The sequence below is a fragment of the Falco punctatus genome (genome assembly GCF_963210335.1).
Source record: "Falco punctatus genome assembly, chromosome: 1".
Lineage (NCBI taxonomy): Eukaryota > Metazoa > Chordata > Aves > Falconiformes > Falconidae > Falco > Falco punctatus.
This window is the reverse complement of record NC_137580.1, coordinates 8,981,201-9,124,464: the sequence shown is the minus strand read 5'-3', so window position 1 is coordinate 9,124,464 and position 143,264 is coordinate 8,981,201. Positions and strand designations below refer to the sequence as shown.

At 38.7% G+C, this 143,264-nt stretch overlaps 1 long non-coding RNA gene across 1 annotated transcript; it reads left to right on the top strand.

Moving 5' to 3' along the window:
- Positions 1–61,050: 61,050 nt before the first annotated feature.
- Positions 61,051–142,743, top strand: LOC308068377. The gene is made up of 3 exons (XR_013929945.1): positions 61,051–85,669; positions 101,982–119,754; positions 120,185–142,743. It is a non-coding gene; the product is annotated as an uncharacterized lncRNA (long non-coding RNA).
- The last annotated feature ends 521 nt before the right edge of the window (positions 142,744–143,264 follow it).

Sequence of the window (143,264 nt, the reverse complement as noted above, 5' to 3'; positions counted from 1 at the left end):
TTATATATTTACCTTTCGCTAAAGCGAAGGGCCATCATCAGACCCCTGACACCATGGCGTTTAGTTTTCCCCATCTGTCATCATTTAATTTGGCGGTTACTTTGCCAAATGAAGACTAATCTTTCGTATCGCTGCCTCTCGCTCCGTGCTGCCATTTAGAAATGTAAATAGATGACATCGGGTCTGTAAATCCGCTGTGCTGACGGGGATGGCACCTGGGTAAGTCAAACCTTTCCTCCCTGCCAAAAACCCGCATGCGCCTCTTCGGCACCCCGAGCACAGAGGGGCATTTTCTGGCAAAGGAGAACACACGGTAAATAATACTCCTGCTCAGCCAGAACTTTCCTAGCATCTCCGTTTACCGAATCTCACGGATTATCTTAAAGATAAAAAAACCCCTTTGCGTTTAACTCACACGTGCCGTGTGTGTGTGCAAATCCACACACAAAAAGCTGAGCAGGCCTGCACAAGGGGAGGGAGAGCTGTCAGATGGGTTGGGGGCTTTGCCCCAGATCCAGCCTGGAATGTGCCCCAAGGCCAGGACTTCCCCTCTCCCCCAGCCAGGGCCTTTTGCCCTTCATCACAGAGTAGCGATGAAGTCATGGTGACATAATGAACATCCCCAGTTATTTTCAGTGGTTCCTGGTCTGAAACACCACTTGACATTAAGAAGGACAAACAAGTCCTGGCCCTCCATAAGAAAGTATAAGAGACTGGGGAGACAGAGGTAAAGGATTGACACATTCATTTTGGAGGTGGGGAGTGTCAAATCGATAACTTTTTGGGGAAGGTGAGGGAATGCTTCATTTCTCATTACCCAAGTGCAGTGTTTCCATTGTTCAGACACAAAAGGAGTCACACAAGTAAGGAAATGCCCAAATGCCGTGTTTTGAATTAAACAGTCGCTTCCCTAACCTGGACGATCGTAGCTTTGGGCGTAGGCAGCTGATCTCCATTGTTTAGTTGAGTCACCAGAATGATCTGTTCCTATTTTAGGTATTGGTCTGAGTTTTAAGGCTGAGGAACATTGTGCCCTCTTTACTGTCTGGATGTTAAGAACACATTGAGAATTGGACTTCCTTTCCCACCCCCTCCCCTGAATCTCCTAGGTTGTCATTACTTGGTTTAATTTTCATTGTCTAGGTTTAAAAAAATACCCCAAACACAAACCAACAAAACCCACCCAGGTTCTCCTCCGAGCGAATTAATAACAGCTCTTAGTGCAGGAAAGATTACTGGAATCAATGATGTGATTAGGATTGTAAATAAGAAGTAAAAGATGTCACCATTAGAAAAAGCCTGCTTTGCTAACAGGAAGATGTGTATGTTTTACTGATAGGGCCATAGGATGAAAATCCTGCTTCAAACAGAGGTCGATACAGAACAATTTCAGAAATTAACTAAGGGGCCTGATTAAGGTTATTTTTGTCAGAGGGAAAGGTTCACTGCCACCACTCCCTCAATGGATTTCTCTCTTAATTGCCAATGAGGAGACAAAACAGGAAGGCTAGACAATTTGGCTAATCAATAATAATAAAAAAAAGCCTGCCTGGAAAAAAAAAAAAAAAAAAAAAAAAGCATGTTTGCCTGAGGAGCACTCCTAGGGTCAGATCGATGTAGCAGCCACCAAAGTTCTTGCAGAGGTCACCAGTGATTAAGACATTTTCTGATGGCTTTTAAACAACGCTGGAGCCAAGCATCTGCTGCGAGGTTGCTAATGTAAGCAGAACTGGAGATACGATGTTAATCATCATTCTCATGCTTATGGGAGTACTCCTGGTGATAAAAACAACTTGTTGTATTTATGACCTTAGACAGCTGTTTTAATAAATGAAGATAAAGTATTACTTCATTACATGCTCTGTACTGCACTAGTGATCGGGTATGATGGAGCCTCTCCAGAAGGTGCTGGGAGTCTTTCTGAATAAGAATTGCAGTGGATGCGCTACAATCCAGAACAGAATTACATCTGCATCCTACAGGGGTTTATTGAAGCCAGCTTCTGCCTCCTTTTCCTTGCCTCCAGACATTCATACAAGTTTCAGGGAGACCACTCAACACAGCAAGAGGCTGTTCAGTGTGGAACAGCAGATTGGTGCAGACGCTGCTATTGCCCCACCTTGTCCGGCTTTCAGAGTCTATCACAATGTTTAGTGCAAAAAAACCCACAAACAACCACCCCCCAAAACAACCCAGCCTGTTTTGATGACCTGTGTTTTTAGGTGATTCAAGTCCGCACTGAAATAAATATAACTCTTATTTTTCACAGTTAAGCTCTCAACCCTTTCTACAGCATCCAGATCAGACCAGCCAAGGTCCTGGTCACTTCAAAACTCTTATCTGCATGGATGGCTTTACTAACCAACGTGCATTGAACCTGATTCCTATAAGCTCGCCTCATGTCCCATTATTTTTAATCTATTAATTAGTGGTAAATATAACAATCTTGAACTTTGGGCTTACTGTAGTGCTGCAGATACATTATAAACCATCAAAAATACTTTATATGAGGTGACCAGTCAAAAATACACATTCCTTTTAATTTGCTTACTTGCAGATGAGAGATGACATCTGTATCCAACTTAACTTCACAGAAGATGTTGCTTGACAATATACTTTTCAAGAAGGCAAATTACTTATCACCTAACTAGATCTTTCAGACATTTACTTCATTGATAGAAAGCTGATATTGCATCAGCTGAGAAGCAAAATGTTATCACATTTATGAAGACAGGCATCAAGCCACTATTTTCTGTGTAAATTTCTTTTTTCATGATATAGCTCAATCAGCTGCACCTATTTCTTTGAGCTTCATTGAAATACAGTTGACCTGTATCTGAATTTAACAAATACTGCTAAGCTTGAATGATTACTAGAGCAAATGAGGACAAAACTGCAGTGGAAAACTCCAGTTGCTTGAGTCTCTGTAAGCTTCTTATTATACACTCAAAGCAATAGGTAGATGTACTTACTCATGATAAAGAAAATTGCTCTGTTGATTTTCTTTTCAACAGCAAGTTCAAGCCTTAAAGTAAAGCATAGCTTGTTTTGAGGTTCAGCTTGAAAGCAGTAGTTGAAATATAAAACTTTTATTCTTATCCATATAATAGCATATGTGTAGTGCTTGGCAAAACAAATAGTAAACACCCTCCCCCCCCCCCCCGATTGTTTGCCCAGAATAATTTGCATTCTTGGGCCTCATTGTTCCATGTATATATGATCTCCAGCATAATTTTATCATCTCAGTCATCATACCATCTACTCAGCAGATAACAATAGTACCTACTAGGAAGTGAAAGGAGAAAGATGGGAAGAATGGTGTTACAGTTACATAGTCACTTAGCAAAAGAGTGCACATCTGTATTTTTATACGTATTCCAGGTGGAGTTACTTTCGCTATCAATAGTTAAGAATGCATTTTTCTCTTTGAGTCTTCACACAAGACCCTGTTCTCAGGTGCTCACTCTTTCTCCTCAAATTGCATCTGGCTTGTGTCAGCTTCTCCATAGTGTTACCCACCTCAACTGGAGTATTAAGGAAGTTCCAGCTGGAAAGCAGCTTAGTCATTTATGTGGCAATAATAAAGGATATTTTATTTATTTATTTATTTTTTTGCCTACACTAAAAATATTGCTACGTTCAATTCACAAATTTTACCACCTCCACATTTTGGAAGAGTGACTTTAGCAGATGGAGGTCTCAGGAGTGCTTTTTGCCATTCTCAGGAATAACACACCAAAGTGGTAAGTCCTTGGAAAGCCTCAGCTTACACACTCTCAGAAGTCTGCAAGTTGGTCTTTGAAAAATCTGTATCGGACATCTCCTCTCACAGCTCCTGCTTAGTGGCTGGACTGCATGACAGAAACTATGCAAGTTCATACATTCCATGCCATTGCTGTCTCAGAATAATTATTACCAAGGCTTTTGCAGGCTCCTCCATAGAGCTGGTTATAGATTTGAAACCTGTGCACACTTATCCATACACTTACTACTCCCACTGGTGGTAGGGAAGCAGGAAAAAGTAGAAAAAGAAAAGCATACACATAGAACGCCACATAGAATAGCAGAAAAAGGAGGTCCCGAGTACTGAAGTATAGAGAAATCACTATAAAAGTGTAAGTGTATCAAAACAAATGGTAAGAGAGAAAAATTAAAAAAGCATTTAGACTTAAAAGCAAAAGCAAGCAGACCATAACCACAAAGCTAAATACCCTACCAGGCTTTTCAGCATCTTCTTAAGTTCCTGCAGCCTAACAAGAACAAAAGAGCTGTTTAAGTTCCCCTTCCCCTTTTATCAGGAGGCTTTACATATGTATGTGGAAAAGCTCACAACTGCTAGCTATTACTTAATTAGCTGAAGTAGGAGTAGTCTCTGCTATGGATCTCAGTGGTCCACACTGTATTCATTATGCAAGTCGGGGCCTGGTGTTGCTACAATTACATTTTTTCAATTAAGAAATCAAACCAAAAGATTGTCTCTCTCACCAGAAGTCCGTGCTAAACCGGGGATCTCTGGGGGCGGCGCTGGCTGCGCAGCCACTGCCTCACGCAGCTGCAAGGTTGCTCTGATCAGCAGGATCTTGCAGCTACGGGGGACAGGGATGATACTTCTCACTCAGCAAAATGTTGGAAAAATTCTTAATGAAGTATGCAAGCTGCAAAACCAGACTTAAGAAATGTTTGATTTCAAAGTTATGACATTGCTTCTAATGAGCCTGTGTGCTGTGGTGATCTGTTACTGGAAGATCCCTCTCTGCCGCCCATCCGCCCTGCAATTTGTTCATTGGGACGAGGGACTGAAACAGTACCAGATTTTTGTTCTGGGACATGATCTTTTCCAAGAAAGCTTTTGTTGAGTGAGCAGTGCACACAATGAGCAGTGCTGCTGATGTTGAATCAGAGCTGGTTAGTACCTGCAGGACTTTGGCTTCTGTTACAGTATCCCATGATGAGGAAGGGAAAGATCTTGTAGTCAAATAAGTTGAATGTTGTATGCTGTTCTGTGTTTGCGTGTGTAACATGTAACATCTTCATTTTAAGAGGGGCTGCAACAGTATTGCTGAATGTCTTTTGACGTGAATGGATGAATATTTGCGAAGCACTTGAGCATGGTAAGAAGAGCTCTGGAGGTGATTACAGTTTTATAGGAAGTGGAGGGCTGGCACGATGTGCCCTAAAGAAGTCTGCAGCCACATGTGACTGTCTCCTAACATGCCCACAGCAAGCTGCTGAATCACACCTGCTTCCTTTAATACTGGCATTTTCTCATTTTGCAGGCTTTACTATGCAAATCTTTTTGAAGTAACACATGCATATACAATCACATACATATGCTTATATGTAATTACACGAACCTTGATGTTAAGCTTGGAAAGAAATGACAGTGCTGCAAGATGTGCGTGTAGGGAGAGAGGGGAATGCAGCTGCAATCGACTTCAGTGGGAGCAATGGCCAATACAAAACCGATCCTGTCTATAACGAGAGGCGACGTCTTTTAATTCAACGCGCTTCCAAGCTCTCAGGAGAGGCCGATCAATTGCGCCACTCAAGACAGCAAAACCTTGCCCCCATGACTGACAGGGTCACCCCACCGTGGTGGAGCTCAGCACAGCAGCTGGACACAGCCGAGGTGGCTGCTCCTCCCAGCTGCCAAGTACCAGTGCAGGGCATCCTTCCCCCGGCAGCAGCCTTTCTGCACCCCTGCTGTGCTGCGAGCTGCAGCAGCTGCTGCTTTGAAGGGATGGTCCGGCAAATCCTGCAGCTGTGGGAGGCAGCAGCTGGATTAAAAAAAACAGCGTAATGCCCGTGCTAAAAGAGGAGCTGTGCTTATTACAAATAAAAGTAGTGATGCAGCTTACTGTTGTGTAGTCATTTGCATTGCTGTGTGGTCACGAGAGGAGTGTCTGTCTTCAGAAAGCAAAGAGCTGACTTGAAGAAGTAATCAGTTTAGTGGAGAAAAATATAACACGGCTGCTGTGATAACTCTCTGTGAGCTAAGCATGGAAGTAAAGAGATTTGCAGGAAAAGGAGGGAAAAGGAAGACAAGACAGGAAGGACTCAAGTTGTGGGAAGTGTAAAATGGAAAAGCGAGCCATGTAATGTGATTTAGGGTAGAGTGGGAAGATGATAGAAATCTTGCAGGAAGGCTTGGATTTTCTTAGCTTTGAAAAGCATTAGAGAGTTTGCTAGCTTTCAGTGATTCTCATTGATTTCTCTGTAATTGGAGAAACCTTGGTGAAAGGGGTTTGTTTCTTCCTTGTAAAAGGCAGTGTCAAGAGCAGAGTGGGAATATTTCGGAACAACTTATCGCTGTTCCTGGTTGTGGTCTTCTGTTGGCTTTAGTTGGGAAAGCCTTTTCTGCAAGAATGTGTTAGAAAGTTGTCTGCAGCTCTCCCATCCTGCATGTACTGTTGAGAGTAGGTATCCATGGAACGCTTGCGCCCCCAGTTTCCACCACTCTGTAGTTTCTAAGAATCCAGAGGTGACCAGGAAGCTAGTTTATAATGTTCAGTTTGCTGGAAAGGAAGGATTTATACTTTTGACCCTTTGCCATATTTTGCTCAGCATGGAAAGAAAAAAAAGCACAATTTTGAAGAAACAGCCTTTAAGGCATTACCAAAGTGCCAATGAATAGCTTCAGAAGTGCCGTGTTCTTATTGCAAGCAAAGATAGAAAAGCCAAAGGATATTTGTATACATTGATTTTGCAATGTAACTATAGGCTTACAGGGCAGCATTGAAGAATATTAACTGAAAATCCTTGACCAGAATTCAGAAAATTACAGCATCATCATAAATCCTTTATCTACGGAACACTATATATAAACCTGTAAATTGTAGTGCTCCTTTTTAGAATTTTCACTAGGTAATAAATAACCACCTTGTGTTGTGGTCTCTGTGGGAAGAGGGAGGGTAATACCTGATTGGTATTGTAATCTGAGAAATCACAAAAAATGGGACTAGAAAAATTGCATGTATCTAGCTGTATTTTTTTCCTGCCACAATGAGCTTTCTGGGTAATAATTTGGTTCTGAAAATTTCTAGAAGTGATTGCTGTAATAAAACAGTTTCCAGAGCTTATGTGCTTTTAGGGAATGGCAAAAATTGCCATTTGATGTAGTACCAAAGTTAGAAGACAGGATCGTGCTCTTGCTTTGCTAGTGGTGGTGATTTGGAAGAACTGCTTTACTTTTCCGTGCCTCAGTCTTCACATATGTATAATGGGCATAATATTATTTCTCCCTTATGAAAAAAACGAATTAGGTCCATGATTAAGAAGGTCCTGTACAGGAATTGGATTTCATTACTGTGTGTGAGTCTGATCTGAGAAGGATTTTCTGTAAGCCTGCCTACTGAAGTGAGGCAGGAGTAGAAATGTCTGCTTTGGACATCTTAACAGCAGAATTCCAGGAACTTTTTGCGGGAACTTGGTGTGGTATGGCAATATGAAAAATGCAGTGTTAGAGCTTTCAGTGCTGCATCAAAAAATGCTATGGCCATGGCCAAAATACAGTCTGATGTAAACACATTTGGCTTATTCAAACGTCTTCAGAATATACAGTTAATTTTGTAGTGGCAAGGTTTACTGCTTTTTCCCTGTATGCTGGATCATAGGTAACATCTGTCTTGACTTGGAAGAAGTTGGTAGATGTTCCATGTTGCTTGATTTGTCTAATCTGCTAGGACTGTGATTGTCTGATGAACTTGAACCTGCTCCAGCTTGTTATTGCCGGCTGAACAGATAGCATGTTCTATCTGCTAGAAGAGAGAGATCTACCTGCTCATGTATAGAAGATGCTAATCGTATATTACTGACCTTAAAAGCCTAGCATAAATTTATGAAAATACCTGTAAAATTAGAATAGAGGTTTCCTCAGTACCATCTGGTTGCCAAATGAGGCATTAGGCAATAATAGCGTTCAGTCTGTGAGAGTGGTAGAAAAAAATTTACAAAGTGGTTTAACCTTTCTGGATATAAGAGCATCATAACTTTGGCATCTGTTCTAGTCCCACTTAAATCACTGAAATTTTTGATACAGTTTTGTTTACCTGGGATAAGATGACATCCCGGTTATAGACACGGCTTCATTTGTCCTACAAATCTGTGTATGTTTGCCAGCCACTGGACAGCCATTCTTCGATCATGTGGGGTTTTTGTTCATTTGTTTTTGATTGTTTGGGTTTTTTTGTTGTTTTCTTTTTTTCTCTTACAGGAACGATAGAAACGTATTTTCCCTGGCACTCACTGTGAACAGTAGAAGTCTTGCCTGAAATGAGGAATGGTCAGTATCCAACCAGTGTAAGTTTTAGTTAAAATGTTTTGGAGTCACATTCCTTATTTTTATCATTTGATGCTATATTCATTTTTTGGCATTGCTCTACAATATATATATACATGTACACACACATCTACATACAAGTGGAAGTAAAACTGTAGGTTACAGAAGTCTGACCTTGCATTTAATAAACATGTGAAATTGTGAAGAAAAGCCCGTAGGTAGCTGGGATGTGAAAGAAATGGAGAACCAGGACCCTGGAACCGGCAATGCAGAGAGCATTTTCTAGAAAGAAAAAGTATGTCCCACTGTCCCTCCAGTTTCTGGCAAACAATTTTTCATTCAGCATCAAACTGAGAGATAAAATAGTAATTATTCTTGCTGTAAGTAATGATACATGTCAGAATAGGGAACCAAACTTCTGTGCCTTGTTGCTTTTCCTTTCACTTCCTCAGACCAAATGAATTGTATTATACTGGGGAGCAAAATGCTGCAAGTTTCCATTTTAAAAATTATGGAAAGTAAAGTAAATAGAAAGCAAGCACATGTTCCTTTTTGTTGTATTTTTATGGAGGTTATAACTAGGGTTGTTTTCTTACAGCTTTAAGCTGAGTTGTTATGAGCAGTTATTCTTATGGAGTCGGTATGGATCAGATCCAAAGTTGTTCAAGCAAATAGGGAGATTTCCAGCAAATTCAGTGTCCTTTTGATCGGGCCCTTAATCTTCTAGAAAATGGTGAGCTTAATGGGACTATTGTGTACGTGGTGCTGATGGTGTATGGAGCTCACTTTTGTGCCTAAATGAGAAGAAGATGGAGATTTACTAACTGGTTGTCTGTAAGTATTGTTTTACTTCATTGTCATTCTATTCCCTTTCCAGCTGTTTTTGTATATAAAAAAGTTCAAGTAAATCCTCTTTAAAAGGTCTGCTTTTGTGTTAAGGTACTTAAAGTTTAATGTCTGTGTGTCAGAGAGCTTTTATGAAAGAAGATTTGTCCAGGCATATCCTGTAATAAACATCTGGAAACTGCAGGGGTTGGCTAATGGTGCCTATATAGCAAGAATACAGTTTAACTAGCTGGCTTTACATGAGGATTAATTTCCTCCCTTGTTTTTGTATTTGGTTTTGGTGGGTTTCTTCTTTTTTTTTTTTAATCTTCTCAATTCACTTGTTTATTTTGTAATCTGAATATTTATGTCCTATCATGGTTAAATGGTCTTAAATAGTCTTCTGGTTTGCAGGTAGCGCAAAACTCCTCATCCTGGATTGGCACAGGGAGGGCTGTATCAGAGCAAATTACATCTCTGCGTGGTATTCACTGATTAAGTGTTTGAAGAGCAAAGGTGCTCATCTTTAAAGACAACTTCCTTTAGTACAAAATATATAGGAAAATGAGCATTTCTAGATTAGTCAAAAGCAAGAGCTGCCACAGAGGTAATAGGCATCATTTGTATGTGGGCCAAAAATTTAATTAGGATTAAGCAAGACAGAAAACTAGAGCTTCAGCCTATCTGATATAAACCAGAAGTGAAGGCTCTTAAACAATTTGGGGTGTGGAGGGAATTTAAGATTTTTACATAATGGAAACAAAAAGACAATGAATAGTTCCAGTAGTAGTAATGGAGAAGAGCAGGAATTGCAGAAAACATCATAAAAGAATAAGGAAATAAAATATATGTTTGCAAAGGCCCCAGAGGGAAAATTAGGTAAGGAAAGTTCTAGCAAGTAGGAGGTAGAATATGAAGTGGTAATCCGTCCGCTACATTTATAGTCCTGTGAACGAACAAGCAAACCCAAAATCCTTACATTGGATGTGATGGTGCTGAAGGGTAACGGGCTGTAATGACAAGAGGCGCTGTCAAAGTGCTCGAATGACAATAGGTTTTAGAAAACAATTTTAAGTGTATGACTTAATCGGTAATTCTTGGAGAATTATTATCACTGACAGTCCAGGAACAGATTAATTGAGTGGATGTGCAGAAATAAAGTTATCATCTCCCAGATTTAGCTGCACTTACCTAAAGTACAGCTTGACTCTTACAGATGAAATGGAGCTGGGTCAGTCAGGGTGGAAATCAGTCGAGTGAGTCAGCCCTTGGGCAGAAGCGCCAGCCTAGATTCAGTCTGTTGAGCAATGGGAACGGCATTTTCGTGTGCCACCGGTGCTTGCTGGGGCAACACCAAGAAGGGCTTCCCAAGAGCGCTGCACTGCCAGCAGTACAGCGGGGATGATGCTGACTGAGGACCTGGAGGAAGCTGGCTCACCTCAGGACCTCATTTGTCCCTCAGAGCAACTCCTCTGTGATGATTCCCCACGGGGTTTCCAGCAAAAGGAAGATTTTAATTACTTTGAGGAAGAATGAGAAAAATAAAGATGTAAATGAGAAATGGACGTGGTTACAGATGCTTGCAGGTATTCACTGTCAGTCCCTTTGTTCAAAACGTCCCCAGCCCCGGTTGTTTCTGAAGGAGGAAAAAAAATTGCTTCTGAGATATTTAAAAGTAATTTTGTTCTCATTTATGTGGGAAGATAAATTGTGATACTTATGAAATTATTTCATTTTAATTGTGGATTTTAAAAGATGTTTAGTATTCAAGGATGGTCTAGCTTTAGTCCTAGAAAGTTTATCATGTTGCTCTGTGTATTTCACCTGTGGATCCAATCTTGAAAAAAGCAGATTACGAAGCTGCAAAGTCTCATCGCATTTCTCCGCTGTGTTACCTCATTTTCTTCTGAAGAGGCCTGCCTTAAGAGGCCACACTTTCTAAGCCTGTAGACTGTCTTGTATCTCAAACTGCTAATAAATGCCAACTCGTATTAATTATGGTGTTGGTGTGTGGTTCACATTAAGAACAGCAGGATTACTTTTAAAAGTGGAGGGGCTGCGGTCTGTTGCAACAGTATGACCATGTAGCGGGTCTTCCCAAGTAGAGGTCAGCCATCAATAAACCTTCTCAGACCAGAACTGTGCAGACTTGTGCATTTTTAGGTTAACCAGTGCTTGCATGGTCCCTCTCCTTCCATCATCATTTTGACAGAGAAGGATGCGCTTGCCATGTGCAGGGATCATCTAAGTCTGGGTTGTGTCCACGTGGGCTCATGCTTTTCTGTGCATCCTGAGTCCGTAGTGGGAGAAGACTGCAGGAGACGCGGGCTCTGCCCTTCTCCCTTTCACCCAGTGTAATTCGGATGGGATTATCGGAATGCTTAGGTGAGTTCATTACCCTGAGCACGTGGGGAGCTGTGATCCCTTGTGTGTCCTCTCCCCCTTCTGTTTTATTGACCTGCTCCTAAACAGAGAGGCATTTTCTCTTTTTCCTTCCTTCCTTCCCCCAAAATGTGGTTCTGCCATCATTTTATCATGTGTGGGGGTGACTTCACACTTATGCGGTTCGGGCTTGTCTTTCTTTGCTGGCTTGACAGTTTGTATGGAGCCTACTTGTCCACACAAACACTTAAATTAAGTGCCCGAGGTTAGCCAGCGGGGAATATGCCTTGAACCCTCTGCCGCAGACTTCCATGTGCTAGACCAGACATAATACATGCCTCAGATTTGATAACTGTAAGCATTTTAATTACATGGATGCATGTTGGTAGTACAGGAATGTAGTAAAATCTAATTTCACCATTACAGTATGTAGTATGGATTCAGTATATAAATTGAAATTGTCGTACATAGGGTCAAATTCTTCAGAGAACTCCATATTTAAAATAAATTGATTCAGACAGGGTGTTTTTTTCATTACTGAAAAAAAATAATCTAAAATACTTGTTTGAAACTGGCTGAAACAAAGTTTACTTCTGGTTTTCACAGTTTCTGCAATTACATGAAATAGTAGAGTTCAATTTAATTGGCCATGCACAATGTGTTTGCACATTACTAATTTTAAAATCCAAGGCTTAATGTTGAAGTTAGAATTTGAATGAGGTAAGTAGACAAATACAAATTTTTTATATACACTAAGCTTTCCAGTCGCTATGATGCTGATGCTTAGATACCCTATTTAATGATAGTTAATACAGTGATACTGATTTTGTCCCTGCTGTGTTCATTATTAACCCCAGAAGGTAATGGAAATCTTATTAGACTCAGTGCTGGATATTAATACTGTGCCTGACTACGGTATGAAAAAAATGAAGAAAGAGCCTGCAAACATTTGTGAGTTAATTGCCTGACTTGGAAACCACTAATGTACATGAGTAACATTTACTCACGCAGATTGTCTCAGTGAATTCAAAGTCCCTCTGATGGCTGGTTGTAGAATAAGGCCATAAATCACCCCTTTATGGAAAGTCTGAGAAACGTTAATGGGAAAGCACCCACAAGATGCTATGGAAACTTTGTAAGTTTTTCATGAACAGTATTTTAAAGGCATATATAATTAAATAAAGGTACTGGTCAATGTTTAAAAGTAAAGAAGAGCCAGCAGCTGAGCTTAGCTTGCCCATATATATATATATATAAAATAAAAATCTGGAGCAGCCAGATTTCTGTTGACACAATTTCTATTCTGTGTCAGCCACAGCCACCACGTCCATGTTCCTTCAGACCTGATACACCAAACTCAGTGACTGAGTTACACATGCCCCTACCTAAGTTTTTCATTTATTTTTGTGGCCAGCCAGCATTGTCGTAGCACCAGTGGCTGGGCAGGCACCTGAGACACAGAGGACCCTGGCACCCTGCTTTCACAGGGGAACTGATGCTGGGACACACACTGACAGGACCCGTCTTCTGGCTAAGTGAAAGTGCTGTGATGGCCCACCAGGGCCTTGTGTACATGAACAGTGTGGTGATACCTAATGAAGATGATGACAAGCTCATGGCCAAACACAATACCTGTCTGAGGGAAGGTGGCTTTTTTTACCACCTGACTGCAGGTAAGTGGTTATCACTCCCCTTCGAGGCTAGTTTCTTTGGGTACCTGTAGCCTGATGCAAAGATGATCTGCAGGTGGGATATACACAGCTTGAAAGTGTTAATCAATTACCTATTGATGAACACACATGAAGCGTAGCTAGGATTTAATGAGCTGCTAGGGGTCACCCCTGATAAAGCAGCTGGGGAGGTTTTACTGCCTTTGTAGGCATCAGTTTGGAGGGTTTGGTCTTTGTGACTCCCTGAAGCACGTCCTTCAGTACTGGTCAACTCATCTGATGAGTCTTGCTGGCCTGGTTTGATTTCCTGGTATGTTTGACTTTTGTGTCTGACGGCTTTTGTTGTTGTGTGGGTTTGTTGTTTTTTTTTTGGTTTTTTTTTTGTTTTTTTTTTTTTTTTTTTTTTTTAATTGCATTTCTGTCTATGTTGGTGTCTTTGTTTCTGGGTGTGTGGTTGGGAGGCAAGGGCACCCTGGGGAGGCAGGGGCTAACAGCACTCCAGACAGAGCTGTAGCGAGACCCAGTGTAGTACCAGTACCTGTCCTCACCCTGCTGCTCTTGCAAGTGTCCTACTCTGCCCATGGGTGGCCCAGGCTCTATGCTTGTTAGAGGGCTACCAGCCCCCGTTAGATGCACAGGCTTTTTGAGCCTGAGGCCAGTTACTTTCTTGGAAATTACTTGCTCTCGCCCAAAATGGTCCTTACCGCTGGCCATGCGACTTGAGCAGAAGGTGGAGAAGGGGCAGAAAGAGGAGGTGGGACTTTCCACAGGTAAGCCCCAGGGCTGATTTCAGATGCTGACTAAACCTGCAGAGCTATTGTGCAAAAAAAGTGAGTTTTGTTGCATTGAGTCTTCTAACATGTTTCCTTCTCCCTGCCCTGGCAATATCTCATGGGAGCTGGGTTGAGATGAGGTGATGTCCCTCCTTGGTGCAGGTCCCCTGTGCTGCTGCTCTAGCTGGGTGCTGCACTGCAGGGGTCTGGTGGTCACGGGCAAGACCTCGGTGGGTGCACAGCCGCTGCAATGGGCCCTGCTCTCCATGAGCCTGAGGCCACGGTGTGCAGGAAGGCAGGCCCTCCACCCCGGTGCCCGGGGAGCTCCTGTTTTCAACAGGGTTTGGAGAGCTTGGAAATAAGTGACTGGATCTATATATTGCATCTAGTTGATGGTTTGGCTTGATCCATGTATGGCCTGATTTTGGCAGATGACCAAGCATCTGAGCTGTGGCAGAACCGGCATACAGCCGCCTATGGTGGGTGATGAGGACTTAGGGCCCCATGACCAGGGGTGTCAGGGTGAGTGTGCTGCCTAGAGAGGTCAGTCTTGGGATTAGGAGCCAGGCTGACAGATTTGGAGGTAGATCTTCCCTCTATGGACTCTGTTACAGGACTTCTCCAGGCACTGAGCAGCCAGAAAACCTTTTTAGTGACCTCTCCAGGTGCTCAGGACTCCCAGACTGGAGTAATTTCATGACTCTTCATCTGGGTGGAAGTATACCCATGCTGGCTGGTCTACAGCCAGCAGTCTCTGGTGGCATTAGCGGGGTGCTTGGCAGGGCCAGGGACAGTGGTGAAGCAGGGATCTGGAAAGAGGCTTAGGGGTTATAAGTTACGCTGCATTCTTATGGCAAACTTAGATGATTAATTAGTTGTGTGTGTTGGCTTTTTTTTAATTACATGGGGGACTATTTCTGTCTAGAGGCTTGAGTGAAGCAGGTATTGAGTTTTGCTTGGAGCGAAGCCCTCCTTTTGCAAGGACACTACTAAGTATATATATCAGCTTATTTTGAAAGCTGACATCCAAGCAATTGTTTTAGTTGTCTGTCTCTTCAGCTGGGTTTTTGCTGGAGCCTCAACAACTAGAATACTGAGCCCAGCTAGAGATCCTCTGTTAAAAATTTGTTGTCTTGTTTCTGTATCTTCATCAGACTTTTTCCAGACAAACTCAACAAGGTTCAGGACTGATGCTTGAAAACTTTGTTGGCAGGCTGCAGTGAAACTGGTATAAGGGAAATAAAAATGGATGTAGCATTAAATTAAATGCATGCTTTCTATACCATCCAGATAATGAGTATATTGTTTGATTTCCTTGCAAGGAATACACTTTCCTTATTCTAGTTAAAACATCCAAAATTATCTAAACTCCATGTCTCTAGTGTGTGTGTGGGTGATGGAATAAACAAACAGCCTTCAAAATGTGGGCCAAAGACTCATTCTCTTTATTCAATAGGAGCTGTGTGTTTAAAATACTTATGGATGTAGGAAATGAGAAAGAAATAAAATAATTGCTGCTGAAGTAGAAATCTTTTTGATGTTTTTTTTGTAGTGTTGGGGTCATTTACCACAGTAGGTAAGCCATAACAAAATATACTAGACAAATCATTACTACTGTATTTCATGGATTTGAAGAATGAATCTGTGGGTGGAATAAGGGGGGTAGCACTTCAAAATAGCAGACTGCGTCAGTGCTGGGCAGGAAGAACTCTTGACTATTAATAGTGTATATACAGTAGCAATCCTTGCTTCTATCTAGATTGCATTATCAGAAATAACACTTTGCTTTTAAAGTTATCTTCAGGGTTTTTTTTGAACTTTCTTCTCAGGAAAAAATAAATACTGCTCTTTGCTGCCTTTGTACTCTGGTCCTAGTAGCACTTTCACCTATATTGTATTAAAATTTCTCTGCCACTAAGCTGTGTATGGCAAAGGTTGTAGGAAGAAATTGTTTGCTACTACAGGTAGAAAAGCACCTGTTTAGCCTGGGAGTTGCCTAGATAAGGCACAGGTAAAGCAAAGGCTCGTGACACCTACAAATTTTAAGTGCACTGATCAGGGTGTATTTAATGTTAGTTTGCCTTGGACCCAAGTAAGAGCATGCCAAGATGGCTAACAAACCAGTATGTGAGTGTTTTGTAGCATTGATGGCATAGCTAGATATCGCATATAACCAGTGCGTTCACCAAAGAGGTGACAAAAATGATTTGAACATAGGAAACGCCCAAATAAAAAGAAGCTGCAAGATAAATATGCAGTGTCCTACCAAATATGCAGAGGTGAGTGGCAAAACCAAGATAAGTGTTACCGGAAGCAGATGAACCCCCACTTTGGAGGGGCTGGGGAGAACAAGGTGCACAGAGACCTCGAGGAGGAAGAAAGGCAGGGAAGACAAACCTGTTGGCCCCAGCTTTCCTAGCTGGGGAGCTTTCAGTCAGGCCTGATCACGATCATCTTGGCAGTGAAGAACTGCCATCAGCTCTGTGATGCTGTGTGCCACTCACAGCTGATTTAGGATGGAGTTGTGAAAGGCTGACAGTTCTGCATGTAGTGACAATGATTAACAAGGTGTAAGGGCTAACCATTTGCATGTTGTTGCCAATGAATGAGCTTCGTATGGTTTTTTTTTTTAAAGTTTAAAGCTGTCCTGATTTGTCAGTCTCCTAAGCCTTTCCAGCATAGTGCACATGTTATCTCAATATATTGTGTAGGGAATTAATGTACAGTGTAGAGCAGCTTTTCTTGTCAAAGAAAAGTTGCAGCCAGAAGGAGCAGAAGAAAGCTAGTGTGTTTAGAGGGAGATGGTTGCACTCATCTACTCTGAGGAAGAAATCTGTATGACCCTAAGACTGATAGTTGGCTTTGGCTTGAAGACAGCTGTAGGTGGGGGAAAAGAGACAAAAGCCTGGAGATGGGCTGTCCCTTTAAGGACGAATGCTTCAGCACTATGATTTAAAATACACACCTTCTGCTCTCACAAAACTGAGGCAGTGCTTTAAAACAGACTGTATGCGTTTAACCAAAAGCTGAGGAAGGACTAATTGGTAACAGAGGCAGTGGACTGCTTTGGGAAGGGCCCCATTTACGGGGCGTTGTTCCTGTTGGTGGCAGTTAGTGGTGTAAGCTGCTGGTGTAACTGGGTTTGCATTGCTTAGCCTTTTGCTTCTGATGATCAGTTCCTTGCTGGGGTGCAGAGTCTCAGACCTTGACCTATAAAGTGTTGGATTAGCCTTCAGAAAGGTGGTTGCTCACAGATTGTTCTGCTTTCGAACAGTTACTACATAGCAGAGATGCTTACATTGGTGGCTGTTATCTTTTCATGTCGAGTGACTGTACTATTGGCTGGAAGCATTACGTGCTCACACAAAAGGAAGCTTTGTGCAATGGAAACGCAGGCATCCTTTAAAGATGTGATTACATATATAAAAAAAAAAGTTGCTACATGTAGAGTATGGACCAGTAACCCTTGCTCCTAAATGTAGGCAGTGATCTAATTTGAGCTGTAGAAACTGACTTCTTGAGCATTTGCTGAAACTTCTAATCCTTCTGGAGAAATAATGGTGTGTTAATTAAGAGCTGGAATTCCACGAGGCTTATTAGCTGTCTAGCTGGATCTGAGAAGCAGAAGGTTGAATAGAGTTTAACTAAAATTTGGAACTGTTAATTAGTCTCATTTCTATTTTCATGTTTTTGGTTTGTGTAGCACACTTTGAATGACCCGTGAGAAACTCCTGTGCTTCTGACATGATAGCTCCCAATTGTAAATGCTGTACTTCACTAGCTGTGAAAGAAGAAGGCTTTAAAAGAGCTTGGCTTCCTTTAGCTACAAGCTAGCTTGTTACGGAAGAAGAAATGACAAAGTGGAAAAAGCAGGCTGGCTAATCTGGTTAAATTGGCTGAATAATGTTGCATTCAAGATTTGTGGGCTCCATCTTGGAAGGCACAGATGCTTTAATAAACTTTTGATGACCTGTCTTAGTTTAGCACTTTCTACAGAGTTCAGAAAATGTTGATAGGCATATGGAAACCTAAGCATGAAAGAGTCTTCCTTCTAGACCTCCATTTTGGTAGTTATGAATATGGGAATTGTGAACATGTGAAGGTTTTACTTCACCGATGCATGCCCAGGCAGGATCAGGGAGGGGAAAGTAGACCCTGCAACCTGGTTTAAAAAGTTTCTTAAACAGTGCAGATAGGTATATGAAGTGTTTCCTGGGTCTTTCGCTTTGATATTATGATTAAGTTTTCCTTTTGGCAGGGAGGGGCGAGGGGGATGCTAGCACGCAGTACAAAACTCACTGGGATTCTGGTATCGGTCGAGCTGAGCAAAACATCTGCTATCTGAGCTCAATAGCCCCTGTACCCCCCAGTGAAATCATTTGGAGCCCGCTGAGGAGGAGCGGTTTAAAGGTCTATTGTAAAAGACACAAGAATTCTATTCATTAATTAGACTTGTCAGAGTCTGCTTTGTATTTCCAACAACGAATACCACTTTGTTCCAGGGGTGTAGTTAAGCCCTTAAGCTAATTTGACTTCTGGCTCCAGTCCTCTTCCATCTAATGCCTCACCTTTTAGATGTTTTGTTGTTCTAATCACCGAAATGTTTATATTTTCCTTTCAGTTTATAGTATGTCTCAGCTAAGACATTTACATTAATATAAATGCATTTGCCTAATGCAGCTGTACTGCAAAACAGAATATGCATCAGAATGACTAATTCTGGTAACTTGCCTGGTTTCACACCAGTGTGGCGTGTCTGCATATTAGTTTGCAACTTGGGGAGAGGGCCAAGTGGAAAAGGGAAGTGCATTAAGTGTAGATAGCTCTTGAATTATAAAAATTATAAACTAAAAATTATTAAGAAACCCTAACTGGGTCTTAAAAAAAAAAACAAAACCAAAACACAAACAACAGAAAAAAGTCAAAGTCTGAATTCTGCCGATTAAAGTGCTTCTGTAGTGCAACTATCATACTTCTATGGTCCTATTGTTCCAAGTTTTTGGGGGTAATGGATTTCCCCCCGCCCCTGCTCTTAGTAAAATGTAAACATGTATTTTAAAAGGGTAGCCTAAGTATAACTTTAAAGCTAAACTTGAGGAGCACCTGAAACAACAGGGTGCCTGCTCACAGTTGTGAGGGTCTAGGTATGCATGAATAAGAATCCCAAAAGCTCTGTTACAGGCTGCACTTGCTGTGTGATTCTTTTGGCGGTGTTTGAATTGTTTCAGTACTGAAGCGCGGCTTGGCTTACTGTTACTACACTAGCTTTTCTGTCAAGTATACTGCACAGCGTTCTGATCTGACAGCCACTTGGCAAGAGTTGCTTGCTTGGAAGTATACTAAACCCCTCTAGTTTCCTACTAAAGTTAAAGGATTGTCTTATAGAGGCTTGTTTTCTGTCATATGCAGATAAAGCTCTAAACTGTGTCGTTTTGGACAACTAAATCCTTTTGACTTTGATAGAGGAAGGAAAGCACCTTACAAAATATCGGTGGATTTATAATTCAGTTGTCTTTAAGTGACGGACTTGCAGAACACAGTATTTGGATGGGAAGACCTCAGACCTTAAGGCAGCTGACCTAACCCTGTCTATTTAAGGAGCATCCTTGCACGTACACCCTGTTGCTTACTTTGTAGGGTATTTTTTTTTTTACCAACTTGCCGTTTTGCTTCACCCTCTGAGACCCTGAACGTTCTGACACTTATTACCTTTTGATGTGTAGAGTCTCTCAGCATTGTTGGAATGTCCTGGATATAATATATTCCCATTTCTCAGTTACAGACGCCTTCATACAAAACAGAACTGCAAGCAAAGGTATTGCATTGTCCTCACTGCATCGGTTCAAGGCAACATGTGTGTAGGGGCTATGTAGACTGACAAAGGTAGTTTCAAGACTGTGTCAACAGAGTGCACTGATTTAACTACAGTTAAATAATAATAATTAAATAAAACTACAGTTTTAAAGAAATACCTTTATAGTGGTACCTGCTGAGGTGTAGATTCTGTCAGAAAACAGCTGGTTACATTAAAAAATAACAAAAGATTATTTTAACATCAAGGGGGGGGCAATCCTCCTTTTTTTTTTTTTTTGAGAAATACAGTAATAACATGATTATGTGGTATCATAGAACACCATTTATAATACTTGTAGTTGCTTTCCAGAACATAACGGGAAATATATGCCTGCCTGCTAGGAAATACACAAATAGAGACCTAAACGACATGAAGTGATATTGTAAAAATCTCTGTGATAAACTGGAGGAAAACAAAGTAGATAAGTGTTCCTTTGTTCTTCTGTTATTTTATAGTCCCCTATGTTGCAGGATGAGCTTGGCAATGTTCCTTGGTGATAGCTGTAGAAAACCACTGACATCTACATAGAGATTACTCCTCTTGCAGTTGACTGTATCCCAGGTTCAGCTTCCTTCAGTGGTCTGGAAGGAACTATATGAAAAGGACACTATAAAACCAAACACTGTTCACTTCTCTAACTTTGTGGGTAGAGGAACATGAGGTTGCTCTCCATACCTAGTGTATCCACTTTTTCTACCACAGTTAATTAAAAGTGTGCCTTCAAAGAAAGTGTTAACACAAGAATCCAGACCAGCTGTGAGTGTCTTATTCAAAACCATGCCAAAGACACTGTGACCTTATTTTCCTAGTCTTGGTGTGTTATTAATTTGCTTGGGGTTGTACCCTGTAATTCTCTGTGCTGAAACAAGTTGAATTTCTGAATCTTTCCCAGCCAGTTGAAAGTGCCCTTGTAGGATGTAAGGTAAGGACTGAATCTGTCTGCTTTTCAGGCAGGAAAGAATCCTTGAAGCTTCATGAGGTAGCTTTTAAGTTTGGATTGCCATAGTACCCAAATAAGAAACACAAATACATGTGAAGTGATGGCATCAGCTTTCTCAGTGTGGGACAAAACTACATTGAGTCTCTCCCTGTCATCCAGGGATTATTTTAGAGGTGAAATATCAGAGCGAAACAGGGAGATTAGCAGATGGAAGGACACCTTTGTGTATAGCTCCATGGGGTATAATCCAACCTGTAAATCCTCCTTCTGAAAAGAAAGCAGACAAATTGTTATAGGTTTGGTATTCAGAGTAAATGAATCTGTATGACCTAACCCTTTTTTAACTCTTGCAAGCTGAAGTCAAATGAATTGTAAAACTGGAAATCCTGCTAAGCTGTTTGCTTTCTAATCGTTAAATGGCTTAAAGCCTTTTTAGAAAAATCAGGAATTTGCAAAGTACAAGTCACTAGTGGTTTGCACTGTAGTTGAAAAATGCTGTATCTCCATCCCGGTGCAGATCAGATCTGACATACATTTAGCCTTTGTGCTTTAATGCTACTGCATATGTATGTTTATATAGTATTCAAAATATGTATTCAATGGAAATTGAATTTCAGTTAATATCTGCATTAAAATCAGGGATTTGTGAGTGATAAATTGTTCACCTTTCTTTCCTGACCTAGGAGATGAATGGAAGAAAGCCAGTGATGATATGTTGTCAAGGTAAAATGACATTGTTTAGAAAAGGGGAATATTTGGAGTTCCTGTTTCAATGAATAACATAACTGGAATGTTCACCCCATCAGGCAGCTCTGGAAAACAAGCTTTCAGAAGGTCACTAGCTTGAGCCTGTAACCTTGCTGCCATTTGTCGGGTAGGATCTCTCTCCATCGTAAACCTGAATGCGTTTATTAGGATTGCAATGAAGAGAGAGTCTGAAGAGAATATTAAAATAGTTGCTATTGTGCCAGGAAGAAAATGTTTGTTTCTGCAAGTAGTGGAACCCACAGAGCTGTTGAAATAAAAGGTCATTTTCAGACTGTGGAACTAAATAAGATATTCTTGTGAAATGAAAGTGGAGATGTGAAGGGGGGGGAAATGAACATTGTTTCTGTCACTCCCACAGAGAATCAAAACAAAATGTTTAGATGTTCACTTTTTAAAATGTTTGTTTTATTTTATAAACCTATAATGACCAAAAGCTATGTTCAAATGATCCTTTAGACAGGTACCAGGTTTTTTTTCTTTAGATGCAGTGAGGTTGGAGAAAGAGGCAGGATATATTTAAATACTCTTGTTTTATCTATCAAGTTGATATGGAGTTCAATAAGGCTATTTTTGACTTGAGGTACTTTTTGAATTGGGGAAGATAAGACACCCCAGTTGCATTCTTTTTTAGGAAGGGAACTTAAAATTGCAGTGGAGAAAATGGGTATAACTGTTGTGCCCAATTTACTTTAATAGGACTTTGAAGTTGCTGAAGTCTAGTCTTATGCTGTCAGTGGCAGGAAAAGTCTCAAAGACTTTCTTTTGAAAGTACCAAGTTGCCAAGGAGGAAGTAAAGGTTGTGTTCCCTTATTTCCTTATCTGTTTGTATCTATTTATGTATTGTTTCTAAGAGAGCAGGAAAAGAAGTTTTCCAGCTAAGAATTGTGGATTATAAATTGATACCCTTAGCGTAAAAGGAGGGAAAACAAACGAGTGCCCACCTTTATCCCCATATAGAGATGTGATGGTGTATTATCTGACAGAAGCAACCATGGTTCTAAAGAACACCTCGCATGTTTATTCTCCTAGAAAACCTTTGAGACCTAATTTCATATGATCTGCTCTTAAGCAATGAGGAAGGAAGAAAACTTCCAGGAAACTAAACCAAGGCAATTCCAACACCACCATCCCCACCCCCCCGCCCAAGATGTACGCTAAACTGGATCCTAATTGGAAGCTCAATAAGCAGAGAATAACCAAATGGTGTTCTTGTATGTATTGCTTCTCTTTCTTCAGACAACAACTTGGGCCTATTAGACAAGCTTTCTGTTCTTAAGCAGGGTCTGTCCCTCTGTGTTCCCCCCCCCAGTGTGAGATGGAGAAACAGTGCCATTAGACACTCAGCTCTTCCTCTGAGAAATTCGGTGCTACACAGTGTTAGGGGGTATGTTGACATGTGTGTATATATTTGTAGATATATTCAAAACAACAGTCTAAGGGTTGATCTCTGTCTGTTGGTTTCATTGTATTAGTACTACCTGCGGGGGGGGAGGGGCAATCAGTCAAGATGCATGCTTGCTGAATGACTTCTTCATGTGCAGGTGAACAACCTGCCATTGTTTATATGTTTCCTAGAGTTATTTTCAGTAGATGTAGTGATACTCTTTGAAAGTGGTATACAAAGAGTCTTGTCATCTTGAAACAGTTTACCTCTATGCTTGAGCTGGGCTTCATATTGGTAAGTGTGAATGCTTTGGGTGAGAGAGATGAGGCCTGAGTTGCATCAACGATGCTGGTAAGGATGAGCTCTGGACGTGCTTCCTCTGCTTCCATGGATACTGGTCATGCAGAATTAGGCAGTCTCACCCACACTCTGTGGAAGATCATCAGCAAGCTTCAATTTTTTTCTTTGAAATGTAAATGATCAGTGTCTCAACCACTTGAATACTAAACCCAGCAGATCAGAGCAAGTGTAATGCTGGATTCTTTTTAACCTGTCTTCTGAAGAGTGCTGTGTTGTTTTATTTTTCCACCACATACAGCAGAAAAAGAAGTGGTATCTTGATTTAGCCTCTCTAAACTTGTGTTGGTGAAACCTGACAGTCCTGGAAAAGCTTTATTTGTTAGTAGGTTTCTGTGGGAACATTATGCATAAAGGCCACTCAAACACGATTTGCTGTTCTGCGTTTGAGCTTGCTGCTGTGTTGGTTCCAGATTTTTATATAAATGGTGTTAGGATAGTATATTTATTACTAGTGGAAAGACAACGCAATTAATTTAAAGCAAATGGTGCTGCACTAGATGACTTGCTGTTTTTAACCAGGAAAGAGTGTGAAGTGCTGGGAGTTGTCGAATGCTTTCAATCCTCACTCTACAGCAGAATTTCAAATTGGGAGTATTTCCTAATATTAGGTCCCTGATTTTAAGAAACTTAAGTGCATCTGTCTGGTCTCAAGTCTTTTACATGGTAAAACAGTTAAATACCAACCCTTTATGGAAATATTGGCTGAATATTTCTCAGATTGGCAATGTACTTAAGAAAAGAACTGCAAGGTAAGATCACAGGAGCTCCCCTCTGTCCCCCCAGCTGTGTGTTTATAACCCCTGCTGAGACAAATGGGATCTGTAGGTCTCTAATAGCCTTTAAACTCTAATCTTTTGGTATGCAAGAGAACCAGCTGGCTAATATAGAAATATTCTAGAACAAAAAATGCTCTTTTCCTGTGTATTAGCAGCAACCTTTACAGGGGTTGCATATGTACTTTCTCTTAAAGTTTATTGTGCTAATTTAATTTTTAGATTATTTTCCTCATACTATAAACATACATAATAATCCTGTTTTCTTTATTCTAAAAGTACTGAAATACTAACCACAGTATAAAAAGTGGGAAAAGACATTACTTCAGTCAGCCTCATACTGCATGCTAAGTCAAATGGTAATGACCATGGGTTTTGCTACCCGTGCCAGCTTTTCTTGGGTGTATGCTACTAATAGGAAAAGGCAGTGGAAGCAGGCCTGGTATTGCCTTGGAAGTAAAAACTGTAGGTGCTTGAGAGAAAGAGAGATTGCTTAGGCTGATCTTTTTTATTTTCTTTTTCCTTAAATTAAGTCCATTTTCCTTTTTTTTTTTTTTTTTTTTTTTTTTTTTTTTTCCCAGGCCTTCCCTATTTAAAATGGGCTGTGTTATCAGTAATGGGAATCTTAATTGAGTATTCTTTTTTTTTCTGCCTGGATAATTTTTAGCATGCCATAATATTGGCTATACGTCAGGTCAGAACATCCTCCAGAACAGTATTTAGTAAAATAATTTCTTGCATAAGGCAAAAAATCCTTCATATGTACCGTAGTTGTCCTTGGATTTCTATATATCTTACAAATCTTGCTAGTGTAATGTTTTTCTCTCCATCTGTCGCTTTCATGGGGCCTGTGAAGTGACAGTATACAAACTGTGGTGGTTGCTTTTCTTAATTTTTAAGTCTATGAAAGCAAGCTTATGAAATGACAGCACAGGTCTGGGCACACAGGCCTTTCTGGTTTGGCCCCTACAGCTTCCATCCTGGGTCACTTGCCTGCTGCTTACTCCAGTAGAGCTTTTCTGGAGTTGGCCTTTAACTTATCTCCCTATATTGTGGGGTGATTGGAAACTCCCTTATACAAGGGTATGGGTCTACACCTGCACAGTCCCCGCAGAACAGCTAGTGAAGGCAGAAATTCCCTCGTGCTACCTGCTGTGTTCCCTTCAGCCCGAGGGCCTTCCAAGTGTTAAAGATACTGAGCCTTCAGAATTAATTTTTTTTTTGAAGATTAGTAATGTTTGCATTACAACTGTGTTGGAAATTCTGAATTTTCCCAACCATAATAAAAAGAAACACTTTTGGGTCTAATGAAAGTATTGCTCACTCTTCTAGTGATATTGGTGGAGTACAGACATGCTCACTCCTTCCTCTTCTGCGTTACTCCTCAGTAATGCCTTTTCAGGCGCTCGCCCAGTGTCTCTTACTCATCCTCTGTTCACATATTAGTCTGAAACTTGCTTAACAATTCTAAAAGAAAAGGAAGGCAAAGCATAACATCATGGCGTTTGATGGTGAACACAAATCCTCAAGAATATTCATATGCAGAAGACTTGGTTCCATTTCCATCTGATGGTAGCGCTTTAATTTTTATTCCCCCGCCCAAATTTGACAGTATGTTTCTTTGGAGAACAGAACTAGTACGAAGACTGAGTATGTGTTTGGCAAAGTAAGGTTGGAATGAGAAGCTTATTGAAAATAACAGCAAGTATTAGGATAGCAAAATTGGGATGTGGAACTGATGGTGCCAGTTAAACAAAAGATTGTTTTCCTTTTTTTTTTTTTTAAACCAACAGCACAATAGTGTCTCCTATTGATTTGTAGTCTGGTGCCAGACATTATTACCATTAAAATACAGTCCATGTAAAAATCAATACATGCATACTATAGTACATTAATTACTGTATTTCTTTTGTTTCCCCACTGGGTACTTACCAATTCCATATTAGGTCCTCAAATGATAAAAATCTAATGAGCCTTCCCTCTATAATCTGTTATACAATGTTACTGTAGATGTAGAACTGATTTGCTGGCAAACTTCAAACTTCATGGCAAGTCAGGCTATAATAGTTGCTTCAGTTTTGGAAATTATTCAGCCGCTTCAAAGACTAAAATGTATCCTAGAAAATAATCTCTACAGGTTTAGATGAGTAAGTGGGATGTGCATGTACCTGAAATGAGGAGCTACTAAGAGTTTTCATTAAAAAAATACATTTCTTTGTATATTAAACCGTACATGTGCTTTCTGTCTATCCATACTCTATTATTAACACCGTCAAAAAGGAGTAGACGGATATACAATTTACCATTTTTGGTTTTAAGTGAATGACCTTCTATTACAGCATTCTCTTTGGAGAAATTATCTTGCATTAAGGCTTGTTTTTGTACATAAATGCAATATTTTTGAAGCACTTAATACTATTTCAAATGGGCATAAAAAGCAGCACAGGAATATACACAAACTGAAAACACGTATTATAGAAACAAAATCCCTTGCTATGCTGTAAATAGCCGCCTTCTCTAAAGAATGGAGGAAAGGTACTGCTTAGGATTATAGCTGGTGTTAAAACAACTAATCAAAATGCTTTTCCCTCTTTCTGAAATAGATGTAGATGATTTTGACTTGGAAATAATTGCAATTTAAACACTGCACAGTCCCTAAACCTGAGCATGCTTTTTTTTTTTTCCCCTGACCTGAGTGCTTTGAAGCGTAAGTTCCACAGCTTAAACTTGCTTGGCCTAACTATTTGAGCCTCTAGATCCCTCACACACTTTACTGTGATCTGAAGATGGTTTGAATGATGCGGTAAGCTGTTCACAATGCTCTTTGCCTGCACTGATGTAGCTAATATTTATGAACTAGATATAGGAAACATTTTGTGGGTACTTACTACCTTACTTTCTATGTAAGACATCAAAGAAATATAAAATGTGGATTTTTAGCTTAAGGAGTTTCAGAGCTTTGTGTTTCTTCCACTATCCAAATATACCGCTTGTCTGCTGTGCTCAGTTTAATGTGGTGAAGCCACTCGGTATCAGCACTTCACACTGAGTACGTCTGTTGCTGAGCTACTGTTATACCCATTACTACTTACATTTTTGATCCAGATAACCATATTTGGGGTGTATTTGTACTAAACTTTGCTGATATCTTCCACTAATTAATGGCTTAATGTTAACAGAAATATATTGGTTTGGGTTTTGTGTTTTTCTTTGAGCGCTGTCGTAGTTTAAAGGTGTGCACTGGAAAGCTGAACAAGGGACTCAAACCCCTCAAAGAATACCATTACATGTGATACTTAGAAGAAAACTTCTAATTGGTTTAAAAAAAATTAAAGTGTATTTCCAATCATCTGTTCTCAAGGGATAATTCTGTAGTCTGAATCTTTAGAGGATGGAGACATTTCTTCACCCCTCTGGTCAAGCATCTAGGTGTCCTTCCTAGGAGAGGCAACATCTCAGACATAACCAGCTGGAAATGCAAGAGGGTTATCTCTGGATAGGTACCTAATTGGTGGGGCTTGTTAAATTTATTCTTGTTTTATAATTCCTCTTCAGGTACCTACACTATTTATATCTAATATATCTATATACAGATTCTAGGTTGATAATAAGGCAAAAACATCTAGACTTCTTGCCTTCAGGGTATCAATAAAAGACAAACAGAAGTAGCATAGTTGGTGGCAGATATACTTCAAAATAGTTTGGTTTTTTACTAAATGTTCTGTTTGTTTGTCACTGTCTATAACTAAAATTCCTTGCACTGAGAGATTGGCAAGGTACTAATCGGGTCTTTAGCAGGTTGTATGGTTGGGTTTTTTATGCTAAACATAGAAGGGAGAGATAGAGTTTCTAATTAGGAAGTCTGACCTAGAATGGCACTGGCTCTGGCCTAGGCACTTTGTGTTTCATCAACACGTTATAGTGGAAGCCTAAAAAGACTGTGATAATGGACTCTGTCCATAATGTAGAAGCACTATTAACTGGAAAGCATGCCCAAATTTGCTAAGATAGGTACACGTCTTGCCATGAGTGTTCATTATAGCTTTCTGTCCCTACTTGCTCACCAAGGAAACGTTGCACTAACAGTTTTCTTAACACAAGGCCTGGAGTTTGGTCCTGGAAAAAAGAAAAGGACCTTTATTTGCTCTTCATAAAAATAGTCTGTCATTAAGTCACATAAGGAAGGAACTTGTATTCTGAAAAAATATCTTAAAAATATAGATCAAAATATGGGCAGGAATTGGTTAATGATATGATAGTAGTCTGTCCTTATTAGGAATGTAATGAGATGAAATTGCTCCTTGAAAAGTGGTAAAGAGGAGGCTTTAAAGTACAAGACTTCAAAAATTTTGTAATTTCTGGATTATTTTTAATCCACAGCTGATATCACCAGGTATATTTCTATACCAAGAAGACTGGAAACTCACGTGAAAACTAAAATTTTTTTTGAGATAACATGCCTTGAAAAGATGAGGTTTTTAAAAATAACAGATTTTACAAAACTAGTTTAAGAAAGGTTTGCAGGTGCAATGATTTTCTGTCCTTCACATAATGGGAGAAACGTGGGAGGAGCTGTGATCATCTGAATCGTGATTTCTCTGCACAGTAGTTTCTTGTCCTCATGACAAGATCACAGATCCGGAATAAAAAATTATAGATTAGTTATGCATATTTGAGAAGTGTTTAAAAGACTTGCTAAGCTCTGTGTTGTGGTGGAGTTTTTTCAATAATCATTCAGGGTTACCTTATAGAGCTTATGAAAGCTAAAGTTGACACAGGCCATGATGACAGAGCACAGATATCTGCAAATACCACAATACAGGGCATGTTCGTTTGGAAGGCTTCTAATTGTGACAGTGGATTTAGTTTGAATCTTCATTTTCCAGTGGTTTGCCATGGGTATATTTGTTTACCTCTGCAAATAAATATAGCTGCTAAATAGAAATGAACTTATCCTAGGAGTAAAACTGAAATTCTGTTCTTTTATATCAATGGCAGATAGCAATCTTCCTCCTTTTTTTTTTTTTTTTTTTTTTTTTTTTTTTCCCAGCCAGAAGAGAATGGATTTGGGGACACTTCTATTATATTTTAAGGATGTAGTTTTGTGAATGGTATTAATCTCCTCAAAAGGAGGGAACTGTTCAGTATCTGTCTTTTGAATCCATGAAGGCTCTTCCTGAATTTTGAATGATGGGTCACATTGATTGCATTAAACTGAGTAAAATTACATCCTTAGTATTGTCTGTCTCCTCCCTCTACCTTTCACTGACTGTACAAGTTTCATTTAAGTTGGAGGCTGTCAGAATATTTTGTAAGCTCCCATTTAAGGAACAGTAGATATTGCTGCAGTGAACATGGCTATTACTTGTTGGCGAGCAAGGAAAATGTTAGCCTGTGAAGAAACTTGTTTTGAATGTATAGAATTTAAGTAAAACAGTCATTGCCAAGCCATACTAAAGGCATTCATAACTGTCTAGTTCTCGTTATCTTTGCTTTCTAATTCACCTTCTCATAAATTGCAGTTCAAATGTTTGGAGATTTGAACATATAATTGAATTTCACTCACAAAAGAAAGTGCATTATTCTTTCCATCTGTAGGTTCTCTGTGGAACTATGTTGTGAATTCCATAAGGAACTATAAAACAGACCATTACATAATTGTACATATAATTTAGTCTAAAATCTGTAGGCTGCCAGATAATACCAGCATGCCTGTAGCCTCTGCTAGCTAGATCGGGCTGAGCTCTGAAGTGATTATGTAGACCATGTAGTCACACCTGAGATAGCACTGAAGGGCTGTAGGCAATGGCTACAAGGGAAAAAAGAGTAACTGGAAAAAATGGTTTGACAAACCAAAGCTTAGGCTCTTGTCATACCTTCTTTGTTAAAGTTTTCCCAAGTTAAAAATTATCCACTTAATTTACCTCAGTCTTTTCCTCCCATGTGATCTTTTATCATTTCCTCCTGACAACACTGCTGCTTTGCTATTCCTTGATCAACAAGTTTCAGGAAGTGTTTGTTTTGTCGTTGTGGTCCATTTTTGTCTACTGCATTAATGATTTGAATCCTAATGAAAGGGGGGTGGGTGGGGGTGGCAGGAGTTCTTGCAGGAATGCTGGTTATTCCAACAGGCGTCCACAAGTAGTGAAACAATAAAATGTCTGGGAAGTTTCAATTTTAACTGGCATTTCAGAATTGATTGATGTTTATACTCTGTTACTGGCTTGGAAGATGAAAGAGAAATCTTTATTTCTAACGAGTTAGATCTTTTTGTGGTTAATTAAAACAGAATAATTGAGTTCAGTTGATACGAAATGGTTCAGTTTAATCGGTGATCCGAACAGCTAATTCAGGGTTTTATTGCCTGATACTTGAAGTTATGAGAAAAATGGCAAACAAACAAAAATTGTCAGGTCAAAAAGCATGTGAAAATAGAAGTATAAACACTGAAGTACCAGATGTAAGCAAGTACTTCTGAATCCTAGAAGGAGTGTGTTACAGAACCTCTTGTGTTTTATGTCTGCTGAAATAAGGATTATTTCCACTTCTTTCCTCCCAATATTTACAAGATCTTATACTATTTCCCCAGGTTTTTGTGTTTGTTTTATCGTTTGGGTCCCCCGCCCTGCTTCTGTCTTCCCCGTGGCTAACGTGTTTATCTCTCGCTGTGTTGGCAAATAACTGCTCAGCAGGCAAATGCCTAATGCAGGAACGTGGCAGAAGTTCAGGCCGATGACTCAGGACTCCACAGGAAAGCTGTCGCTGCTCAGTGATGATTGATAGGCTGCTTCAGAGATGAATGGCGCTTCCTTGTATCATTGCCGGATAGCGGAGGGTTCGGTTTCAATGGGCTTCTATTGCTGTGTGAGGATGATGGTCCGTAACTCTTGGCGTAATAAGAAAAAAAAGATTTCCTCAGTAATTCTCTTAGTACATAGGGTGGATGTTGTGTAGTCTTCATCTCACGTTTTGAAAGACAAACCCTCAGGGTTCATGGAAATCTAAAATATCAACAAGCTGCAGATTAAGAGCATGTGTGGGACGTGTAGTTTTTCGCACTCTTTTTGATTGAGGACAGATAAGATTAAGTGACCTGTGAGGGACAGAGCAGTAAACATTCTTTACATCTTTTGCTGAGTCTGAAGCATGCCTGTTTGATCCCTTTGGAAGAAGGGAATGGAGCAGGGAGACTTTCCCAGCTTTTGCATCCACATTTCACTATAGCGGTTCCACTGGAACTTAAAGCAGGGTAATGGAGGAGTAAATTCGCCTGTATTTGTATTGGATTTATGTATTTAACACGGCAATATACCTCAAAAGATCACTGTCCTTTTATGGAGTGTGTCTTGCTGTGAATAATTAGTATTATCAATGACAGTTTTTGTTGTATTAATACAAGCTTGTTGTGTTTGGTCACTGAGACATGAAATATTTCCAAACTCGTGCTATCTTTGGATTTATCCCTGTTCTCGAATTGCATGCTTTTTCCAGCGGTGCCTGAGGCTTGCTGGGTTAAATGATGTCTGAGGAAGGCTTTAGCATTCACTGCTTGACTGCTTTATGTGGAGTTAAACGTGCTTAATGATACAGTATTATGGGTAGTGATGAACAAAATATAACTGCAGTGTACAACACTGATTAAATTACTGTGTGTTTCTTCAGCTAAACTTCTACATCAAGATTTATAAGTTGATTAATGTTAGTCATGCATGAAAGCCTGTCTGAATTAGATTCTCAAAGCTGCTATAGGTTATACTTAGAGAATTCCGATACATAAGTAATGCAGGGTATGATGTTTGAGGTTGTCTTCAGTAAGATGTGATGCAAGTACATGTATATGGAAGAGGTTGGAATTCCACATTCCCCCCCCCAGCCCCTGAAACATTTAGGAAGGGTACAAATACTGCCATTGTCAAAGGTATACATGCGTTATAAAATATGTGCTATTGATGCCCTTAAAAAGACAAGTGTGGCCAGTGTATATAGTTCAGGAGTTGTACCAAGGATATTGAGATGATTCAGGTGTTGTATGTTCATGACCTTAATAAACACACGACAGCTTTTATTATCTGAGGTTTCAGACCCTAGTGTGTGGAAGGAGGGATGGTGCTAAGCAAGGCAGAAAGGGGAAGTGGGTGAGCTATTGCTTGTTTGGTTTGCTTGTTTGTTACAACACTGCTCAAGCATAACTTTCTTCATGACCTTTTAAATTATTTGGTGCTTGATGATGTACTTCATTTGAGAGTGTGTCTTCAGCCTTGAGATTTAAAGTGGTCATTGCAAAATAATATTGATGTGCAGGCAGCTAACAGATTTTGATCCCGTTGAAATGCTGTGGGGTAGCTCAGTCATTTGTTTTTTGACACTTACTGCATCGTGCTAGTCAAGTTTTATTGGATGAACTAAACCAATTTTTTTTTTTTAAGGCAGCCAAAACATGTGTTGACTTCTGTTTTCTTCTTTGTGTTAGTCCTATAGAACAACAGGTTTTAATTCTGCTAATGCATAGTGCCATTTTATTTGTTCTGTAAATCACTTTCTTGGAATCTGTAGAAAAACCTATTTAATGGGTGAGAATGTTTCTCTGCTCATGAGTCTTCTGTGGATTGATTCTACTTTTTAGACCTCAAACTTTCATTGAATATATCTACATAACTCTTGATTATCTTACTTGCATGCAATTTATTTCAGACATTCCCAATATTAACATAGGCAGAGATAGTTATGACCTGCCTAACTCAAGGAAAAGGATGCATATGTGATAATTTACCTTTCAAAAAAGTCTTCTGTTCTTCTCTTGAAGCTTACGCTAATAATTTCCTCTTTCAGGAAGGATGAAGTAGTCTTTATGTATAGCTTTTATTTCTTAAGAAAAGCTTTCCAGTTCTAAAGTTTACAGAATTCCCATTGGTATATAAACTGATACAATGAGTGTAGTTTCTTTTCAGTTTTAATGCCATTTCTGCTATAAGCTATGCATATGCATTCCTGTTTAATGGCTCTTTTCGAGGCTTACATGAAAGAGATCTTGACTGGACGATGTTTGCCAAGTTCCAGTCGAGACTGAAATTTCACTGGAGTTATGAACCTAAATACAGAGACCTATTAGGAAAATGCTGTAAAACATATTGCAAATATAATTCCCCAGCAAATTCCCTAGCTGTGAATATTCTATATGCTGCTGCATGTTCTTGTCATTTGTACAAATACTGTATACAAGGGGGAAAAGAAATCTGTCACTGTAGGATGTTACTTCCAAGAAACTGCAATAACTAACCCTTTTCAACGATCTGTTTCTGGGAAGAAATGAAAACTGCAGTTTATTCAGCTCCACTGTGTTAGTGATTGAAACAAGTTAAAAATAAATCTCATTCAACTCTGAGGTCCCTAATTTTGACATTACAGTTTTAGGACAGCACAGGGCTCACTTTAATTGGTTTGTGTTGGAAAAGGCAGCCACAAGACACGTGGGACCAGATTCCCCAACAGCCTTAAAGATGCCATAATCCTTCTCACAGAGTGGGTGGGAAACACTATCATTTTTGACATGATTTCATTTTACACTTGGTTTACACATGTGCTGATGTTGACACAAGGTTCAGAGCAAAATAAAGGATGGCTCCTTACAAAGAAATAAAGAGAAATAAGATATTCAGCATGGATTGGGCAAATGCACAGAGCTGCAAGTAAAGGAAAGAATTCCTTTTTCTGAATATAAAGTCTAATGATTTATTTGAATAAATCACTGATTATGGGGCTCTAATGACATGGTGAGGCACATCACTTTTTTTAGTACTAGCTTAGCATGCATGAATGAAAAAAATGCAACGTGACACAACTGATCTTTTGTTACTGTTTTCTTCAAGGCAGAGCATGAGAGCTCTGGATTTGTACTGGTTCTCCAGTATAAATCAGACTAATTTTGTTCTTGTCTTTAACATGCCTTTCTTGAAGTCATCTGAGTCTTGCTGTTTTAAAGTCAATGAGGGAGCAATCTGCCTTGTATCAGTTTCTCTTCATGATAGAAAGTTTTTTTTTTTTTTTTTTTAAAAAAGTCATCTTAATGCTGCTTTTATTTCCAGGGTAGTGACAGCATCTCTTCTGAACATACCTGTCAGAAAAGGTGAAGTGGATAATTAAGTGTTTAATTCCAGCATTAAGCTGATAAAACAGCTTCAGCTGGGCTGTATTGTGTTGATGCCTGACTTGTTTCTGAGAGTGCAGCCAAAATTACTTGGTTCTGGTTGGTGTCCTTTGTTCTTCAGGATGGCTCTTCTAACATCTGTGGATAACTCTGTGCTATGTGGCCTCTAAGACTGTACAAACTTCAATGGGATTATTTCAGGAGGCTGATATTTGCAGGCTTTTGTAGGACCCAACTTTGAGTAAGCTGTCCCTCACACAAGTTTCTATTAAAAAACATGTTTTTCCATGGGTCCTTCTAAACTATTGGGTAATTCCATCATAACTTCTCAATTACGTCAGCCACAGAAAACATATGGCACTATCCTCCTTTCAGAAGGAGGTGGGTTCCACTAGTCCTGTGCCTTCTAGTTCCCTTTTAAGATTACAAATCCAACTGATAGTATGAACAAACGGTTCCTTGATTTTGGAGTTTCTTAAATCTTCAGACTCTGAGAATGGCTGCAGGCTTATAACTTCGTTCTTCTTCCCATACCAGTTCAAGAGCTGCTTGGCAACTTCAGACAATCATGTCATAGCTATCTCTTTATTTGGCTATTAAAATTTCAGTGATTTTAGAAATATGGCTTCTAAAGATCAGAAATAAGAGTGAAATTTTGAACTGGTTTGGTGTTTTCCACTTTTTAATAGTATCTTTTGAACAAGTTTATTATCCAGAATGTCTGTGTGGTTTTTTATTCAAGCAGTAAGAACAGCAGTAGCATATAAAACAGGTTGGCAAAACTACTGGGGGGTGGAAGTATAATAAAAATGTGTGTCTGTTGGGTCTCTAAAATTAAGACTACTTGCCAGTAAATGCCCCCTCAGTCAGCTGCAGCAGAGTGCTGAGATTCTAAGCAAGCAGTCCTAGGTCAGCTTCTTGGCATAGAAGAGAGACAAATGTAAGGAAGACTTTAACCCTAACTGATAATTTCAAGGACCTCTGAGATATCAAATTGGCATTAGTGTTTTCTAGTATGTTGCAAATTTTTGGTAAAATTGCTGTTGTTGCTAGTACTGTATTCACTGGTATAAATGCTGAGCCCACAGCATAAAGCAGTGCAACCTGTTCACATCAAAGAACTTTCCCTCAAAACTTGAAAGAAACTAGTAGAAATAGCCTATGGAAGAAAGTGGAATCAGAAAACAAACCTTAGTACTTACAGGCCTTGACTAATTCTCTAGCTCTGTCAGGTACTACACAAAAACAGGATAAGAGATTGGGTGTGTTTTTCCAGGAGAGACAAACATCAACAAACTCCAACCCCGCCACCTCCCCCCCACCCCCCAAAAACAAAAACAAACCCAAACCAACCAACCAAACAAAAAAACCCCAAACAAACCCAAAACCCCAGCCTTGCACAGACCCATATTTTATGAATGTAAACTCTTCTGTGGTGGGAGGAAAATGGAGATGCTGTGATACAGAGGCCTGGGACAAAATGAGGAGTAACAGTCAGGCCCGAGTTGAAATTTAGTATTCTGTTCACTATAGTGCAATGCCTTTCAAACAGGTAGAGAGAAAGAGCATTCTGACAGTGAAAGAGACTTCAGAGCATGAGTCCATTAATTGCTATCTATTGTTTAGATTTCATAAACTTCAGTGAAGGTGCACTCAACAGTATACACGATTACGTGTGTACCATGCCAAGTGCCTTGAACCCTGTGTGAAAAAGTAGTGGGCTTTTTTGAGGAAGAAAAATAATGACTACACTTTAGAAAGATGATGACATGCCTATATATCACTGAAACAGGAGGCAGAACACAAAACAAATTAATGATTATTTGTAAACCTAATAAGGGAATGTCAAGGACAGCTAGTGCACCAGACAGTACATGAATGTGAATAATAAAAGGGAAAGCAAACAGCCACTAAGAAAACTGTGGGAGAATTACTGTGTCATTAAAACCAAATATAAGAGAGGGCTAATGATTAAGAGAAAGACGAACCACTCTGTTTTTCCTAATATCCAGGGATGTTTGTCAAAAACTGTAATGATGTATTTTTTTACTATTAAATAAGGAGATTCTAGAGGGTAACAGTAGGGAAAGAGAAAAGCAGGTTCTGAACAACAACAAAAATATCTTTTGTGAAAGTTGGTTGCTTGTGTGGCTGTGAGTATGGAAACACCTTACCTGTGCATGAAGCTTTTTTTTAACAGGGGAAAAAAAACTTCTGAAATGCTAAACTTAAGATGAGCCTATTTTTTAAGTTTTTTTTTTTTTTTTTTGAGCAATGGCTGAGATGTTGTTTTGAAATGTTAAAAAACAGTTGATGAGGCTTTTTTCCTTTGGAGGAAATGCTGTATGTTCTGCTAGTGCACACTGTAGAGTGTCTCTGATCTTGCATCTCTGAGGCTTTTTGGAAGAAGAAAAGAACAAGAAGTGGTCACCTAGGCTGGACAACCTATATACCCTTCATCCCTTGTGTTTCTTGAACCCCCTTATGTTACTGTGGATTCTTGCTGTCGAATGTGTCCTGAAGGAATGCTTTGTATTGGTTGTGAAAACTGTTTCTTTCCAACTGCAGCCTTCTGAAGAAATGGACCAATTTTTACAAAGTATTCTAGAATAATATATGAAAATGGTATCTGAGGAGCTCTATACTTTGTCCTCACCAGAGAACGTTTTGGTGTTTTTTTTCCCATTTAAAAACACAAATTTTGTAAACTTTATCTTGCACTCTAATATAAATCTTTAATAATGTGGTGGGAGAATTGTTGTGACTTGTCTGTCTTTGGTGCCGAGTTTCAACTGACTCTGGTTATAGCTTAATGAAATTCAAATAGCTGGACTGAAGGTTAGAAAGGGGATGGCACATGAGGCTGATATTAATAATGTATGTGAGCAAATAGAATTGCAGTAGCAGTTCCAACAGTGGAACATGTTACAAAGAGGTCTGTCTCAATATGACCTGCGCTAGAAAACAGGATTGAAACTCAAGATCTGCAGTTTCAAAATACAGCTTTCCTGTCTGCTGAGCTCCTGTCCAATAAAAGCCATCCCCTGCTGTGTGGCAAATGTCCGCATCATTTCATAACAATCTGGCCAAATAAGCAGTTACAGATTTCCCCCCTTCTGATGCTGTCAACCTTATCAAATGTGATGTGGAACTGAATTAGTATCTATGCTTGATCATTTCTCACAGTAGAAATAAGTTTTGGTGCTGGTTGGGTGACAAAGCAATAGCAAAATATGTAAGCTGAATTACCCCGTGTGCTAGAAAACATGAAGTGGCCTTGTGCTATTGTGCTTCCCTAAAAGGGACAAAATATTTGTAGTTCTATTAATTGGGTATAGACTTCTGCCTGGCTAAATGGTTGTGAAGTGCAGTATCGAGACCTTCATGTTGCTTTAGACTGTTCTGTTTAATAATACTGGTTTCCTTTCAAATAATGATTTTCGGCTTCCTGTTTTTTGTCATCCTAATGTCTGTCAATGACCTGAGAGGAAGATAATATTGTCTGTCATCCCCTCTCAAAAATCCAAGAAAAATGAATGCATTGGGTAATGCTGATATCTTACATGATTGTTTTTGTGTCAGATTCTGGATCCGCCCGTGCCATTTTCTGGCACACGGTGCTTGGTTGGATATTCAGCTGAGGGCTCATTGGTAAAACAGTCTTCAAGTTGTCTTGAACACACCACACACAGTGCCCCTCCCCCCCCACCCCACCCACCCATGCTGTCCGCCCCTCCACCCCCATCAGGATTTGTTGCTGTCAATTTTTCTTCTAAACACCTGACAAGTATCTTATATAGTGAATTAAGATAAGCTGGTAATTTGGGAAGTCCTGAATTAATGAGTGCATTTTAAATTTTGATAAAGTGCTTCATGGCGTTTGCTGAGACCAGTCTAGAAGTTGAGGGATGATCTTTATTGATGGTCAGCCATTTATCAACTGACTTCAGTGGCTACAAAACTTTAGAAAGTGACAAAGCAAGACAGCGATAACACAGATAATACTTGAACAGGGTATTTATTCACGGCTGTCAAGTGGGATCCATCAGATTTAGATGCAAGCAGTTGATCTGATGGTAAACACAGCCTGTCTTTGTTTATAGGAAAAAAATCTAATAGTCTTCCAGTGTAGCATTCTCTCAAACTTTAACAGTTTTCATAAATATACTGAGCAACAAAGAAGTGTCTCTTCATACATCATCCTCCTGATTCAGCAGTATCTGCTGTAGCGATAAATGTTGTCAGCATGGACTCCTCTTCTACTTCAATCTGAGTGGAGTCTTGTGTTGTGTGACAGTTTTCTTGGTGACCAAAAGAGCAAGAAGAGTAATCTCTTAAGCTTTTAGCTATGTAACTTCTGCAAAAGTACTCCTGTTACTCACATGGTGTCTCTGGAAAGGACTGGAGGAAGATTACCTGCCTTTCACAGCAGAAAGCATCGCAAGTGTCAATCTGCAGGGCTCCCTCTGTGATGTTATTTGGCTAGTCAATGCTGACTGTAAGATGTGTGCTCCCATGAATATGAATAATCTTTCTCAAAAATTAAGAGTTAGATTTGCAATTTTCCTGTGCTCTTCAAGTGCTTCATTCTCACATAAGAATTTCTGGAGCGTTAACAGCATCTTGTAACAAGTAGCATGGTTTGGTCTGTGTCCTGCTGTTCTAATGTGCCTCAAGGGTCTTACAACAGTTTTTTGGTAGTGAAGCCACTCTTTTAGGAGAAGAGACGAGTAACACTCTAACTCATTCCTGTGCTTATAGTTAATTTAATCTAGGAAAGATGCTAGCTGATTTGCCCAAAGGCAGAGAGCAAGTAGAGGCTAGCATCCAGAGTTGCTCAGTCCACTAACAAGCACTCCTCATTTAAAGATGACCGTAAAGTCAGACTATGAGGACATGTACTTCTGCTAGCAGATTTCAGCACATTTCTTGCCCTCTGGGGAGCTATGAATAGGCAGCTATGTCACTGCAGTTAGCGTGGTGTTGTGCTGAGATCATAAATCCTGCTGAGAGGAAGCCTTTACAGCTCAAGTGAAGCAATTCACTAGCTATCGCTATTGAGATTTTGGGAGTCCTGCTGGCTTGCATCCAAGCCCAGCACTTGGGCAGGGCGAGTGCGTTAGCCCATGAAGCACTGTAGAGTGGTGGTGGCTTTGCTTGCTTAAGAGAGCTGTCTCGGGGACTATTTGGCAGTGGCTCTGGTTCAGCAGCAGCTCCTCAGTACCAGATCCCATCTGCAGGGATGAGGAGCGGTGCTTGCCTGGGATGTGGGAGACATGGGAGCCTTTAGGTTTCAGCAGTTTCTGAGCCGTTCTGTGCTGTGCTAGTCACTCTTGATGTTGTATTTTTATTTTTCTTGGACTTGCTTCGTTGCTCTTCCCTCTCTTCTTCCCCCCCCCAACAGTTGCTTAAGACCCACTTCTGTGCTTATGAAGAATAAAAAAAAAATTGAATTCTTAATGTAAGCTTTCATAAACTGAGAATCCAGCCTTGAGAAATAGCTCTCCAAATAAGTCTTTAAAGATTTCTCTTCTGCTGCCCTTGTTCTGTGTGCTTACTGTGTTGCTGAGGGTGAAGCCTCATTGTCACAAAGGAGTGAGTTTAAGAGTTTATCACAAAGTAGTTCTGTGAGAACCTCTGCTTCGTAATAATCCAAAAAAAGCGGACTGTTAAAGGTTGTTGGGAAAGAAACAGAGAACAGAACATCGTGTATTAATCCCAGTTTTGCATGTGTCTTGTTGAATACCCTGTGCGGCGCTGGTTCCTCTCGCTTCTGAAAGGATGTAGGTTCAGAGAAGGACAGCCATAAACTGCAAAGCTATGGGATAGCTTCTGTTTAAGGAACAAACAAATGTGGAAAAGCAGAGTTTCACAGCTGGAAAAAGAGGATAGATGGGGGTAAAGTGAGAGAAGCCTGTGAAATCAAGAAATTCCAAGCGGGACAAGAGAAATGAATGGACTTGAATTAGGCACCTGCTTAACCGACTGCCTGAGCAGGGAGGGGGGAGGCTGTGCCTGTCCTTCCTGCAGGAAGGAGAAGCCTCAGGTGGGAGAGGACCCCATGCTGTCCCTCCCTTCCTATGCTTTTTGGGGCTCTGGTGCCTGGCCCTGGGGGTTGTCCCTGCCTTCTCCTTGTGGGGAAACCTGGGGTGGTCAGGAAGCCATCCTGGGGCAGAAGCTTCTGCTGCAGCCTGACTGCAGGTCTTAGTGGCCCCTGGCTCTGCTTACCTGGCTGTGTGCAAAAAGGAAATAATGCAACAATTACTTACAGGTTCGGAACATGTTTTTCAATCCACAATCAATTTTTGCTTTGATTGAGCTCAGTTTAAGAATACTGTTTTTCACATGTAAGTAGTCTTGTTCAGAGAAGAAAAACTGCAACTCTCAATGATTATTTCTTCTTTGGTGGCCTTTTGTTACATAAGGGGAATCCTGATATAACGCTTGCAGGTTGACAGCTTAAGAAAAACCAAACCAGGTAGTTTAATCATTAAGAAATAAGCCAACTACATATTGGCAAAACCAGCAAAATTTAAATTGGGTTAACTGGTTACTATCTGCATCAACTAGTTTGATAATTACTTTCCTGCTTGTTGGAAATGGAGGAATGCTAAAGGCAAGCTCTATACCATGTAAGACGCATGCGTGAGTACAGCATTTTGACTTGCTCACATGCTGACAGTGCACTCCAGAAAAATAATAATGCCAAACTCTAATATCAAATATCTTTTTAAAGAGTGCTATTTAATAAGACAAGTCAGCCTTGAGAGTATTTTATTTGTTTAAATTGGGGGTGGGTGGGGGGGAGCGTGCAGGAAGCAAAAGTGATTTGAGTTGCGCTTTAAAATTTTCCTCTGGGCATCTGAGGAACAATGCTGGGGAACTAGCTTTTCCACTCTTGGCTCCTCAGTAGCAAATTAAACTTTTTCTTTGGTTTCAGAGTGCATACAATAGCCATGTCTTATATTTACATTTATAACCAGCAAAGCTAGTTTCAACATATCCCAGTTCTGTTCTTCTCCACAGCAAGTACAGCCCACGCGATCCTCAAGTCTATCTGGTTGGTAACTTTGATTTCCAGAACTATTTCTAAATAAATTAAAACTTAAAAGTATTTTTTTTTCTCGGCTCTAAACACTTTTGAAGAAAGACATTGCTTTTCTTGAAAACAAGCACATGACAAAACAAAACTGGGTAATAATAATTATTATACTACAATATATTATTATATAATTAAAAAGAAAATGGAGCTGTTGGAATTGCAAAGATGTTAAAGCTGTTTTTTTGGGACAGGACTATATCTCCAGCCTTGGATTTCTGTTTAGAAGTCCTTATAAAGAAATCCTGTTGCACTGCAGAGACCCAAGTGCACCGGGTGAGGTTTGTTAACAGGACTGAATGTCTTTAATAAAACCAAAACTACTTTGAAATCACTTACAGAAAAAGGTTTGTGGTGCTCATACTGTGTAAGGCTGCGGACTGTGCAATGTTGTGCAGTTTTGAGTGTCAAGAGCTAAGTCTAGTGCTGCAGAGGCAAGACAGGGCAGGCGTGGGGCTGGGTGCGGCATGCGGTGCACTTCCTGGGAAAGGGCAGGAGCTCCGGAACCAGTGATGCATGTAAACTACTTAAAAATGTTTATTTTTTTAATAGTTGCTTAATTCATGAATACGTATAATTGCTTAATAACCAGGTAGTCAAACTTGATCTGTTTATGCCTATGAAATTAGAAATTGCATGCTATGACCTACCTGTCTGTAGGTAGGAATGTGTGTGTCCTATGTTGTTTGTTTCACTGCATCTGAAAGATTATTTGATTGAAACTGTGGTAATTTAGTTTGTGGCACTAGTTATTAATCAGGCACTAATAATATTACTAATTACAGACGAAGATGATGACATTAAGATCCAAAATAAGGGTCAGAGTTCAGAATAGGCTATAACGTAGATCTGGTGTATCCTGAAAATTGATGTGCTGTCTCTGCAAGATTTTTGGTTCAAACAGTAGGAGATTCAAATTTTATCTTGGTCAGAAACTTAAACTCTGTGTGTTGAGGAGCGGGAGGGCTGGGAGGGAAAGAAGGTCACATGTGGCTGGTCTGGATCTATGTAGATAGGTGCACAAGAGGAGAGTATGGCTGTTTACACGTGTGTGTGCTCTCTGTGAATTTAGGTGAGGGAATCAAAGTTGGTTTGTGTTTTATCCACTTCTACTGAGTTAAGAGCAGGTATTAGTACTTGAACAGTTCAAATATTCTCATGGACAGCCTAGGTGAAGTTTGGTAAGATGATTCCTATCATTTACTTCTTCAAAGAGGCAAAGGGTGTGAAGAGAGGCCTGAAAAGATCTGCACGTGAAACAGCTTGAGGGAGAAAAGGAGGAGAAGGGAGAATCATGAGAACTGTTTTTTGTGTGTGTGTTTGTTTGGTTTTTTTTAAGTAGGACATGGCACATTAGTGTATTGGATGACTTATCAAATAGAAGAATAGCAATACAAAAGTTTGTTTGGTTAAAATGTGCTGCTGGGAACTTGAAGGATGGTGGCACAGATGAGGCATTTTTGACATAATGCTAATATTGGATCTTTTCATTACCCAGATGTGAATAAAATACTACTCTTGCTCAGTCATTCTCATTAAGGAAGAAGATTAAAAAAAAAGTCTTCAAAGGATGTGTGATTTGGCTAAATTAACTCAGAGTTGGGAAACAGAACCACTGAACTGTGTTCCTGCCTCTGCCATGCATTACCCCACCATTTTGTACAAAAACTGTTTTTATGAAACTATGTGGACTTATGTATTCTTTCAAATGTGTGACTTGTTTAACTTTCCCATGAGAGAACTTGAGTCATACGGTGAATATACTGAAACAAAGAAAAGTGCATTTGATCATTATGTGCAGAAATAATATCTCTCAAAGAGGCCACTTACGCCAAATCAAGTTCAGAAAGTTTGTTGAATAATTTCAAGGGACAGTAGTAGTCATGGAAAGGTTATTGTCTGATACATTTTTTAATAGCTACCAATTTAAGCAGTCAGTTTCCAATGTGAGATCTGGAACTGTTAAGCATCTAAACTCCTCTGGCTGCAGTACTGGGTCAGTGCATGTGGTATAGATGATGCATTACTGAGCTTCCCCGAGGGAAACGGGCCTTCAAACTCCTGTAGAGCCTTTCTTGGTTCTTCTAGGGGGATGGGCTTTCACCTTGTGGCTGACAAAAGAGTTGTCTTCTGAATACTGATGCCTAGTCTTTTTTTTCTTGTTTTGTTTTTAATGGCTTGAGAGACTTAGGAATGCAAACATGTGCTCCCCTTTTCCTCTTTCCCACTCTTTCCCCTGCCTGGTTCACCAAAGGCTAGCTCGCTGGTTAGCACACTCATGTAGGATGTGAAATCAAGGTGCAAATATGTTTGTAATAGGAGGTTGCTATTTTTTGTTTATTTTTGGGTTTGCCTTCTATTTTGCTGAGTTTGTGGTATTCTCTAGTTCTGGAATTTAATTTTGTCATGAACAGTGGAGCAACATCAAAGATTAATTGGGCCAAACGCACATTACTCTCCCTTCCCAGGGAAGTGTCCTGATTATTAAGTATAGACCTGGTTCTTCCATTTCCTTCTTCAAAGATTACTTATTAATATTATTGAAATTATTTATTCAATATGAAATGAAATGCGTGCTTCAGGATGCAGAGCTACATAGCTACCAAATGACAAAGTGGTTAGAACTTTCTCCCTCTAGCCTATTGCGTCTTTGATTATTATTAGACATTATAATAGCTTTAATAAGAGGGTTAGAGAATAATTCTATCTTAGAGATGTCCATTGTTTAGTTTTTGGGATGCCTTCCCAGGCTGAGTCATCTTTATTTTGGTCTCCTCTAGCAGAGGATAATCTTGGCTCTACAATATCAGGATGAAAGTGCTCCTTGCTTTTGTTCAGCTGTGTTCTTCCTGAAAGGAAATCATGGCTGAAATACCTATCAAATCAGACTTTTCAAAAGTAAAGTGGAGAAATTGGGCCTGGCTCATGCCTAACAGAACAACAGATGAGAGGCAGCTCGGACTTGCAAGATGGAGGTGTATGTCAACCCCCCCCCCCCAAAACCCAAAAACAACCCCAAAAAAGCACCACCCCCCACACCCCCGCAGGTGCCCAAGACTCTTAGCTACCTCGGGCTAAGACAGAGTTATGTCTTTTTCAAAGTAAGCGGTAGTCAAGTGGGGATTGCTAGTGCGGAGCTGTAGGCTGCTTTATTCAGTGTGCATATTTAAGCCTGAAGCTTTTATTTGTTTTGTTGTCTGGCCATTTTGCACCCTGAAACAAAGGTAAATCGGTGATTGTTTGAGTGATCCAGCCCAAGTGATCAATTAATAAGAGATTATGAGCTTAATGATAGAAGAGGAAGTAGTCTATGCGGGTTTTTTGGGGGGATGGCCCAGCTGATCTGTCCAGGCTTCTGATCTTTCAAATAAATGCATTACGCTTTACCTGCTTAAGCAGGTGACACTGTATACTTTTAATACCACTGCGGAGTTATTGAATGTTGCTCATAACATAGATGACATTATAGACTTTTGTGACTCCTTGCAGTGTTCTTAGACATGAATCAGCAAGGTCATGTCCATGTCTTTTCAGATGTCACCATGCAGACAAAAAGCCCCCAACACATTAGATATGCAAGATTTGCATGAAACTTCAATTTCACTTAAGAGATCCATTGCCGTGAACAGTCACTGTGATTGCAAAAGTTAAGCCTGTCCGAATATAGTAATGATGGAAGCTATGAATTTTATCTGTCCCCTAAATATCTTACCTTCAAAAGAAATAAATTAATGCATTTCTGATCCAGAAGACCTGCTGTTTTATTAATTAGTGTACAAGGAATTGTTAGGTTAGATGATTATGTTCAATTAAGTATAATGAATGTAATTAATATAGATTCTGGTTTTAGGTGGTTGAGTTAATAGGGCCATTAAATGCTTCTATTATGGTACTACTTGTATCAGGGAAGCAAAGTTTAAAATGAAAGAGACAAAGTACTTCATTCTTAGTGAGCAAAATAACTTCTCCCTTGTTTATACCATATGCAGAATAGTTTATATTTCTCTTGTAATTTCTAAAGCTTATAAATACACTATATTAAAACATGTCTAATATCTTGCAGCATATTCTTTAAAATTCATTAGAATGTGGTTACAAAATACTATTTGCAATAAGGGGAGTGTACTTCAAAGTATGCAAGACTTATTTACTAAACACCTTGTGTTCTGCTACATAGGTCTAGAAAATGACCAATAACCCACAAGAAATACTATTTGAAAAGGAAGTGGTTCCAAGTAAGGATTTCCTCCGGGTGTTTTTGTGTCCTTGGTTTCTGCTGTGTTGTTATGAGGAGGTCGTGGTGGAAGACATTTCTCGTGAGAGAAACAGAGTGAACCTGCTCTGGAAGCTATTTCATTTCTTTAACTTCATCTCACTTAAGTATGACTAAATTTTGCAGCATAACCAAGTGTTGACATAACTATTTCTTCAGGGTTTGTTTACTTTGTGCACAATGGAATACAGGATGTTTGGAGGCAATGTGTTCATTTCACTTGGATGCAAGTAGTAGTCTAAAGGGTCAGAAGGCTGTGCTGATCCAATAGCAGAGAACACCCTTAGCAGGTCAGTCCTCTCCAGAAAACACTCTGATGATAATCTTAGACTTGGCAGACCACTGTGCCCCTTTCTATATTAAAAAGCAATGAATTCCTAATTTGAAAAAATCTGCACAACAAAAACTTCATTTAAGGAACACATAAATTTGAATCTCAGGAGGCAACTACATAGCCGTGTAGAAATGGGATAAAGGCATGTAGCAGCTACCCATAAAATAGCGTTTGTTTTCCCTTGGTGATTAGTGGTGCAAGTAACCTGTAGTTTCATTGTGCTAATAAAATGCAGACCAAATGTGACTTGAACAATTTCTGCATTTGATCTTTTTAAGGGAAATATTTCAGTCTTTTCAGTTATACAGCTGGTGGTACTGCATCTCTCATCGCTATTATGTTAAAGCAAACTCTAGATACTTTATGAATCCGAAGACAAAATCGACCTGTTACCCATGCTGATACATGATGTTTGGGTTGAACAACATCTGTTCTAAACACACACCTTGTAAGGCAATACAGTTGCTTCTATATTTGCTTAGAAGTGACAACTGACTGGATTTTTTTTTTTTTTTTTTCTTCTCCTTCCTTTGCTGTGGAAGAATGAAACTTCAGCTTCTGGTAAATGGGTTTTCCCACAGTTGTTACCAACTTGCAAGATATCTCTGTGGCGTTGCTGCAGCTGTGGGTGTCCTGTAGCTGGCTTAAACCTCAGTGCAACCTGTTAGCTTGGTTTTTTGACATGCACCTGAGAAAGGGCAATGAGCAGTTGCATGTACTTTTGTTGCTTTTCCTACTTGTGGAAGACTCTGATGTATGAACAATGAGTGTCTCCAAAAGCAACCCTTCCTCAAGTGAGCTGTTGCTAGAGACATTCTGTTTTTTTATGAAGGCTCTATAGTGTGAGCTAATGACTTTATTTGTATGAGGTCTTTTCATAGTGAAGCCAGAAAGATATAGCCCTAAAGCAACTATTTTACATTTTGCTGCTGCATCTGTTCCCTCTACATCCTTGCTCTCCCAACAGAGATCATATTATGGTGGTTTTTTTTCTCCTTACTGCTGAGAAGCTGAAAACTATGATAATGTTCTGACTTCATGAGCTGAAAAAACTGGCCAAAAGACATGCAAATGAGAGAGAGAAGCTTTTCAGTATTTCACAAACTACAAAATTATTCTGCTCAACTTGGGTAGTTGAACTGAAGGAAGGAATCAGTGATTCAAGGATAAAAGTGGCAGAGGCACATTCTTGTAGATGCTGCTACTTCCATTTCTTTCCCACTGCAATCAGAGGCAATTTGCAGCAGAGGGATGGTGCTCAACTTTGTGCTTCATGTGTGATGTTCCCAAGCAATACAAAGATTAAGTGATACCAAACGGTCTCACTTAATGGCACATATTTCTCTGACACATTCTTGATTTCATAAACGTTGTGTTTACTGCCTGCTTGGATTTTGTTTGAAATAAGGCTGATAATCATTATGCAATATCTAATTCTGCTTAGGTTGTTTCACTCTTTAAGGACACAATAAACCTGTAATTATAGCAAGAGATTCTTGTTAGTTGGGAGGGATGGTGAGAAACTATTAAATTCTTGTACAAAATCAAGAGACAACAAGAATAGACAGAACTATAAAGCCTATTCATGCAGTTATAGAACTTTTTTCAATTTGAAAGATATTTGATAGACTTGTGTCTTTCAGTTAAAACACTGGAAATGTTGAGTTCTAGTACTGACACTGAAATGCTCAATATCAGATGAATATAGCCCTGATTATTATAGGAAATTTAAATTGGTGGTATGTAACTGATGGAAGCACAAATAGGGCTTTTTTTATGCTGTCATAAACAAGTTGTAGATCAGTGTCTTTGATCTAATCTCTAAAAATTCCTTCTCCAACTGCATGTGTGTTATACTATCCCATATTTTTTTACAAATAAATCTCTTCTCCTGTGCATACATAATATTTGAAAAGTGATGATGAACTCCTCAACTGTTTGTCTGCAGTGCCAATCCTTTGAAGTTCACAATTGGCATTTGCTCCTTTTTTTTATGCAAAAGTGAAACTTAGGCACACCGGCTGCCTTGCAAGTTGTGATGCCATGTGATTTTTCTCACCAGTTTTGTTCTGAGACCTATCAAACTCTGAATAATTCTACTTTCATAAGCTATCATACTAACTTTGGAGTGATGCTGCTTGGATAAACATTGAAATTCAATTCAATAGCCCATGATGCAGAAACATGTTTGTATAGCAGTAATGTAAAAATAATAAACCCTACCACTTCCTTGCCAATTTCAATGTAAAAGCCTACTGACCAACTTTTGAGTTGCATGCCACAAAAGCCTGCAGGGCTGAGAAGGTGCTACAAATGAAGTAGAACAGGAAAGAAATTGGGAGTACCTCAATGACCTGAGTGCACGACACTAAGGTGGTGGAAGTAATGCAAAATACATGAAATGAGGTCTGAGACATGGTTTTCTTGAAGCGACTTGATGTGTCAGAAGGGGAGTCTTGTGTCTTGAAGAACTTGCAGTTTGCCTGTGGCACTGCTCCAATATTTTTTTTTTTTTTTTAAAAAAGGCTTGGTTCCATAATTAAATATGGTTTCTGTAGAACTTCGTAAGTTCTTCAGATGGGACTATTTCTGTAATTGGAGTTAGAGGAGGTCCCCTGGTGTCCTTTTTGACAACAAAGCAAGATTTGTTCAGTATAGATGTTTGGATACTTGAAATTAGTTATCTAGCTGTAAAGATGATTGCACAAATCTCTATTAGTAGAGTCTGTAGGCTGCAGCCAAACCTTTAAAAGATCTCCTCTATCAGCACAAAAGGTTAGTGTGTTCTTCTGCAGGTTTCTACATTTAACTTTTATGATGTCAAATGCCGCTGAACTGAGAAGAGATGAAAAAGAGGAGATTTCATTAGAGAAATGGATGGGGTAAGATGGCGGGTGGAGGAAGGTGAGAAAAGTTTCCATTCATATGCAATGAAACTTCAGTATCAGAGGGTCACTGCAGCCTTTACAAGTGTTTTTTTTTTTTTTTTTTTTTCATGGCTCAGTGTACTCTACAGTTTGTATGACAAGAGACTTCTCAGTGGTGATCTACTGTTCTCAGGCCAGCTTTTACAAAGAGTGAGCAAAAGCAACTCCAGAAGCTAAGCTAATGCATTTCCTTAATATACTCATCTCTGATCTCAACAATATTGGCTTTTTGGCTGCAGTGCTGGGCCCGCTGTGGCAACAGAGCCAGCAGCTATTGGTGTCCTCTGTTGTCACCAGTAGATACCAGTGCAGTGGTGTGGAATTACTACGAAACGCTTCAAACAGCGACACGGGCATCTCCTTTGTACTTCCCCAGGCAGCTGCCCAGAGGCCATTAATCCGTGACGGGAAAGGGGAGGACTTGGCAGTGATTTGACTTGTACATTGATGGAAGGCACATGAGCAACTGTTTATTTCTAGAGTCTTCCTAGGGAACTCTGAACATATCCCTCCTTTCATGAAAATGTAGCTGGGTACAATCTCGAGTGTAGGGAGAAAGAGGAAGCTGCATATTGATGTTTAAGTGCCCCTCTTTACCATCCTGCCCTTCTTATAAAAAATAAATGTAATTTAAAATTTAAATGATAACATGAGTGAAATCTTATTAAATTTAATTTGATTTAAATTAAAATAAAATTGCTAAAAAAAATAAATTTACATGGAAAAATGCATAATAAAAAATTTAAATGCAGAAGTCCTTAGTGAGAAGCACCATCGTAAACCTTTTTTTTTTTTTCATTCTCTTCTACCCCTCCTTTCCCAAATGGCTATATTTGTGTGCACTCAAATTCTTTAAGAACTCATGCACTTGAAAAACTAATAGACTCTTCTGTATGCCAATAACTGCAAAAATATGCAATTGCAAAGGGAGAAACTGTATGTAAAGTTTCAGTGAGTTTTTCAAAGAACAAATGAAGTTGGCGTTAGTCATTATGTATCTTTGCTTATATGCACGGAAGTGGGTGTATCTATACCATGTTCCCACTCCTAAATAAATTGATAGTTAGACATATTTAACGTGAACAGCTGTAAGTACAATATTTACATTTTAGGGTTTGTTTTGGTGAAAATTTGCATATCACAGATTCCTACAAATGTAAGCACGAGATAATCCTCCTTCATTGGAATTAGTCATAATGATTGTGAAGAAATTTGAATTTTTTATATTGCTCCTGCCCCTGTTGTGAATCTCTTACGGATAAGCTGATGGTTTCAGTTTTCAAAGATGTCAGGCCAGCATTTTTTTTATGCCAATGAATAACAGTAGTTGTTCTCTGGTAGCAATTATTTTTAACTTTTGCAGCATATAAAGACTTGATACACCCTTTAACTAATCTTCTTGAGGGGAAAACTTCTTTTGCCTTTGTCTAAAGTTTTGAGTATTTCAAAGAAAAATCCTCTAGCTGTCCATTAGAATGAAAAAAGTGCTTTGTGAGCATTTTGGGGTATGTTTTGATTACCAATTACCTTATGATTGCATTAATATTGTTACAGTTATTTTAAAGGAGTTTTAAGGTTCTGCTTTTCAAAACCTGCCTGTATGTATAAAAAAAAGAAAAAAAAGGTACCACTGTAAGGAAAGTCTGGTATGTTTTTTATGTAACTAAGCCTGTCCTCTATCCTCCCTGGTAGTGATTTGGATCTAGTTTCACCACAGGTATAAAATGCTGTGCATAAAAGTTCATAACTGTCTGTGACAGGCTACTTTATGCCTGTGAGTGAATCATTCATTCTGGGCTTTGATGATCTGAAAGCTTATGTGTCCCAAATAAAATTACTTTTAAGCAACATATAAAGAAACTGTGCTACCATTAGTTGAAATCTTAAAGATAGTTGTAGTTAGTTTAAAAATATTCTTCTGTTTCAATATATTTTCAATGTCTTTCCTACTTCATAAATGTTATGAATTTGACTTCAAAGCAACGCAATGATAAAATATTGCTTGGAACGGAAAGGGCAAGGCTTGGGGAATGCAGTGCTTAAAACTTGTGATTCAAGAGGAACACAGATAGTAACTTGAGGTCAGGAGTCATGCATAAGTCATTCAAAATTCAAGGGTTGAGTAATAGTGATTTAAAAATGAGTGTTATTCGCTTCAGTAATAGATCTAAAAAAAAAAATATGTTTCTGTTTTTTAAAGTGGCTTAAGTAAAAGCCTAAATATAGTAGGGTTAAAACTTTAACTTTTACTTTTGTACTGAAGTATGACATAGAGCATGTAGGAGTAACGTGTGTGGAAGTTTTTTGCTGGCTCAAACTGAGTGGAGTCCAAAAGCCCTGGCAAGAGTAAAGCCTGAAATTTTTCTCTGCTTTCCCATTTAAAACCAGCACTCTGAGGCACAACAGGGTCAGAGCATAAGAAATGTATCAGAAATATTTGGGATAATGTCACAAAGATAATGGTAAATAAAAATGGCTGTTTAGGTGCTCATTGAAATCATTATTTCACAGGAATATGAAAGACCAACTCTTGTCACACCTCCTCATACATCCTCCTAAAATATCAATCACCGATCCCTTGTTCCTCGCCTTTAGTAAGGCGATAGAAAGGGGAATCTATAGTATGTCATACAATGCTGTTTACTGAACTGGGGGGTGTGAGAAGAGCTTACAACCAAAGGATAAGGTGTGAGTTATAGTCTGTGCTTAGTAGTGTGTATGGCAACTAAGCAGATCCCTGGGCATGTCCAGGCATTAGAATTACAGTATCATTGAATACTGTGAACCACCATCTTCTGGTGGATGCTGCCTCTCTCCTTCTAGTCTTTTCTTCTTTTAAATATACTGGAATATTTAAACTTACCACCAGCAGCCTCCTATTTAATCATGTGGAGATAGGCAGTCTAAACAAGTTCTGCTGGGAAATCCATCTCCCAGCTGAACTGCTGAGTGAATAAGAGACTTGGCTCTCATTTGTCAGCACTGTTTATTACATGAATACAATACTGTTCACTTCAGCAGACCTGTGAAGGATAATCATTACTTTCCTAGCACAGTATTTTTCCCGATTTAGGGAAGGAGGAATAATAAGAAAAAAACAACAGCCTGATCTGAGACCTGTAGTCCAGTGTATTCCCATGTAGGAAACAAATATTTTTCTTCCTTGCAGCCTTTAACTTTGACTGTCTTCTTATTAGCTAAGAAGTCCTTTATTGTTTCAAATACAGGATTTGGAATTTTGATTTGAAAATGTTCTTGTTAACTTCTCTTCCCTGCCCTAGTTACACTGGCAATAGCATTGAAGTTGGTTTATTATTTTCTCATTTTAGGAGCTTTTTTTGGTGAATAGATATTGTCCTGAGAAAGAAGTCAAAGATTTGCCAACCAGCTCCACTACTGATCCCCCTGTCTCTACTTCTTTCCTCGAATGAAGCCTCTCTGGTAAGCTTTAAATGCCAAGAAGACTGCGTGATCATAATTGCATTGAAATAGCACATTTCATTGAATAAGCTAGTTCTACTTATTTAACTTTAAACACTTAATCATGTTTACGACAATATATTATTTGTAACTATTACAACCTTCATCCATCTTCTGTAACAAAAGAGGAAAACTAGGATTTGATCATTTATTTTAAGCCCTATTACTGTGTTTACTGCTCCACCGGTTGTCTGGGATATCAGTTTTGTCCTCAGCATCCTTAATTATATGGCTGCCTAATTGGTGGTTATTTAAACATCACAACACAGGTTATCGTCATTTAGTGTCTCATTAATACCACCTGGTTTGATACACTGATATCTGTGCAATCAAGTTTTCTGTGTATGGGTGGGATGCAGAGCCGTGTAATGGTCTTGGAGGAACACTGCAGAAAGAATAACCCTTGGAGAAACTGTCCCTGATCTGGTGGCCTTTATTTTAACAGCTCTTTGACCAATCTTTCTGTGAAGACTGATGCTGCACTGGGGAGGACATAGGTAGGGTTTACTTTAGACACTTTTGTTAGCATTGTTATATCAGTTTCTTTACAGTATTGGAGAATTGGTGCATACTGAATTCTTGGCCCTCAAATTGAATATACAAATTGCAAGTCTGAGGAAACGAGGCTGGAGCTGAAAATTCTTCCCAGCAGTCATGTGTGCCAAGCAGAGGTTTGGCAAAGAGATGAATCTGCAAAAGCCTTTTTGTGGAATACTGCTATTCTGAATCAAATACTTCCTTCTATGATACTGGAAATGATGTGGTTTGGGTTTACTTTTTGACCTTCTTAGCTGTGCTTGGTTTTTTACCTTTCTTTGTGAACTTAAAAAGATACTAATCTCCACTTATACCAGGTTATGATAAATCAGAACACATCAAATACACTAGTCTGGAGAAAAGTCTCAAAGGTTGTTTTTAGTTTGTCTTACTGGAACTATTTCATCTTTTCTGCTCTACACCAGTTCTCTAAAAATGCTAAAAGCATTTTGAGTCCAGAACTGGGGGAATCTTTCCTTCCTACGTTTCAGCTGCTGCTTGAGGTGTAAATGAGTAAATTTCAGCCTTGACCACTGACAACTTTTCCTGTAGGTAAAACTTCATGATTGTAATTTCCTGAGATACAGGGACCAGAAATGAGCCTTATATAATTGGGGGAAAACAGATTTAAGTTTTCCATTAAAACTGAAAACACGTGCTTTCAGGTCTTGGAAAGCCTTGAAATAGTACAAGGTACGATGGCACATTCAGGTTTTTGGGGGAGTTCTGGAGAAAATTTCACGGGTCATATGGAGCCTTGAAGAGCTGCAGTCCTTTTACAGAAAAGGCCCAATGTATGCACAGAAAAAGGCAAAAAGTATTCCTCGTTAAACAGAGCAAGAGCAAAGAAACAAAGCATTCTCTGATACCAGTGTGCAAGTTGCCGTTACATTATGCTTCAAGGGATGATAGCAGTTGAATGGAAGGAGGAAATTGTAGGAAATAGAGATGGCAGACCATAAGAATTGTGCGTGAAGTGAAAACTGAGGGATTGAGTTGGCTGAGCAGGGAAATCATTTCTCCTCATAACCTAATGCATTAAAGGAGAGAGAAAAAAACCCCCGCCTACCTGTGGCAGTGGGCCAGGAGGTTTTTCAGGTGGCACAGCTACTATCACTTGTTTTATCCCTTTCTCAGTCTAGATTTTAAATATCCAGTTTGAAACAAAATATTTAGAAATGGTGTACTATGCATCTTAGCAATAAGGTAAAAGTAGAGGATGGATTTTCTTGCTGTTATCTTGGCACCTCTGACTGTTTTTGTTAGATGACTATTTTGAGACTGCAAAGCAATGTAGAATGAAGATAGATTGCTTTTCACAAAAAAACTTAAGCCAAGAATTTGAGACAAAATTTTAAAACATCATCTTGAAAATTGCAGACCATTCCAAAATTGGAAGAATAAAGAAAAAATATCAGAGCATCTTTCATTAGTTTGTCAAATGATTAATAACTGCTGTGTTTTGGTTTTCTTCCTCAAAGAAACGAAGAAATTCACTGCTTTTTCAAGTGTTAGTTGTATTTTACTTATTTTTGGTCTTTCTTGCAGGTAGAAATTAAAATTAAATTGAACAAGATATCTTGTTATGAGATAACAGCCTGGATAACCTTAAGAAGAAATGGTAGCAGGTTAATAAAAGTAAATGGTCTTTATTCTCTGATATCTTAGTTGTTGGAAGGAGTAGAGGTTGTCATTTCAGTGCAATTCCTACATAAACTAAAAGTAGGGGGGAAAAAAAAGATAAAACTACAGTAACTTATAGTTCACCTTAGAGAAAATATTTGTCAGAGCAGCATCAAAGTCTGCAGTGTCATGAACTGACACAGGGAGAGATTCCTCCTGAGAGAGGTATTATATTTAAAATGTCTTTTCTCTGTCATGCCCTCTTTGAAATACTTTACTTTCATAAAAGCTATAGATCCATATTTCATTCCAGGGACACACAATCTGGTGTCCATCAAAAATTTCTATTTTATAGATTAAAAGTAGGAGTTTTGGAACAGGACACCTGTTTGCTTTAGTGTGTTCTTGTCTGTGTCCCACCCTCCGTGTCCATGTTTGTGCCCCCCTCCCAGTATTTGAAGCTTTCATTTTCCTTTAGTTCTTTGCATCCTTTAAAGGCACTCTGGAGCGAGGACCCAGGGTTTTTTTTTTTTTCTGCCTGCCCCCTGCTTGGCTGGTGGCATGCTTCAAGTAGACTGGTCTCTGCCACGACGGCATCTTCTCAAAGTGCATGTGTGTAGGATCGATGTAATTCCAGAAGGCTTTGGAGCCACGCTAAGAATGGCTTATCTGTTTTTATGGCTTCCAAAGAGACATCATGTGTGTCTGTGTGTATTTTTATATATGTACGTGCATGTGGTGTGAAGATGACTAAAAATGTATTTGCATTTTTCAGTACATTTATATACTTAGAGAAGGAGATATGAATAACTGAAAGTGCCCAGGCTTTTGACAGCCTCTTCCTCATTAGCCCCCCAACCTGCAGAGGCAGGCAGCAGTCAAGGCATCATGTATTGTGTTGTGACACCAGGTTAACCTTTGGTGCTCTCCCATTCATTAGCTGTCCTGCTGGAGTTTCCCTGGGTACTGCTTTTCTCTGAGCCATCTCTCTGCCACGTTTATCTTCTCTCCTATCTTCCTAATGAACAGAATAATTTCCGATTAGAGTCTCTGACCCTGGTTACTTGATTTCCTCAGCAGGTCATGTTTTGGACAGTTTGGGAATACCTATACTTGCAACAATCTTAATTAAAGGTGGATGAATGCAGCTGAATCCAGAAGTTTTAGCAAGTTTGTTTCAATCTGAAACGCTGTTTTGGCTCTTTATTTAAATGTTCATTAAAGCTAAACTAAGACAAGGTCTAGGTGTTGTGCTCAGAAGATACAGGCAGTATCACAGAGGGAGAGGCAACAGGACAGCAGAGATGTTTTTATCTGTGTAAAAACTTTACTTTCATAGAAATCCATTTGAAATTTGTAAGTGTCAGTTTAGAAGTTTTTGCATACACAAATTCTCTGAAACACATATCCTTCTCTTTCAAGAGCATTCTGGCTCATCAGTTTTCATAGTACTTAAACTGTTTGTTCTGCAAAACTCATATCTGTAATTTTTTTTTTATTGCTGTGAACTAGCAGATAGTTAAAGGGTGCCAGAATTTCATGGCCAGCTTTGCGCATAGCATGTCAGCTTTTAAACGTTTAAATGCCTGAACTTAGCACTGAGATTTTTGTCTCAATTCCATAGCACGCTTCTTTTTTTCAGCTTGGCCAAGTTCAGATTTTTATCCAGAAAGCCAGAAGGCTTCAGAGAACAGGTAAAACTTGTTCCTTGAGGTGACTAAATTTGCATGAGTTTGAAAGAGTTTTTTAAACCTTTGTGCTTTAACCTGAACCCAGCTCTCAAATTCAAACTTAGCCCAGTCTAATTGGAATTTGAATCAGACAGGTGTGTTGCTGTCTTTAACATCTTTTATTTATACATAAAACTCTCTTCCCCTTTGTCTTAATTAAAAATATAGTTTTGAATAAAGAATTTTACCCTGCCCTGAGGCTGCATGTTGGAAAAAAAAAAAAACCCACAACTGTGACACCACTATTTCCAGTCAGTTTCTTTAACTGAAGCTGGTCTGTGAACTTTAACTACTCTGTTAAAGAAAATGTGCTAAGAATTACTTTAACAAAGCATAGTTCCTAGCTTTACATTTCCTTTCCTTCCTTTAATACAAGGATTATCTTGGTCTGACCTCTGTTAATTTCTCCCATGAAGTCTGCAGCTGTGTGATTTACACACAGACCTGTGTGGCTTCCTAACAGATGCTGCCTGAAATTCACACAAATTCTTAGTGGCCTGCAATGACTTGTTGAATGGTGCATTAAACCATCTGAAGTAGAGGTGTTTATGCAAGCCAATAACGTGAGATGTATTGCTAGCTCTGGTTTTAGGGAAATTATTGTTGCAGTTTGACACATTATTGTGTCTTGTTTTATTGTGCTGTAATTTTAGAGCCAGATTTGAAGTAGCAAAGCATTTAGGTACACATAAGTTTAGTACCTGTGGTTGCTGTAGGTATCTACCTGGCCTTTAGCCAGCAAGCCTCTGTTAAAAATTAATATAGCAAGCACTGGCCTAAATTACTGAAGTTCTTTCTTTTTGGTGGAAGGATTTACACCATCGCTTCATTTTATGGAATTCATTTGAGTGCTCTTGGCTGACTGTCCTGACATATTGGCTACTCCTGAAAGGCCAAGTGTCTTTGTACGGCTCCGTACTGTTGCAAGACTCCCATCTTCAGAAGGAAGGAAGGCAGAATTTTGTGGAGGTCTGGACTAGGGTGACTATCTTGCTGCCAGTATCTCTAGATCACCTAGAGCAATGCGGGGAGTTGTCTGGCTGAAGCACTCGGAGGTAGATTATCAATGTGGAAATTATATTCTTACTTCTGAGAGCCCTGGGTGCCTTTTGGGGACTTTTTAATCAGTTAACTACATCAAACTGCACTTACTGCCTTTAGAGTGGTCTTTCTTATTCAAGGGTTTTATATGGTAAGAATTGAGGTGGAGATAAACAGAGATACAAGGGCTTTAACTGATTTCTAGTTTTTAGTGTTCTGTATTTCCATGAGCATTTGTAATTATTTCTCTTTGTACATACTAAGGGGAATATTTACTCTCCTCCTACTCCCACTCTGTCAGAAAGCCTGGGTATATTGAATCCACAATCTTGAAATACAGTAATTTATTAAATTGACTGTTTAGCCAATAATACCTACTCTGCAGATGGTTCAAAATACTTGTTGTATCACCACAGAATAAACTGGTGACTGAGTACCAGCAAAGAGCTCAAGCTACTGAGGCTGCTGCGTCCCCTGACTCTTGGACACTACATTGTCGATTGAAATGGGGATACCAAAGTTTCTGAGCAACCTTACACTCTGGGCTGGAAGGTGTGTAGGAGTGTGATACAGAGGTAATAGCAGGCTAAGAAAATGCCCGAAGTTAACCATTGGGAAATGCTGGAGTGAGAAGTCAGTGTCCAGCTTCTCTATGTACTGTGTCCAGCTGTGCTGCAACAATGTGCCTGTTGGACTTCATGCCAGGTTATCCCCCTTTTCATTGCAAAAAGAATAGTCTTAATCCACAGTTTGAAGTCCCACTGGGATTTATAAAGATTTCTGGTTTTGGTGCAGAATTTAAAAGTTTTTTTGCTTTTGCTAAGAATATCCCAACACCCTATCCCACAGTCTGTGGTATTCTGGGAACCATCTGCCTTGATTACTTCTTCTAAAGCTATTTTTAATCTCTATTCAAAGATTAATTATGCCAAGCCTTGGGCCATGAAGACTGTGGAGGAGAGAAGGAAGAGAAAGTGCCTACAGCACTCACCAAAGACACGGGAAAATGAGGTACAAGTCAGTGCTGTGATTTATAGTTGGGATTCCTCAGCAGGGATGCAGAGATAAGCTCTGAAACACCATACGAAGGCTGTGAACCTGCCATGTGCCATCCTCTCTTTGTGGAGGGGATGTACTTTGCCAGAATATTACTTACCCTTCCCCGGTGGTGTCTTCCTACCTGTCCTGGCACCTACCCAATGCTATCTGTCAGTATTTGACATGGAGCGTTGTTCTTTAACTTTTGTGTGGCTGAAGCATAGATCCATGTCCTGTATGTGCCTCCATATCCCTAGTTTGTTCAGATTTGCTCGGGAGAGTGCTCCCCGAGGTTTTTCTCGCTCACCTGGACATGTAGCAGAGATTAAATTCCAGTCTGAGGCTGGACCTCTAATTTAGAATTTGGAACCAGCAGTTAATGGGAAAATTAAATGTAAACTTAATTCCAAGTGGAGCCGAACAGCCAGGTTCCTCTGACTGCTTCCTTTATGCAAAGCTGGGGCTGAGCCTTCAGTGTCCATAACAACTTTTGCCTGCAAATGGTGTCCTGATTCTGTCTAAAACTGTCCTGGGGGACTTTGACAGCTCCTCTGAGTTCTCTTTGCTATTTCTCTTCATCTGTTCCCCTTTATCCAAAATTCTTTTCATGATGCCAGTCTGTTGCAGATACAGTTTCAATGGGTTATTTGAATATTAGCTACCATTTGAACAATTTCAGCCCAGCGCTTCATGGGTTACTACTGAAGTTGAAGTACTAAAAAAAAAAAAAATTTCGTTCAAGCTCTTATATACATATTCAGAGGAGATTTTTATCTTTAGAGTATTCTATATAGTTCTCTAACGCTTCCCTGATATGAATAAAAAATCTGATCTTGTTGTTTTTGGATGGATGAAGAATGTATTTCCATTTCTTTTCCCTTTTTCCCCGTTCACAAAAATTCAGAAGTGGATAAATCCAGCTGTGTCAGAGCTTGCCCATGGCCTGAGGATTGAGCTGTTGTCTTGGGAGTCAGAAATCTGTGTCCCAGAGAGGCATTTGGAACTTCAGCAGGATTTCATAGCTGATTCTCCAGTATTCAAAAGGGTTCTTGAAGCACTGGCGTTTTTGGACAGCTTTCCTCACCTCCACACTTCCTCACGGTTTGTGTGTTAAGAAATCCAGTGTGATAAGATATTTTGAGAGCACCTATCAGATAGATCTGTACTAGGTGGAGACAAGGTGACAGATGAATCTTGCTGCCTCTACCCCTGGAGCTGTAAACATACTAGTCTGGAAATCAAGTGTGTTTTTATATGACTTGTGGTAGAGACAGCGATAGGTAAGGGGTTTTAAGGCAGCTGATGAAAACTAGCTGCTTGGGTATATTGCTGAGGTTCAGCAATATCAAAGGTTTGTTATTTGTCAGAAATTCTCTTGTGATCTATCCCAAAAATGATGGCTGGAGTTATGAGTTATGCTGGAAATGCCCCCCCCCCCCCCCCCATGTTAATCATGTTCCTATCTGAAGTCTAATGTTGGCATTCCTATGGTACCTGGAGTGACCTGTTTGGTGGATTTCCTTCAACTTGACACTTAAATCTGATTTCACACAAGAGATTATTCAATATGATGGTTACCGAAGAGAAACAATTAGATGTAATTTCATAACTTACTGGAGTAAATTATTACCTAGGAGCCATTTGCTATCACTTGCTCAGTTCTCTATAACTGAGAACTTGTTTGTTTTTACATTAAAGCACATGATTTTATTTCCTGTTTCTTTAACACTTTTGGTGTCTTGAGTCTCTGTCATTACTACCAACATGTTTGGAATGTATAGCAAAATGTAGTCCCTATTCACAAAGGCAAACATAAAAAGGAGATAGGAAACACTAGTTAGGGATGAAGTAATTCTCATCTTTAGAATAAGTGGCAATTGCAGAGCATCATCTGCTTAACCACTGTCAAACTTCTGTAAATGTCATGATGGAGATGAGTTTTAAGAGTAGTCTGCAGAGAAGGACAGCTGTTGCTTTGTGAATGATCATTTTTTTGTTGGTGGTGTTATAAATGCTACAAAAGATGGCATTACTGAAAGCAAGAGATGGAATACATCACTTGGTTGCTTGTCCTTTTAGTGCTTCCCTTCTGTCAAGGCTCAAGTCCCCAAAGTGTGTTTTCGGGGAACATAAGTTGTCTGCCAAAACTCATTTGAAATCTCAAAGCAGAATAATATTTTGCTTAACTTTGTTTGCAGATGTGAAACACTTACATTTAGGGTGAAATGCTCCTTTTAACTATGGGATACTGTAACTGTAAATCATTAAGCTCTTTCCAAAGAAGTTCAGCTGATTTAAAATTTGGCTATAAAGGCTATTTTTAAAGTCATATTTTAAGCTTTAAAGGTGTGTTTTCTCAAATTACTTGGAAAGTTGAGCTAACTAGAATGAGAACACCAGACCAAGAATTTCGAGTGTTTGTGCCTTACAATAAAAATAAGCGCTTGGGGTGGTTTCCTTACCAGCTAATCCCTGCAAGTATCTCATTACACAAAGCGCATGCTCTCCTTTCTGGTTGGAAATAAGATAAAATTTAAATGGGCAAGTGTTGTCCATGGGAGCTGCTGTGAGGACTAGAAAAATTCACACTCTGCCACCACCTTCCTGAAAACGTTCAGTAAGTTGAACATAATATTGGTATATTTTGCAGGCCCTGGGTGGAGGGTCTTGGGGCAGCAGAGACCTGCAGCCTACTGGAAGTGCAGGGACTGTGTGCTCCTGCCAGCTGCCTTACCTGCAAGAGAGCTGCAACCGAGCTCTCGGCTAATTGTGTAATATAAAAATAACTTACCTAAACAGATATCTTGAAAGTAACTCAGATGGAGCTCTATTCATGGCTAGAGTATTCATGATAATTGAAAAAGGATAACTAGACTTTAAGACATTTTTTTTCTGTCTGCATTTGACACACAGTTTTCCTAGCAGACCCCTGCCCATGGAGTACCTGCCTTGTTCTGAGGGCCAGTGCAGAGGGAAAGGTGGTGGACTATAGCTTTCTGTCATCAGTTGCTATTTTTTTTCCACTAGCTTCAGCAGAAATATCACCCTCAAAAAGCCCCTCACCTAGGCTTAATAGTGAAAAAAGTCTGGAAATCTTTCTCATTATGTCCCAGTCTTGGCTTTTGAGGTTACTTACTATCGACCTCAACAGGAGAAGGATTTCACTTGCTCAGATTTGTCCTTTTCAGAAAGTGTTAAATCACTTCTGTGTAGGAATGTGTATATAGTATCTGTACGTAAAGCATTATACATATGGTAATGTGTTTTATAAGACTTTAGGAGCCTTGAATGGATGCACCACTTGTGAATATGGGCATAAGTTGCTGTTGATTATATAAACTGCTTCAGAAAAGTTGTCTGGGACAAACGAGAGCACTGAATACTCTCAGTAACTCCACAGCACTGTTAGGATGCTAGAAATGTAAATAGTGCCAGTACATCCAAGCTGAGAACTACTACTCTATTTTTTTTTTTAACCATGTACCGCACTATACTGGGGGAAGCCAGCTCACCCATTTTCATAGCAGTGCATGCAACTACGGGACAGCACAGAAAGGCACAAACCCTTCCGGGTGCAGAATTAGGGGGAAGAAAAGGGAAATACTTTGAGGTATCTACAGAGACTGAGGTGTCCTGCAGCAAGAACACCAGGTTTGATTTCATGGTGGGGCTGGAGTATTGGATAATTTCAGTAGTCCAAGTTTTGTCTCAGCCTGAGCAGTAAGAACCAACACTTAAATCCCATGGTTTTGGTGCCTCCCCAATCTGGGTATAGTAAAGTTAATGTAAGTTCATGACTTTGTTTTGCTGATTATTTGCTAATAATATATACCTTCAAAGTCCTGGCTGGGTCTTTCAGCAGACTGACACTTCGTAAGTGCTTCCAATCCAAATACCTGATATAGGCAAAAAAGTCTAATGCACGAGCTGATGTGGGCTAGCTTTCGCAAGGCGATGTAAAGTGCCAACATACATGTTTGAGACAACTTACTAGTACAATAAATAGTATTCTAATCACCTGCTATTCATTTGTTAACTCTGGGGTGAAACTGAACTTCTAAACTATGCTATAGGCATTGTACCCCTGAAGTATTTAATTAAGTTTAAAACACCAAATTCTTTAGTTTCCTTATGTTCAGAGGAGTCTGATAATGGAAACAGAGAAACTTGAAATAGCAATCTGTTACTTTCTGAGAGCTCCTCTCTGTCCTTGCTGATGAGATTTACAATGCTGTAATGCTGCAATTTCATCATTATTTTGTAATCTTCTTAAATGAGTGTCTCATGTTAGTGCAGGCAATCACAATAACTGCTTGAATAGGATTTGCTGCTGAGCAAAGCTGCTTGTGTTGCAAAAGCAACTAGAGGAACACATGAGCAAAAAAACATTGTGCAAAGATGTTTACTTTCCCATCAGGTTTAGAGTGAGTCCTGAGAAGGGAATTTATTTGTGACTTCACCCATGCTAGCAGGATGCCAGCAAATTGTCAAAAAAGGAAATAATACTCTAATAGCAGCTTAAGAAGAGTTCAAAACCAAAGGAGACTTATAACCACAACACTTAATGTGGAATACTGTCATGGTTCTATAGAGGAAAAAAAAGAAACTTACCTCCTTCAAAAATTCTCTTGGCTTCGCAGTGCCTCCTGCTGCTGTGGTCTTGTAGCTTGGGAGAGGACTTGCCGTGGGTGAAGGATGCTGTCTGGGTGGCAGATGGTCCTTCACACTCAATAGCTGGGACCTGGGGAGGGGGATTCAGCAACTTCCCTTCCCTCAGAGCAGGCGCTGGAGGCAAAAAGAAGTTACCCCAGTGGATCGTGCCCATTCACATTTGGACATGCTTGTCTTACAAATGTCCTAGTGATTTTTTTTTTTAATAAAGTTGTCTCAAACCCGGTCTTTCATTAAGCATTATTTATTCATGTTACAGTGTACTTACTCCTTTCAGATAAACATTGGCTGTGTATTTGGTGTATGCATTATCCTGTTGAAATCTTTGAAACTATCCACGTGGGTAAAGTTATGTATATGGGCCTGTAGCTACAGGGTCTGAAGCCATTAAATCACTAAGGTTCACAGTTAATAGAGAGGCATTACACAACACATCCCTAGCTTGATTTTTAAAGGAAAATTGTCCCAGGAGAATATAGCAATTATATCAACATGACTATTGTGTCATGCTTCTCAATTTATTGTCCTCTTCACGCTCAGGCTAGGAAAATACTGCTATTCATTGCTACTTTGCCTGTATGTAGCCTGCTTAATTCTACCTTTGTTCTTTTTATCAGAAATATTGATCTATGATCTGATATCCCTTGACTAAGTCATGCTTCAGGCTGTTGGCCCTGGGCCTAATTGTACTTCTGGTTTTGGAATTCTTTGTAATATCTGCCTGGAGGCTTCTCCCATTTAAAAAACAACCCAAAATTGTAGCTTCTGCACAAGAAATAATGTAAATGACACATTACTGGTGCCTATTCTGGTCTATTTGAATTCCAGGTTCCTAACAGTAAATATCTTATCCTTGTTTTTATTTGCAGACTTTTGAAGTGGTGGGGAAAGAGAATTGTTGTGATCCTTATTATCTTTAGAGCCTTGTGTATGTTCTGTAGTTATCAAAATAACAGCCCCTGTGACACCACCCCCCCACCCCTCCCGCCAAGTCCTGCTCAAGTCATAATTTTTCTGAATTTTAATTCTGCATAGAAGATTTTTTGCATGCTTGGTATTTAAGTTAATGTTTCTTGAGACTTCATTTAAATTTAACTTTAAGTGTGAAAGAAGATGTGAAATAAGTAAAATGGTAAAGAAAAATGACACATTTTTCTCAAACAGCACTAAAAGTATGAGTAAATACTATATCTTGATCTTTATGCATGTGAAAATATGTACTGATTTCAGATAAGTTACCATGCTAATAACTATTGCAGTCAAATAAGAAATATTGCATTCAAAATGCAAAACAGGAGTTGGAGGATGTTTATGTACCGACAACTGGTGACAAAGGCAGGGAGCTCTGATGTAATATAATGTGAGACAAAGTTAGAAGGATTACATCATCAGGCAATGCTGTCACTTGTTGATAGTGTCAGGGCTGTAACATGCTGCTTCTAGCACTGCTGAAAGCTGATTAACTCCTTGGACATCACAGGATTCACAGTGGTGACTCAGGCAGAGGTTGTATCTTAGCAGCATAAAAAATAATTTGTTGAAACAGGTTTTATTCTCAATTTCAGCCCTTTGGAATTAAAACAAATTTATTTATGCAATCTACTGGTTTCTCTCACTGAGAGCAGTTTCTGCTAATTCTTCAAAGACACCGTAAGGAACAGCTAAAATGAGGGATGATGAAAATTTACAGGGACCTTGCTTACTCTGTAGGCAGTTTTACCTGCTAATAAAAGTACCTAAAATAAGCTAAAAAATAGTATGCGGGCATCTTTTTTTTGTGTAAATTCAGGGATAGGACAAGACCCTTAGCCCAGAATTTTAACTATTTGAGGATCATCACATGAAAGGACTTTCCCTCAGTCCAGCAGTCAGTTTGCCAGCTAGCTGTTGTACACTTAGGAAATAGTGAAAAAATAAAATCATTGGGCAGTTTTAAAGCCAAAGTATCACAAGATTTGTTACGTTTCGAAGCTGGGTGCTGAGAGGACTTGTTTTTCTGAAAGGTAGGTACAGGCACATCATTGTCTGCCTTTAGATACAGTATCTCACTCTAGTTTTTCACATGTTAAAATGGATCTGCTTTCACAGCTAAACACTGTCTCATGGATTTATTTTTTTTAAATGTATTTAGAATCTGTAATCTTAAATGGGATGAAAACCATTTTTACACTCAACTGATACATATTTCAGTCCTGCAGCTAGCTCTGTAGGGGTAGACAGCATGTATACAGTTTCTTTACCTTAGTGGAGGTCTGTTTATGCTGGACATACAGAAAAAGCAGTTCATTTTTCCACTTGTGCACCTGTGTGTGTTGTGAGAGATGGATGTGAGGACAGTATGTCGGAGGATATGGAGTAGCTGAAGTCCTTACAGGTGATGTAGTGAAATTCCTCCAGCGATTGCAGCAGACATCTTTGACTACCAACTCCAAACCAATATGAGAAACCGGGTAAGGATGTGGAAAAAAATGACATCAATACATTTTTCAAGCTAGTCAGAGGTGGTTTATATTGATGTAGTTATTGAAGGTTTGAATTTTACCTGTAAATACAGAAGATTATTGAGTATTAGTCCTTAGCTGATCTTTTTCCACGCTTTATCTACTCCCTTCCTCTCCCCTCCATATTTATATTTGACACTACAGCTCTCCACAACTATTTACTAAAAAAATCAAAAGACTTAATAAGATGAGAGCTTGCAGACACAGCTAAGATATTTAATTTTCACATCTGAAAGTTCTGGGAAATACAGGAGGTACAGAAGGGGTGAGGATTAGTTATTTGTTATTTCACAGTTGGAAATGCAGGTTTTCAGAAAGACAGCAAGCATTGACAAGAAACAAACTCCAGTCCTATTTGTACAAAGGCAATAGGTAATCACTGCTAAATCTAAACAATCTAATAATCATTGCAATAATCAAGCAATAACGTCTCAGTTAATTCTCGGCTTTTGAGATAGGATGGGTGGTGGAGTTAAGGAAAGAAGAGGGCATAGGGAAAGAATATGAGGGCAGCCTGAAGTTAACAGCTGAAATTACTTTCTAAAATTACTTTTAAAAAACAGGTTGTTGATAGAACATTGATTTTTTTTTTTTTTTTTTTTTTTTTTTTTTTTTTTTTTAGCTCAGAGTGGTAATTTCAAACAGCTGGAAACAGATCTCTTGAATATGCCTTCAGGTCTTGGTTTGATTTAGAACATGCAAATAGACGTGGAAAGAGTGGCTGCAATTAAAAATGGCAGAAAGCTTTGTAAAAATACCAGCCTCAGTTAAGCAATATCCTATAGGACACAAAAACATAACCTGGAAAATGGTTATTTTGTAGATATTTCCAGTTATTTAGCATCTAGTAAATACAACAGGCTTGCTTTGTTATACCATTTTTACTTGTCTTTGTTACAAACATTATTTTTTTTTCGGATGTTTTTGCTAGTATTTGCCTATTTCTCTTTAATATCAGTAGATGTGGCGAATAAAAGATCCTTGTGGAAGGGGAGTCTCAGATGTGCTAAGGTGAAGAGCCAAGTTGTTTTTTACTGAGAGGAGGAGATAGGAAACAGGATGCAAGACTCACACTTCACTGGAAGGGCTTTAATAGCTCAAAGAGTGAATTAATTGCACAATTTATTCTGACTGGTATCAGGACATGGAGAGCTAACACTCTCTTTCAAGCCAAAGGACCTGTCCTTTATTTTAGTTAAGGGGAAAAACCTTTTCATGCCTCACAGAAAACCCAGTTGGCTTTGAAGACATGAAGACCCACAGGTGACAATAATGTAACTAAAAGCAAGAGATTTTTAGTTAAAATGATGTGTCCTCATAACCAGGAACAGGTTTTCCAGTCCCTTATGCTTCAGTTTCATTGGTGCAATTTGAACAGAAACTAACTTTGTACAAGTTTCCCAAGAACTGGCAGTTCAGGTTGGTGATGCTCGTGATTACGACAAGAAGCATCTTCCAGCCCTCCTGGTTTGAGAAGACTGTGAACTGTTGTCAAGGAGCAGAGCCTGACGGAAGCCCTCCTTTAAGGAAGAATTGATAACTTTCAGTTGAATAATGTAATGCAGCTAAGTAAACAATCTTCCTTGTCTATCTTCCTATGTGTTTAGGACAGTTGCTGACAGCTGGATAAATTAATATCCTTCTAAAAAGCAGTATGTTGTTCCTTAGAGTTTGGAAGTAATATTACAGTCTTTTTTCATGCTACATGACCTATTTCAGACCAAAAAGTTCAGTCAAAGTCTGGAGGAGTTTAGCTTTCCCACTGGATGTGACAAGTACCGCAACAGGTGAGATGGTACTTGATTGGAAGAACCTAAACACAAGTTGTTTGCTGAAGGTAGGCTGATGGCTCATCAAAGCAGCACCCAGAAAGGAAATCTGGGAAAGAAAAAGGAATTCTCAGACAGACAGGAAAACTTTCAAAAGACAGGTGTCATAAAGGCTTTATGAAGAAGGCATTGTAAACCAAAGTAAAGACGATGGAAGATGTTGTAATGAAGTATAATAGGCAAGACTGAAAGTAAAAGCTTGGTGGAAAGGAAACTCTTAAAAAATTAAACCCAGAACTATGGCAATGGTGTTTAATAGAATTAGTCTCACCCTTACTGTAAAAAATGCAGAGATATTTTGTATGGCTGCTGTTCTGAAAGTATGCAGAGGAAATACTGCTTGAAGAATCTCAAATGTTCCCTGAAAGCAAAACCGAAGGCGGACTGAACACAGCAGCAAATGTGCTGTGGTTTCCTCTCACTCAGCTCCAAGTCACCACTGAAGACATCCAAAATCAAAGCTAGTAACTTAGTGGGGAAAAGAAGTTGCGTAAGGCATCTCTGCCCCACCTTCTCCGAAACTCATGTTGATTATAAAGCTGTGGAAAGTACATTGCCCTATCAAAACTGCCTGCGCAAATTAAAAATAAATACATCAGTATTTTTAATAAATCAGTATAAATACAGTAATATCCCACCACTGAATAATCGGAGAACTATGTCTACCATCAGGTGATCTGAGGAAGATTCTCTACTATGGCAAGTCATTAGGGGATGTGAAAATTGTTTTAACTTGGATTTCTTGTCCTGAAATAAATCATATGTGGTATATCCCAAGAACGTTTTCTGCTAGGAATGAGACACTCATCAAATACTTAATCATAGGTCAGACAGGTAAATTGGTATCTTACACACAATGCAACATACTTTTTGCTTTTTTCCTAGTAATATTTTAAAGCTGTATTTCAGAAATCTATAGAAGTACATACATATTTATGGTGAAGGTATACTTTTATAGAGATTAACTGAGGTAAAGAATAATTTGTAGAAATCAATGGATTTCAGAAAGAAAGAAAATGAACCTTTTTTTTTTCCTTAAGTATGCTGTACTGTCATTGGCAATGCTACAAAGGATTTTGTTAAAAAAAAAAAGTCTCCCTAGAATTTGTATGAATTTATCTGGAAGCTTTCATAAAGAACAAAGAGAATGAAAGTCTGAGACAAAATAAATAACTTCCTTAACATCTGCAGAGTTGTATGGAAGAGCTTTTGAAGGATTCCATTACATTATATCACTACACTATTTTACATATTTTCCACAAGCATTCGATTTTACCTAATGATTCAATTTAATCTCCAGGTCAAGCTGATGCTAAATCTATTCTGATTCAGTGCAAAGAAAGACAAAGCAAAAATCCCCTGCTCCTCAGCTCCTGTAGGGCTGCGAAGGTTTTGAAGTTCAAAAGTCACCGTGTTTCTTGTGATGGGATAATATAAGTGGGAGAGATAAAGTAATGAGCTCATACATGCCATTATGAGATGTAATGTTTTCCAAAAGATCATCAGATTTAGACTATTACTTGTAAAGGAAGAGTAAAAGAGGAAGTAATTTTGGTGGCAAAATGGTTGACACAGGGAAAAGAATAACGAGGTTTAAGGAAATGTAATGGGTGGTAAATGGTTGCTTGCTATTTTTCTTTGTTTTGTTTTTCTTAAGAGGGGAAAAATCCTGATTTTCAGTGAAATTAAGCAGCTAGCAAGAGCAATGAAACAAAAGAGATGCTAGAGAGGAAAGAATACGTGGAACTCAACATTGAGAAATGGGTAGAAAAACAGAAACACTACTTAATTAGAAAATGGCATTTAATTTATTTTTGATTTTCTACTTTAATAAAGTGTTTGATAGATATCTTAAATATATGCCTGTATGTGTATGCTGTATAGGACCTCTTTCAGCTTGTGACAGCAGAACATAAGGATGATTAGGTGGCTTTAGTTCCTGGTGTCATCAGTATACATTTTAGAGAATATTTTTTTGACTTAGAGGGATGTGTGAGTGGAGAAGGAGTGCTAGTTTCACAGAGTTAAAGTCATAAGGCTTCACATCAACACTATATTTTTCTTTCATCAGCTATACTGACAGTATTAATTCAGATTTTTTTAATGCTGATGTGTAAAAGCACCTGCTGCTGCTTGGGGAGTTCTTAGTCTCATCTGCATTTTGGAAGCATTTGGAAATGTCTCCTTTGCTTTGTTGGCTGTGTAATTTTAGAGTATCTCTAATCAAATGAGTGTTCTCAGAAACCATGAGGTTTCTTCTGAGGTTCTGAGAAACCATGTTACCACATGAATAGGATGCTGTTACTGAGATGATAACCCCCACTATGAATCTGGACTTCTGGGATAATTATTCACTAAGCACTTGTATATGTTGGGCTGTCCACCTGCAAATGAAAATCCTGAGATTTACACCTTTTGCAGACAGAAAAAAATCAATCCTGCATCTTCTTGCTTGCTCATATCCTGATTTTGTTCTCTGCTGAGGTTGTTCAGATGATAACACTTACCTTTGCAAGCTGGTGTGCCATATGGCAGCTAAGGGACATGACAGAGGTGATTTTTCCATTTGCTCCTGCAGTAAAATTTTCTAAGCAACATTGCATAAGGACAGTGGCTGGGGGAGCTCCGCCACTGTTTGCCCCCACTCCAGCTGGCTTCAGATTCATGTACTGTTTTCCATAAAGGGAATCATCCTCACAAGGGCAAAAAAGCTCTTTTAGATTATCACCAGACTCTAAAATGGAAATGGAGTGATAGACAGCACAGGTAACTAACTACACTGTGTTTCTTACCAAAGTCTAAGATTTTTGAGTAGAATATTTCAGTTGGAAGGCACCTGCAATAATCGTCTAGTCCAGCTGCTTGACCACTTCAGGTCTGACCAAAAGTTAAAGCATGTTGTGAAGGGGGTTGTCTATATGTTTTTTAAACACTGACACGCAACTTCTCAGATTAGCAAGTTAATCAATAAAATATAGTTAAGCAAGACTGACTAAATTGTACGTGTTTCTGCAGTGTGATCTGGATACTTGTGTTCTTTGGCCAGCACCTTCCTTCTGTTTTCTTCTGGGCTTTCCCATTGTTACCATTCAGATCTTTATTTATTTATTTATTTTGTTTTGGCTCGTAATTGCTGTGGAGCTTTCTCTGTCCAGTCGTAGGCTCTGTCATATCTTTGACAGCCTTGGCTTTTCTTCCTTGTGTCTTGTGGTTTTGTCACGTTCCTTGCTGCTTTCTGCTCCCTTGGAGGGGGTAATCAGCTGCCTCGCTCTTGTTTATATTGACAGTGATTGAGCATGAAGGTGGGTCCTGTGTTCTTCATGTTGGACTCGCCTTTTCTCCCTTGCTTCACGGCTGGCAGCTAGCTGACTGTCTTGTTCTGGGACTCGCAGTGCAACAGCATCATCCTGCACCCAGCGCTGTGAGTTTCTGTATGCACACGGGGACATACATTTAGGGAATACCGGCATCAATTTGATTACTGTATTTTGGACGGAGGGGACTGGTGTTGGTTGCAGGGATGAGGAACTGCAGGAAAGTAGCTATCTTCTTTGCTTCCTGACTTGCCCGCTCTGCGTGTCTCCTCCCAGCTCTGTTGGCCAGGGTCTTTAGTAGTGCTTGTGCCTTCCCTCTTCAGGTGGAGCATGTGGCATGCCCATCTACTATTGAGTACCAAACAATAGTACTATCCCCGTCTGAAGTTTACTAAATTACGTTGAAGATTTTTCTGTTTAATTAGACTCCAAATAAGGCAGGCATTAAAGAAATCTGATGTCAATTGATCTCCTGAGGGCTGTATATACATTAATAATATATATAAGTAATGAGTATATGCTATATCATGAATGATAGCAATACCGTGTATATCCTGAACATGCATGGTATCTGATACTGCATGCATTACTGCTGATATCAGATATTATCCTACTAATGGGTTTAACCCTAATGGTACATCTATATATGCTCTGAATAAAGGGTAAGCTTAGTACTAGATACTGTTGGAGCTTGGGGGTTTTTGTCCTCTGGTGAGGCTATCTCACTTGGGTTTGAGGCTATGACCAACACTTCACCAGAGTGTTTTGGTTCCTTGCTGAGGTAAACACGCTGCCTCGTGTTGCTCTGTCCTCCCTGAACTGCCATCATCTTCCGGGGGATTGTCTCTTCTCCCGTGCAGCTCTGCTTGCATATTTGTTCTTTTTGGAGGATTTTGTTTCCTGTGTTTTCTTTCCATTTTTATCTAATCTCAGAAACTACTTTCTGATTTCTCTCCTCACCTTTTTTTTATTTTATTGCATTCTTGTACTATGGATTATTAGAAATAAAGACTGTTTTTTCTGTTAGGTTCCTCCTCTGCTTTTCCTCTTATCCCTCTTCCCTCTTCACCACTTTTCCTGTGAAGTTTCTTGTTTTCTGAAAGGAATTAGGCCAAAGACCAATGTGCAGTCTGTGTAATATATGTGTGGAAATTATACTTTCTTTTGGCAATTAACATTTTCCTTTTAGTTGCTTTCAAAAAGATTAAGAAATGGTGATTAGAGGAGGGAAATGGTATATGACAATACTGGAGTTCTGTCTTGTACCTAGAAACAGTATAAAGGATGGTCTTTGATAGGAAGCATCATGTCAAAGGAAAAACTTGCTACAGAGGTAAAGAAGTGTGGTAGTAGTTGGGGATGTGGAATATATTAATAAAGTGAACGTGAAAATGCTGGAATATTTTTAAAGTTTTTGTGATGGTGCAGGGTTGGGTGTGTTACGGAGAAAACAAATGGCTTTCAGCTTAGACTCCTCAAAAAGGTGTGAAACCAATTATATGTGAAAAGGTAATAACGGTAAGAAAGAAAATGTGAGAACACGTTGCTGGTGTGTCTGTTATGCTGGAGAAGCAAAATTTTTCTGCTTTATGATAGGTCCTGTCACTTCAAACAAAAGGGTAGCTGATAGAAACTCTGAAGATATTTTCTTGCATGTTTAGTCACAGCTATTCCATATAACAATTTTAAAAACTGCGTTGTTCTTTTGAAGAAGTTTTTACAAGAACCATTTTCAAAGTGCTAAAGATCTCATCACCTGTCCACTGAATTTGATGTCCAAGCTCCTTGAGGATTAGGAGCAGTCTGAAAAAAAAAAAAAAAAAAAAAAAGGCGCTTTTTTCCAGGCTATTAGTAGACTGTTTCATTGTTTGGTTTACACTAGTTGATCCATTCACAATATAACACAAAATCAATTTTTCAGATTGTATAAGAGCTTGGCTAATATTTACTGTAATTTGGTTCTGTGCTTTAATTATTTCTTATAGCCTGGGAAAGCTCTTCAAATGAGCAAATAATACTTAGGATGGAATGGCATACCTATTGTTGAATGCATTTAAAAAGATTTATTAAAATAAAAATCTTAAATTAAATTCTCTATTTCAAGCTTGTTTTTACATAATATTACATATAGCAAAAATCATGCATTTGGTCCAGTTTAAATAACTGTGTATTTCTAAGGAGAGAATTGCACCAAGACATTAAGCATTAAAGTTATAAAATAGCTTTCAACTATGGTGGTATTTATAAATGCTTTTTTCTTTTTCTTTTTATTTTTTTTTTTTTTTTTTTAATTTTTACCATTTAAATTGGAGCATCTATGCCTAGTTGCTCTTACGCACTAAAGATTCATTAAGATTTTAATAGAAGAAAGTTTTTAGTCTTGGTTATCACACAAGTATAAGTTTAGTTACTACACTGGATTTTCTTTGAAATGCACAACGTGCAAATGTTCTCAGTCATAGCCACATTTAAAAGAAAGAGCAGTAAAAAAGGGTGTTTACTGTTAACTATTTTCCTGCAAATTAAAGGAATCTGCATTACTTGTAGTCTGAACTGATGTAACAGGTACAATTGTTAGCATCTCCTTATTCTGTCCTCTCTGGTTTCTCATTGCTGTTCTACAAATCCAGATGGAGGCGCTGCAACAGAATGAGTGAAATTGGATGAGCCTAATTTGCTTTTTCTGCCTTTCCATAAAGTTTGTTCACAAAAAGGGATGATAAAGGGATAAAAAGGGAGCAAGTAGGACTGAACATCAGTGCAAACAAAAAGTATGCAGGATTATTATCAGCCATCATAAGAGCAGTTTGGATGGAGTAGCTCAGAACCTAAGACAAACTGAGCAGTAGGAATAAAGCTGTGATGCCACTAGGGAAATCCCTTAGATCAGCTGGTATGCTACTGGGCCTTACAACTTCATCTTGCAGAAGGGGGCACAACCTCCAATGAGTCTTAGTAGTCCCTGAGCCCTTTATTGATGAGGACGTTTCCATAGGCAAGCCAAATGGCATTGCTCAGGCACTGCAGCTTGTTGGGCAGGAGCACTGCAGGTGGAAAGCTGCTTCTTGCAGTCGGTGTTTGTGTTCAGCCCGCTTGCACCAGGTGCTTGGAGACCCACGCCAATGTAACGCTGAAAGCCACTGAAGTATGTGTCGTATACTTGTATCCTGGTGAAATTACTAAAATTTCTCAAACCATCAAGTACCCACTGCTTATGAACATGGTGGCAGTGACTGAACTGGGCATGGAGAAGGTGTGCAACCTTATAGCGTGCTAGTTTCATACTAAATAATATTGCTTTGGTTTCTGTCAAGCCTCATCGAGAGAAACAGTGTGAGAGAATGCCATTAATCAACATCAAGATTTTAATACTTGATGGATTGAGTGGTAGCAGTTTAAAATGTAAAATGATGGCTCATTTTCAAGATGCCAGTAATTGTAAATCAAATTCTGAGATGTTCTGTTCGAACTCTAACTGTGGAAGAGCATCATTATTGTTTTCAATTTGACACTTCCATTTTGATAGGAAAATACATCATAAAGCTTTGATTTTTAATTTATTTTTATTACCCAATGTTTATTACCATGTTCTTCATTTTGACTTGAGCATCCTGTGAGAGAATTTTCATTTTAATGGTTATTCAGTAAAAGAGATTAAATCAACCTTAAGAGTGTATTTTACTTAATTTAAATCATGGTTTATTGCTCAGGATATATTTATAAAGATATGCATGATTATATGAAAGGATTCATTAGAAATTATGTTACCAAGGAAATGACTTAGTGAACCTTTTCTTCAATACATCACTGCTTTAAAATATTACCTAATGGGGGCTGGTGGGCCCAGATATGAGAGAACTCAATTAAGCAGGGACTTTTCTGAAGATTATTGCAAATATTGTGAGTACTATTTTCAAAAAATGCCTCAAAATGAGATCACTCTTCAATGAGACTGACTCTCATGCACAACAAGCCATGAATTCTCTGGAGGAACAAGAATTGTGCTTTCCAAGGTAGGCATCAGTGACTAATTCTGCAATGCTGATTCACTATTTCCAGCCATCCAAAAAAGTCCACATTTCACTTAAATAAGCTGAACCTTTGTTATTCCAAGAGGTATCTGAACCACACCTTGTTGACTTTAAGCAACCTTTTACTTAATGTGAGGAGTTCCCTATATGTAGGCTGATATTTAGTGTCCAACTGAGCATTCACATGGCTCATGGATGAATTGGAGAAGTTCAAAAGAAAGGAATTTGCAGTTCAGAAACTAGGTTTTCCATAATTTATTTCCAGAGACTGAGAAGCAGAAGGAGAGAAGGGAATGCATAGCAGAAAATTCAGTTGTAGACAGTATTTAGAAACCAATGAAAGGGAACATGACGACTTTTAGGTACTTTGTTACTTCCTTAGATTTTGCTGACAAATGTAATATATTTAAGAAGATGTGTCTGAGCACATGATTGTTATCCCAGTTAACTGTTGGCATAAACTTTGGGCTGAAAAAGTGTTAAAGATTAGTCAGCACTTGATACATACATACAGATATATGTATTTTTAAGCATCACACCCTCTACAACACCCATGAGTAATGCACTGTGAAAAGACCCAACTAAATAAATTAACATTCCTTTCAGCTAGTTTCCAAGGGACCTGCTGCTTGCAACTAATACGTAGAACACTGAGATGATGTAATTGGTGTCAAAAGAGGAATCAACATGGCAGACACATCAAGCAACCTTACTGGATGTCAGGTGTATGAATTTGATATTTCCTAGCAGATGAAGATACTTCTTCATGAATGACAGCCGATGACGAAATTTTACCTGAAGGGTAGTTACTTGGTGATTTGAATGTAAATCAGACTAAAGCGTGGAAAATACAGTACCCACATATCCCCCAAAAAGTGAGGGCCAGTGTTTCAAGCAGTGGAAAAGGAAAAAAAAAAAAAAAAAGTTTTCCATGTCTGACATAAAATGTGCTGTAGGTTTTTGTTCTAAAGCAGAGCACGGAGATTTCATAAGCAAAGTGCTAGCTCATCCTGAATTGTACAGTACTTGAACTACATCTTTGTACAATAGTTTGTGTAAACTCGTGAACAATTTGCTTTACTTGATACTTTACTTGTGGTACTTTTAAAAGAGTACTCTGTGTAATGGTTTTTATTTTTGTTGGTTTATGTTAACACCAGCTGCACAGAACTGCAGGGGATCATCAAGCTCTCTGTTCTGCTGTCTCAGACAGCTGTATCGCCCTGTCCTTTTCAGAAACAGATCAAAGATCCTCTGATTATTATTCAGTCCCATCTAGGAACTTCACTGCTGCAGAAGTCAGACACATTCCTCTTATGGTCAGTTGTCCCAGTTGTTTTTTAACCCCCCCAAGGTGATTTTTCTGACTTCAAAAGTATTTCTTCTTCCTGGTGCTTCAGTCTTCTAAATTATTTATAAAGAACAAACATATGCCTTCACAGACTTTGTTTGGAAAGGCAAACATGATCAAAAAAATTATTATGTTTTTTAAGGCTTATCAGCATTGCTATTTTAGGCCTGAGTTTTATGAACCTCTATTGATAGACACCTGTGCTGAATATTTAAAGGTGAGTTGCAGGTCCATGCAACTTAAGGAACATCTGAACAGTCATTTCTTATGCAGGTAAGCCTGTGATAAGACAAATTTTAGGTGACAGAATTTAAGGCAATTTGACAATTTTGGTAAAATAATAATTGTTCTGTGTGACTTGAACTTTGCGACATATGGATTGATATAGCTGTTTCACATGTTTTCATCTGCTAGCTACTGTTTCTGTGTCCTTTAACTGAAACATAACTGACTGTAAAGATGTTCGCAGTTCCTGTTGCAGTGTAGCATGATCTGTGGCCAGTTAATACAGTTAACAGCAGGATTTGGCATGCCATGGTTTGTGAGGGTAACCTCTGCGTTAGGGTAGGTGAGGTTCTGTCGTGAAGAAATTATCTACTTAAGCATTCTGAGTCATATCAGGGAGATAATACCTTTGTAGTAGTACCTCGTATGGATATATTGTAATAATGCAATTCATGAACAAGCTCGTTATGAAGTGAAACCAAACTTGATGATAGGTAGATAAACAATACAAGCTATCAGCACCTCGTGGTACTTTGCCCTCTGATGGGAGAAGAACTGGGTAACAAGATGCTAATAGTGCTGTTTAGGGAGGTCTTCTGTGCTGCACCCCTTGATCAGAGTGGTGCTTTTATGCTTGGCTCATAAAGATGCTTGCACTCCGGTGCAAGCTGTGCAGAGGTGGGAAATGTTTTCCTTTTCCTGCACATGGCTCTGTCTTTATGTGCTTGTTTTGGCTGGCCTCACGATCCCTGTGGCTACTTGCAGTTGTATGCTGGATATATGTTAATGGAGACTATTGGACCACTTTCAGGGTTGTACTTCTTGTTTTAATTAGTCAGGTGCTGTAATCTTTATGCTTCTAACAAATCACTCAAAATATATTGCTCATGGTTGTGGCTGAGAACATAAGTCTTTTGTTAAGAGATGAGCAAGTCATCTATCTCATGGTTCTCATTGCCACCTATTACAGTTATAAAAAAGCTTTATAGATCCACAAGTTGTCTACTTCAGTCATTGTGGTACAGCCAAGCTGTGTCCAGAGCAGCTGGATGATGCAATAGTGGTCCGAAAAGACAATCACTTGTCTAAACCTGTTTGTTTTGCATGGGAACATACTAGGACCACCGCCAGTCACTGAGTTCCATCTTAGAGGTCAAGAGCAGAACCACGGAGCAGGGATGAACAGCTGAGTGACAACAGCCCCTTTGTTACCACTCTTGCAAACACCTATATTCACCATGAATGGAGTTTGTGCGTGACTTCCTAGTGAGCACTGAAATATTTCTCAACGTACGTTAATATTTCAGGGTCACATGTCCTTTCGCTCACCGGAGAACGGAATTTGAGCCTGTGAAGTAGTTTTACAGGTGGATAGCTAGCTAGAAAGTATGTCTGAAATCTGCCTGTGGGCAAAAGTACTGTGGTTTTACCTGGTGAGATAGGACCTCCATGCTCTTTTGTTTTCACAGAGTGCATGTAGGATAATATAAGAAGGAAGAATTGCTAGCTCTCGACTCTGGGATAGAGAAGGATTTGACTCAGTCTGCATTTGTCCTAAATTTTTCCATCAAGGCACTTTACTGCCTGTTTCCTATTTACAAAATATAGACTTATATTATCTAAGGATAAATTAAGCTGCAGTGGACTCAATGCATAAGTGAACTGAATCTTTAAAAAAGGCCATAATATTTGTTCAGTGTTAAAAAGATCACCCAACAGCTTCTTATGAAATTTCTCTGCAGAGGAAACTGATATCAAGTATTTAGTTTGCAGAACTGTTTTGAAAGAAATAAGGATTAAAGGAAAAAGAGCATTTTTATCAATTGACTTTTAAAAATTTGACATTACTATTTTTATGACATGAAATAATTATACAAGTAATATACCATGCAACTCCCAACGCATGCTTGGAAGAGAGGGGAGGTGGAAGCTGATTGTACCTAAGCAATGTGAAATGCAGAGCAGTTTTGCTTAAATCGTCTCTTTCATGGCTTTCCTTGAAAGACTGAAAATATATGCAAACCCCCATATATACTGAGCTAAATTCTGCTAATCAGAGATCAAAAATCCAAATTTTTCTTGTTTCCTAGAAGAAGAGATTGAAACTGAATCTACAGGTAGGAACAGCTGGATGTTCAAAGTTTATGTCCCAGAAGAAAGTCCTTTTCTTACTACTACTACTACTATAACTTTTTTTAACAAGCATCAAGTGATTGCATAGTATTGACAGTTACACATTAAGTTACGTAAGGCAAAGAGTTGCGGATATTAATATGAAGTTATCCAACTCTGTGTTAGAGAAATGAATATCGTCTCTGCAAGATTAAGATTGTTTTTTGAGTTTTTGTTCAATCTTAATGAATTTTATACTAATATTGTTGAGCTATAACTTACATTGTTAATCCGAAGGAATTTCTTAAGCTATACTCCCTGATATGTTAAAAAACTACTATAAGATTTAGGGTTAAATAAAAGCTCTAGGCTTGAAAATAAAGACTCAACATATGAAGTATGTGAGTAGAAAAAGCTTCATATCTTCATTTTCTATTATTTGGCATTAAAATTCCTCTTTGCAGCCTGGGCACCATAAAAAATGCAAAATGCTTAATAGGGTTCCTTTAGACTCCAAGTTTTTGCTGGAAAAGAATGCTATGTAAAAACTAGTATTTTCAGGGTTTGTAACATTACAGGATTCTAGCAATTTTTTTCCTCATTTTTAAAATTTGTATTGTTGATGTTCTTGAAAAGATGCTCATTAAAAATATACATGTTACTAAAGAGGTCAAGTATGCATGAATGAAATATATAAAAATAGCCAAGGTCTCCTCTTCTTTTACTTGGAAACTAAATGCCTTTAGTCTAGAAGATAAGCACAGTAGTTTGGAGGGCTAGAGTCACCAGTGAGTTCAGCTTCATCTTGGTCATTAATTATGCTTTTTTAGCAATTATTTCTTTACAGTTAAATCTGAGATATTTTGCCTGCAAACTGCAGTGAAATCATTAGAATCAGACATGATGTCTTATGCTACATGTCTTTTTTGAAATTCTTAAGCCCTCCTTTGCTAATAACAAATGGGATACCAGGACTGAAGTCCTGGCAAAATTGATGAGCCTTTTGCTTCAAAATGGACACTGGAATAATTGTGTCCTTGCTGTGACTTTGAGCACAACTTGTAAAGGGAACTTCCATAAGGTTTTCAGTGTTTTTAGGATTTCATTGCATTCCTTGAATCTGTGCTGCAGCTGGAGTTTGTAGAAGCTACAGGATAAGGGTTAGGCTCTTTATGGTAAGACGTGTTTTTACAGTTGTCAGCTTCTGTTAAAGTCTGTGGTAGGCATAGAATAATTCTTATTACTTCCCACTTGAAAATATCAAGCATAAATTTGGACTTTGCTAATGCTAACAGGTATACTTAGCCTTTAGATTAATAGTGCTGTAGTCAAAAAGGAGAGGAAAAACTCAACAACTTCAAATAAAAGTGACTGAAAAGGGTGGAATACTTGTTTCTGCCATATCTTCCTAATAAAAAAAGGCAGTGTAAACCAAAATATTCTTCATTGTAACCAGGCATGTTCTCAGTCCAAATCAAGGCAATACAACAGATTAGATGGGAAATCTTGTTGAAAAAACACATAACAAGAAAGTCTCGTGGAGTTCAACGTTTACATATGCTTATAATATATTTATGCATATAAGAAATGGTCATAGATTATTAGTTAAGGAAATTATATATGGTATAATACAATGAGGGGTTCTGGGAACTGAGTCGCTACCATTTTTATAAAGCCACACATCAATACTGGAGCTTCACAAGCCAGGAAATATATCCCAATTTAAACAGGCAACTCCTCTGCAAAAAAAACCCCATCAAAACAAACCAGAAAATCCTGAGTTTTTTCTTCTTCTTTTTTCTTGGTTTTGCAACTCAAGAAACAGTATGAATTCTGCAGTTCCATAAAAAATTTCAGGAAGACATGACGTAGTAAGTAGCAGAACTTCAGGCCTGGTAAGAAGAAATAAGTATTGAATCTCTATATAGATGCAACACCTCCCTTCCCTAAAAGAAAACCAAAATAAAATTAGAGCTTGCCAGGTAAGTTGCTGATCTTCTGGAGACATTGCTGCTCCAGAACAGTTAGCTAAACATTAGGCTGTTTTGTATAAGGTAATTTTCACCAATTTCTAGTTTTCTGGTATGTGATTCTCCACACAGGAGGGATTTTAAAAAACAGTACACTTTGTAAATAATCTGCTCTATTACAGTCTGTTCTTGAGAAAGCTCAGTCTAATAAATATGCAAGGAAATAGGCAGCAATAAGGAGAACTGATAGAGTAGGAACAGATGAAATACAGTCTGCCAGTGCTTGGATTTTGGTCAAAATGCTGGTTGAGTTAGAACCATGTATCCAGAGGAGCAACCTGCAGATAATCTATTTTTCTTTTTTCTGATTTGATCAGAAATATTATCAGAGTGTGACCCCCAAACAGTGAGAACATTATTGATCATCTTTTATTAATGGGTTTTCTGAGGTTCATACATCAAAAATATATACAGTCTGTCAGTTGTCCTACACAGACATCACATACAAAAGGTAACACACAATAATATTTTTCATGGTCATTTTGATCGGATGTCAGACTGCCCTGTGTTTTTGAAAATATTTAATATATTTAAGTGTCATTGATCTAGGAGTTCAAATGAACTCTCTGAACTGGTGTCTTGTGTGCTCTGAAATAAGACTTTAAAAGTTGAATGGTATAAAGAGATTGATGGCTATTGACTCAGTGGTGTCTCCTAATATATGTAATTAAAGAGGTCACAATAAGGGAGAACTGCAGAGGTCACAGCATTTCCTGAGTTCACATATGGCTGTGATTGGGTCACTTTTCAGGGGCATTTTAAAGCGGAATTTTGTCACAAAAATGAGATGTAATGCAAAACTATTAATTGATGCTATTAACTTGAAAATGAAGAACATGTCTGATCGCAGAGAAAAGTGAGTACAGTGCAAACGGTCAAGGAAATCTCAGACTGCAGTATGGTTTTAGAAGGGCTTCATAGCCTGGAATAAATATGTATTTTCAGAGGAATAAAGATGAATTTCTGTTGGGAAATGCTTCTAGGTGGGAAATGTTCTGGCTGTATGAAGTTGTGTAGATTTGGGAACAAAACAAAATAAGAATTTGATCCTTCAAGAGAAATTTGCCTTTGTGGAAGGGCGGATTTTATGAGATCAGGAGGTTTTTGTGGGCCTATGAACTAGAATTTCACCTACAGATTTTGCACGTGGCAGGACTGTACAAATCAATTTAAAGAATTTCTTTCTACTCCAGAACATACTTGAACTGTAAGTTCTGTGCATTGGTTCTTACACCAATTACGGATATGAGAAAGCGATTATCTACCCCTACATCAAAGCATTGTTAAAACATTTTGTGGATTCAGTGTGTGTTGGCCCTCAGCTTCTAAATTGAGTAAAACTTCAAAAACTTAGCCAGTAAGGGGGAAAGAAAACAAAAATTAACTTCTTATTTCTGCAAGAAGACCCCTCTTTCTGGATATCTCTTCATTCAAACATAAAAAATGTTGCAATGACACAGATTCTTGTTAGAACTTGGAAGTATCAAACACTTGTTTTTTTAAGCTGATTGACTCTGATATCTTATAGATGCAATGTAAAAAAATAGCCTTTAAGATAACATGTGCTTCCAAAAATAGTCCCTGATATGCTTATCTCCTTTTCTTGCAATGTTTTCTCTTGAAATAAAAATCTTCCTGGAAACGTATGGTAAACTTGCAATCAGTCAATTGGTCAAAGTGCCTTTCTGGTTTGGAAGCAGGCATTCAGTTTGCTATGTTATTTGATCTGCTGATCCATGTCAGCAGTGTTTTGATAGCTATTGAGGGTATTTTTGATACAACCACTCTCTACTTAAAGATTTTTTTTTTTCTTAGAATGTATTTTTCGTAAGATGGTCTTCAGGAAATCTCTGTGGTTATATATAAGATAAAGAATTTGTTGGCTGAGGAGCACATTAAAAGATGTCAAAAAAAGTCATCAAATCAGTTGCTGTTTCTCAGCAATGTGTGCTGCAGTTGCCCTGTTCTGATCACTCCAACAGTTCCTTACCAATGGTGCTGTGCAACAGCTCCCACCTAGTGAATGAAGGGAAGGCAGTGGATGTAGTTTTTCTGGATTTTAGTAAGGTTTTTGAGATGTCCCTCACAGCATCCTTCTGGACAAGTTGTCCGATTGTGGGATGAGCAGGTTCGTGGCACTCTGGATGAACTGGCTGAAGGGCAATGCTCAGGGGGTTGTAGTGAATGGGGCTACACCTGGCTGGCAACCAGCCACCAGTGATATTTCTAGGGGTTCAATTTTAGGGCCAGTTCTGTTCAATGTGTTTATCAACAATTTGGATGCAGAAGTTGAATGCACTATTAGCAAGTTTGCTGATGATACCAAACTGGGAGGTGCTGTTGACTCTTTTGAGGGACAGGAGGCCTGTTAGAGGGATCTAGATAGATTGGAGCATGGGGCTATGAGTAATAGGATGAAATTTAACAAGTTGAAATGCCAGATTCTGCACCTAGGATGGAGTAATACCAGGCACAAGTATAAATTGGGAGAGGAATGGCTGGAGAGCAGCCCTGCAGGACAGGACCTGGGGGGTGCTGGTTGACAGCAGGCTCAGCATCAGTCAGCAGTGTGCCCTGGCAGCCGAGAGGGCAACCCACACCCTGGGGGGCATCAAACATAGCATGACTAGCCGGTCAAAAGAAGTGATTACCCTGCTGTATTCAGAGTTGGTGCGGCCTCGCCTTGAACAGTGTGCTGTTCTGGGCTCCGCAGTGTTAAGAAGGATGTGGAGGTCCTTGAATACGTCCAGAGGAGAGCAACAAGGGCTGGAGAAAAGGCTGGAAGGCATGTCCTATGAGGAGTGGCTGAGGACTCTGGGATTTTCTGGTTTGGAGAGAAGGAGGATGAGGGGCGGCCTCCTTGTTCTCTGCAGCTTCCTGAGGAGGGGAATTGGAGAGTGAGGGGCTGATCTCCTCACCATTATCCAGTGATAAGATTGTGGGAACGGTTCAAAGCCGCACCAGTGGAGGTGTAGACCAGACATTAGGAAGCATTTGTTTTACTGAGAGGGTGGTCAAGCACTGGAACAGGCTCCCTAGGGAGGTGGTCTGTGCCCCGGGCCTACAAGTATTGAAGAGGCATTTGGACGTGGCCCTTAACAACATGCTGCAACTTGCGGCCAGCCCTGCACCGGTCAGGCAGCTGGACTGGATGATTGCTGTAGGACCCTGCCAACTGAAATAGTCTGTTCTATTTTATTCACGTTGTGTAGAAGCTGCCTTACTTAATTCCAGTAATTTCAGTGGGAAGTTTGGTGGATTTACATATTCTATGTCTTTGAAGAAAGATTTTTTAGGTTTTGGTTCTTGTCCTCCGAAGCTTCTGCAATACCTTGAGACTTTCACTGAATGCACGCCTGTCTTAGGGAAATCATCTGCAGCTGAAGCCGCAGCTGGGATAGACTTAGAAAACCACAGAATTTTGATATTTAAGAAGTAAGCGCTGGAATGGATGATTTTCACTATCTAGTCTCCAGAAAGGAATCCTCCAAACCTCAGAGCTACGTGTCTACATTTCCTATGTAGGGAATCAGAGTGGCAGTTCAAAACCCAGAAAGCAACCTGACTGAGTTAACTGGAGATCCTGCCTGGTTTGAATTCCTTACACCTCCAGGTCAAGAAAAAGCTAAAGATTCCCTCAGCTCAGGGCTTTTGTTCTTACTTTTGGGTTTTAATCACTATATTGGATTCTCAGAAAGCTTTCTTTTAAAGCAGTTTTATCATCTACAGGTGAACATCTATTATTAAATTAGTCAGAAACACTGTTTCCCCTGTCTCACAGAGGAGAAACTCCCCCAGAAGAAAGTGATTTAGGATTCCTGTTGGTTCTCTGATGTGCTTCACCCCTCTCTGCAGGGCACTCACAGAAGATGGGCACCTGCTCGGCAAACATGAGGTGAGAGTGATACAAGTGAAAAGAGACTTCCTCCTTTTCTTGTAATTCTGGTGCTTAAAAATAATTTTAAAAAATGGAGAGAAAAAAAAAAAGAAGCATCTTAGATTTTAATTCTAGCTGTAAAGCATGACTAGGCTGACATTGTCCTGGTCACTAGTGAGAGATATCTGTAAATGGAGAGCCTTTAAAAGCATTTTTTCTTGAGTTTTCCTATTGAGTCTTCTCATGAGATCCTTCTTTATCACAGTTTGCTTTATGAATCTCTTTTCTAGGATCCTGACTTTACCTGCACCATGTATAGGAAACATACCTGCTGAAGGAATGTGAGAATAATTGATTCTACAGTGTATTTCTATTTCAAAGATAATTTCTCTATCCTGGTTAGTATAGCTTTTAATGATTCTTCAACCAATTTCAGTATGTGCTCTCTACTTTAGGACTTCACCTCATATATGTTTTGCTGGTAATCTTCATGGAAAACTGACTTTCTTTGTCTGCTTTTATTTTCACCCAGAGATGTAAGAAAATAATTTTCCTTCCTACTTCCATGGCTACCTTGGGGTCAGGGATGCTTCCTGAGCAGCATGTAGCAGTCACTCCTCTTTGTCTGTGCCATGAGCCATACTTTTCTCCACTGACATTTCAATTACTTATTTTTATCACACAGTAAGATTTTTTTCTGGGTTTTTGTGTTACTTTCCCAAACAGAACATCTCAGTTGACTGGAAGGGAGATATCATATGGCCTAGTGTGTACTACTTTTTATTTCGTTTAGCTCAGTTTTGCTTTTATCTCCCTTGCTGTTCTCTAGTAACACCCTAAATTACCTGCCTGCTAAATCCCGGTTTGGTGCCCTCTATTCTTCTTTCTATTGGTACATCTTTCTTGCTGATTTTCTTGTATACTAGCTGCTTTTCTTTCTGTTTCTTCCTGTCTCCTCGCTGAACACCTTATACTTTCTTGCTAATTTAAGGCCCTGTTGCCCAGTCCCTTAGCAGTTAGCTAAGCAGTTAGCTTTTCCTCTCAGCAGATTGGTGGCTGTGCTCCTCAAAAGGAATTGCTCAACTCTTTGAAGCCTCTGCTTTGTGTTTCTAAGCCCCCTACCTTTTAGACACTGATTTATTGCCACAGTTCTGGGAGTTTTGGTTTTTAGTCAACCTAGACTGTGGCAATGAACCGTATATGACGTTAAGCAGATTAGATTGAACATAATTATATTGTACTTTGGGAATTACAAACCGCAAATTCCTATTGTGGATTGTTGGGTCTGGGATTTAATGAAGCAGCAGTATTTTCTGCTTGTTTCAGGACTGTGCTATGGCATCGTGCTTGTACCTGCTTGCGGGTGAATGTCAGCAGTCTGCCCTGGCTCAGTTTCTCCCAGCTTCCTTGCACTGCTTCTCTGCGTTGGCTTCCCACAGCTGCTGTCATGAGATGATTGAACTGAAGATCACACAATAGGGTCGAAGCAGAAGGGGTGAGTTGAGGTTACGCAGGCAACCTTGATGATTCCGCCCTGTTTTCTAAGTTGTGAAACTTTTCCTTTGCAGTTCTGTAAATGTTATTTTAATGTAATTTGTGGCTAATATATATATTATAGATAAGTCTATCTAATAAGCAGTTGGAAATAATATATGTAGATTCTTCTATTTTATATTCTTTTCTGTAAGTCAGCAGAGTGGAGTTCATTAACTTGATATGGATCTTTTTCAGTCTGTAACCATTCACCAAGAATGGATTTAGGAGTATATTTTTATGGTAAATGTACTGATACTGCTTACTTTAATATAAAGTTTAGCTTTTTAACACATTTTCCCTATATACACATTTGGCTCTTTCAGAACAGGACTTGTAACCCAATCTTCTTTCTTCTCATTTCAGCAGAATTCTTACTTCTAAACTAACATAGATAGATAGTCCTGTTGTAAGGATTAAAAAAAAAAAAAAGTATATATTTATTTGTGCAGTACTTAGAGGAGTATAGTTGAGCAAACTATTTATTAAAAGGAGTAACAGTTACCATAATACTTTACATAGTGGGCACTACTGAGTTGTGGTGTATGGTGCCTTTTTTTTTTTTGTGGGGGAATATTCAAATAGAAACTACATAGTGGATTCATACAAACCCCTGTGATAGAGAGCCATAATAATACTGGATGCAGTTTTTTCTTTTCTGAAAGTGATAACACAACATGTAATACCTAACTGAATAAGGAGATTTGCTGCTGAAGTAACACAATCAAAAATGTAATTTAGCTTGAAACTCTCATGGAAACAGCTATGACTCTTGTACCTGTCCCAATTAATTATAGTGTGAAGATGATTGCATATATGTTACTGATAGGGTTTTTAGGAGAATTTCTGACAAAGCTTTTGCTGGAAATGCTAATGAAAAACATGTAAGATTTGAGTCTTCTGCTTTAATAAATAAACCCACTGTCTGCATAGGACTTTTAAAACAATTTTCAAAGGGAAAGTATCCTATGTTCAGAATGCTTTTTATTTTGAATATCTTTAATATGACATTAGGAAGGGGGGTGGGGAGGGTTTTTTGGACCCATTTCCTTTTGAAATTATTTACCAAATCATAAGATTCTGAAATAGATTTGTGATTTTAATTTTAGAGGAATTATCTGAAGCACATCTATTCAGTAACTGTACAACCTGACAGATTCATCTGTCTCTGGAAAGTTTCCAAACTGGTATTGGTGTGTCTCATAAAGCAGAAAGAACATAATCTACTTTATGTAAGACCACTATATTTACCTTAACGGAACTGGCAGTTATCTGAAGTGTACCAAGAATCCTTGGTATGGAGCCAAATGGTGATTAAAAGGTGCTTTATTTTTATTTTAGTTTTTCTTTCCCCTGAAAGTACTTGTGACATCCACCCTACCCTCTGCACAGGGATCCTCCTATTGGCAAATACACTACTTGGTTTGACAAGATAGCTCTACACCACGAAAACTCCATTTGTCTCACTGTGCTGGAACCTTTGCAGAAAACCATGAAACTATTGTAAGTTTTATGACAGATCACATCTCAGTTATTCCCAGGAGCCCTTCTTCTGGCCTTATAGTGACTTACTAACCTTGTTTAAGCTCACCTTCAGGGGCGAACGTGCACCAAGTGATACTGGTCTGAGCTAGCCAAAAATATGCAAAACTTCTAGCATACATTTCCAAGCATTAGATGTGGCTCATAACAGAGCTATCAGAAAATCAGTTTCCTATCCTGCACCAAAAGCCCCTGTGGAGACTGTGGACAAAATCAGATAGCCACTAGCATGAACTTCTATAAATAATTTATAAAGGTAAAATGTGTCCACTTACTAGCAAAAGAACAGTATCTCAGGAAGGAAGACTGCATTTCTGATCCTTCAGCCTTGATCCTTAAGGAATAACTAAAAAAAAAAAAAAGGTATATTCATAACTTTCACAGCTGTACTTGACATTAAAAATCATTGAGGTACTGACTTCCTAGTATCTAGTCTTTTTCTCCAGGTGGCACCTCTGCCTGACCTCTCTGTCTCACCAGACCTACTGAACTTATTACTGCTTCACTTGCTAACATTACCCTCTGCTCTGCTGGTAACAACCATAATTTTCTTTCAAATTGGCTAAATAATTAGCATAATTAGTCTCAACCTTGAGTTTACTGTTTTTATTTTAGATCTAAAGGAGGACTCGTATGCCCCAAAAGCGTGTCTGTATAGTCTTTTTGCATAACTATCACTCAGTAAGTCTAGTAAGAAAGGAAACAAAAAGTCCTTTCAAAGCTTCCCTTTCCCTGAAGCATAGATGGATTATATGTGTTCACACAAAATCAGCTATTGAAATGTACTTCTATAAATCAGTATTTCATATCATTGAAAATTCATCACAGTTTCACTGTATTCAGTTAAATACTTTGTACAAAACAAATCACTTTCTGGTTGAAAAGATTTGATCGTGAAACTACATTCAGTACTTCTAGGACATATTGTAGTGACTTTATGATATTGCTAGTGTTTGGGGTTTTTTTTTGTTTGTTTTTGTGTTTTGTTTATGGATAAAATACCCTTCACCGTACAACTGAAATGAGCAAAAATATTTCTGCAAAGTTTTGACGGGGTAAATACCCTTGTGGTTTAAGAACTATAGGTGATCACACATTTCTTATAATTTTCTAATATTTCTTGTCAATTAGGGTGATGCCACATCTTTAAAGTACGTGGTTCTATTTACTTTTTTTGTGTGTATAGAGTTGTCATTCTTACTATACTCAAAACCTTGTACGGGCAAAGAGGACCCCAGTCAGAAGTGGAACTAGAAAATTATTGTTACTCCAGTTCATGATTCAACATTTTAATAGTCTCATTTATTAGTTATAATAATATACATTCTAATTCAAGTCAAGATAGAAAAACTTTAATAGAGGAGTTAAATTGCTTTTCAAGGGAAATAAAAAAATCCTTCCTGGAAACCCCTTTTTCTCTGGTGGTGTGTTCAGCCCCCCTGGGTCCAAAGACTGGTAGCTTCAGCCTTCCTGAAAGAGAAAGGGAGCAGGGCTCAGGATGAGCTGTCAGCATCCTGAGGTCATCACTGGGAGGCGTGTGGTCCAGTTGCAGGGAGTTTCTTTTCCTTTGCTGGGAGAAGATAAATGCTGATAATTCTTTCCTCCACAGTCTTGGATCTGCCTGGGCTCTATTTTTATGTTTTCTTAACACAGCTTATGTGCTTGCTCTTGTCCTTGGCTCTGCCATTCACTTTTTGTTCTAAAGCTGGTTTTATGTGTACAGTGAAAGGCTGCACTCCTGTAGTGACCTGTGAATTACAGATGTGGTTTCTGTCAGAACCCCTGAACTTCTGGTACCATCCTGTGCACATGCTCTCTTCCATGCCTCATTTTATTCTAGAAATACAGACAACTCAATCTGCCCTGAATAACTCCTCGTTATCACTTCAAACCAAAGGAAATCTGAAACAAATTTAGACAACAGTTACCTGGCCACCAGACAATTGCTATCACAATTTTTATTTTTGTTAGGGCTAAAATCAGCTCAAGTGAAGAGAACCCAGGCAAGTCCTGAGACCCTGAGCTGTGAGGTCAGTAGCCTTTAGTACTGGCAAAATTATTTTCTTTATCATACAGATGCTTGGAAAGTTCAACCAAACCAAAGCCAAATTATATTACAGAGATAACATCCTATAAACTGCATATATAGCAAGAATTAAACTCTCCCTTTGTTCGTATCTGCTCACTAAAAAAATCTCAGACAAACAAACCCCAAACCAAACAACTTTATCTTGTCTTCCATGCAGTTCACTTACCATATTTTATCATACTGGGATGCTAGCTTCTAGTATCCTTTCAGTGGATGTGGAATGAAATGTAAAAGAAAAAATACAAAGTCCACTTCTAAACAAGTATAGAAACTTATGAAGAACTTTTTCAGCAGTGAAAAAACATCTGCCAGGAGTTTTGAACATTTGTTTTGCTTCTTGAAATAAGTTGATAAATAATAATAATAAAAAAAAACAGCAACCCCCCCCCCAAAAAAAAAAAAAAAAAAAAAAAAAAAAAAAAAAACAAAAAAACCCAAAAAAACCCACCAAACCCACCAGAACTTTCTGAAGAGGTGATTTGCCATCAGTGGACTAAAATAAAACAATTGTCAAAAAAAAAGTTCATTTTTTTGCTTCTAGTTCTTGCCTGTAGCACTCACCTGTCACGTATGTTTAAACAGTCTTTGTGTCGAGAGAAAGAGGGACCTCTAGAGTGGTCTTTCACAAGAAAAAGCCTCATTAATAGGTATGATGTGTTTTGATTGGGTTGGGGGTTTTTTGGTGGTTTTTCTTTGTTGTGGTTTTTTTTTTTTTTTTTTTTTTTTTAATTTTTTTTAAATTTTTTTTTTTTAAAGTAGCCATGGAGTGAATGGGAACGAAAACTACATTGTGAAAGTTTTGGTCTTTCACAGAAGATGATTCTTATATTTTTGCTAGCCCAAAGAGAACTGTGCTAGATCATAAATGAATCTTGTGAATGAGAATAACTGTAGCTGCATGATGATAATTTGAGTATTTTCATTATTTTTCATTAGCCTCAGCTAACGTGCACTTGAAATAAAACACCCTGAGATTTCAAAAGAAAAATGTTATTTAGTGTCTCTGGGTCTTCCACAAAGCTGCTGGTATCAAGCTTAGAGACTTGCTGTGCTGTTATTCCTTACCTTATGTCTCTTATCATTAGTGTGTTAAAATAATTTCTCCAGCAAAATAAACTGTAATTGCAACTGTTCAGTGCCCACCTGAGAAAACTACTTTTACTGTTAAAACTGAATAGATCGAAAAGGTTCAATGCATTCCTTCTCTACAGAAAAAACGTCTCAGAACAAGACCAACAAAGTAACAGAACAAGCAGGAATTACATTGCATGATGTGTTTACGTTTAAACCTGTCAGGTTTTTTTCTTCAAACCTAGTACCCTCCTCTCTTCTTACATATTTCCTTTGCATCTCTCTTCTTCCTCTTCTTCAGTGCTGTTGTGTGATTTCCAGATCCCTTTAATGCTAGTTTAACATCAAAGAGTCAGAATCCGTTTTTCTTCCCTTAATAAAGACCATGGGTTTAAGTGATCTCTGCATTACAAATTGGAGTCAGATTTTCACAGATGCCAAGATTCTACTGCTTTCTGTGCCCTGGTTTTGAAAATCTTTTAAATGCCTGTGTGGTTTGCCTTGGAGTGTAAATCTGTCCCTCAAAGGAGGATCTTAATATTGAGCATTCCCATTAGTCGCTGTTTCAAGGCCGGCTTTAATGAAGATGAAGATGTTCCTTTCACGGAGGTTTTGAAAGAAAGTTCCTCAGAAATATGAAAGCTTTCTTCTAACATTTCACAAAATCAAGAAAGTAGCCATGAACTGAAAGGCTTTAACTGCCTTTTTTTTTTTTTTTTCTTTTTTTTCTTTTTGTTCCTCTCCAAGAAATGCAGCCATTCCCTATGAAACTTTGTAGTTGGAAGCCCATTTACAGTAATAGTTTCAGCTGGTCTTAATGATAGGTTGAAACAGCCGAGGTAATAATGTTTTCCAGAAAGAGATGTGTTCGGGCTCTTTTCAGCTTGCGGTGGGATAGTCCTTTTAACAAAGCAGAAAGACAACATGTTATGAGACTATATGAGGATGCGACAAACCACACTAGTTCTAATTTACATTGCCAAAATGAGAAGGCAGGCCAATGGAGGTGAAACAGCAGTATTCTGAGAATGCCTGATTTAGCAAAACCTGATATAATCATACCATCATGGAAAGGGAAGATGGATACAATGGATTCGTTCCAGTTGTGGCTAATTTCTTTTCTCTTTCCTGAGGCAGAGAAAGATCATGCCTTCAAAACCCCTGCAGGGGGGCCAAAAGCAGATTTTGGGACTGGTTTTGGTGCCAGAAGATGGCCAGCAGCTTGCTGTCACTGGCATTGGCCCTGAGCTCAAACTAGCATCGCGTGAAGACATAGGGGAAGCAATCTGACATGTGCGCTTACGCTGTGCTGAGCTGAGCTGCGGAATCTCTCCCACTCTCTGAAAAATCTGTGTTTCCCATTGCGGTGGGAGGAGAGCGGAGGGGTTGCAGGAGGACGGGGCAGGCTTTCAGCTGTATTTGCTGTTGGGGCAGTGTGGCTGACAGGCCTTGGTGTGGTGTTTGTTGCCTGAGCAAGATAAAAGGTGTGTTTTGGGGAAGTTGGGACTGATCCAGAGCTGCGTGTATAGAGATGGTGCATCCCTGCTTGGCCTCGTGGGGGACTGGGTGGGATGTGGCACTGCGCTGCTTCGCGGGCTGGCTGTGACCACCTTGCAGGACCCCAGCCCGGGCTTCGTGAGCGTGCCAGCCTGGTGCAAACCATGGGATAGCTGAGTTGCAGGGTTGGGTGGCTCAGTGTTTTGTTATGGGTATTTCACCGTCTCTTTGTTGAGGCTGAAATTCTGACACCGAAACATCTGGCAGCTGAGGTCTGTGTCCTGGCTGGCAAGAGGCAAAGTCTTGTTATTACCTGGCAATGAATCGTGTATTAGCATCTTATTATGGGTGGAAAAAAACCCCAAAGGTTGAAACACATGCATAGTTTTTCCTTAGTCAATTAGTTATTGTGTCATGGTGTGAAACATCAAGGTTTCTGTTCCTTGAAGGATATTGGGCTCACAGGTTTTCCGTGCATAAAACTGTGCCAGAATATTACTCTGTAATAGTTTATATAATTCTGAGTGAGTAGGAACTGGTTGCCAAAACATATGTACCTGGTGTAACTCTAAGTTGCCCTAGGATGTCAGAAATGTTTTCATGGGGATGGGAAATATGACAGAGGACCTGAGGCAGGGTCAGAACCCCTGCGGAAGCGGAATGGAGTCCAGGCAGGGTGCCCAAGGATGTCTGAAATGAAATGATGTACTTAGCTTTTGTTAGCTGAATCCCATCTTATGTGCATGCACAAACAATACAGTATAAATGCATAGATTATTGTAAACTTATGTTAGTCCTGATGCAAAACAACAGAAATTAATGTTTGTTATTTTCTGATAAAAATACCACAACAGCAAGGGAATTTGCTGCTTGTAAGAGTACTACAAGACACAGTCCTAGCTACAGTTTATTTTAGTAGCACAAGTTGCTTCTCACCATTGACTCTAAAAAGCTATTATTTCCCAAATGTATACAAAATAAGTCTGAACATGTTTACCTATAATACAACAAGGTGAACTTAATTACAGGAAGCTTCAGAAGTGTACTGCTCATGTGCTGCTGACACAGCAGGGGTGGATCAGTCTGAAGGGAAGTGGAGAGGGGAGGACAATCCCTGGGTGGGAACCACCTTCAGAACAAAAGCCGAAACTTCAAAGCAGGTTAAAAAAACCCCTCTGTAACACTTCTGAAATGTTATAATAAATGAAGTGAAAATAACATGCCCATTTACATTTCTTTGTTCTTATTTATGGTTTTACTTAATGTCAGGAGATTGCCAAAGTTTCAGCATCAGCGTTTGTGTTCACCAGCTTCGACAAGATTTAGGAAAAAGAAAAGACACGCCCCCCCCCTTTATATTTTGTAAATTACCTGTATGGAAGTGCAAGTTACATAAGGGGAGTTGATAGATGCAGCAGGGAGTTATTTTTAAGAAACCTGCTGGTTGAGATGCATTTCCAAACTTGGAGACCTGGTTTCGTGCCCAGACTCTATCGCTGTGTGCATCGGTACTATTCCTTTGTGACTTGTACAGCATCAACCCCATGGTTAATGTGGCATAAAATGAATTAAAGGGTCCCCCCACCCCTAACTTTTATTAATTTAATAGAGATTTAGAATAATGTTAAATAATGTTTTATCAGCAGAGATCAACAAAGTTCCCAAAATGTATAGAGCCTTTTTAGTTTTGCTCTGTGGCCAGCTTCTGGAAGAAAGTGTTTTTTACCAGACTTTCCAATTTTTTTTAAACACAATATTTGAGGTTTACATTGTTTTGTTGGTAGTCAAACACTTTTTATTTGTACTGTGACCTTATTCATTATGTCATAGAGAGAGAGTAATTTTTTTTTTAGTATCTAACTGTGCTTCAGTTCATTCTTGACTGGATTAATGGGGTCTGTTGCATATTGTTAATATGGGACAACAGGCTAAGAACTTTTTTAAAAGTGCTCTTCAGATAGGCTAATCAACTACATTCAGCTAGTCTTTGTAAAAGAGCTGCATTTTGTAGCTGCTGTATAATATTCTACCATAAATTAAGCTGAAACCTCTTGGCCTGCATCTCCTTTCCTAATTTTTATTCAAGTTTGAAAAACAATCTACTTATTTTTATTTATATGAATGACATTTATATTTACTTTAAGTAGTTAGGGCTTAACATTGTCCAATGCAAAAATATAATAAAAAATACATTCTTGGCAACTTATAGATCATTTTGGTTTAAATGTCATGGTCATTTTCTTTAAATATTATTATGTTAATCACCTCCATTAATACTGATAATAAAAAGCTTTCTGGTGTTCTCAGACACAGAGGTACAGGAAAATAAAACCCTTATGCATACACATAAACACAAGTTTTTGAAACTGTAAAATCCTGTACCAATATTTGATATAATGTTCTTAATTAAAATTTAAAATATTGCCAAAATGACTTCTTGAGGAAGTTATATTGGGATTTTAGTTAACTACATTTGAATAAAGTATTTTACTGTGAACAGCTATATTTTAAGTATTTTTAAATGCTCCAACTTTTAAAAAAATACCACCAATGAGATCATCCCTAGACATTCAATAGCAATGGCCTTACAAGAGTGATAGTGAGACAGTAATAATGATACGACCACATCACCAGTAAAGTGTACTCTGTATGACTCACTGATGCTTTTTGGTGGAAGCCTCAGCTTCAGAAATGAGGTGTGATGATTTGTTTGGTGAAGAGCAGGGAAAAAGGAGGAACAAACATATTCAAAAAAATCCATATAATTTCTAAATATTAAAAAAAAAAAAAAAAACAATCACGTTTCAAGATGCTGCCTGAAATCCAGAATCAGGACAAAATCAACACTTTACAGAGTAATTTTTCTAGTTCAGCTCTTCTGTGGAAGTGAATCTTAAGCCGCATTCATTTACTTAATGCTTATTCTCCAGTATTATGCAGAAAGAGTGTAATTCAAAAACCTAATGGCAAAGGCAATCTGTCAATGGAGTTGCTTAAGGAGGATTTATATTCCATAGTAAATACTTCCCAGCCTTCATATTCTTGTACATTATTTCTCTTACAACTGCTTCTTGAAAAGCAATTGGTCATTCTTATGTTGAGGCACGGTCCTGTTTTGGGCGGGGGGTGTGTGTGCAGTTCTTCCAGCTCTACAGAGAAACAAAACATCCTCTGGATGGAAGGGGTGACTATTATATATGTATGAAATATTTATTTAAAATTTTTTGTTAGAGTACTCATGCAAATTATTCTGCTTATTGCATGACACAGTTCACTGAACTGGAAAGTCGGGTGATTTTGTCTTGTGGAGATGCCCTTGGTCTGTTACCGCGCTTGGTGTGGGGTGTTCATAAGCAGTACATGTGGCTTCATGGGGTGGGGGAAAGAGTGAGTGAGACAGACTTTTCAGGTAACAGAGCAGAATTTGAAGAATCCACTCAGGCCTATCCTTCCTTGCCCTGTGTTCATCTCAGTTGCTTTTGACAGTAATGCAGAAGAGGCCTGGGAGCGCATCGCTGGTTATTTGGATCTGTGTGGTTTGGTTTGGTTTTTTTTTTCCTTTGAATCCCATGTGTAGAGAGATTCACAGGCATTGTGGCCTCCAGCACTTGCCATAAAGCTCTCTGCACACATTATTAGCCTGAAGGTCTTACGGAGGCTACCAAATCTCTGCAACTGCGCTGCATTCACCATGCAACTATTCTACTACAGGGAGAACTAACAAATAGGATTTTTCCCCCATCTTCTGTAGAAACTCTGCACAACCCCCCTGTACTTGCCTAGGTAATAGTATATGATTTTTCCCAGACGCTTAAGCTGCTATAAATTAAGTACATGTGTGTCAGAGGAAGGCATAACTCTTCATTTATGAATGTGTTAAGGAACACTCAGAAAGGGATATTGATTCTGTTTTTATACAGGGGACTAGTGAGAATATCCAATCAATGTATCATATGGAAAAATTAACTATTATGCAACATTTGGTGTTGTAGGGAAGTATAAAAATTGAGCAAACTCCCAATGAATGGCAGCAGCATAATTTTTACTAAAGAGAGGATGTAAAGCAAAGATTGGGGATTAAGTTAAAAGAAAGAGTAGGAGAAACTGATATATCCTAAAGACCCTAACATGAAGGCCCTGTCCATGGATATATTTTGACTAGAACATTTTGACTAAGATCGCACTGTTCCGGACAGTTATTTACCAAAATAAGACAGTGTAAAGATGGCTACTCAGAATATGTGAAAGGAAGGGAAGGAGGTTGAATAATTTTCAGAGTAAAGGAAAATGTCATTTTTTCGGTTTGACAGTGTATCTACTTATCTTCCACAGCATGCAAACCTATAATTTGTTTTACTTAAGCACTGTAAAGCACTTTGAACCCTTGAAAGAAATTAATAAATAATTGTAATAGTTGTTAACATGGACAATACATGTTGTATAAATGAAGAGAAAATATTTATTAATGGAATATGCATTCAGAGAAAAAAAACCACCCCAAACCCCAAGGTATTGACAAGTATTAAAAAATTATCTGCAATAATTTATTTTTATTTTTTGCTTGAGTTAGTTCTTACTGTCCTAGTGCCCTTTTAAAGTTTAATTTGTTTAAATCTTGGAGCAGGTGAGGTGATTTGTTATATCTAATTGTCTTTTGTAAACCACTAATTAATTAGGCGTACTTGAAATGTCTCTATGGTCGATGGCACTGAGGGCAAAAAATATCCTGTGATATACATAGCCAACCAAATTAAGCAGCATTTTGCCTGCTTGCATTCCACTTGCTGGAACATTTGAACAGCTATTGCCAAATGCAAAAAAAGTGTGCATTCAACAAGGCAGAGTTCGCTGAAGTCTTTCAAAGTTACAAAGCGAACCATGGAATATTTGTCAATGGTAGTTTTTATATTCAAATAGTATGATTGAGGTAATAATACAACTTAAGCGTATTTGGCATTTATTATTATAATTTTACCATCAATCCTCTGAGAATTGTGGTGTCAGTCTTGTGCCCTATCTGTATTTCTGAAATGTATGCCTCAAATGCAAGGTGTATGACAAAGAAGTTGCAGTATTTTTCTTAATTTGACTGCCAGGTTCAACACTGCAAATGAAAGTTTCTGCTTCAGTAACAAAGTCCTGTGCTTGTTGGTATTTCTTCCATCCTCTAGTTGACTTGGCTAATGAATCCTGCTGTGCTTTTCAAATGCCAGCTTTATTGGCCTTAGTAGCCCAAAGTATTCCTACAGATAAAACCATCAATGTTAACCTGGAAGAAAGAACAACATAAATCTCTTTTGCTCTGGCTGTGAATATGAATCTCATGGCTTGGGTCTGTCGTAAACTGTGGGGAGGAGATGCCCATCAAGGTGTATCCTGCTCACACAAAACGTGCCCTTATTTTTCCTCAGAACAAACTGCTTTGCTCAGGTCCTGCTTAAACTGAAGTAAACACTTGACTTTAATAGGATTTAAATGTGTGATTAAGCACTTTGAACTGAGTCTTAAAAAACAGTCGCCGTACCCAGTCTCAGATACTTGTAGTCAGTCTGCTGCCTGCTCACTTTCAAGGTCTGCTGCGAGAGATAATGAATGCTATTAAAAGAAAGCTTTGGAGACAAAAATCAACACTTTAAAGAATGAATGTGACACTTTTGGTCTTTGCCTAGCATGTCTAAAGTGCAGAAAGGGAAGACTTAACAAATAATATGAACAAAGAGGGCTGAGAACCCATCTGAAGAGTTTGGTGATGTATACTCAGGAACTGATACCTCAAATGTCTTATCAGAGTCCATTATCAAGGGAGCTCAGTTTTAGTCAGGAAGGTAGACACTGAAGGCATTTGCAATAATAATTTTAGGAGGGCTGGTGCAGAGAAAAAGGTAGAAAACTCTGAGGAGTGGAATGTCAGAATACATAGCTACTGTCAAAAGGATAATGTGAATTTCCCTATCGATTGTTTAGACAGGGCTGCTTCTTCCAGTAAAGTCTATCTGGGACAAGAGCTGATTCAACAGAAAATCACTCAGAATTTTTTTGTTGCCGTTTCAAATAATTGTTGTTAGAAGAACTTCTCTTTCAAAGGAAAAAAATAACATTTTTAAATGGAAAAATATCATTAAATGGGTTTAGAAATTCAAAACGCAAAGTCTCCAGAAATATTCCACATTAAAGGTGAGATTTTAAAAGATAGTTAAGAGGTTTAGGCCTGATCTGGATTTTTGTTCCAGGTGGGATATCCTTAGGCCTCTTTGAAAACCATGAAACTCCTTCCTCTTACATTGATGTGCAAAAAAGGCTATGCCGCAACTTGAAGAAAATGATTGTTGTTAGAGAAGATCCTTATTAACTGTGAGGTTTCATAATAAATTGACTTGCTAAAGTTGTGCTTTAGCTGGTGCTGCCCTATATTTGTTAGGCACTTTATCAATTTGTTAATATTAATTTTAATGACTATTTGTTCTTTAGTTTTATAACAATACGAATGGAGAGATAGATGTGTTTTCTAATAGTTTGAATAAATCAGCATAAAAGATTACTTGCATATTAGGTATAGATATAACAAATAATTTATACTTAAAGAGTGTATTTCTCCCATTATTTTTACATAAAAATTATGTAAATGCTAAAATAAAACAAAAATTGTGGTTTCACAATTTTGTATTAACATGTACAAAATTGGCAAAAAGATGTAAAAAGAAAGGTCTGCTACCATAATTTGGGAAGTTTAATAGTAACCTCTACCATCAGTCATGCATATTCCACGTGTGCAGCAAAAGAATCACTTGATAGAGTTTATCTCTGGAAATAGGCTGGAAACTGGAATAGCTTCAGAAAAGGCAGGAAGACGTCAATATCTTTATTTCTAGACAGAAGGTGATAGACCTCAAAGAGCCAGAAAGATGTAAATGGAGAATGGGCTGGGTAGGAAGTTCTCCAGTGTATTCACAGCGGGCAAGATACTAGAAACATGCAAATATTAAACGAGTGAGCCACCCACACGGAATCTAAGCTATGGAGGAGGACCTTGGACACTCCTCTTTGCACTGGATGTCTGAGCAGTCAGCAAAGCTGACTGGTTTGAAGGTTGTCCTGGGACTCCCCTTGGGGTGATGGTCAAACTTCAGGCCAGAGCTGAACTAGTTCAGCAGTGTAACTCTAGGGAGCACTGCAGTGCTGGAAATCTCGTAGAATGGGACTGAAAGTTGAGGTTCTGGCAGTTCAGCGTTATTTAAGATTCCATGGATCTTTAAACAAGAATAGCAGTCATTAAAATGACAAAATAAAGTCCTAAACTGAGTAATAACATTTTGCTACTTTGCATTTCACGGTTCTCTCAAAATAATGTGCTGTGGTGTTTATTATAACAGTATGTTGCTTTTTTATTTTCCTCTGTGGTTTTTTTTTTTTTTTTCCCCAACAGCTCTATGCTTGCACTGACAATAAGGAAGAGTGGGGGATGAGAAGTGCTCAGGTTCAATTTTCGAAGTTGTCCAAGAGGTTTGAGTGCTTAGCTATCTTCAGTTTTATTTTCAGAGGTCTTTAAGGTGGCCTTAAAAAATTTTTATTTTTACTAATCTAGAAATATGCAACAGTTGAGTGCACACAACTATGGAAGTTCAAGGTAAAATAGTACACATTAGAGGTACGTAATTTGAAATATTTATTAGAAGTTATGCCATACTCAGGCAGGCACATTTATCCACAAATGCTATGGCAAAAGTTAAGGGGAAAAATTAGTAAATGCCACTGCCTGTATTTTCTGAAACAACCCAAACCACAATTCTGGGACTTTATCTACTTTTTTTTAGATCTGAATTTGGATATCTATACTTGCTCATCTCTAGGGACTATCGATCACTTGATTCTATATATACTCTGTTTCTTCTGAATTACACAACTGAATAGATTCCAAATACTTTGAGTGCACAAACCCTTTCGTATTCCCTCAGGTCAGATGGCGACCAGGGTGACTTAGTGTCCAGATAGCTGCCTTTTCATTATTTATTTATTTCTATTCCAGCATTACACCTTACTATTTCATCTTAAGGGGGCAAAATTAATAATATAAAATACCGTTACCCAGATGTTTTGTAAACTGGAAATTAAATGTGCCTGTAAGTACATGCACACACACACCTGATGGCAAGATTTCACTGAAGGGGTTGAGAGTGTCAATAGTTTGTAAAACTCTCAGGACGCTGTGTTGCCTCCTGCCCACCACTGATTCCGTCCCTCCTGGAAGAGCCTACCAGGGAAGATTTAGTGATACCTATAGTAATGGCCATAGTGACATACATCACTGTCCTTTGACTGTAACAGCAGTGGAGCAGAGGTCCAAAATGATGGTCTGTGGTGCTGCAAGGGTGTAGGGACTTGATGCAGAAATATTCTTGTTGTGTTTGGGATGACCCTGTGAACTTGGACAGAACTTTTTGAGCTGCCCCTCTGCTGCCCAGGACCGCTGGTGTCTTGAATGGGCAACAACTGCCTTGAGGAGAGGCACCGTTTTGATTCTTGGCATGTATTTGCCTCATCTGCTGGTGGAGGTGGCTTTATGCTATCAAACAAAGAGCTTTTGTCCCAGGAGCAGTGAAGGGAAAGGTGTCCGCCAGGGTTGTTCTGTTTCAAAAGAGGAACTCAACTTACTGTCACAGACTGATATCGCCAAGGTAAAGATGAGTCTGGGGAATCCAGATAAATCTGTTCAATCCTAACCAGATTTTCAGCTCAGGCTATGGGGATATAAACTGTCAAATGCAATGGATCAGGGCTGTCACTTGTTCCATCAAAAACAAAAATAAAAGGCAATTTTTTTTCACAATCTTTAGTTTCAAGCTGTTCGTCATAGCGTCAAGAAAAATCAGAAAGCAAAGGTTTTATTATGATGCATCTGAGATGTAACTGATTCACTAATGAATGTATTTGAATTCTTTGCCATGTAACAAAACAGATCTAATGAGCTGCTTAAAAATGCTTTCCATCTTGAAAGGATGGAAGTATGTAATTAAAAATTGATTGGTGTAGCAATGAGATTAAATTGAGGGTCCAAAATGTAATGATTTCAAATGAGATTTTAGACCATCTAGTCATCACAAAATAAGAGGAATATATAAAAAGTCTAAGTTAACAACAGCAGTCCTTTGATGGCCAGGAGGTAATGAGAACATGTAGGGTCCAATGAGTTACTCTCAATTAAAGTCCAGCACTTCCCACGAAGCCTTCTGGTGGAATAATGTATAGATGTAAATATAAATATGTAATTTGCATGTTTTCACTTTTCTGGTGGACCATGAATACCAGCTGTGCCACACCTACTGTTAGCTGTAGTGTTTTCTGCTGGCCCATTAGTATCAGTTCTCTGATCATCTTAGTATCTTAATGTCTCTCAGTAAATCAAAGATAATCTCATAGCTCTATTGACAGATACTCTTATCAATACTAGAAATTACTATATTACTTCATAGGTAGCATTTTATTTTACATATTTAGGGAAAAAACTTGCTTGTGGAAATAATACTTAAACAATGTATGATTTTTATTACTAGTATTGATTACAGTTGCTTAAATGAGAGCTTTCTTATTCTTTTTTGAGAGAGAGATTTGGAGGTACAATATGATTATTTTTTTAAAGAAAATGCAGTCTTAACTAATTCGGGTTTGAGGTACTTTCTTTTCATTTGTTTTTCTGATGTCAAAAAGAAAAGGGCAGAAAAAGGCTTCCGGGGGCGGGGGTGTGTGTGTGTGTGTGCGGAACCTAGAGGAAAACCCACATCAATTACCTTAAAATGTGGTATTTTTCTTTTGAGAACTGTTTGTATATTCAGTTTGGAACATGAAGGGTAATAAGTTCAGATTCTCTATAAAAAATAGAGTAAGTTGAATGTTATTGTAAAAGCAATGGTGTTCCTTGGTTGCTTGCGCTTTAGAGGGGATGAATACGTCAGTAGACCTTTTTGAGCAGTCCTAAGCTGCAATATGACCATGGATAATTTGAATGAATGGGTTATTGCAGCAATTTATGACAGTCTTTTTGATTGTTACAAAGTAATGGGCTTATTTATTTCTGTCATAGGTCTTTGAGTCATTGCTAGCTTTGGCCAAGAACTTTGGACTTGCAGACAAAAGCAAACATCCACAACCAGGAAGGCAATGCCCACCAGCAAACACCAGGGTCCTTGGTCCATCTGTCTCATTTGAATAAGTAACGGGAGCAGCGAACCTGGGGTAGCTCACTTAGAGAATGACAGCAGGTGGTAAGAAAATGCAGATTACCTGGTCATTGCATTCAAATTCAGCTAACTTCTGTTTAATTATTGTTGTGATGTTGCATATTTCATTATAAAAATACCCCCCCTCCCCAAAAGGCTTATTAAAACATATGCAGAAACATATATATGTGTGAGGTAAGAAGCTATCATATATTGGATGTCTGCAGAAAACTGGTTCAGAAGAAGGGGTTGAGCTTTAAATTTAGCACCAAACATTTGGGAGTCTTCATGTTTGATGAACTCACATTAAGTTTTGAAATTTAACAAATCTTTTCCAAAAATTAAATAACACTTTTATAATTAGCATTCTAGCAAGGAGCAAAAGCAACTAAAATAATTCATTTTCAGTATTTCATCATGAGAGATGATTTTTCTTCATTGAATTTTTATCTAAGCTAAGGAGCTTTATTTTTTAACTGACTCAGTACTCTGGTTTTACTGTGCAGATAAAGGAGTTTGGTTTGTGCAGGGAGCAAAAGCATTATTCATTTTATTTTAGAGGTAGTTTTAAAATATGGACAGTATATTAATATAGTCTATTCATTCTAAATGACACATAAAGCAGGCTTATCTTGACTTAGCTTTTAAATGGCATAACATTGTGTGCATGCTTTCTTCAATGTCATAATATTAGCAGCATACTGTATCCATTTTCTTTACATCATCTGATGTATTCTCATGGGGTGGTTGGGGGGGTATCCCCTCTCCCTACTTCATAGTGTTATGATAAATAGTGTGGCCTGGCATTTTGTCCCCAGTTCTTTTATGCATTTTTTTCTCACTTTTAAAGGTTTATATGGTCAGATTCTAGACTATTTTATTTCTCATGTGCTAAGGATTGATGGGTCCTGAAAGCAGGTGAACTTAAAACTACTAAAATTTGGGTGAGAATTTTTGTTTTAATTCAGATTAGTGAGGACTGATACTAAGCAGTTGAGACACTGGCTTAAAAATAGTTCTATTAAAGGAAAATTAGGTTTCTCTGAATTGAAAATGAGCAGAAGTACAAGGGTTTTGCAGATGTTTGTAAAACATACAGATTTCAATGTTTTTTCATATAGTAGTATGTAGTATTTGTAGACCTTTAGGCAATTCATTGAATACCATAAAAAAAGAGAAATACTTTAATCATCCTATTTACTGATCTAATTACAATAAAATTGCAGTGGGATATCTCAGGATCCTGTGGAAATGCCAAAAATAAAATCAAAACTGGGAGGGAAATTAAGAAGAGTCATTGTGTGTTACTCCTACCTACCACAGAAATAACCTGCTGTATGTGATCACTAGTCAACAGACTAATAAACTTCACATACTTCCTTATTAACCCTGGAGTTATATTAGAATATGTAATATATCTTGAGATATGTAGGGCATGTTTAATTGCACTCACTCACACCTTTTAATAAAAAGAAACTTCTTAGCCATCCATTTTTATTTGTTATCAAAGTGGTAAGACTACTGAATTAATGGAGGTTAATAAAAAATCCCAAATGCCTTAGTCAAACTTTCCCTGTCCTGAAGATGAAGAATTAATTTGTGTTTGCTATAGATACAGATAAACTTTATAAAGGGCACATTTTCATATTCCTACCTATGAATAAATTATTTTAAAGAGAACAAATGATTTAGACTGTTATCTGTGCTGGGCATTTGGGATCATGGGGGGCATAATGAGCTCTTTCTCATGCACACTGTACACCAAGGCATCACAGTGAGAAGACACAGCAAGAATTTGGGACTCAATCCCTTATGTGCTGGAAATGTGATGCTGTTACTCTGCGTGCTCCTATGTCCACATGTAAGATTCACAAATGTGTACAATGAATTTGGGACCACTGTTAAAAAAATTTTTTGGCCATAGTTTTAATTTCCTATTGGTACATTTTTATCAACAAGCTTTGAATGCTAGTTGAGTTTATAGATAGGTTTTCTTGCATAAATGGTTACCTTAAAATTCTTTTAATCCAAAGTACTGTATGAGAACATTCAAACTTTAGTGTGTGTGTGCTTTTGGTTTGCAGTTTAATCTCTTCCTGACAACAGAGTTTTTTGTGGTATAGCATCATACTTTTGTAATGAAATACATAAAGAGCTCCCTTACCAGGTCAGAAGAAAGACCTAAGTAACCTAATTTTCATGTTTATCAGTTGATAGGCTCAAGCAATTAAGAAAAAAAACAACCAGCAAACAACCCAAACCCAGAGGGCATGTAAAAAGTGATCTTTTTCCCCTTGAACAGTCCTTTTCTGTTTGTTTCTTTCTAGTCTCTTGTCTCTCACCTGCCATGTGATGGCAAAGAGCAGTTCAGGGACCTCCCTTGGCAGAAGTTATACCTGAGCTAACCCCTGCAACAGCCACCACTGAGCCTGTCCATATGGATGTTATTTCATCCTCTCCTGTACCCCTTGGTCGTCTAAATCCCTGCAAGCCCTTGTAGCAGTGGGCTCTTGCAGGCGTGCGTTGGTTGAAAACACTTTTCCTTTAAGCACAGCTCCATAGCACACCTTTGTATTCCTACATTGAGAGAGATGGGGAAGCGTTGGGATTTGCTTTCACGTGGGGAACACTTTTTATCTCCGTTGCCATTCCCTGTCTTCACCCGTCAGGCAGCCTCTCACGCCAAGCAGTGTGACATGACTGTGCCCTTCCTAAGCAGCTTCCAGATGAGGAAGGTCCCCTCTCGGTGCCACCTCTTTGCTGTGCCTGGGAAGAGCCTGGGAGTGGCCCCACTGGTGCCCAGCCACCTGTGCAAGCATGGGAAGGGGGGAGTGCTGGGTTGCACCGAGGGTCCCTGTATTTGCTTCTGTGTATCTGTGGATGAGCCCAGACCCTGTAAGTGAGAAATCAAATGTTGCTGCAGTTCATTTGCTGAGGGATAACCTGCATCACAAGGGAGCCATGAGTCTGTCTACTTAGTTCTGTCAGGGCCTGTGGGTAAAGAGTATGTTCCTGTAAATCCTAAAACAGGAAAATTGCTTCATTTATAGTGCATATGCCTGGTAAACTTTATACTGGCTTGAAAAGAGACTTAGTGATAAATATGTGAAAACTAATTTATCACAGCAATAACTTTACACATATTTTAGTTCATTTCTTCAGCAATATGGTGATACCTGAAACCCCATTTCTTATGTTCTGCTTTTCCCTTTCCTACAGCTACCCCAGCCCCCAAACTCTTCCTCTCTCACACACCTAAACAGAAGCTATTTAAAAGGCAGCTTTTAGCGGCATATCTGCATGTGTTGACCAGAGTCAAGGAGGATGGGGGGCGTATTTCTCTGCCTGTAGCTACCAGCATTTAAGTTGACTGCAGATGCCAAACAACTTGGGTGCAAAGATCTAGGAGAAATTTCAGAAACGTTAGCATGATGAGTGTCAGCTCAGAACAGGTTATTTTATCGCATCTGTTCTGAACAGAGATGTATTTCCCATCCACACCATCATTTTGGTGAAGATGCACCTGAACATCCACAGCAGAGCCTGTTGGGTGAGAGAGGACACACAGCTGGGCTTGGAGCTCTTCGTGTTTGACTCTGTACCAAATCACATGCTGTTTGAGCTGAAGTACCCCCGCAAGGAGGAATGCTGTTGTTTCCCTGTTTATACTCCTGGATGTTTCAGCTTCACCCTGGGGTAATGGAGTAGAGCAAACCAGCAACAGAAACAACTGTGGGATGTTGTTTAGTTCAGCACAAAGAGCTGTGCAATTACATAGCTATGAAATGTCCCGTCTGGTTACAAAGTGGTAAATATCCTGCTGGTAGCTACAAGTTGCTGAGTTTGATCTAAGTACATTAATGTTGCTCCTATTAATTTTCTTTATTTCTAGAAGACAAAGGTGATATTAGCATTTAAATGAAAAAAATATTTGTTTTTGTGATTCATTATTATTTACTGTTCTGCCAACCCATTTAATACTCATTTGTTTTTTCTCATTTGGTCTGTAATTTTCTGAACCAACTTTTCTCTTATTCCATGCTTGCCCTTTAGACACAGACATTAACCTCAAATGCAGAGCCTTGTCAAAAACACTTTCCAAAGTGGAAACAACTTTGTCATTTCATTAGAATTGTGGTCTGAAACATTTCTTCATTTAGTCTTCAAGATTATCATCACCTTTCATCCTTAGGTATCCATTTGACTTCTGGTTGGACTCTTTGGTGATGTTCTCCTGAGATGAAATGAACTCTCTGTTGCCTGACTCAGTGTTGATTTTGAGCATCGTTTGAACTCCACTCACCGAAACTATTATATAATACCTAATTTATACATTGTGTAGCCTTTCAGAAGAGGTGGTAAAAAATGAAAAAAAAAGCACCTCCAAGCAAAGTTATTGCAACATCACATGACAAGTATTATCTTACCATAAGAAGGATCATTACTGCCTCTGCTTTGCTAAAGGATAGGAAATGTGATGCTTTGTTGTTGTAATTTGCTCCCCTGTAACAAGCACTCCATTTTGAAAAGATTTTCATCAGCTTTTGATAGAGAGCCTGATGTTTCCTAGTCAAAACATAAAGATGCACCTGTTCCATATTTGGACTTAAATATGAAGCTCAGCTTGATATATTGCTTTAAACATGACAAGAAAAATAAAATGCAGAAAGCTTGAAGTACACAAAAAACTGTGGAACGAGGTATTTAAGAATAAAAATATATATTAGTATAACATATGTAAGTTATCCCTAAAACAGAGCACACTTGATTAACACATAGAGTACACATCAGACCTATCGTTGCAAATCTGTGTGATGCTGTAAATAAGACATTACCCCACACGTTTTGGCTATATTTCTCTCGTACAGAATCTGATGATTATATGTTAAATAATAAAAAAGGGTATATCAGATTACATAATCATCTGCACCACAAAATGCATTTCAAAGTCCTTTCCTTGAACAATGTAGATTAGAGGATCAGGGCTGCTCAGTGAGTCCCAGTCATCCTGTGCAGCACATTCCACATCAAAAACAGGTTGGGGAGTCTTGTGTGGGCTTTTTTTCTTTTCAGTTTCACTTTGAACACTTGAGGTGAAAACCTGGTCCTTTTGAAGTCATCATCAGGAGTTAATCCAGCATGAAAATTGATTCTACAAAGATTGGATCCCAACAGACTAGGGATTTGTGTCTCCCCCACAAGCCAGATTCCTCAGCTTTTGTAGATTGGGTGTATATATAACATTTTTATATTGTTTCTTTTCTTTCTTTCCTTTTCTTTCTTTCCTTTACTTTCCCTCCTTTTTTTTTTTTTTTTTTCTTTTACATTTGATACTTGAGAATATCTTCTCAAAATACTTTCCACAACTTTATTCTTACCACAAATATATACTTCCTAAAAGTCATCCTAAGATCTGCTGATGATACAGTTTCTGGGTTAGGCTGCATAGCACCCAATAAACTGATAAATAAGTAATACTGTTGGTTCCAAGGAATGGGTCCCAGGTGGCTTGGTATAAAAGAATGTAGATGTCTGATGTCTCCTCATGGGGTGGAATCTCTGTTATAGTCAACAAATATTTCTGAAAATTATTTGAATAATTTATCAAATTATTTAGCTTCTATACCAAGAAAAGAACATCAATCCTTTATAACTTTAAAGGATTTAGAAATCTTCCTTTTTCTCTGGGAAATGCCTACCTTTAATTGTTACATGTTGTCTTTGCATTTGCAAGCTGCATGGAAGAGTTAACAAGTTTTGCTGTTTATGTTCTCTATTTTCCTTGTCTGAACACAATGACTAATGATCTCTAAAGAAAGCTAAATCTTAAAAGGAAAGCAAGTACATTTAAAAGGGATATATATACAAAGAGAAGAACATCAAATTTATCACAAGCTCCTAATTATGATGAATGATGGAATGTTATTGGACTGCTTGTCAGCATGAGTTTGCTTGTTATTATAAAGTTTTAATGTAATAACAGTTTGCTGAATGATCATCTGGTACTTTCATTGTTCAGTGCGTGCTATCCACAAACAGAAACATTTCATTTAGATTCACGCTTACAAGGTACAATTAGATGATAGCCACATGGCCCGGTGTAAGTGCACGCTATCGTGTTGTGGTAACCAGGAGATTATGGCCTCGGCTTTATTCTTTGTACTCTATGAAACAAGTTGGAGCAAACCAATGGCTTCTTTTTGTAAAGGATTAATTAAACTAGACTTCCAATTGTGCTTTAGGAGTGGTAGGTTTTAAAACCATAGAAGTAGAAGGCGATGGTAGGCTACAAAGCCCTGGATCTGATGGTTGTGGATTTATCCTTTGCTGATAGTAATCAGTTAGTGGAGATTTGCATGCAACTCAGAAAATATTATGCATAGGAAGGGGAAGAAACTGGTTTAGTCAATGCAAAAGTGTTTGTTTGATGGGAGTAATGCAAGGGAAAACAAATACTGGTTTATATATGTGTGTATATATATGTATATAAAAAAGGTGCATGAGTGGTTTTATCTGAAATATGGTCTCATTTATGGCAGATGAGGGAAAAAAAATTTTAAAAAAGCAACAAACAAACCAAAAAACCTAGAGCTTGCTTTAACGCTACATCTAACAACAAGCAGATAACTTGGGCGATATTAATGCCTTGCAGAGGGCAACTCCTGATCTTCTGCCTTTAGGTTTCACTTATACTGTTTCTTATTACTGCTCTTTTGTGTGTAAGACTGGAAAGCGAAAGACTTCTCTTTCTGACTCTCAGTCTAAGCACATGAAGGACATGGGCTTGCCACATAGTTGGTGTCTGCAGTGGTCCCACACTGCAGCAGAAAATTTTTGGCCAAGTTGATCTTTTGGATTCTTGGTGAGGAGGAGGCAAAACCATTCCCAAACCAGCCAACTTTTCTGAACAGTCAATAATAAAAAATAAATCTCAGCCAAAATTTCCATCCTCATCCCCATAATTGGTTAATGCAACGCACATGACAGCATCCCAAATAAAGATAGAGGAAAGGAGGAGGGATGTGTAAAACAGAGCTTGCATTATTTGCAGAGGATGCAAAATACTTTCTGTGGAGAACATCAAAGAGCTCGTGGCATTACTGACTGGGCAACCAGCCAAGGAGAATCCAAATCTGTGAAATCTGGGATGAGGAAACTGTTACAAGAACAAAAAGTTTGGAGTTTTTTCTTGGTTTCTAGTGTTGTTTTTTGATTTTTTTTTTCCTTTTCCTCCCTAGCCAGCAAACAGGTTGTCCCTCTTTCTGAAGCTGTGGTGGAAAGGCATAGCAACACACCCATAAACACAGAATTTCTTTGATTAGGGAATTATGTCACATCACAAGAAATGTTTGTTTGGTTTTTTTTTTTTTTTTTAAATGAGAAATACTCAAACTCTTAATAATCTTATGGTTGTGGAAATAGGCCCACAAGAGAACAATTTGGACTGAAAGTGATGAGAAATTTACCAGGAAGCACACATAAATCTTACTGCCACTGAAGATGCACTTAATATTGTCAGTCCTGAAACATCTGTGCTTGTTTTATATTGAAACAAGGTCTTTTTCTCTCTCATTTTTGCAATGTGTTTGTTAATTATTATAGTGAATATTAACTCTGCGTGTTCATTGTCTTCTCTTGTGGTTTATTTTTTCTAACTGCAATTTCATGTGATTATTGCTGCTTCAGTTCTGCTTCCCATGATGCCAGGCACTTATTAGCTGTCAATATTTATTTCTAAATTGAAACTATCAATGTATTTTATTTACAAGCTTTGCCTTACTGAAAAAATAGTGCCTGATAAAAATATATTTCTTTATGGGAGATAGCATCAACAGTCACAATATGGCTAGGAAATGTTCCTTTTTTCTTTTTTTTCCCCTGCACCAAACCCAGTATTTTTTCTACTGTGCAAAGTCTACCTGTAGAAAGGATTGATGTCTCTTGATAAGCCTACTCTACATAATAATATCATTTTACAGTACCACAAGTTAGTAACATTCTAAGTACAACTGTACCACCAAACCCCAAAGGAAAGCAACCCTCCTTTCACAGAATTTAATATGAGACTTCTCATGAATCTATACATTTCTTCATAGAAACAAAACCTGCACCCACCCCCACACCCAGCCCCTTCAACTCACCAAACTCACAAGGCTTCTATGTGCAGAACAGCAACTGGCGTTACTGAAAATGCAGCTGACTTCCTATGTGCCATGTTTTCTTTGATGAACATTGTATCTTCTTTTTAGCAATATAGTAATACAGAAAATATTTATCACTTTTTCTAAGGATTTGTTTGAATGTAACATTACTTTTGACAAAGATTATACGACTTTCAGGAAAATAAAGCCAGAAAAGCTTGTGAAAAAAAGTTATTTTTACAGTGATAGGAACAACCGTTGAATGCATAGCAAAAATCCACACTCCTCCAGATGTTTTACAAACAAAACTCCTTTTAAATTAGCTGTGGTGAATCTTCTTTATAAAGAAAAGACCACACAGGCTATATTTATGTAACATTTAAAAATGTAACTTATTTCAGAGGATTTGTTTTCATTTATTATTGTCATGCACAAAGTAGTGCTTGCCTTGATAAGAATGGTGAAATATTCTCCAATCAATTTGAAAAATCTGGAACCAGCTAAGTAGCAAAATATTTTAATGCTTCCTCAAAACTTATTTTTCACTAATAGGCAAAGGCTTTAAATAGACGGTTTAAGAGGTATTGGTGTGAGAAGCCACTTCAACAGTCAGAGAAGGGAGGAACGCGCAGCAACATGCAGCAGCAAGTATGTAAATTATTTCTTGTCTTTCAGGTCCCAAACACCTGCATTTTTCCCCTTTTCCCACATGGAATTCCACTTGCCTTTGAGTACAAATGATACCATGATTTTTTTGTCCTCCATTTGTTGTGTCCTCAAGCAGCTATTCTGAATAGAAATGCCAGGAGAAAACTACATTTGGCCACCAGGGGAGATTTGGGAAGATGTTGAGGAGGCAGTGTACGTGTGCTAGCAAATTTCTCCTAAATCCCCATCAGTCTGCTGTCTCTTTTCAGCCTCATGCCCTGAGCATCCCAAATACCTTTCTTCATAAGGCTATCAAAATGCTACATAGGCCCTTTCTTAACAGGAAAACAGCACAGGGTTAACTTCTTTGCTCTTCTTCCTCTGCTCACCTTAGCTGCCTTTGCCTGTTCAGTGCAAGAGATGAGTGAAGTAAAATGAAATGCCAAGTTCTGCCTAGACCCTCCAAATGTCTAAAGCCTTGGTAATTCCCACTCCTTCCTTTAAATCACTGATTTTGTGAATGGATGAGAAAGCTGGGGTTTCTAAGGGGCGTGAGGAAGATGTGCATCTTCTTCACAGACCTTAGGGGTCTATCTTTGAAATCCGTGTTTCTGCCTATGCTTTCTAGTGAAAGAGGGTGCTGGTGAGGGGTGGAGGAAAATGATTTTTAGGCCAGAGCTTGGCAAAGGAGTAGGATTCTGACAAATTTAGTTAGAGCATGCTGTATGTTAGTAACAAAGACAATTCTATGTACTAAGTTTTTGTTTAATTTTATTTTATGCAGAACTTTAGTCTATGCTCTTTTACATCAGTGAAAAGGTTAATGGCAAGGGAAAGGTCATTAAAATGGAAGAAATAAAAATGATAAATATATAAGGAGAACAAATCTCTTAGAAATTAAGTAGAAAATGTAGAAGAAAGTGAGTAATGTAATTACTCACCAATTAAAAACCAATGGTAAGTGTACCAATGCAGGAAGAAAAATCCCAAAGAAACCTCCCCATTGCTGCTGTCATACTTTGTTATGCATGTGAGTGAATAGTAACAAAAAAATCCTCCTGAGAAGTGCTGAAGTTTTGGTGTTTGGTTTGTTTTTTTGTTTTTGTTTTTAAACTTTTCTGTTGTTGTTTCTAAATTATAACTGCTTACCAGGAACACTTCCCAGCCATAGATCTCAAGGTATTTAAAACAGACATTATTTTTTCCTTTCTATATATGGGCAACCTGAGAAGCAGGGAAGTAACAATACTCTTCTAAAATTACCTGCATTGTCAGTGTTGGAATCAAGAAGACACTCAAACCAGGTCATCTCAGAAACATATATTTCTATTAAAAAATCATGTTGAAATGGTATTGGAAAGTAACCAATTTTTATCAGTCTTTCGTAGAAAATGAAGTGTTCACAATACAGAAAATCAAATACTTTTTCAAGGTCTGTACAGGAACTTCCCTTTCGTTCTGAATGTGTTAAACATCCAGCTCACTGGTGTCTTGCTCCACTCACAGGAGCCCTTGCTGCAATGGAGACCTCTTCCAGCAACACTGTCTTCAACTTCAGTTGTGCTGCTTTGGAGGGTTCAAGTCATTGGCTTACTGTTATTTGAAAGTAATTGTGTATTTAATAGATTAAATTCAGAAAACCCTGACTGGACTAAGTAAGTTTTTTAGAGACTGGTGGGTGGCTGCCAAAATATTTGGCATCCACGAGAGTTTTAAATTTTTCTTTGATGTGTCTTTGGCAGATGATAGGCAATAGTAATTGTTTACTCCAATCCAGCAAAACTTTAAAATTAGAGTAATTGATTTGCTTCAATAATAATAAAAAATGAATGCCTTTTAAAAAAATTCTTAAGTACACCTGTTTCCTGCTGTATGAATGCTCCCCAAACAATTGTGTGACCGGGGTGTCAATACAGAAGGTAGATAGTCTGGTTAGAGGTTTAAGCTAGAACAGGGAGGGTGTCTGAGAAGTGAGGGATGACGTATGGGAACTCCTCTGTCCACGGTACAAAGGACCAGTACAGCACCTGCCATAACAAATGTATGTGGATTAAGAAAGACAAGATAAATAGTATTACATCAGCAACATAAAAATTGCGGATTTTTTGTCACTTCAGGCAATGAAATTGATTCCTGAAACTGAAAATAAATACAGAATAGGTTAAAATAACCTTATAAAATAAAATTTATTGTCTATATTTTCTTTAAGTTACAATTATGAAATATAAGCAAGACAAAATCAGAGTTAACCGTTACTTTGACTTGACCTAAACAGCAAGTGTGCAGTATACACAGCCAGCTAGCAGATAAAATTTGGAAGCAGCCTTAGAGTGAAAGTGTTCAAGAAAGGAAGGCCAGAAAAACTTTGCTCTGTTCTTCAGTTCTAATGGAGTTTGGTTAAAACTCAAGAGTATCAGTTAAGTGGCTGCCTGATAATGCATAATTTATGGAAGGTAAAGGATCTATCTGTCGTAGTTAATCGAATTCAAGCTGCAAGGCTCTTGCCTTACAACCAGTAATTCTGCATAGACACACTTCGGCTTTCTTCTCTAGAAATTTACTGCTTCCTCTCTTGCGCAAAGAAAGGCTGGAGTTCCCCGAGGCACATGTTTCAACCATGTGGGAGTACACCAAGGAAGGAGAAGGAGAAGGGATGGAGAATGATGGGGTCAGAACTACCTAAGACAGTTTTTTTGGAACACAACCAAATGTCCTAGCTTCACCCACTGTCTTTTAGTAATACAATATCCTCAGCTGAAGAAAAAAGAATGAAGTGTTAGAAAGCTGCCCTTTGGGGGACCTGGAAGGATTTTAGACTGGCTCAGCCAACTCCTTTGGCTACTTCTTTAGGTTTGCCAGTGGGACAAAGGGAAGCCAATTCCCATTCAAAGCTCATGGTGATGTCCCAAGGAGAACTGAAGTACCTGGGCTGAGTGGGTCTCACTCAAACGAGCCGGTGTTGGATACCTCGTTGCCTATCTCATGATTTCTTCCTATTGAGAAGCTGTTTTGGATAAATCCCTGCCTACAATTCACAAAGATTGCATTTTTGTTCTGGGTCAGTAGAGAATCTGCAACATTAAGGTATTATGTACTGTGGATAGGCAAGCATAATAATGACTCCATTGACTCTATTTTATTGACTCTCTTTTTTGTATTATCTTCTAGTCCGGTATTAGATCTGGAAAGAAAAAAAGGGATCGATTTATAATTTTTTTCTTCATTTCTATGTGATTTTTTTTTTCTTCATTTCCTCTTTCATTCCTCCCCCCCACCCCCCAGTGTTCTTTGAGGGTATTATGTGTTTAATCTTAGAGCCAATAGAAACCCCTTTTATTGCTGAATCATTTCCAGTAATTTAAGAATTGACTTTAAGTAGTAGCACCTATTATCAAAGGAGCATATATAATGCATTTAGTGCTACTGCAGTCAGTGGAAAAGCTCCCAGTGGGTTCTTGAAAAAGTTCTGTGTTTATTTTTTGTCCAGAAATTAAGTCTCTGAAAACTCTGAAATCAGTCTACTGAACCTTAAGCAGGTAAGTGAGTGCTTTTCATTCCCTTCTGTGTAATTAGTTTACAGATGTGCAGATTTGAAAACCTGAAAACACCTTGGGTATATAACGGAGGCCATAAAATTTCACGAAGTTATTGGTGCGTGAAAGTTGTACTTATGTGGAAGTGTATACATGGTGATATAAAGCCACCAAATAATGTCAAATTCTCTGGTGATTTGGTCCTTGCTGACTAGATATTCATTGACCTATTTCAAGGCTGAAACTTGTTCATTTCACTTTGCAGCCATGAAGTGTTGCAATATTTATAAAATACTTAACAATGTGTCAATATCCTTTACCCTATAGTATGTATTACACTTCTAGCAGCCTTTTATATGGAAAGATTTAACTCCTGAATTGGTGAGTTTTATTATCTTTATCAGTCATTTTGACAAGCAGATTGTTCTTAAGTGGGCAGGCCTATTTTTTTCACACTGAGGGTAAAAATTACATAGGGGTATTTTGAATGTGCCTGAAGATCTCCTACTTTTCAACCTAGAACGATGAATGTTTGCTCTCAGCATCAGACATTTGATTGTTGCCCATCTAAGGTGTAAGCTAGTTTGGTTTTGTTTTGGTACAGAGTTCAAATCCTTGAAAATCTAGGTGAGGATGATGGTAATTTTTCTCAATAATAGTATACAGAAACGTCTATTATTCTTAGAAATTCAGCCAAACACAGTATACCAAACCATTTAATTACCCCCAAAGGATTGTATTAAAAGTGTGGAAGTTTGGCGAGCTTGATCTGCCATCACTGTTTCTCTCTTTCTGTTTTCCAAGACCCATCTTGAGTTCTACGCATACCAAGTTTACAAAAAACTTCAGGGAGAAACACAACTATTTATTTACAGTAAAACCACACCTATTATACACTTCATGTTCGATTACAAAAGGAACAGTACCATTCACAGCATTAGATAGCATCAGCAATCTCAACACATGTTCTAATGAGAATAACTTCCAATTTTCAATTGCACCAGAAGATGGCAATAGTAATTTCTAGCAATCAATAGCAATAATAATTTCACTGAAGTCAGTGGCAGTTCATGAGGAAGGGAGCTTGCAAGATGGTTTCATACTTTGTATGGTCTCTTGCATTTCTACTTTTCAGCTTCGATCAAAATTTGAGACATAGAATTAAAAGTATGGGTTAAATATATATATTCAAGACAATTCGGATTTATTCTGTTTTTAAAACTACAGTGAAATAGAGTATCTGGAAGCTAGACTACTTAAATCAATATTAGCTTCACATAAACTCTGCTTCCATCACTGTGTGTCAACTGTATTTCTTTGCTTTTACTTTACTCTCCCTTATTTTGAGGACAGTCATATAACCAAAGTCTACTTCAAGGCAAATGTGAAAATCCACCTGACGTACTGCAGTTACTAGAACATTTAGAACCACAGCAAATTTCAACCATTTTATCAGTCCATCAAAGAGCTAGTGAAAGAATGTCTTGACATTTCAAAATTTGTTCGTAAATTCTATTGTATTTGTTGTGATTTGCTACCTAGCCCTTGCTCATGTTAAGCGGACTGTGCCGTGTCCTGTAACGATGTACAGTCCTGATTCACAGAGAGTTAGGTTGCTCACTACTCTAAAATATCATTATTGAGTTTACTGTTGGCTTGGTAAACAGTGGCCTCACTAAAATCTTTGGTTTTGCTAGTAATTTCTTAGTCTGGCATGCTGAGCAGCTCTAAAGTGCTGAGCACATCTTTTAACAATATATGAATATTAACTTAATCAAAACCATATCTCAGGGTGTCTTTCAACATTAAAAAGTGTTTGGCAGAAATATTAGGTTAAAATATTTCATCCCCACTGTTTGTTCTTGCCCAGAGCAATACTGTGAAGTGTACCGAACTGGGATCCAGCTAAAATATTCCCCTCTTTAATTAAAAAATGGTGAGTGTGTTATTTGATACTGGATCCATTCTCTGCTCTGGTTCAGGGCTGCCCACAGAGGTGGTTGTTTCTCACATGCTGGAGCAAGAACTGTGCAGCGTAACATCTTAATGCCTAGATACCGTAAATAGAAATGAGATGTCTGTTTCTGCAGCCTTGTGCCTCTGTCTGCTCACACTGAGCTCCAGCACCCTTGTTCTTCCTCCTGCAAAGAGGAGGCTGATGCCTCTTTGCAACTGTGTTGACCCCCAGGTCCAAAAAGGCATTTCAGCTGGTGAATCACATCTGCATAAAGGCATCTAACTTGAGTCTCCACATTTATTTTCTGTTATGGACATGTCAGTAATGGGATAGACTTTGTGCAGTGTATTGCAGGCAGGTGCAAGCTGCTTTGCCTTTGCTAAAAGCTGATTGATGATGTGTGGGCACAGCCAACAGCATGGCAAGCTCATGTTAATGAGCACAGCTGAGAGGCAAGGCACAGAGGCCTGAATTTGGCACCATATGTGGCTTCTGGTCAGTTGAAAGTATGTCCAGGACTTCGCTGCATCTGCCCAGGTCTAAGACTGTGCTTGCTGGCCTCCGCTTGCAGCACTGAGTACATCAATGCCATCACTCAGGTAGTCAGCACGGTGGGTAGGGCATGGGGTCATTTGGTAACAAAAATCAAACTAAACAGGAGGCAGAAAGGCAAAGTAATGCAAAAGTCAGCCATGACTTTTAAAATTTAATTTAAATTGCTTACAGATGTTTTGGGGAAGATTTTTTCTCAGCTTAACTGATGCTATAGAGCACGTGTTACTGAGAAGTACCGCTTTGATCTGGGTTATGTATGAATAGCTGGTTTCTTTGCATCAACACTTCCCTGAGCATGTCTGTAAATTAAGCATTCAAATGTGTAAGCTCACAGCAGACCGTAAAATAAAGATGTTTTAGAATGTACTGTATCTTTCCACAAGGACTTCACATAATCAAAGTAAAAGTACAAGTGGTGACCCAACTATTTGACTTAAGCATTGGGAAGGGAGAGAGAGACTAGAGGTATCAGTGTCAGCGGGGGTTCATAATCTGAATAAACTTTAAAATGGAAACAATATGGAAAAGCTCTGTACCTTAAGGGTAGAACAGCTTTACTGTATAAAATATTTTATTTGGTCTGTTATGGGTTTGGTTTTTTTGGGGTTGTTGGTTTTTTTTTTTCAGAATGAAAATATCAGTGTCTGCTGGCTAAATGGAAAACAGTTGGATCATAAAAATATCAAATGAGTCTATTTGGCAACCACTAATAATCTACACAATTTATGTAACTGTTATTTTTCTTCTGGTATATACTGTCTGGAAATATAGCCTTAGGCTTCCTTAGATCTCATGGAAAGAATTAGCATTCAGATGACCTCTGTATAAATACTTTACTTAGAACAGGTTAATTTTTATTAAGTTCTTTGAAGTCTTTTTTTATTCATTCCTTCATAATGATTTTTGTATTAGAAGAGCTCTACTTATTCATAGCTAACACAGATGTTAGGGCTTTCCTGGTAATGTAAACGTCTGCTTTCCAGTGACCACCAAACTTTGGTGAATTAGTAAATATGGAACACATTGTGAATTTGTCTTGAATGCTTGAAAATGGGAATATTTAATACCTGCCTCAGAACTTTTGGGTCCCAGAGAAAAAGAAAGTTGCTAATGAATTTCTGATTGCTTAGAATGCTTAAAAAGGCAGCACAATCCAACGTGCAAATTCTGAATTTCCCAACTGCTTAAAATGAAACTTTGTTGTTCATTAAAGCCAGCTAAAGTGTAACTCGTGAGAAATATTTCTGTTCATGGAGCCACAGGAAGCCTCTTCCAAGGTGATAGATGTGTATCTTTCTTGCATAGTTATGTGCCTTCAGAAGAAACCAAATCTTTGCTGCAATCTATCTCTAATCTTTTTGCTTAGCACTATTGTTCCCTAATAGATACAAAACTGTTATGTGACTTACAGATACGATCTTGCCTTTTGTCTAGACAAAATAATAAACCCAACACAGCAGAATCATGTTAGACACCCACTGACTTTATTAAAGTCAGTGGCAATATTGCTTTAAATTTCAGTGGAACTAGGTTTTTTCTCTACAGACTTGTTTCATTGATTTCAAAGCTCTAAATGATTAATATATCTACTAAAAATAATTTGCCATACTTTTCCTTTGCACTATCAGATTTTCTAGCCACTTGGAGTCCTTTCCATAGAAATTGTTTCAGTGGTTGCAAGTAATCATGTTCATCATTTTTATCTGATGTTGTTTCTAGAACACTTACCTTCTCCACAGGAATTTGCTCTTTCATTACAGGCATTTGCTCAAAGCTGTAAATTTTATAATTTAAAGGATATGTGCTAGAAAGTTCTAGACTTCTGGGACAGCTACATTCATTTGGGCATATGGGAGAGATTCAGTCCTTTAAGAAGAAAGAACATACGAGCATCAAAGTGTCACATAATTTTAAATCCCAGTGCTATGGTGAGATGTGTACTAATGGTTATGCAACTTCATATGGGCCACTTCTGAAAGTTGCTTGCAATGTGATGTCACATTCTGTAATAATACTTTTGTTTATGTGCCCAATAGTTTTTAGAAATAGCATCTCAGCACCTGGGTCTTTCTACGAGTAATGACTATTGTCCAGTTCTTCTGGTCACTCGTGTTATTTTTACCAAATAACTATTTTTGATCTCCAAGACTGCCCATTTTGTTGTGAGGCTCTAGGAAGAAGCTTCTTCTCATTGGTGTTGATCAAGAAGATGTGGTAAAGAAGTAGCACCTAGCTTCATATAACCTCATAACTTTATAATAACTCATAAAATTACTAAAGGCTTGATGCCTTTGCCTTTTTAATTCTAAAACTTTATGAGGACTAGGGTTTTTAATTTTAGTTTGTGAGTGCAGTTGGTGAGGCCTTCTGGGAGGATTATCGAGCTAGAGATCAAAAATGTATTCTGTCACTTAAAATGGGGCCATATGATGCTTCTGAAAGGCAATCAGACCTGCTTTATCTGGTGTCCTATGAAAGACAGAGGATCCCTTCAGAGCTGCGTCTCTTTAGAGAGAAAATGCATTCTCCCTAGCTCTTGCATGCTTTGTTCTAGCTTTTGTGATCTTTACTTTCTGTGTTCCCTGAAAAATATCACTGTTTCTGTGATTTATAGATCAAAATGCATTCTCTGATGTAGCTGGAGCTTGATCCCTTAACCGCTTTGAAAATTCGAATCAAGGCTTTCAGCTGGTGTAAGAACATGACCAGATGCCAGTGGAAGGTTTCAGCATAAGCTTCATGTTCCTACTAAACCCAGAGCCCTGGAAGAAGGAGGGCAGACACATAGGCACCATCAGGGGCTGTAAGTAATTTTGACTTTCAGATTTACCTATGAATTACAAAGATAGAGCATAGAAATGCATGCATCAGTGTAGCTATGCCTTCATCCAGGAGAAACACATTTCTAAAAAGGTATAGATGATGAAAGATTTTTTTGGAAAACTTTACAATTCAAAGTATAACTTTGCATCACTTTAGTAAGTGGCAGATTTTGCCATTGCTGGAGGAAAACGTGGCTATCTTTTTGAATAATTTCTTCTTCTTAGCATCATTTTGGTCCTTTCTCAGTTCTGTGTTAGTTGTTCTTTCCTTCATATGCAGCTAAGTGGTCTTCTGATTTCAAGAATGTTTAATGATTGCCTCATCTGAATATGAGTGGTATATATTAGCATGTTATTGGAACACTGCTGACAGCTAAACCAGTCTGTCTCATGTCCTTTTCTCTCCCACAGGTCCACAAAGAAGAAGGTGAATTGTGGGACCCATGGAACAAAATCCTTCAGAAAGGAAGAAGACGTTTAGGGAAAGTGATACCAAGTGCATGTCAGTGGTTCCTGTGCTCCTGCCGCATACATGTGAGCACTGGCAGTTTGCTATGACTCTGCAGGACACAGGCATGACTGGTCCTGTTGTCGCCCTTGCACTGGCAGCAACTGGCTTCCATCTACAAGGACGAGGAAGAAGAGGAAGCATACAGGCAGCTGGCCAGAGAGCAGACGTACCAGCCACACCACAGTGGCAACGCAGAGGCAGCAGACATGTCGGTCTAGGAGTAAGGAAGGTGGGTTTCTCTTGTCCATAGAGACAAGGTTTTTCTTCTAAGTGTACCTAAATTGCTGCAGTTCTCTGGTTTGGGTTGTACTCCAAGACGTTTGGAGTGCTTTTTAAAAAATTGGTGTTCCCACTTTTTACTTATTTTGTCCAGGAACAGGAGACTGGAGCGTAATGTAAGAGCAGTATATAACTTTCTGTTTTGAGGCTTCTGATTTTCTGTTTTGTTTTTTGATGGAAATTTTGCTATCCAAGATGTTCTGTCTAATCTACTGAAACAATGTTTCTATGTGTAAACACATGAAAACATTTGTTTGATTGTAACCCATGCAGTTGTGGTTAGATTTCATTAGCAGAACCTGCTTACTTCCAGAAAAAGAGCTTAATCTTTGGATTTTAATGTAAACTTGATATCGAGATATTATATCACATTTATTATATAAATTACTTCAGTGCACAACAAAAATTCTTATACCTTAAAGTGCACTAAAATCAGTGCAGTTCAGCTTAATTTTCTTTCTCCCCTTCCCACCCCCAACTATAATTGAAAACTGGAAAGGGATAAAGTGGGACAATTGCATTTTGTAGAAAATTATGTAGCTGATTCCATATTTACAGCCTTTATTAACCTGACAGGGAGGAGTGGAATAACCAGCAAATCAAGCACAGGGTTGAAAATGTCAAAGTTGTGGAGCATAGTACCGTAATTACCAAAGTACATCAGGTAATATTAGAATTTTGATAGTTCCCTCTTATGACAAGTATAGTAATGAGAACAGAAAATATACAAAATTAATTTATTTTCGTGACAAAAATAGTAATGAGGTGAGATGATTACATCCAATTCACAGTCTCAAAGTTGTCATTTCCCAGTGGACTGGACGAGTAATCTTGGTAGCTTAATTAAATCAGTAATAATCATTCCTCCTCCCTTCCCTCGTCTGCTCAGATGAGGGAAAATTTAATGGAAAGACAAGAGGATTTCCACAATAAAAGTTGCCTTCAGGTTTGCACTCAAAACAGTGATTAAGCATTTTATTATATGCTTTTATCTATGCTCTTGAACACTGCTGTTTCAGAGCTTGTGAGTTAATCTTTGGAACAGACCAAGAATTGTTACTGTGCTTCCCTTGAAGATGCATCACTTACATTGCATGGGAAAATTTTAAAACCTTGGTGTTTCTATAAACACTATACTGGAGTTTTATTTTCCTAGAATAACAGTAGGACAGTTTTCCTGTGTGTTCATATTTGAGGATGTGATCTAATAATAATGTTTGGCCTTAACATCTATTTATATTGTGAACTTATTGGTGCAGCATAACTGAAAGGGTTTTAAAGTAACTAGCATCCAATTAAAAATCATACTCATCAGCACTACACATAACTCCAGAAATTAAGATTTTAATTAATCAATTAGTAGCACCCATATTTAGTTACATTTCTACCCCGGAATGTCCAGTAAAACTGAAGTATCTATTTATTTTATGCCACCAATAGCCATAAATTACAAATTAGGCCATCTCAGTGCTTTAGGCTTGGTATTCAGTGATACCTTCTTAAACAAGAAGGGCAAAGGACACAGGGGAAATTGAAAGTTGATCCAGCTTTCTTATAAAATATTGTAAAATAGCTACAGTGAATTTGTCTGCCTTTCTTGATTCTTCCTTTATGTCTTTGCCACCTCTTCTCCTCTTTCTTAGGAGCAAGGGCTACAAGAGAAGCCAATTTAATTCTGTCTCTGATTTTCTGAAACTGGTATGAAGCTATGTTCCTTACAAGTTAATGCCGTTAGCATCATCCCATCTGATTCTTGCTAATCAATTTAATTTTTTTCCCACTAAGTTCCTCTTATTAACATCAGCTTTCAAGTATAAAAATAATTAGCAAAGTCTCCTAGGTTTTCTATTAGCCATTTAAATATCCTAATTATTAGATAGATTCTTACATCTGAGTTTTTTCTCTTAGATTCAGCACCTCTTAGAAGCTGGACACAGGGTTAATAGAAACAACCTTAAAAGACTAAGGTGCTCAGTCACACTGCTAAAGTAGTAGGTATCATCATCTGCTGTGGATGTTTCTAATGAGAATAGTTACCAGCTTGTTCCAGTGCTATTAGACACATCAGCAAAAAATCTCGATGAAAATATATGGACTTATTACTGAGAAAATTTACAAATGACAGTTAAGTTCATTGAACAGTAAATAATTACAAAGATAGCTCATATATATAGTCTAATTTTCTTTCTAAGGTGTTTCTTTGGAAAAAAATACTCATTTTTTAAAATGGCCAAATGCAAGATTGCAAAGTTGAAGATAAAGAATGTAGGACATGCTTGCAACGTGTGAGAGGATATCTTGGAAATACACCAGTCAGAGAGGGTCCTGGGGTCATGGCCATAATGATAGTCAATAGAGTGCAAGTTGCCAGTTGTGTTATAGCTATGGGAAGATGCGTGATCCTTGAGTAAGGAATATCAACTAAGGGCTGACATATCGACTACAAAATGTTGAGGACCTTTCCAGCCAAAATCATTAGAACATCAAAAGTTGGATCATGGCACGCAGCTGCCAAATCCACCCAGCAAAGCAAACAGCCAAATCAGATCCCTTGGAATTTCTAACTGGCTGTGCGGAGGCAGGCATCTACAGAACAAGGTCTCTCCAGCTATGTGTTACTTCCTTGAGTGTTGAGGGAGAAGGAAAAATGTTATCGGCGGGGGGTAGTTGCTGATGCTGTCCAGACTGGGACAGGTGCTGGCGGGGGATCTCAGGGCTAGGGAAAGGGCACACACACACACACACACACCAGTTGTCCTTGCCATGGGGCAGCTGTGGCTGCTGTGGTCTGTGGGGGACGACGGGCTGGGGTATTGCCCAACTTTGGCTGTGGCAGTCAGGGACCATGCACTGCACCTGCTACAGGATTTACATGCCATGATCTCTCTTTTCCCCACTGGTCCTAGCTTGCTACATCTGTGCCTGAGTTTGGTGTTCTGATAGGTACCTAGGTAATCTCGGCAATGTTTGGTATTGCTGACCCAGTGCCATTGGCTTTGCAAAACTTGACTCCCCAGGAAACCCCAGCGTTCCCCTCTGAGTGCCTGTGAAGTGTGGTCATTCCTGCTGTACCTCCTCCTTAACCACCTGCAAAATCCCTCATCCCTCACGGTGCTGTCCCTATAGCTGTTCTGCTTCTCTCCTGTGGAGTGATTTCTCACGTCACATCCTGCAGTTTTCCATGTCTGTGCTGTTCATTAAACCTCAGGCCAGGGATAGTCACTGGCCTGCTCATCTGCCTGCAGCCTTAACAGGAAAAAATATCACTATTTTAGAAATACTCAAGTTATGTAAGTGCTGGCTGCCTTACCACTTTTTTCTCATTTATGTAAACTTGGGTGTGGGCAGTGCTGTCGTTTGTCCCTTTTAATTGCTGCTAAAGAGCCTCCTGTTACACTACATTTATTACACTAGAGATTTTCAAATGACATGCTACTTTCTATTTGCAAAAGCTCTACAGTAATTTGTGAATATTAGATATTGTCTGAATCCCATTGTGAAATCCAGTGTTTGGGCTGGAGCTCTACCTTTTAATTTTTTACAACTTCAGATGATATAAATAAATACAACACAGGCTGTGAGAGTACATCAGGATTTTAATGAAAAACCAAGTAGAGCTTTCACTTATCTATTAACTTTCTATTTTCCTGGAAGAAATTGTTTCTGTCAATATTTTATTATGACAGGGATGAATGGGAGAAGGAGGTGAAGTCTAATCTAAGCAGATGGTTGTCAAAAACTGTGCAGAGAAACTGAGAATATAGAAAGAAATAAAAAAGTTACTCCCATTTTGTTTTTATATCATGAATAGTGAATAAAAGATACATTATAGACAAATGAGAACTAGTAAAACCTATGTAAAGCAGAAAATGAAAAAGAAAAAAGGCAAAGTTGCTGAGAAGTATTTTATAGAAAAAAATGTGACCTTTAATAGTCAATGAATGTTGATAGAACTGAGAACAATAAAAACAATGAAAAAAAATTATTTATGCATTGATAATCTCATCTTTGAGAGATTATAAGGAAAATTAATTTTAAAAAGAATTAAATAATGTCTTTCAGACTGTTCTTTGGTTACTGACAAATCAACTGTCTCTTGGAAAGAAGGACAAGCTAAGCAGACTTGTAGGACAGAGAAAACTGCTTTCAGTTTTAAATCTGTATGAAAATCTAAACATTAACATGAACTTTTCTTTCTAATTAGAGACTATGTTAGACAGTCTACATGCTGATTCTTGATTTTTGCTGGAAAATCATACAAACATTTAAGTTGAAAAAGACCTTTATGATTATCAAGTCCAACTGTTAACCCGGGACTGCCAAGTCCACCATTGAACGATGTCCCTAAACACCACATCTACACGGTTTTAGAACACTTCCAGGGATGGCGACTTCACCACCTCCCTGGGAGCCTGTTCCAATACTTCACCACCCTTTTGTTGCAGAAATTTGCCCTAATATCCAATCTAAACCTCCCCTGGCACAACATGATGCTCTTTTCTCTTGTCCTGTTGCTTGTTGCCTGGGAGGAGAGACCTACCCCCACCTGTCTACAACACCCTTTCAGGCAGTTGTAGAGAGCAATAAGGTCCCACCCAAGCCACCTCCTCTCCAGACTAAACACCTCCAGTTCCCTCAGCCGCTCCTCACAAGACTTGTTCTCCAGACCCTTTACCAGCCTCGTTGCCTGTCCCTGGACACTCTCCAGCACCTCAACGTACCTCCTGAAGTGAGGGGCCCAAAACTGAACACGGTATTTGAGGTGCAACCTCACCAGTGCCGAGTACAGGGGGATGATCACTGCCCTTGTCCTGCTGGCCGTGCTGTTTCAGATACAGGTCAGGATGCTGTTGGCCTCCTTGGCCACCTGGGCACACTGCTGGCTCATGTTCAGGTGGCCGTCAGCCAGCACCCCAGGTCCTTTCCCACCAGGCAGCTTTCCAGCTGCTCTTCCCCAAGCCTGTAGTGTTGCCTGGGGTTGCTGTGACCCAAGTGCAGGGCCCGTTGCTTCTCCTTGTTGAACCTCATATGGTTGGCATCACCCCATGGGTCCAGCCTGTCTAGACCCCTCTGCAGAGCCTTCCTGCCCTCCAGCAGATCAACACTCCCCCAGCTGGGGGTCACCTGCAAACTTACTGAGCGTGCACTCAGTGCCCTCATCCAGATCATCAGTAAAGACATTAAACTGGACTGGCCCCAACACTGAGCCCTGGGGAACGCCATGTGTGACCGGCCACCAGCTGGATGTAACTCCATTCACCAACACTCTTTGGGTGGGTCCAGCCACCTTTTAACCCAGCGTAGAGTGCACCAGTCCAAGCCATGAGCAGCCAGTTTCTCCAGGACAATGCTGTGGGAGATGGTGTCAAAGACTTTACTAAGGCCCAGGTAGACAACATCCACAGCCTTTCCCTCAACCACTAGGCGGGAGGTCTTGTCATAGTAGGAGACCAGGCTAGTGAAGCAGGACCAGCCTCTCATAACTGCTAGCTGGGCCTGATCCCCGGTTGTCCTGCACGTGCCGCGTGATGGTGCTCAGGATGATCTGCTCCGTAACCTTCCCCGGCACCGAGGTCAGGCTGACAGGCCTGCAGCTCCCCGGATCCTCCTTCCCGCCCTCCCTGCAGACGGGCATCGCACTGGCTGACCTCCAGCCTGCTGGGGCCTCCCTGGTTTGACGGGACTGTTGGGAAATGATGGAGAGCGGCTCAGCGAGCTCCTGCGCCAGCTCCCTCAGTGCCCTCGGGTGGATCCCAGCCGGCCCCACAGACTTGTGCGTGTCTAAGCGGAGCAGCAGGTCACTGGCCGTGTCCTCCTGGGCTGTGGGGACTTTGTTCTGCTCCTCGTCCCTCTCTTCCAGCTCGGGGGGCTGAGTGCCCTGAGGGAGCTGGTCTTGCTGTTGAAGCTGGAGGCAAAGGAGGCATCAAGTACCTCAGCCTTTCCCTCACCCTTTGTGTCAAGGTTCCCTGCCGCACCCAATACAGGGCGCAGATTCTCCCTGGCCCTCCTCTTGTTTCTCATGTGCTTGTAAAACCAGGTTTCGTTATCTTTTACAGCAGTGCCCAGCCTGAGCTCCAGCTGGGCTTTCGCCTCTCTAACCCCTGCACAGCCCCGCGACAGCCTCACAGCCCTCCCGAGCTGCCTGCCCTTCCTCCAGAGGCGGTGACCTCTCCTTCCCTCCCCCAGCCCCAGCCCAGCTCTCTGCTCAGCCAGGCCGGTCTCCCCCGCCGGCTGGTCTGTGGGCACACGGGGACGGGCTGCTCCCGCACCTTCCACGTTTCCTTCCTGAAGAAGGTGCAGCCTGCCGGGAGCCCTCGGCCCCTCGGGACTGGCTCCCAAGGGACGCCGCCGGCCGGTCTCCTAAACAGGCCGACCCCAGCCCCTCCGGCAGCCCAAGGCAGCGGTTCTGCTGACCCCCCTCCTCACTTCTCTGAGAACAGAAAGTTCTAGCGTCTCATGGTGGCTGTGCCCAAGTCATCCTGTGCTCACCACATCGCCCCCCAGCCCTTCCCTGTCTGTAACCATTCGGCCCAGTGGGGCATCTCCCCGCGCTGGCTCCCTGACCAGCTGTGCCAGTATCTTCCACACACTCCAGGCACCTCCCAGACTGTTCCCTCTCCACTGTGCTGTATTTCCAGCAGACACCTGGTAAATTGAAGTCCCCACAGAGAACAACGGGCTATTCGTGATGAAACTTCTCCCAGCTGCTTGCAGAATGTTCCATCTGCCTCTTCATCCCAGTTGGGTAGTCTGTATTACAGACTCCCACCAGGATATCTACTTTGTTGCCACTTTGCATGATCCTTACCCATAAACAGTCAAGTAATCATAGATTGGAACTGTCTTTTTGTGTTTAAAAGAGTTTCTAGATAAGAGACCTGGACTAATTAATGGCTATGTAGTTGGAAAGCACACAGCTGAAATAGAAAAATGAACTAATGGAAAGGTATGTATCTACAAGTCTTTTTAAAACAGTGTTTGAATGTTTTGCAGTCTTCATCTGTGCAAATGTGTATATATTGTATTTCAATGCTCATACATGTGAGGCTAATTCCTTAATGGAATTTTTTATAAACAGATTAGGACTACATAAGTGACTTGTGGTGTCACTGCAGAACGTGTTTGTGTGTTTGGTTTACAGGGTTACTTAACCTCGCACTGCAGCAGAATTTATTTAACTGATTCACAGAATAAAGAGGGGCTGCAACAAGCATTTCAGGTTAAGTGTGTGCCTTTGAACTATGCTAAATTAAGGGTCTTCACTGACTCTAATAAATTATTACATATAATATGCATAATATTATCGTGTTATATATGTAGTATATGTAAAATACACATAATTTAATACTATAGTAATCATGATAATGCCAAAGTATGAACATTCTTTAAAAACAAAGGAAACTGATTTTTTTATTCCCCAGGTAATTTGTATCTGAATTTCATTTTGAAGGGCAGAATTCTTTCCTGATTCCTTCTGCTCTTCTGGAACAAGGACATTAAATCCACAATCTGTTCCCAAGTAGTATTTCAATTACTAATGCCTCCTACTCAAAAAGTAAAGAGGCTTCACTTTTTATACAAAAGTATTCCTGTTCTGAAGTCAGAGGTTAATTTGATATTGAAAATGTGTACATTGCTTTGGCAGCTTAACAGGTACTTTGAGCCCTTGTAAACTAATTTGTACTAGCAAGGATAAAAATTACAAGGGTTACTAATCTTCATGCTGAAATCATTAAGATAATTACCACCAACTGTTTTATTACCCAAATATATCAAGGGAAATGTAGTAGCATCCTGGAGCAATGAGTAAAAACTGAGGAGGTATGTACCAATCTGTGCTTTAAATGGCATGTTGAAAAATGCATACTGAAACCGGTGCATGTGCCTTGTAGCATTACACAACTTTCTCACTGGTAAACTTAAAAAGTGTGTGTATTAAGTGAAATATTTTGTCTGCAAGAAGATCCATTATTTCTTACAATATAACATCAGAAGTCCTTTTCTGGTGTTTTTCACTCATTACAGTCCTCCCTCTGATTTGGTTTGCATCTCTTCCTTGTGTTAGATAAGGGTGTTATGTGTGATTATTTTCTTAAAGTCAAAACCCCAATACTTTCAAAGTCTATTTGTAACACTTTTAAAAAATCATTTCTAATGTGCATCTTCTAAGGAAAATGAATGAATCTTAGAGGATTCTCTCTTTTAATCAGTGATGCAAGTAGGTTTTTGCTTTCCTTCCCTTTGTGTTCAACACTAAAAGTATTTCCTGTTCTCCCAACAGGAAAATGTAAATGTCTCTATGAAGTCTTATTAGGCTCCTGTAAAATTCAGAAAAGATACACAAGTCATTCTGAAGGATGAATCCTTACTGCTGTCATTCTCACCAAATCTGTGCCGCCACCTCTCCCAGCACAACTTGAGCAAATAGGTTTACAACCACATATCAATAGTTTCTAGACCTTTTTCTTTTGTAATAAATGAGAAAACAAAGCAACCTTAACTTCCCAAAACATTCTTTTCTAATTTTCTAATTCTGGTATCAGGAAATCCTTTCATGAATAACATAAGGGTTTCTTTTGGTAATGGGGTACAAGTTTTAATAGGCAGCCAACTTTTATTTTTCAGTTGTATTATTTCAATATTTTTATATCAAAAATAAGGTGGGAAGAAATCTGTCAGGTTACTTTTGCTATTTTCTACTCTGAAAAGTCATCCGGAATCTATGTAATAGGTATAGGCCACAACGACCAGACTAGAAAGTGAGCATCGTGAGGAAATAAATCAGAAAAAAAAGAGGCTGTATACTGTATAAACTATATATTTAAGAAGTGTCTGTTGGATGTCAGGCCCTTGCTATTAGGGCATACGTTCTGCATAGATGGTGATTAGAGGAAGGAGTTCAGTAGTGAAAACAAATAATAATAAAGATGACTTTAAACTGTTTAGAATAATTGGAAAAGGGCTATTTTACTTGCCTGTTAATGCTCTCTGCTTACAGAGAAATGCTTTCCAAACTGGAAGGATTTATTGCACAAATGAGCAGTAAACTTCTGTTTTCACCTGGCCAGCAAAGGGAAAATGTCATGTCTACTTTCAGGCCCACACCTTGGATGCTTCATCCTCACCAACGAATCACAAAAATGAAAGGCAAGTGATCTGGAAGAAAACAATGAACTGAAAAAAAAAAAAAAAAAAAAAAAAAAAGACATAATTCCTAGAGGTTTTTCTTGGGTATGGGTGAGTCAAAGCCATACTTGTATATGAGAGCCGAATTTCCTTCCTTTATAGCCCACACTCAGGTAGCTATGATTGTGATTTCTTACCAGGGTGCTGTGTTATTGCTTTGCAACATGTGGGAGAGAACTTTTTAAAAAGTCTATGTGCTTGACTGAGATGCACAATTATTTTAATGGCTATGAGTTGTGGCAAAATAGAAATGCAAAACGTATCGAGACTACCACTGTGCATCTCTAACAGCTGAGGCAGTCCAAGTCAGCCAACCATGTACCTAGAAAATGGAGGCATCCACCTATGAGTTATTATAAAGCAGAGGTTTTCAACACTGCTGTTACTATAACTGGACTTTGTAATGAGTTCCTCTCCTTTCTCCCATACATTTCTTCTGTATCTGAGAAGACATCCATCTTATGGGAGGGCCCACTATCATATTAAAAGCTCCCTCACCCCATGGAGTTGTAAAAGCCAGGATGATTATGCCAGCAAACAAAATCTTCAGTCTAAACTGTCATACCCTTAACTGGTATAAACTGACTTAATGTCATTGACTTTAATGACACTATATTTGCAAAACATTTATGTCAACCGTGAATCTGAACGACTGTATTAAATTCATTACAATGTAAGCCAACTATCCGGGGACTATATTTATGCTTTAGATGATCCTGTGTAAATACACAAGGAAAACATTTCCAGGAAGATCCCCATTTACCCTTTTAAAGAGGTCCAATTACTCTGTATTTCATTAAAGTTACCTACTCAAAGAATTAAGGAGAGGAAAATAAACAACCCTTAGGGCTCATGTTTGTGATGTGTCTGCCACAGAGAGTCACAAGAGAGAACTTGTGGTCCTGCCTCATTGTAAAGATGTTTTTGCCTTAGTGAACAGAGTTCAAGTTTCACTGGCACTGAAGAAAGAACATCTGAAGGTCTCACAAATACATTTAATATTATGAAGCTCAGAGAGTCAAAACAATGACTCCTTGGGGTTTTAGAGAGGAACAAGGGAAACAGAAGTGAGTTTTTTGGATGTGACACCTTTCTGGTTTTTATTGCAGCTTTTTGGTTGTAAGGGATGTATGCAAGTCTAGTGCATTAGACCAATGTAGAGAAAGAACATGTGTAGTTACAGAAATGTCTGACAGATGGAACATGCTCAGGGGATCTGAGGTCAGAGGATAACTGATTGCTCATACATTATCCAGTCAAATAAACAAATAATTGATATTTTAGTCACTACAAAAGCAGTGAAAAGCACATAGGTTGCCTGTGCTGAACAATATATCCCTGAACACAGCGGTTAAGACTTTAGAGATAGTATTGAATGGTATTTTTATTAACAAATAAGATATTGGATGCTACCTAATTTTAACTATTACATACAAGTTGGAAGTTATAAGAAAACAAAAGCAGTATGGATTTATTTTTTTTTCATACAGTAATACATTAACTTTCTGGAAAAAAATTACGATCCTTTTGAATTACATGACAGTTTGGAATTTTCCTAGTTCATACAGAATACCTATGAAACAGGCAAAAAAGAGCTTCACGGGGAAGCACTCTAGTGATACTGATAATGAAAGAAAACACATGCAAGCCAACGGCCATTTCAGACCTTAAAAACAATTAAAAGCCATTATGTTAAAAGTAATCTCTTCAGTATTCTGGACAGTATGGAAAAACCTAAAGGTGTTGCAAGTCATACCCTACTTGCAAGAGCTGGGCTGTGACTTAGGGTTTCCAAAAACAGTTGACAGTCATCGGTGAAGAACAGTATCTTGACAGAAAGTCAAGCTGAACCAGATTGGAAGTTCAGACCTTTCTGTCTTTTCCTTTTCAGTTTTCTTTGGATTTTCTCCCGGGTCTCTCTCTGAACATGGGTGACAAGACCTGCATGTGCAAGCACTGATGTCTGTGAGTAGAGGAGAAGAGAAAGGGGTGGGTTTCCCACCAGCACTTGGGTGGGGTTTTGTCACCCTTGTCAAAGGATGTTAAAAGGTAGTTCCCATTTGGTAGCAGCAGAAGAAAAGGTCTCTGACTGTTGCATATGAAATTAGCTGCTCCACACTTTTTAGTTGCAGCCCCAGCCTTTCCTTCAAAATCTGCTTGCTAGATCTCTGGTAATGCTAGCAACATTCATCAAATGAGGGTTTGGGGATGCAGTTTCTTGCACGGTAAAGCTGAAACATGTGGATTTCCTTCCTATTCCCCCCACCCCTCACCCCCATATCTGACAGCCAAGCGTTCTGGGTTTGAGAGAATAAATTTGCCAGATTCCAGTACACCTATGAGTTGTTCAGCCAAGATTTCTGTAGCCTAGTGGGACTTGTAGGCACTCAACTGGATAGAACATTTAATGAAAAATATAGTGTTTGATTCCTTAAATGCTAACTGTCCTTATCATGTTGTATTGAATAGGCAAATAGGAAAGAACTCAATTTTTTCAGTCCAAATCCTAACTGGGTTTCCAGTTAGGAATGTCGTAACATCCAGCGTCCTAACAGAAAGGACATTGCCTTCACACTGACCTGTGAGTTTATGCTCACAGTTTATTTTACACTGAGATGCTGGTAATACTGAATATGTTACTGAATATGCTGACAACACTGCAAAGTAACTAATGGGGTTTGATTCTTAAAGACTTCAGTGTCAGAAATCTGTGGCTGTTTTTAGCTCAGATCTTGTAGGAAGCCACAGTGCTCACAATGCTGAAGCCATGCAGCTGCAGTGCACAGTCCGCATACAGTTCAGAGATGAAATATCATCTCTGCTTCCCTCCTGTGTCCAAAAATATTTTGCCCCGGAAACTCCTGCTGGGGTGACTCATGTGTATCATAGAATACAAGAGTGGTTGGGCTGTTGTGCCCAGGTGGTTTTTTTTAAGTCATACGATTTTGTCCTTGAAATTTGTGGAAAGAAAAGATTGCTGACCCAGTTCAGATCATGCAAATGTCTAAATATCCTGTTGCCTATGATTCAGAAGCACACTTTTTACTGAAGTCACGCTACTAGTAACTGCAGCTTATAATAATTTATGTGATTCTTGTGACTTATGGGAAAAACTGGATGATTAACAATTTAAGGATGTTGTCGATCAATTTCTTTATGTAGTTGCAATGTCAAATCACTGGGTAGTAGCAGACCAGATTTTATAAAGAAGCTACTCTGCTCCATTTGAAAGTGTGGTGCTTTCACATGTAGTTTTTCCACGGATAGCTTAAAAAAAAAAAAAAGTCATATTCCTCTCCATTATAATTTGCACCTGTCCATTTTAAAGAAAACATAGGCTTCATGCATGCTAAGAAAAGATTTAACCTTAAAATCTTCAGGATATATTGATCTGAAATGCTTTCAAGATACTTTCAATTCTGTATGTTATAATTACCATACAGATATAATCCTAGAAAATACAATCGAAAAATTCCTACTAATTCCAGATGTGTCAATGTCAGTGTGACTTTTCATGTAAAAAGGTAAAACTAGGTTTTCAGCCTTTCTTGGCCTTTTTTTGCGGAAGAAAATTAAATGAGTTGTTGATGAACATTCTGAAAAACTAAAATGTATTTCAAGGCTAAAATTTAGTATGAACTGTATTTTGAGGCATTTTGGAGTTATTTTGACAGATGGCTGTGACAGCGTTGTCAATATGTAGATTGTAAAATTAAAAATGGAGAAAAAAAGAGGGAATTTAAATTTTCAATAGTTTGTGGTTCACAGTATTGGTTACAAAACCATGAGAATTTCATACAGCCTGTTTCACAAAATGAACAATTTTTTAAATAATTCTGTAAAGTAAGTGCAGTAAACTACATAAAGGCTGATTTCACATCAGCAACAAAATACTTCTGTTTCGTTAAAAGTATTACAAGGTGAAAATTACATTTCACCATATTTATTTTTTAAAATCCAAGTTAAGAAGTTGATTCTGCTAAAGTTTCTTAAATAATGAAATGATCTCTGGGATTTTAAACTGTTTGTTTCCTTGACATTTTAAATACACCTTTAATTGCTAAGAATAACAAAGAGCAAAAGTTGCAGATAATATAGCTTATTCTGAGCAAGATCTAGCCTGAAGGTGGTTTTGTCTTTCAGGGAGGGGGAAGAAACAACAATTAAATGATGCTTTCACTTTACTAGGCTGATTAGAAGCAATTCAAGTGCCTCAAGTGATGTAAAGTTTTAAATCTATTGATTAAATTTGCATCTCTTAATTTAGAAAAGATCATCCATGTGGAGTGCAGCCTAAACAGCAGAATCTTTCACTACTTAAGTATTGATTTTTAATATGTCAAATTTACTAATTAAAATTGGTATTTCTTAGATTGCATTTTAAATATTAATATTTGCTCAGATTTGAACCACTGACATCTATGATATTATTCGGAATTATATGAGTCATCACATGTTACTCCAGTAGACAAAGCAAGCAGAAGCAGGTGTTTTCAGTACAGAAGAACTTGAAGACTGTGCCACAAAACACAGACATGCAGAAAAGATCCGAAAGGCTGTTTTAGCTGAATGCAAGATTTCTGCCACTGCATGGTACTGGCCGTACCCAGTCCTGATAAGTTCATTTCATACTAGAGAGCCGTGAATAATGGGTTGAATAAAATGGTTTCAGGCATTATGTCCCTTAGAGTTGCAGCCTGACAGAGTTTTTGTCTCACCTGTTTTTGTAGTGAGTTCATGCTCAGCAGCACCTGCTTGGAGGTTCTTCCTGGCAATCTTGGATGATTTCATCATTAGAGATTTATTCTACATCATTTAATCTTGGCGAATTAGATCTGTTTTCCTCAGGACAAAGACAGCACAGCAGAATTTGACTTGTGTTTTTACCTTCTTCACAGACCTTTCAAATGTTTTGGGATTTGCAATATAATTGCCTTTTGAAGTGCAATTTCACTCTTTCCTTGGAACCAGAGGGTTGGAGTTTTAGACTTCAAGATGCTAGAGTACATTTTGTGTAAAACAGTATTGTCCTCACCTAAAGAAGGAAGGCAGTACAATTATCCCAGTTTTACAGGGAATCAAATGTACTTAGCTGACAGATGAACCCAGCTCTCTCATATGAGTGAGCCCAGTATATGGAGGCAAACAGACTCTCAAAGAACTGTCTAAATGCCTACAGTAAGTCCTTAAAGTGTAACTGTCTGTTCTCACCATTTACCCTGATTATAACTATTGCTTCCAGTCCTTTATCCTGATTTTCTATGCAGAAACAATAGACCCTTGAAATGTATTATATGGATGTAGCATGTTCCCTATAGACGAGGAAAATTTAAATGAATAAAATATAAATGAAAGCTGTATTGCATGAGAAATTAAGAAACCTGTTGCTCACCATTACACAAAGGATGTATGAAGAATAGGTTCTATAAAAAGGCATATATCATTTCATGAAAATGAGAGTGGACATTGGCAGTGTTCATTCTTTACTAATATCATCCAAAGAATCTCATTGTTATTGAAAGATTCATATAATGGGCAGAGAATGAAGCCATAGGGGGATTATGTATTAGTGAACAAAGAACAATGTTACAAAGAAAAAGTCATAGCAATTTATGTAAAGAACAGGTAAATAGCAAAGCTTATTAGAAAATTAAATCTGTCCTTTGCCTCACTGTCCTCTGAGCTGCTGGTGATTTGGCAGCAGTGATTCAGGTGTCCTAATGTATTGTAAGATGAATTAAGCTTACTTATTTCCATTGACTGTAAAGGGCATCCAGCCAACCAGTTTCAATGTACATGCCTATATTGCACAGGTCGATACTTGGCAGATGAAATTATCTCCTATAATCCAACCTAACTGAACACAGACCCAAGATCAATCACCAGTTTTGGTAGAGCTCAGAAATATGGAAAAGAAGAAAAGCTGAGTTTCTGCTGCCACTTAGCGAAGGTCTCAGACTACAGTCATCTGCAAGGTGGGTGGACAGGTCCTGGGTGTAGCTGTCCATGCTCAGGCTCTGACTGGCTTTATGCCGGAGGACCTTGTAGTGACGTCAGCAATGGGCAGACACAGAAAAGGCATTTGTTCTTAAAAAGGTCTGCTATTGCATGTACTATGGGATTTCAGGAGACCCAAGGGAGGTTAGCCAGGGCTATTCTAAGAGCATTGGTGTGTCACCTTGCCTTGGATCCACTGGGGAGTCAGATGAGAGCTGAGCCAGATGCTATGCCTTTGACTTTTTGCAAACTTGGACTCTGTAAAATCGTATAAGCAAATGGTGGACATAATACTTTAAAGCTCTGCTTCTGTTGTATCTCCTTAAATAGAATTGCTGTCATCTCAAGTGGACTTTGCTGTGCATTTATGTTCTGTTTAAGCATGTTTTATATTCAAGCAAATGGCAATGCAGTTTTTATTGCTATCAGAAAGCATGAAATGGAGAATTCTACCTAAAAGAGACTCCGACTTCTTTTATATAGCCTTGAAATGAATCTTCTTTAATGAAAGGGTTTGGCTGAAGGCTTGAAGTACATATAAGTGATACATTTCTCCCAATCATAACATTCATTATTTTCAATTGGTAATATGCATATTTCATTTTAAAAAAATACATAAGATGCTCAAACTCCTTGATTACTAGGGAATTCTGTGCAAAGAATTTATGAGCTAATGTTTTCAGGCTTGTCAATAAAGCTTAAGCCCCTGCTGTGCTGAAGCTAATGTCACGTGCTGCATATGCTTTTCTATAATGAAACAGCAGAATACGATATTATGACCCAGCTTTACCTTCCTGTATTTAACACTTACCTAATGAATCATTTATCCTATACTACAAGCACTGAAAGAACAAAAAGCGGTAATTGATAACATCATAATAAAACAGAGCCGCATTTAGAGCAAATAGCAATCTGAAAGTAATAGAATAGTCACACAGATCACAGGTGTGACTGCTGACTTGGGAGCAGCTTTTGGTTATATGGATGCTCTTGCAGTTATGTGATCAGAGGGAAACATTGTAAAATGCTAACAGCTGTATTTGCATTCTTGTTCAGTACCTTAAGACACACTTCTAATTTTCAGAAAAAAACAAAATCAAATGCATGTCAGCTGAGCAGAGGATTTAAGAAGCTGAGCATTTTCCCCCAAATTGAATTATGGATGATTAGCAGATAGAACCTGGCAACAGAATCACTGATGTGAGAGGGGAAATGTTTTCCAAGAAAGCAATATATTTAGAAAAAGGGAAGAGATTTAGTAGACACAGTAAGGATTCTTTCATTTAAAGCCCACCACATATTTGCACGTTACGGGTGATATTCATCTAGTATATCTAATTTGTGATCAATATTTCAGCTGCTGTATGGAAACAGCTTTGGGGTCCTCAAGAAAAAAAACCCCAAACAACAGTACTTCTGCTTCGACAGCTCCAGCTCTCTCTAGTCTTATCACCCTGCCAGACAGCAGGAATTCAGAGATCTCCTAGGTTTTGTATACTGATAATTTTGCAGGGCAGGTTGAGTGATAAAAAAGCTAGCCTCAAATTACTTTAAAATACACCCAAATCAGTCTCTTATATTGGCATTTTTTATATTCAATCCTTATTTTAAAATTGCAATACATGTGCTTTATATACTAGAGATTGAAAAGAGATATCATAGATGCAGTTTTGACTCTCCCTTGATGTGGGACTCTCATTTTGATAACAAGATGTCTTAGCCCTCTAACTTTCTTTATCTCTCTTACTACTGTATCTTATTTACAGTCTCATTTTTTAATCTATGTTTGCATTCTCTTCTCTGTTTTCATTCTCTTCAATCACATGCAAATATTTGTGTTACCTCGAAGAAGGCAACGCTTCGATAATTCTGTCTGATAAAGATTTCCCCTTCATATTAGGCTTCTTCTAAAGTCTAACAAACAAGAATTACTGTCATTTAGTTAGTTACTAGGCCCAAATAAGTTTCAGTGCTTAAGCAAACACAGTTGGGAGCATGGTAATTGTGATGGAGAAAAAACAACTCTGATGTAAATTAAGTCACATTTCTTGCATCCATCTTGTTACCACATTTAAGCCAGTTACAAAATGGCATATGTAGTCATAAAAAGCTTTTATTAATTTTACATTGTTTTAACAGTTTTCAGCTCAGACAACAAGAAAACCATGAAATTACTTAGAGTAGTTGCTTATGTAGACTTAATTCCAGATCATTGTTTTAGGCTTTCTAAACACCTGGAGCAAAATCTTGTTCTGAAGTTAGCAGAACTTGCTGCGGAGTTTAGTGGAAAGGGTGGATGTATTGAAAGTATTTAATAAAATGCACAACATGCTTTGAAATACCTGATATTGATGAGAATTTGCTGACTTTTCAGAATTTCTACATTGATTCTGAAATGGGACTTTCAGTGGGTCCAAATTTAAAGCTCACTGTGAACAACAGAGTTGGAAAGTTACCTGAAACATAATTTATTCTGTAAATTAAGGGCGCTCCCCTTCTCACCCAAGCAAAGATGAGTGTGAATCCGGTTTTCTTCTTTTCAAAATACAAGAATTAAAAGCGACACAAGAACACTGGAGGAAAAAGTTATATAGGATACAAGTAAAAAGAATGAGGGTAATTCAATGTATCCAAAAAAAAGTAAAAAATTATGAGTTGGAGATTTTCTATAAAGCAGTACACAGAAAGTGGGTGGAAAGTAGCAGGTGCCTAGAAAACGGTGTTATTTTTAATGATAGTACACTTTATTTTTGTTTTTCTTTCAAAGATGCTTTTCTATTCGTTATCTGGTTTGTATTTGCAGATCTCCAAAAGTACAGTGATTTCTGTGCAGCCTAGGCTTCTCCCAAACTAGAAAAAGATCTTGAAATCATTTGTATTTATAAATTAAAGTCTCTACCTCACTTAAAGTTTGAGTCAGGTACTTGAGCTCCCATCACTGCATGGACACAAATGCTGTTCCCGAGCATGAGCATATGCAGGTCCATGTTCCATCATGTGAAAATCAGCCTCGGGTAAATTGACGATCTTTCCCTGCCAAGTTTCTTCAGTCTTTTTAAATGATCTTGATTCCCTGTTTAGTCTGTGATTTCAGAAGAACAATTATTTTTTTCTTTTTTTGGGGGGAGGTCTGTTTCTTGCCTGTAGTGATGGGAGGGGGTGCGATACAACCCCAGCTTGAGCTGGGTGGGAAGACATGAGTTCCCCAAGACAACAGTTTTGCAGAGGGATTTCTTATTCCTTTCTTGGTCTTTTCCTCTCATTTATTCCTTGGGGTCCAAGAATTTGCTAAACTTTTTTCTAAAAGTGGAAGTTAGCAGTATACTTCACATCTTGACAGGGTCCTTACCCGTTGTGGATGCTTTACCTTTGCAACAGTCTCATTAAGACTCTGTGATGCCCAGTGTGTTGATCACAAGGAGGCACTCTGTCCTCTGAAGACCAGCGCTCAGCTCCTCAAAAGTGTTTAGATGTTCCCACTGAAATGATGGGAAGTTAATTGCCTTAATCCATCTGGACTCATATGTTATGCCGTGCTGTCCATGTTGAAAATAATAGGACCACATTTTAACAGTATGGTTTTAGGCATGTGTGAAAACCATGGGCAGCTCTCCAGGTGCTCAGATACTACAGTGACAGAGGCTACATAACGCGCCTGCTTAGACAGGGAGTTGAACAGATTTCTAAAGCAAGGCCTCCAAAATGTGTCTTTTATAATGCATTGCTGCTTTTTAACAGCTTGTTGGTGATAGATTTTTAAACCTGAAGCATATGAATAATGCAAATAAGAAAATGTTGCAGAGTAATGTTGATTCAGTAACACTTTATATGCTCATTAGCTAGTGTGCATTATAATTGAACTCTTACATGTGACAGCCACATGAATGCCAAATGAACACATTATGATTAACGCTGTTACAATGAATACCAAATGATTTTTTAATGACTAAACACCATTTTCTCATTGATTCTGTGGCACGCAAAGTTACGATTCTTTTTAAAATCTGGATTTGAAGCAGTGATATGAATGGCTTATTGTATTGTAACATAGAACATGCTTAGCTAGTGCTTACTCATTCTCCAAGACTCCATGAAAATTTTGTTGACTGTTTAAAAAAAAGCAACAGGTAAAGACACTGCTTTCCTAGAAACTGATAACTAATGAAGGATAATTCACTTACACCTCTTATAAGTTTCACTCACCAGTGATCCATGGATGCTAACCAGACATCACAAGGGAAATGGAGATGACTGCTAAAGCAATAAGTCATTTTTCGTTTTGCAAACCATGGCTCTGGAGTGGCGGAAAAATAGAATAAAAATGTTTTATTGTCATGGTTGGATTAAATACTACTTGAATGAAGAAATAAAATGTTCACACTTTAAATACAAACTTCGTTCTTTATTCAAGTGAGCAATGCTTCCACCAGTTTTCTTAGCCTTCAGGCACTATTTATCTGCAGGGAGCAGTTGTCATTAATGCTACCTTATTACCTTGTATGCATAGTAATTTCTTTTATAAATTGCCCTACAGAAATGAATGGAACTACTCTGGAAAGTGTTTACCGATGGCTGCAAGAGCTCTACAGCCAGGCCTGTGCTGAAATACCACCCCATCTAACAAAAAAACCTTGGTGCAAAGGGTAAAACCTCTTCTCACACTCAGACCTTTTGTGTTTTGCAGAGATGCTATTACTACTAAACCCACATTTACTGTGCTTGCTTCGGGAGGATGGAAAGGGCCTGGAGGATACAAGACGGGGCTGGGTTAACACTTGGAGATACTTATGTAGAGTCATTTTCACTCTGCTTTCATGAGCTACACTAAATGTCCTGTGAGCCACATGTGCCTGTATAGTAGCTGATCTCTTCTGACCTAAGTTGTATGAACTTCAAGAAAAAGAACGTTTGCTCCTGAGTTCAGTAACACCAAGTTGTCACTCCTTGTCTTTTACTTTTCTTGGGATTCAATCTGTAAATCGGTATAAAAAGTTATAGAGTTTTTCTGTTTATGTTTAGTGAAAGAGACTGTAAAAAATAAAATATGAGCAAGAATGAGCAGTTTGCCAGCCAGGTACTCCGTGAGAAAATGCTGTAAATCAGGAAAAAAGTTGTGTTCCATAAATAACTGACTAACTGCAGAGAACAACAATGCTGCTCCTCGTGGCAGCATCAGAAATGTGTGGTGGTAATAAGAGAGGAAAGAACTACTGGGGTTCTCAGGCAGAATGAATGAAAGGTCAGACCTGGCTGCTCCTGTGCGTTCCCCTTTCCAGCCCTGCCTCCCTGCTTCGCCCCTGCAGAGTTGCTCAGGAATTGTTCTGTGGTACAAAATACTTAGGTGGGTGGGAATGAAGGCAACTTCTGCCTGTGTTTGCTTTAGACGCTGTGTGAATTTTAACTCCAAATGAAAGCCAAGTGCTTTTTGTTTCAGCCTATGAGGCTTTCAAAGTGTAACATTTCTAATATCTCTCTTTTTGCTCTCACTTCCCTCAATATGATACCTGAATTGCATCTCCAGTGTGATATGTTTGATAGTTTTTCTGCTTTTCTCATTCCCCTATCATATTAAATTCTCTCTGAGAGTTTTTCCATCATCCAAAATACTAATTTCCTGATGTTTTGTTTCCATGGCCAGTGTAAGCTGTGTAAGACCTCAAATTAGGTTATATTCTTGAAAAAGTGAAATGATGATTTAGGTTCCTTCAAATAAAGTTCATACAAACAGGAATGTTCATGACACAGATGGGTTAAAATGAGTCTGGTTCACAGGAATTAAATAAGTAGGCCCAAATCAGGAGCTACTCTTGCAATCCTGCTTACACAGAAGAAAATCACAGTCTCATTTTGACTCACTACAATAAATGTCTAGTTCCATCAGATAATGTATATTAACTGCAGATTGAGTCTTTTTACATACAGCGTGCAATAAATTGGTCTGAGGAAGCTGCAATCTGAACAGCAAGACAGAGAGACAGGCAAACCTGACAGAACTGTTTTACAAAGGCGAGGACTTGAGATGCAAACGCTTCGCACAAGGTCACGAAAACTGTCTGCTGCTGCACCAGATCTTGCCCTTCCCAGACCTTTTCCCATGCCTTGTGCATGAAATCACCACTCTCTTCTTATGCCAACTCCAGGCATTTTTCTAACACAGTTAAATTTAATCTTTACACTGCGGTGTTTTGGAGAACTGCAGTTATGGGTGGGCCCAAGGGTATGTGAAAGGTGCATACCCTGGGTAAATTTGGAAAGAGCAACTTTTATTTATACAGACCAGCAAGTGCTTGTAAACTTCCTCTGCAGAGTTATTTTGGTCTGCTAGCACAAATTTGTCAGCTGCTGAGAGATATTTCTGTGAGCTGAGGGGAGGATGCTTTTCTGGGCTGAAGCGACACCGGTGCAGACCAGTGGGCTTCCCGCTTTGGGGGCTCCTAGAGGTGGGTGACCTCCCCCCTCACCTGGGCTCCTCTCCCAGGTCTGGATTTTGGGCTGCTGGTCAGCAAATGCTGGCAGCGCAGCCCGGAGGGAAGCACAGCAGGTCAAAGATCAGTATTCTATTTTCTGGTTTAGTTTTGTTTTTATAGAGGGGTGAAGAGATTAAAAGATCAGTGGAACTACCCTGAATTTTTGAGTTTTTATACTGCGCTCACTTCTCCAGGCAGAGTGTCTATGCCTTTTCAGGGGCCTATAGACACTTAATGAATGTTCTTAGGATTGTCTTCCACTTTTCTTCTATGCCATGTGCTGTTATTGTGCTCTTTAACTTTCAAACATTATTTAAAGTACTATTGGTTTGAACATCTTCTTAGGTCTCCATTAGTAATATCTGTTTCATATTTCAGTTTTTTCTCTTAAAGTTGATGGTGTTTCACCCTGTGGTGAACTTGCGTGTCTCCTGGCAAACAAGAAGAGATCTCAGTAAACCAGCCAGACAAATCTAGGGCATCCTTTATTGCATCTAATGGTGATATTAGTTTGCTGAATTTTTTTTTTTTTTTTTGAGAAAGGAGCTGGCTCTGCTATCATGATTTGTCATATTGATTCAGAAATTAGCACCCCTGTTAATCTTTAAGTTCCACACTATTTTTTCTTCTGTTAGTTTATATAGAAGGAACTTAATATTAATTTTCACAACTTTCACCATGTTGTATAGAAATTATAAGATTTTAAGACAGAGTGTATAATAATATCTACTTAAACTTTCTACATCTTGTAGATCAATTTTTGTGAAATCTTCTCTTCTGAGACTATTATTTCTCAACATTTTATTGTGTGGCAATTACTTCTTGGTTCCGTACATGGCAAAATACATAAGCTACTTTTGAGGAAGGGGTAGGAGAGAAATGTGCATTGCTCTTCATTAACAAATGATTGTGCCTTGCTATGTGCAAAATAAAGACCTTTTCTGCATTCCACTTTAAAAGTATGGGGAGGAGTCGGACACTCCTTTCTTCTTTTAAGCTTAGAAGTTATTATAGCTTTCTGTACACAGGGATGAGTGAGCTCTGGGGAATG